Source organism: Apodemus sylvaticus, chromosome 18 (genome assembly GCF_947179515.1).
Source record: "Apodemus sylvaticus chromosome 18, mApoSyl1.1, whole genome shotgun sequence".
NCBI classification, from domain to species: domain Eukaryota; kingdom Metazoa; phylum Chordata; class Mammalia; order Rodentia; family Muridae; genus Apodemus; species Apodemus sylvaticus.
Window position 1 is genome coordinate 8915065 of NC_067489.1, and position 107084 is coordinate 9022148.

Here is a 107084-nt window from a genome sequence, read left to right on the forward strand (position 1 = left end):
CTGCCGACACAGGAGTAAGTGCTCTGTGTCCTCCAAGTCACAGTGCTAGGCTGACATCCCAAGGTCCTGGGAGAACAATGGGCTGCAGTCGGCAGCCTTGGCTAGCTAACACTTCCTCACCTAGAGAGGTCTCACAGCTGCCTCGAACTCTTGCAAGCACCACCTGCATGGATCCCCAAGATGAGTTCATGTGAAGAGAGAAGAAATGAGAGACACTAATGTCTACATTCTCTCGGGGAGGGGGAGGGGGCCACTCGAAGCCATGTTCAGTGAGAGACAGACTCAAGGTGAGCCCTCACTTGGGAGGCTCAAAGGTATCGCTGGCCCTGAGGACCGTGGGCCTGAAGGACAGATCAAAGGCCTTCTGGTCCCGAAAGCTTTGGGCGCGATACTTTGCAAAGTGCACCGACCTTGGATGCTTAAGGTCTGATAGGCCCTTTTCTGCCCTAGGGGCACTTGGGGGCCCATCCTGGTCAAGGAATTGGCAGAGCGGGTGACCCCCGGCATTAGATGTGAGCCAGGAAGCATCGTGCGTATTCTCCAGGGAGCCGACTGTGGTCCTGCTACTAGCCAGAGTCTGGCTTCCTTGGGGCAGGTGCTGACTGCCAAATATGGGGCCCGGTCTGGGGGGCTCACCACTTGTGCCAGCAGTCAGGACTCCTTCGGCTGTGCTGTCAGGTTGTCCCCAGGCCGGAGACACTGGGTGGTTGGCCTGTCCCTGGCTCTGGGTCTGTTCCCACATAGCCGGTCCACAGGGCTTTGCGGGGCTCCCTGGGGTAGCTAGATTCTCGCCAGCCTGGAGGCTCTCTCCCCGAGCTGGGCTCTTTCCCAGCCTCTTCGGTGGTCTGGAGGGATGCTCCTGAGCCCTGTCCCCGTGCTGACAGGGATTCTCCTCCACTGGTGTCTTTTCTTTCACTACTAGGTCCTGAGAAGCCCATGCCTGAGGGGGTGCCACACTTTGCAGCACATCTGACTGTTCAGTCTGGTGTAACCGTACACATCCTGCACCCGTCTCCTCTGATCCGAGCGGTCTCTGTGGCCTGCCCATGTCCCCCTGTGTTGGGAGAATCTCTTTGGCTTCACCTGGCAGGGTTTTTGCCTGGGGGGCAGACCTATGCTCTGCCTTCTGGGTGGGGACAGGAGGCTCTGGGCTGTGGACCAGCTCCACCTGCCTTGTTTCTCCCTTTGTGGCCAGCCTTATAGGGGGGCGTGCTGCCCTAGAGAGGTGCTGTTCTTTCTCAGAATCCATTCTGTCCAGTGCCTGTGGACCCACCGAGGGCGGCGGTGAGTGGTCCAGATTCTCTGCTGGCTTCATTTGTGGCTCTGCAGATGCTGTGCTTTTGCACAGAGGGTCTCTTCCCACCGCTTTGACTTGGTTTTGTGGCTCACTTGAAACACATGGCGGAGACTTAGTAGACACCAGGCAAGAATCCACAGCTTCCTGCGGCTGAACGGCTGGGGCCGCGGACATCAGGGGACGGCTCCGCACCAGCTCTTCCGCGATGATGCTTCCTTCAGTGGCTCGACTCTCTGGCTTTGAAGACCTGCTTGATGTCAAAGGATGGCTGTAGGGTCCTTGTGTCATCTTGTCTTTATAGTCCCGGACGCTGCCTGACCACGGTGTTGTCTCCTCTTCAGGACTTTCTTCTCCATCCTGGGCCTCGCCAGCCTGTGCAGTCACCTTGTGCACAGTGTCTGGGGTACCACCTGCTTGCTGCACTGTCTTGTATTTAGTGTCCTGGGCACCACCTGGCTGCGATGACGCCTTCTGTCTAGTGTTTTGGGCACCACCTGCCCACATGGTTGTGCTTTGTCCAGCACCTTGGGTGTCACTTGCCTGAGACAGCATCTTGTGTTCAGGGTCCTGGGCAGCACCTGGGCGCAGTATCGTCAGTTTAGTGTCTTGGGTCCTATCTTGCTGTGTTGTCTTGAAGTCAATATTCTGGGCACCGCTTGGCCACAGTGTTACCTTGTGTCTAGGCTCCTGGGAACCAGCAGGATGTGGCGTTATGTCGGGTTCCTCATCCTGGGAAACCTGTGGCTGTAGTACCATCTGGTGTGCATTGTCCTGGGTACCACTTGCCCATGACATTCGCTTGTGTCTAACATCTTGGGCACCTGTCTGTGGCATCGTCTTGTATTCAACCTCCTTGGAATCACTGGTATGTGGTATCCCCTTGAGTTCCTGAGTACCAGTCGGCCATGCTGTTATCTTGAGTTCAGTGTCCTGAGTACTACTTGGCTGTGAAACTGTGAGATCAGTGACAGTCCCTGTCGCCTTCCCAGAGGCTTTGGTAGTTGCGATAGGCTGATTATTTAAGGTGGACTGGCTGTTGCTGCCCAGATCATGGCTGCTGTTTTCCTGAGCGGTGCTTGCTGGTTGAGCTGACTCATTCCGGGGCCCTTGGCACTCCTTCTTTCCAAACTGGATGTTGTTGCCCGGTGTCATAGCACCGTCAGGCCTTATGCAGTTCTGGCTTGGCACCAGCACGGTGGTTGATGCCCCCTGCTGGACGCCAGTGGTGCCCACTCCTACATGGCTTCTCCCAGCAGTCGGGTACATTGAAGGGCTGTCACCACTGCAATTCCTAAGGTCATGTGACTTCTCAGGGATCTGTTTTTCCTCTGTTCCACCAGGAAACTTCTTAGAAGGACTTGGTATTAGGAACGTCTGTGAGGCATCACCGCCCACGCTGCTGTTGGAGCCATCTCTTAGGTCTTCCTCGAGTTCGTGCTGAGCTGCAGGATGGAGACTCACGAGCATCCCACAGGGCTGACTCTGCATTGTTGGGGTTGGAGGACCCCTCCTGTCCTCGGTCACAGCGGAAGATGTCGCCGGCTCATTTTCAGCCACGATCTCTCTTCTCACAACCGGGGAACATCTGTCTTCAGGACCAGGAGAGGCTGGCATCTCGTGAACAACAGGAAGCTGCACTGTGATTTGTGGAGGCTTGATGGCGGGCTGTGCTCGACGCTCAGCCCGGACTGCTAGGGGGGCCAGGAGGGGGACCTGAGTCACGGCCTCCTGCTCTGGCAGGTGACTCTGGATGGCAAAGAAGGGCTCTCTTTCCAAGCCTGAGGGGGTCCTTTCAGCTTCATCCTCAGAGCTGCTCACGGTCATGGTCATGGCGATTTCAGGGGTCACTCCCTGGGCGTCAGCTGCCCCCTCTTGCGTATTGGGCTCCACAGTGCTGTCCCTTCTGACTGGCTCAGTACTTCTGGGGATGTTCAGTCCAAGTGAAGACAACACTGGTACCTGGCCAGGTGGAGCATGGGCTTTGGTAGACGTGCCAGAGGAGTCCATGTTCAGAGCCACGTGACTGTCCATGTTAGCCACTGCCTGGGGCACTGAGGACATGGGATGTTCCTCGCGCTCCTCATTCACCAGGCCTTGGGTTTTGTTTCCAATAGGCTCCAGGTTTTCTGAGCTGGAGAACACGTCGGCTCTCCCGGTGGGCCACCGTCTGCACTCTGAGTGGCTAAGTTTTGCACAATGCGACAACCAGCTCTGGGGCCCACAGACAATGGTAGCGATGTTCAGGGCTGGCAAGGGCTCAGCCGTGCAGGCCAGAAACCGGGCGGGGGGGATTCTGGTGCAGCTGGTAGCCATGGTGGCCACGTGGAGCACCCGCACCTGTGGCCTGTGCACTTTCCTCTTCTGCAGGCTCTTCAGTCCTTCCCTGTGCAGGGGCAGCACTCCAGCCTCAGAGTGCAGGCAGCTGTTCTGTTCGAATCTTTCCCTCAGCTTGGAGAGGATGGAGCTCCGGCCCACGATTCTTGGCAGGAGGCCCCTGGCAGCTCTAGGCCGCTGGGCAGGGGACTTCTCACCTGCTTCTTTCTCCTTAGCCTCCTTCTCTTCCGCAGCCAGGAACTTCTTCAGGATGTTTTTCACGGTGCTCTTCCCACTCGAGGGGCTCCACCGGGGCTTCTCACTGCCTGGGGTCCTCTGACTGGGACTTCTGCCCCCTTCCTTGGTCTTTTCCAGGAGTTTGTTGATGGTGGCACTTACGAAACTCCTACCAGGCCCTTGCCTGTCTTTAGAGATCAGCCGGCCCACGTCCCGGGTTTTCTTGAGGTGGGGCTCCCGGCCAGTGCCCATGAACTTGGCCTGTAGAAGCTGGAACCGAGTGGGTCTCTGGCCTACCTCCTGGAGCTGGGAAGGGCGGCTGGCTCTGTGCGTCCTGTCTTCCACCTTCTGGGGCCCATCTGCACGGTCCAAGATGTAAAGCAGTAGGCTGTTGAGGATGGTACGGGCTGCCTCGTCGCATGTCCTGCCGATTCTCTTCCTCAGTGTCTGCGCATCCATGGCTACCGTCTCACAACTGATCCTGGGGCTCTCGGAACTGTAGGGAAACAAGAATCAAAGGCCACAGCAGTCACATATTCTATTCATTTTCATAAACTCTCTATCATCCTGATTTTATGTCACTCTGACACAGGCTAAAGTCATCTGATAGGTGGGAACTTCAATAGAAAATCCTCCATAAGTTGCCAAGCAAACCTGTGGGGTTTTCTTAACTAGCAATTGATGGGGGGAGGGTCCATTCCATTGTGGGTGGTGCCGTCTCTCCTGTGGTCCTGGGTTCTATTGGAAAGCAAACAGAGTAAGCCATGGAAGCCAGTAATCCAGTAATCCAGTAATCTAGTAATCCAGTAATCCAGTAAGCAGCACCCTTCCATGGCCTCTGCATTAGCTCCTGCCTCCAGGTTCCTGTCCTGTTTGCGTACCTGTCCTCACTTCCTTCAGTGATGGACTATGATGTGGAAGTGTAAGCCAATTAAACCCCATTCCCCGCCCCCTCAGGTTGCTTTGGTCACAGTGTTTCATCACAACTATGGCAACCCTCACTAGGACACCATGGAAGCTCCTGGAAGACCCCTGCGGCTCATCCTCAGGAGTCAGGACCTAGCTGACCTCTGGTCCTGACTGACCAGGGCTGGTGCTAGTCCCGAGCACTGCCGGGGAGGCCTCTGCAAGCCTGAGACACACACACACACACACACACACATTCAAAGAGCTGACATATTAAGTAGGAGCGTCCGAGGACAGCCATGCCCTGAGCACTCTGAAAGCCTTGGCAGGCTGTGAGTGAGCGAGCACAGGGCGCTGGGTAAAAATAACTAAACCCCAGTGGCAGCTGTGGGCCTGCCACCAAGAGCTCCATTGTTCTGCATCGTCAGTCAGGATATAAAGGCCAATCCCAGCGGTGGCCACTCTGTCTTTGCAGGAATAAACCAATCCCGGGGCAGGCCACAATACTCCCTTGGGGCCCAGAGTGGCAAGCCACCCCATTGGTCTGTTGCAGAGTTTCGGAGCCAGTAGCCTTGGGGCTCAGGCTTTCCCCCCAGGCACCTGGTTGCCACAGTCTTACTGCCTGACCTGTCTCCCGTTCAGATGGCCTGTGGACACATCTCTTCAGTGATCTGGAAGCTGCCCTGGGTGGAGAGAGACCTCCTTTCCCTTAAGGGGGCTCACCATCCTGGGACAGCATCAGCAGAGTAATTCTGAAGAGTTTGTGCTTCCTGTAAAGGCACCTGAGTGTCTTAACTGGGTGTCGCAGGCAGAGGACACGGGGTGGGGGTGGGGCAGGCTGTGCGCCCGCTGCTGGGCTGCAGGGAATCTGTGCATAGTTGTGAGGTTCAAGATTTCCAGCCTCTGAGGTAAGTAAGATGGTGCCGGCCTGGGAGTGGGTTGGCTTTGACTGCGGGTGGCAAGTTTTTCCACTCCCAGGGCATCTTGTAACTGGTGGCCTGTAAGTTCTGTATCTTGGGGTTGACCTAGATACAAGCTTCTGTATGGATATCTGGGGTTTCACAGGCACACTGCACGCCTATGTACTAAGCCTTACACCCCAATTTCCTCCTCCTATTAACTGCGTGTGCCCCGTGGGCCCACAGGAGCTTTCCTGGCCTCCATCCACCACGGCCCAGGGGCCTACAGCTTTAAGATGTGTCAGACAGTTGCTGGCCCTAGGAAACGTCCCCTGCTCCTCCAGGCTCGCCTGCCCCACGTGCCCACAGTCTACAGCGTCCGGGTGCTCTTGCCGGTCACAGGTCACATGACCACACTCCTCTGCCAATCACATCTAGCTTCTACTCTCCTTGGGTGTTCTTTGTACAGAGGACAATGGCATCTCTGACCCACCCTAGACTGGGCACAGCCACGCCCCTTCCTGTGTTGTCCTGGTTGCCAGCATCTTCTGTGGGTCTGGTTTCACGTGCCCACTGTTCCATTGTGAATATCAGCACACAGAATGCCAAGCAGGGCTTGGGATCCAGAGGGGCTGAATTCACGCATCTGTAATTACCAGGCCCATACCCTCCAGGAGGGCCTGGACTGGGCTACGCATACTTCTCAAGAGTCTCTACGAAGAGAAGTCTGACAGTTAGCACTACCACCTCTCAATTAGGTACCCCATGCTGGGCCACCAGAGCCCCCTCGTGTGAGCTCCCAGGAGCCACAGAGCCTGTGGAGACATGCGGGTGTGGCTCCCCAGGCCTGGGGTACTCATAGACTCACCTGGCTCAGGTCCTATGAGGAGTCTCAGAGAGCCTGAGCACCTCTTGGAGCTTCGTGGCCACACAGGGTGTGAGCCGGCCAGGCGATTTCAACCGTCTTAATAACTTTCTCAGGTGAGTCAATAGTGTGACTGAAATAACCACACTGATGACATCTGGTCGATATTCTGACCAACTGACTAAAGGCCACGGGGCCCAGCTATGCAGGACACCGAGTGCCATTCCCAAGTTCCTCTCCAAGGGCTCTTGAGCCCACGGTCTGGAGAGAGAAATAAGAAACTCATCTAGTATTAACTGTTCAGCGTCTCCCGCCACAGAGGGGACAGCCTAGCGTCTCCACACACCCCAGGCCATGGCTTCACGCTGCCTTCCACTCTGGGTAGTGCCAGCATCTCGGTGAGGAGGTGTGAGCAGCACATTTTTAGGGAGACCTGCTGAGTGTCCTTAGATTGAGAGCGTTAGTGGATCTAAACACGGCTTGGCTGGTTGGGCCGAAGCCACACTCGCTATGCGCTATGCCGCCTGGTTTCAGCTCACAACCAGTTAGAAGCTAGCGTATCGCCAAGGTACCGCCCAGCAGCTCACTACCTGCCTCACGTCGCCAGGGACCAACACCGGAGGCCACTTGGGGCCTTCAGTCTAATTTCTTCGGCAGACATGACAAGGGGATTTATGGAACAGCCCCAGATGGGGTTTTGGAACGCTCCCCGAAGCTCTCGTGGTCATCTCCAATGTTGTCAGTTAGGGCAGGGCCGATGCCTTCCCAAGATTTATGGGCTAGCATTAACACATTAGAGCAGAGACTTAAGCTCTTTTCTGGTGAGCCACACCTGGCCCTGTCACACCAAGGCCCCACACCGAGGGACATCTGCGCCATGAGGGAGTCAACCGGGATTTGCCAGCTCACACCAGTGAGTCAGAACTGTGTTTAACAATCATTATAATAATTCCTCCTCCTTGTGGGCCCTTGTTTATCATCCCCCAGGCCATCCACTGTCCGTGAAAGCTTCTGTCCTTTTCCAGAATGCCCCCTCTGATCTCTAGGCCCAGCCTTTCCTGTCCTCCCAATTCCTGGTAGGCTCAAGATGGAGTAAACTGGGGGAAATGGAATTCTAGCACATCACCTTGATATCTTTGCTTCAGCTCATCTGCCTGAGGCACTCTGTCCTCAGAACAGCTGGGACACAGACTCGAGGTTCTCTCTCCAGATCAGCCTCAAACTCCTAGCCCAGGGCTGCTCCCCAGCAAGTCAAGGTGGAGGCTCCCAGCCCGGGGCTGCTCCCTAGCACACCGCTGGGGTAGCCGGGTTACCATGTGACCACTTAAGCCTTGTTCCCAGTGCAATTTCAAGAGTCACACTGCTTCTGCCCACGGCCCTCTACAGCAACAAAGACTTCATGTGAGTCAAAGGCTTGTCTGTTTTCTTTTCCACTTCACGCTATTTGCCCACAGAGTTCTCGGCATGAGAGTGAGGCCTTTGCGGATGCCTGCGGATGGAGGAGTGAGACCCCCCATTCCGCCCCCCACACCTGTAAGGCAACTGTAAGCTGCACACAGACCCGCCCCTCCCACCTCTCTGCCCTCCCGGCTGCAGCCCCAGCCTTCCAAATCTGTTTCTCTTTCCTCTGGCGGGTGCTGCACACTCCTTCCACGGAGCCTTTCCTAGCTGTGCGGCTTTGCCGCCACCCTATGGAAGCCTCTCTGCGTTCTGTGTCTATTCTGACGCCCAAGCCATCTCCTGTGGTCTCCTCCCACCCTACCTCCGTTCTTCAGAGCCGCTGGCACCTCCGGCCTCACCTATGCTAGAATGCTCCAGAGTCTGCTCACGACACCTACGCCGCCTCGCACTGGAGCGCCAGGATGGCTCGAGGGGCCCTCTGCCGCCTGTGTGGGGCACTCTTTGCCCGGCTGCGGTGTGTATACATGACTAAGCCCATTTTCCATGTACCCCAGGTACTCGGATGAGCTTCAGAGCCTGGCCCAGCATGGAACAGAATCTTCCCTTCCGTGGCCAACACAAACAGGGGCCCATAAACCTTCCTAATTTAGGCGTCAGCAGCGGTGGTGGCGGGCAAGGTCATTTGGGACGGGAGACCGGACAATCATCTGGGGACACACCCAGGCTGCTCAGCACTTAGGAATGCCTACCGCATCATAACTTCTACAGAGAACAGCAGACTGGAGGCCTGTCTACTTCCATTTGAGCACATGCAGCCTCAGGTCAGTCCAGCTCTGGCCAGCAGGGCCTTGCTGACTGCACTATGGTCAGGGGGTAGGGCAGCATGGCTGGGTACCTGTTCTGCTCCAAGCATCCTCTGGCAGAGAGTGTTCCTCTGCCTCAGTTTCCTTGTAGGAGAAGTGGAAGTCTCAAGCAAACTCCAGTGAGCAAATCAGTAAGCAGCCTCCCCGCATGGCTCCTGCCTTGAGCTCCTGCCCTGCCTTCCCCCTGAAGAGTAAGTGTAACTGAAACAAACCCTCTCCCCATATTTGCCTTTGGCGATGGTGTTTATGACAGCAACAGAAAAGAAAACTAAGACATATTATTATTATTATTATACCCATACTCCTTACCCCAAACTGAGGTCTGAGGGCCACTGCTTCTTCCTGCCATTCTGCCCAGCTCATGGTGGACAATCACTAAGCATGCTGACTGACCACCATCTTTTATTTTTATGGCGTCTAAGAGCCTTTCCTCAAAAGCCACAAATATCAGGTAAGGAATCAGGTCTCCCTGGCTGGCGGGGGTGGGGGATTGCAGGGCGGTGGCCTTTGCCTGCCATCCCTCAGTGCCCCTCCTTAGCTCAGAGAAAGATCCCCAGCTGCTTCATCACCTTCTGCTCACAGGTCCTCATGGCAGCCCTGGAAGGACAAGGCAGCCCTGAAGACAGGGACCCTCGGAGGCTGCCCTCGTAGCTGGGTCAGGAACCCATTTGGATCTCACCCAGTCGCCCAGTCTCGACAGGCTGCGTCCAAGTGCGGACTTTGGACAACGTGTACAGCCTGGTCACTTCCACAGAGCAGTGACCATCTATCTGTCTCAAGGGCGGGCTCCTTAGCCAGTGACCTGCCCAAGGGCTCCTCCAGGCACGCACTTGCCGAGTTAGTGTGGTGAGGAGAGATGCAATCTAGGTTCGTTTTTTTAACTTTCGTAAGACTGTACCTTGCTTTCTGGGTTTCCCCAGGATGGAAACTACCCAGGCCCTCGTGTGCACTAGACCCACGCCCCACCACTGTGCACTCATTGTCCACAGAGTCTGGTCTTAAATAATGGAGACTTTTAAGTGAGGCTCTGAATATGTTCCTAGCAGGTCTAATATTAAGCTATGGGTGATGAAAATCACTAAGAGAAAAACTGTCCAAAAGACCCAACTCTAGGGATGCGTCGAGAGTGTCCGTGAGGCCTAAGGCGTCACTGGTTCAGGAGGAGCCGTGGAGCGGCGCTAGTGTGGCCTGTGGTTTGTAAGCTCATTCTCACGGTGACTCCTGTCTGGGAGAGCCCTGGAGCAGATGCTTGCTAATGCCGCCCTGTTATTTGTGAAGCTAGAGGCTATGGATGGGATCCTGATTCTGACTGAATGTCAGCACTGTCCTGGAAACACTTGTCTCAAGATTGATGGCTGGTTGTCTTGGGTGTGGCACCCTGGGATTGCAGCTGGAGCCAACATGTGTGGCTATACGCGTGACTGAGAGATATTTGTCCATTTGGGCTGTGAGTGACATGGACCTTGGGCTGACCCAGGCCTACTAAGAGTTGGGCACTCTTCAATGTCTCAACATCCAAGAGGGAATAAAGGGTCTTGGGCTGTCACTCTGGTAACGGTGACTGCCTCACACTGCTGGTCAGTACCTGTGCAGGTGAAGGGCTGAGAGCAGGCATGGGGCGGGTGTCTGATCTGGGCAGGGATATGGCACAGAAAAGCAGATTACAGGGGGGAGGTGATCGGAGAATGGGTGGAGAGAAGAAGGCTTATGGGACATATGGGGAGGGGGGATCTGGGAAAGGGGAAATCATTTGGAATGTAAACATAGAATATAGAAAATAAAAAATATTAAAAAAAAAAAGCAGATTACAAGGGACCATGGCGAGGCAGCTGGCAGGCTGTATAATATAAAACAGTATTTCAGAGTAGGGTGCTTATACATAGACTGTACAACTCTGCCCAGTCAACCCTCTGACCTACAGCAGTGATTGAAGAGTGTGCTCTTTCAAAAAACCCATGGCAGAAATTATGGCAAAAACACCCAAAAAAGTAAGGACTCGAGTTTTGTGGTTTGTTGGTGAGTGATTCAGAGAAAAATTATGTGTGTGTGTGTGTGTGTGTGTGTGTGTGTCTATCTCTGTGTTTCCGTAACTATGTCTCCCGGCTACGTGTCCATGTGTGCATATGCGTGTAGTAAGAGGGACAGAGAACATGCCACGCCACTGTGGCCCAGCATCAGCAGCTGTAAAACTGCACGGAAAGAATTCTGGAGCTGTCCACTGTTCTGACTGTTTATTTGTTTCCTTTCTCTTTATTTATTTATTTTTTTCTTTTAGACAGGCATCACTTTGTAGCCAAAAGCTAGCTAGCCTGGAACTCACGGTGCAGCCCAGGCTGATCTCACATTTGTGGTGATCCTCCTGGCTTAGCCTCCCAAGTCTGGAAATTACAGGTGTGAACCACCACCCTTGGCCTTTTTTTTATTTTTTTGGTTTTTTGGATTTGGTTTTTTGGAGACATGGTTTCTCTGTGTAGCCCTGGCTGTCCTGGGACTCACTCTGTAGACCAGGCTGGCCTCGAACTCAGAAATCCACCTGCCTCTGCCTCCCAGAGTGCTGGGATTACAGGTATGCGCCACTAGCGCCCAGCTTAATTTTTTGTTTTTTGGCACCCTAGGCCTTTTAAGTAAGATACATCCGAATTTATCCGAGGCCAAGCATGGCAGTGCACATGTGAGATCCACATGAGGAGGAGGGGTGGGGGCATTGCAAAACTAGAGGTCAGTTTGGTTTTTGAGAACTTATCTCAAAAGAAAGGAGAAAAGACAGAGAGGAGAAAGGAGGGAGGGAAGGAAGGAGGGCTGGAGGGAGGGAGAAGGGGAGAGAGGAAGGAAAGATGGAGAGAAGGAAGGGAGGGAGGAAGGATTGATTTGAAAACAATCAAAACAGGAAAGGAGAATCGGCACCGTGAAGCCGTGGTGCGAGGCGTGGAATTGAAGGACGCTGTCACAGATGGGGCCGTGCAGAGCGCCTCAGAGCTTCTCGGGATTTGAGGGTGAGCACTGGAGGTGACTGTGAGGGGAGATGTTCTCCATGCTGGCATCACCTGGGAATAAGCCCGAGGAAGAGTGATGGCTCCACAGGAGCCGTGGGAGGGTAAGCAGCTCACAGAGATGCTGTCCAAATGGTGGTGTAAGGAAGGGTTATGGTCTGGGGGCCACCTGCTCTGGCCCTAAGACAATAGTCTGTGGTGAGCTTAGCAAGGGACTGAGAAGGTCAGTGCTGGGCTCTGCACAGACTGGTATCTTACTCACATGTGGCACCTTGGGGTTTGAACCCTCACCCTCACATTCTTTAGTCACCACACCGGAGTGTGCTCTCAGTGAGTGTGTTCTCTCTAATAGCGAGAAGTGGCAGTTTTCACACCAGAGCAATGCCAGCTCACTGTCCTGAAAGACACTTCCAACCTGACAGAAATTTTAGCGTCTTTTTTATTTTTTGCTTTTGGTTTCTCTGGGTGGCCCTGGCTGTCCTGGAACTCCCTTTGTGGACCAGGCTGGCCCTGAACTCAGGAGTCCACCTGCCTCTGCCTCCCAAGTGCTGGGACTGTCTGTGCACCCCCATCCTCCATCACCCCAGCAATGACAGAGATTTCAATCAGGCGTTTTCGTGGAACATTAGTTTGGGCATTTTCAGTATCAGCACTCCCCTTAGGCTGGTTTTCCATCTCCCTTCAGGACGGGCGCGCACTGACCCACTGAGCCTGTCTCTTCAGGGAGGAGAGGCTAATGGACGGCTCCGAGGCTGCCTGGGCCAGGGGGCAGAGTGGATGGTCAGACACAGAGTCAAACTCCTCCTACTGCTCTGTCCCAAGTGAGATACTCTGGCCTCCAGATACTTTCCCATCTACAACACAAGCTCTTCAACACTGTCTACCTCACGGAAAACCCAGATTAATGAAGGCAGATGCTAGACAGTGGTAGTTATTATTGCTATGCTCAGAGCAGAGCCCGGAGAAGCCAGGCACTGAAACAGCTCTGGGACCTAACTGGCTGAGACTGGAACTTGGCTGGACTCTGGCTGAGAGTGGCGGAGGAATGCTTGTGCTGGTGCTACGTAAGCTCTGCTGTTCCTTCATTCGTTGTCTTGTGTTTGCTGGTGGTGGGTTTCATTCTCCTTCTAAAGTGCGGTCTTGCCACTCAGATCTGGCCTTGTCCCATCAGCGTAGCTATGGCTGGCCTCAAACTCGTGATCCTCCTGCCTCTGCCTCTGCCTCCAAAGTACTGATATTATAACTGTGTCTCGCTGCAACCTGCTTAAGAATCCAATTTGTCAAACTTTCTGAGGAGCCCATCACTTTGTCTAGCTGATTTACACCTTCCAATTGTCAGAAAGGGGTGTCATCCACAACACCCACCTCTTGTCTGGATTTCAAATATGAATGCCTTGGAAAAATAATTTCAAGTGTAAATGAAAGACCTTGGTCTGGGTTTGTGGCCCATCTACCTGACACACGTAAGGCCTTGGCTCTGGATTCCATCTCCACTGCTCTCTCGCTCTCTCTCTCCCTCCCTCTCTCTCTCCCTCTCTCTCTGTGCATGTGTGAGTGTATGTGTCTTTCTCTCTATGCATCTTTCTGTCTTTGTGCCTCTATGTCTCTCTCTTCCTCTCTCTCTGTCTTGAATTAAGATAAATTCATCTGAATTAGCCAGAATTCCAAAACCTGTGTCTCTTGACTAGCCTTGTCCACATAATGTGTATTCCTCTTCCGAGAACGAGACTCTTCGCTGGGAACCGAGGCATAGGCTCATATACATTCTTGGAAACACACTGCAATGCAGACCTTTCCTGAGATCACCTTCTCCAGAAACCAAGACTTCCCAGTCTATGCCCAGAATCACCCTACATGCCTGTGCCTCTAGACCAACATCGGACGCTCACCTGTTGCTTCACACAGAAAACAGAGGGAACAGAGGTTGCATCTACAACCCCCACACATAAGTCACCCCAGTTTGTCACCTGGGAATAAGAAACACCGATCCCTCCAAAATCTAACGCACTGCTGTACTGACCTTGTGTTGAAGCTGGGCGCACGACGTCACCTTAGCCTTGAGTATCAGTCTCCTAAGGTGTTATGCTCATGAGATGCATCTACTTTCTCATTCACTGATGAAACTGGGGACAATACAATGTTGTCTGCACCACAGTATCAGAATCAGGGACGCAAAGCAATTGTCCCAGAATGAAGCGCTTTTGGTAGGGACTGCTGTGCTTGCACAGGAGATGGGGAGTCATCTGGGCCTGGTGGAGCGAGCCCGCAGCCAGTGCAGGGGAGGAGGCGCACATAGAAGGACCATGCGTCTGCGGCCATCTGAGGTTACACGGTAAAATCCTATCCCAACAAAACAAAAGAAAACCAACCATTTAACTGGGCACGGTGGCACATGCTTTTAATCCCAGTACCAGGGCGGCAGAGGCAGAGGCAGACAAACCTCTGAGTATGAGGCAAGTCTGGTTTAGGTAGTGAGTTCTAGACCAGGACTATATAAAGACCTTTTCTCAAATAAAAAAATTAGTAAACTCTCTCTCTCTCTCTCTCTCTCTCTCTCTCTCTCTCTCTCTCAGAAAACAACTGCTATGTCCCAAGACATGCTTGCTTCACCATAAATACCGGATAGGCCCTTAGGATACCCAGGACAGGGCAACTTCAGGAAGTACTGACACATCCCTAAGCCTATGTTGGCGCCCCTTGCTAATAAAGTCCCCAGCCATTTGCCCAGCCGTCTACTTAGATATATACCACAAGGGGAAGGAAAGGCACCCCCAAATCCCCTTTAACCACCCCTCAGAAGCAGCTGAGGCCCCGGGGAGAGTTTGCATCCTACAGGCTTGTCGGACCGTGAAAGGCAGTCAGTCTGTGTTCTGGTTGAGCCCTTTAGAGATTAATCTTCGAGGGACGGAAGGCTGCCCATGCTCCCAGACACTAGGCTCCTGACACCACGGTCCCTCAACTCCATAATCCTGTGGCCATCAGTCACGTAGGGCCATGCCCCACGCCCCAAGTATTCTGGCTGGACTCCACCCCCACAATCGTAAGGCTGGCCCCCTATAAAAGGGGCTGTTTGCCTCCTCCCCTCTCTCTTACTCTCTCGCTCTCTTGTCCCCTTGCCCACCCCTCTCTCCCCGTCCCTTCCCCCTCTCTCTATGAGGCCATTGCCTCCGCGTGGTCATGGCCAGACTCTATTTCTCTACAATAAAGCTTTAAAACCATGGATTGTCTCCCAGTGTTTCCAGCTGCCAGACCAGACCAAGGAGTCCCCCGCGCAGGAACCCACCCAGCACACCTCTCCCCGCTTTGGCCTAGGGCCCCCCACCCCGAGACTGCACACTTTCCTCATCCCCTTGGGGTGGGGTCCGGCGACCTCACACGGCCCAATGCCTGTCCTGCAGCAGCCAGTGGAGTCTGGGTCTGCCCACCCAGTGCCAGCGAGCTCTGGTGAGATGCGGTTTCCCCCCTTCCCCCTTTCCCCATGCCACGCGCCCTACAAGCCGTGGTGGTGCCCTACATAGGCTGTACAGAGTCCCATGGTGGATGCTTTCACCCACCAGAGCTTCAAAGGGACCCTACCAGCCTCTCACTGCAGACAGTGCTGGCTCTCCTCAGAGACAAGCCTTCAAGTGAAAAGGGCACAGGACCAACAGGACAGCCCCGGCTGTGCTGCCCAGGCGTAGCACCAGCCATCTGTCATCGTGATGGTGGCTGGCTTCATACTCCTCACTGACCAAGGAAAACCCGTGTTGAAAGCCACAGTTGGAGGAGTGTGTGTCCACCCTCTCCACACTCCCAGCCAACCCGGCCCGGGGAAACACCATGGAACGGGACGCCGTGGCTACAGACTTCCTCCGACGTGGATCTAAGCTACCAAAGCGAGGTGCTGCACGTGACCCAGGAGACCATCGGTTGCCTGGCTCCCTCGGTGTTCATAAAGCTTCCAGCAAAGGGCTAGTGACCGAAACACGGTAAGGAGGTTAAGTGACTGCCTTGGGTGCATTCTGAAGCCACCAACCATCGCTACTCTGAGACATAAGTGAACCCGACCACGGAAGAGCGACGCCCCAGCCCACAGTGTGCCAGCAGAGTGACGGGCAGGTACAGCGAGGCGGTGGAAAGATGGAGAAGGTTCTCCAGCGAGAGCCACGGCTGTTAGTGTTGTTTAAGGAAATGAATGAACACCACTGGACTTGGGGCAGAACAACTACACCTGTTGTCCAGGAGATAGCTCGTCACCAACCATCTGGAGGTTTGTGTGTGGCAAACACAGAGATGGGGGCGGGGAGCAGTGCGCCAGGCTTCCGAGAGGGTGAGGAAAAATATTCTCTTAGGACCATGTATTTTATATAGCAAAGACGGTTTGATATTGGAGAAGGAAGTCACAATTGGATCACGGCCCACGAGGCGTGTGTTCCACGGGCGGCAACTGCGCATGTACACCCTCTGCTGGGAGAGGCTCTAAGCCTGAGCACGGGTGGGTGGGCGCTATGGGCTGCCCTCTGGGAGGGGAAATGTCAAACACTTTACTTTTCTTCTGTGGACAGGCGGTGCAGGGCGGCGCCCAAATCCTCTAGTCTGCCTTTGTGTTCCAGTTCCTGGTACAAGCCCCGCGGGACGGTGGCCAGGCCGTGCAGCAACCCGAACAGGCAGCCTGCGATAGTCCCTGTCGCTCCGCTCTCTCCTGAAATGGCAAACACAAGTACATCCTAGAGGGGCTCCCCACTGACCGAGCCTGCTCCCCACATCCCTGAGACCACCCCGGAGATGTGCAGAGTGGTGGACAAGCTGCGATCCTAGTACTCAGGAGGCTGAGGTGGGTGTACTGTTGTGAGTTCAAGTCCTGCCTGGGCTACAAAGTGATTGTCAGGCCAGCCAGGGGTACATCGCACAGGACCCTGTGGGCTGCCAGCGACTGAGGCAGTCACAGTTGTAAGCACCAGGCCCTTCCCTGCTCTACCAGGGTCCCCCTTCTCTCCCCCTACTCAGGTGACATCTTGCTACACCCAGTGGCGTTGGGTAGCAGGTAGCCGCGAGTAGTGGAGCAGGGGGAATGGAGTCTTAGAAGACAGCCTGAGTCCTGTTCCTGTTTGTACAGCCTGAAAATCTGAACAGGCCTGCTTTCAACTCTCATAATAAAGCCTCACGTTTCTCAGCTGAGAGGCAGCCACGACACACACACTGCACACGGTGCCAGGGATCAAGCCCAGTGTCCTCTTCACACTAAGACACCCATTTGCCTGATGAGCTCCTCCCCAGCTCCGCAGCCTGCTTTTCAGAATCACTTTCTGGGGCCACCTCCTTCCTGCAGACTCGGGCAGTTTTAAAAATCACACTGAACCACCAACCGAAGAGCGGGCCTGGACTGGACCTAACCCTCCCGCGTCTCCAGTTGTACATACGTAGGAGATGTGCGACTTGGGCTCTGTAGATTTCCCACAAATGGAGCAGGGTTTCCCCTGAACCTGCCGCCAGCCTGTGGATCCTGTCCCCCTGACTGGGCCTCCTAGTTTGGCCTCAGTGGGAGAGGATGCACCTAGTTCTGTAGTGACTTGATATGCCAGGGCAGGGTGAGACCCAGTGGGGGAGGGGAGGATGGAGGAAGGGAGGGTGGACCGGGAGGAGAGGGGCGTGCTGATAGTGGGATCTAAAGTGAATGCGTAAATTAATTAATAAGAAAAAATATTTTGCCAGGTGGTGGTGGCGCATGCCTGTAATCCCAGCACTTGGGAAGCAGAGGCAGGTGGATTTCTGAGTTCGATGCCAGCCTGGTCTACAGAGTGAGTTCCAGGACAGCCAGGGCTACACAGAGAAACCCTGTCTCAAAAAACAAAAGCAAACAAAAAACAAAAAAAAATATTTTGAGGAACCATCCAAAGAGTTATACACTAAGACATGTTCATGGAAATCTATACAAGAAACGATCCAAAATAATTCTAATAAAAATATACCTGTGTATATTAATATTAAAAAGTCAGTGTAAGGAAGATAATTGAGTGCGCTTATGCAGCACTTTAAGCTTCAAGAATTTGCCAGTTCTTGGGCTGGAGAGATGGCTCAGCAGTTAAGAGCACTGCCTGTTCTTCTGAAGGTCCTGAGTTCAAATCCCAGCAATCACATGGTGGCTCACAACCATCTGTAATGAGACCTGACGCCCTCTTCTGGTGTGTCTGAAGACAGCTACAGTGTACTTACATATCATAATAAATAAATCTTTAAAAAAAAAAAAAAACCGGGCGGTGGTGGCACACACCTTTAATCCCGGCACTTGGGAGGCAGAGGCAGGTGGATTTCTGAGTTCGAGGCCAGCTTGGTCTTCAGAGTAAGTTCCAGGACAGCCAGGATTACACAGAGAAACCCTGTCTCAAACACACACACACACACACACACACACACACAAATCTGCTCTAAAAGAAAAAAAAAATCTGGGGCTGTGGTATCTAAATCACGTGGCCCTTGTCTCTTTGGCTGGGAACCTTGGCACTGCCTGTGATTCCTCCCGACGTGACCTCTGACCCCAAGCTGCTTGTGTATCCTGGTAATGTCCAGTCACACTCTCACACCCTAGCACAAGCATACATGGGCACACACAGCGGGAAGAACAACTGGATTGCATGAGGCTGGGGCTACAAGGTCAGGGCCGTGGTTCACAGAGTAGATACATCTAGCGACCTGGGTGCTGGTCTTGCGAGAAGCCTGGACTCAGACACCTAGGAACAGCAGAAATGACAAAGAGGCGCTAGCCAGGCCTGACTTCCCATAGCCTTTCTGTCCATCCTACTTAAGCCTGCTACCAAGATGGCCTTGACACCATTAATTCTCTGAGGAGAGCTGAAAGAAAGCCGAAGGACCCGCCCTAGTTTGTGGGACAAAGTTCTGGTCCCACACAGAGCTCCCCTGGCAGCTGAGGCCTCAGGCCGCATGCTCAACTGCACCAAGATGCACTTGTCCTAGTGCAAGGCAACTGCGAGGGCAGTGGCTTCCTTGTCAGAGTCTCTCAGCCACCCGGGTCCATCCTGTCTCTCCTGGCATTGCCAGGCACTGTCTCCTGGCCTGCCTCACACTGTACCTCACGGTCACGCCTCTGCGCTCACCCCATCCCTGTCTGAAAGGACGAGGGGACGCAAGTGTGTGCATTTTTGCCTTCCTGTCGGTACAAGATGCTCCGGCCTATATGGGCTCTATGAGGCGACTTCCCCGCTTTGCCTCAGCTCCTTCTGCCCTCTTCACAGCCTGGCTTCTCCGGAAGGTCACAGCTGGCTTTAGTGGCGTGGACACGGTGGTCCCCAGCTGAAGTACTAGGCACCAGCAAACACTGAGCCTAGTGTTTGTGGATTTCTGCACAGTTCTTATGGGTTGTTTTCCACACTTGGTAAGCCCATGGAGTCAGGGCCACCGGGGGACAACAGGCCTCAGGCCTGGGAACCTGGCTTTGTACAGGGCCACAGAGCTGCAGGAGGGAGGAACCTGTGAGAGACCTGCCAGCCCTGAAGGGTCACCTGTGAGACTTTGATGTGGGCCGCATCAAAGTAGGTTATTGTAACTCTATCTGTGGCCCACATGCCACAGTAGAGTGTGTACTGCAATCAAACTGCAGGGTGTGTCCAGCAGTGGAGCTGAGCCTGGTTTCTGGGTCTGTGCTTTCTAGAAGTGCTTCAGAGCACAGATTAGCGCCTTCTGGAAGTATCCAGACCGAAGGAGGACATCTTACCTCCGTGGAACATGGCTCGACGGCACAGCTCGGTCCAGTCACTTCCCGCAGCAAGAAGGGCATCGTAGGCTATCATTGGGGCGTCATGGCCGCGGCGTCCCCCTCTGCCTTCTGAGCTCCACTTCTTGTATGTCTGAAGAGAACCACGGGTCATTGTATGTCCAGAAAAGATCCCAGTCCCTCCCTGTGGCCACTGCCCACCCGCCATTCTTTTTTGCTCTCTCCTGGCGGAGTTCCAGGGAGCAATGGCTGTTCCCAGGGCTGGGGCCGGACTCACCTTGTCTCTCTCCTCTGCATCATAGTTGTCGGGAAAGGTGGCTTTGTCTTCTGAGTCTTCCCTGATTTTTCTCTCCTCCAAATAAAACTGCCATTTTGCTTCGAAGTAAAACCAGTGTTCTTGGTACTCTAAATGTGAGCACAGGGGAGGTGGGTGGATGGCGCCTGGGGGGGGGGCGGGCAGGCACCGGGATGGGGGGACAGGCACGGGGATGGGGAGGTGGGCACGGGGATGGGGGAGGCGGGCACAGGGATGGGGGGGTGGGCACGGGGATGGGGGGGCGGGCACGGGGATGGGGGGCGGGCACGGGGATGGGGGAGGTGGGTGGTAACCCCCACCCTCGGCTGCAGCTGTGGGGTTGGCATATCTGTGCCCAAAATAAGCAGCTCTGATAGGCATGGCTGCTTCCAGGAGTAGCACAGGCTGTGGGGAGAGTGCGAAACAACACCGGGGTTACCTAACTGCTCCCCGAAGCAGAAAGTGATCACAGGGTGATTGTGGGCCTACAATTTTAGTTAATTGGGGGCTGGGGCTCAGGGTTAAGAGGGCTTGCCTAGCATGCATAAGTTACTGGAAAGAGAAAAATCCCCCCAAAACAGAGAAACCCAGAGATCCAAAACAAAATCAATAGGGAAGTCTGTATTCTGATTAACTTAAACCTGGGCGTGCTCAGTGAGAGGAGGAGCAGTTTCATTATCACTGAGAGCCTGAAACCCAAGCCCTAGGAGAGCTGAAGGGCTTCTGCATGGCACATCTGAGGAAGAGGGTACCAGCTGGGCAGCGGCCTGCAGTGGCTCATCTTATAGAGGATGGGGACCGCCAGAGACACGGCAGCAGGCAGCAAACGGAGTCCTGCTCTGGGAGGTTCTCCTAGTGTGTCCTCCTCCGGAGGCACCAAAGGGTGGGGAACACCTTGGCCTTTAGGGCTGGCTAGGACTGGGGGCCATAGCCAATGGTAAAGGTCTAGAACCTGCTTTCTGTCTGTCCCTGGGCAGCAGAGGACAGAGCAGAAAGGCTAACGGGCTCCAGGGTGGTGGGCAGAGCCTCAGAGAAGCCATGGCCTGCTGGGACAGCCTCTTGGACTAGCACATCGGGATTCTGGACCTGAAGGGCCTCACAAAGCTAAAACATTGCCAGCCTGAACACCAGTAAAAGCAGAAGCCCCGGTTCTGCCCCCTTCTCAGGGAGGTGCTAGCCTGGGGCTCAGGAGGGAGGTTTCCGGACCCAGAGCCCAGGACCTGTCTGATTCTTTCAGCGGCTGCTCAGACCTAGAGGGGCTTCCCCAGATGCTCTCCAAGGGCGGTACAGATAAGCTGCTACGTGAGCTTAGCCTCTATTCAAAGTGCTGTGTCGAAGGAGCTCCTAAAGCTCTGGGTCATGCAAACCTAAAATCACACAGGCATAGCACGACTGTTTCTCTGGGGTCACCTCCCAGAAACAGCTACGACTGTCTCCAAATGGCTCGGCAGTGGACTCTGCTCTCAGCCTCACCCCCCCCCCCCACATGCCCACGAATGGCACACTTCGAAAACAGCCACCCAGGGTTCTGGAGTCCTGGGTGTCCCTTAGCAATGTGAACACTGTATTGTAAGGTTCCACTCTATCACAGAGACTATCTTCCAGTCTTGGGGCCTCTGGTGACCCTGCTTGGGTGAGACAAACAGCCCACCTACTATGGGAGGCAGAGGAACCAGGGAATGATGGATTAAACTGAGCAGAAAATTAAGGGCATAAATGTTCCTCAGAGGTGACGTGGGTGAAGGAAGGACAGTTCAGAGATGAGCTAGCTCGAATGCCTGGCGCCATCCTTTGGGCCCCATCCCCCGCCCCCGGGGTTGAGGCCAAGTGGGTGTCCTCTGTGTGTTCTGTATCCTTGTAACGTTGTGCTGGAACTTCTAGAACACGCCCCTCCTCGTGGTGACCCTTGGGACTGCTCAGGAGCCAACCAGCTCCATGCTGTCCTGGAGAAGCTGTGAGCCCGGCCTGTGCTCTCAGCCTCCTCTTCCAGGACACCTGGCCGCTTATTGTAGAACGTTTGCTCCTACTTAGGTGGGTGGCAGGATGCGTGGAGCCACCTCTACTCCCCACTCACACACCCCTCGTAGTGTGTAGAGCAGCCCTGGGGTGACAGCATGTTCCATATACTCAGAGGCCTGGGGAGTGAGCCCTGAGTTTTCTGGTCCTGCCTCCTGTGCCCATGTCTACTGTACCACACTCCTGAGCCAAGTGGGTGTGGGTGTGGGTGTGGGTGAGGGTGAGGGTGAGGGTGTGGGTGTGGGTGAGGGTGAGGGTGGGGTATATTTGCTCCTTGTGTGTCAGAGCCTGGAAGCCACAGTGCTCCCAGGATGTTTGATGAACAGGATGACCATATCCAAAAGGCTGACAGGCTCTGGGTTACCGAGGACAGATAGAAACCTCCAAAGTACGTGCCTTCCGTGGTCTCTGGGGACTCGTGGCATGGGAACCCATCTTGATACAGATGGAAGTGTGTGTGTGCCGTGGGATACATCATCTCTTCGGTCAAGTCCAGGTTAGGGTGGGGTCGTGTGAAATGTAGGCATGATTTATTCCTCTTCAGCACCAGACACTTAGTGTCAGCTTGGAGGGGCAGAGAGTGTGCGTCTCTGAGACCTCGGGGAACTGGGGAAGAGGCCGTTCTCCCATAAGGCTGTGGTTCTCCTTGAGGTCCTGATGCTACTTGGAGCAGTGGTCTGCCCTCAGCCAGGGGAGGGCCTGTGTGAGCCCTTCCCGTGCTGACCAAGGCTTCTCTAGGCATTGCCTTTGGGGGAACACAGTGGGCGGCTGGAGCGGGGGCTTGAGTTTGAGTGCGAGTGCATGCGCTTTGGGCGAGCGGAAGGCGCTGGGGCAGGATGGCGGCAGGCTCACCTGCCATGTGCCGGATGGTCTTCCTACAGTACTCCTCAGCCAGAGGAAGCACCTTCAGCATCTCTCTTCCCCACTGCACAAGTGGCTTTCCCTGTAGTGCGTAAGAGGCAAACAGTGCCGTGCACAGGGACCCTAGGAAACCTAGAGAGGAACAGGAAGAGAGATACAGCTCTGTTAACCCGGGGCCAGTGGCTCTCTGAGTCCAAACACCTCTATAGAGTTCAAACCCACCTCTAGAGCTGTGGGCTCTGCCTCTCCCTCTGCATAACAGGCAAGGCACCTTTCAGGGCTGCTGCAGGGCCCAGAGACTAAGCAGAGAGGAACACAGACGAGGCCAGGCCGTGGAGAAAGGCATCAGCCCTCAGAACTGACTGGAACCCCTCATTAGCCTGGAGCCCACTTTCCCCTCAAGATCTATCCCCCTATTTCCTTAGCTCTGGCATGAGTGATACAGGAACCATGGGGGTTTTTCCCCTTGCATGGCTTCTCCAACATAACCACACTTGATGTCACTTCTGTCCTCAAGCGGATCATCGCCCGCATCGGTCGTGGCCCTGCTCAGCACCCGTTCAGGGCGGCCCTTTACCTGTAGGGTGGTTGTGGGTCATCCTGCCGCACTCGACACTGACTTCAATGAGGGTCTCCAGCCGTTCTGGCTTCCAGTACCGCATTCCGATGCACATTGCTTTGGTGGCAGCCCCGAACCCTGAACCTACATGGGTGACAGACACCTGAGTTCAGGCTTGGCTCCATGACCTGTGGGAGCCCTGAATTCACAGTTTCTGAAGTATGAGGTCTACGGAACACTGGAGAATCATTAAATGAGTGATTAAAAGCCATGGGAATCCTGAGTGAGAGAAAACAGATCTGGGGTCCAGTCACAAGAAAGCGGAGTTATTTAACCCCTGAAAACGGACTTTTTTCTTGGCCCAGGGCAGTCTCATGATATGCTTCGACTTAGGGCATAACTGAAGCAGGGTCAAATCAGACATACCTCCTTCCCTCCCTCCCTCCCTCCCTCCCTCCCTCCCTCCCTCCCTCCCTCCCTCCCTCCCTCCCCCTCCCTCTCTCCCTCCTCCCTCCCTCTCTTTTTCCTTCCCTTCCTCCTTCTCCCCCTTCCTTCTCTCCTTCCTTCCCTGCTTTTTGAAACAGAGTTGTTATATAGCCACCATTTCTGGGAGATTTTCTCTTTAAAAACTGTCATGAAGTTATCATTGACACAGAGTCTTCTTCTGGCTTCCTCCTTGGGCACTTCACATACGTACTGCGCTTCCGTACATCAAAACGTGAATATTCTTTATTTCTGCTGTGAAGGCACTCTACTGTCCCTTGAGAAGTCTCCTGTGTGTGCACGCTATGAACTCTCTTCACATGCATGACCTTCCCATAAATACAGCTTTAGGGGAGGGGTTGGAATCTTGCTTTTTTTTTTTTTTTTTTTAAAGATTTATTTATTTTATGTATGTGAGTACACTGTCACCATTTCAGACACACCAGAAGAGGGCATCAGATCTCACTACAGATGGTTGTGAGCCACCACATGGTTTCTGGGAATTGAACTCAGGACCTCTGGAAGAGCAACCAGTGCCCTTAACTGCTGAGCCATCTCTCCAGCCCTGGAATCCTGCTTTTCCCCACAAATCTATAGCTGGAAACTTGCACATCTCAACATACAGATCTGCTTTGTGGTTTTAAACATCTACATGGCATTCTATTGCATCGACATACAATTAACTTTCCCGTTCTCTTACGGGGGACACTGGGGTGCTTCCAGGTTTTTGCTTGTACAGCTGATGGCACAAGGATGACCCTCACACACACTTCTGCTCACCTACTTTACTATGCCACCATTATGGGTGTTTAAGACTTTTAGAAGTAGAATGCCAGATCAAAATGTGCTTGCCTTAAATAGCTCTGACAGATAACACTGGGTTTCCCTCTCAAGTGTTTGTACCACGTTTGCTCTGCCTGGAAGGACGCTCATTTGCCTCCTCATGTTCCACAGTGATGACCCTGGGGTCTTCCTGGTTGGTCAGTGATGGTCAGTTCTATCAACGTGACACAATCTAGAATAACCTGGAGAGAGTCTCAGTGGGGGACTGTCAACATTGGATTGGTCTATGGGCATCTCAGCCAGGATTGTCTTAATTAAACTAATTGATGTAGGGAAACCCAGTCCACTGTGGGTGGCACCATTCCTAGCCAGGAATCCTGCACATTTAAAAGTGGATAAATCAAACTGAGCACAAGCAAGCAAGCAATGCATTCATTTCTCTTTGCTCTAGACTGTGGGTGTGGTGACTAGCTAACTAAAGCTCGCGCCGTGAGTTCTCTATGATGATGGAGGTCTGTAACCTGGAACCGTAGCTGAAATGAAGCCCCCTCCCCCTCTGAATCTCTTTCATCTAGGGTATTTCCTCTCAGTAGCAGAAATGAAACAGTAGTCCTGCTATACTTGCTTAAACTGCTTTCCTTAGCCATGCCTCCTCCATATCTGTTCAAATGATCTCTCCTGTTGGTAACATCTACACCGCTCACATCGAGCCTTCTGTTGAACCTGAGTTGTTCTCTCTTGGCTACCCAGGGCATCAGTGTCTGACCCGGTTCTGCCATGAGTGTTCTGCTGCTCTCTTGCTCTTCAGTTCAGAGACACACTTGGTCTTAGCACTTCCTCTTGTGTTTGGGAAGAGGGAGCCCAGGTCTCCAGACTAATGGAGCTGCGGAGGCGGGGCTGATGGTGTGGTACCCACAGTGGAGCATGTGTGCTCTGCTCCCTTCAGGGTGAATGCAGATCTGTGGGCTCACTATTATAAAGGGGTACCAGCGCGAGACAGGCCCAAGAGGAGAGGTACTGAGAGGAGAGGTGGGGCCTGGGGCTGCCTATATGCTGCATCCCATGAACACAGCATAGAACACAGGAGACGTGAACACAGACAGCACTTCTCCTTACCAAGACACATGCTTCAAGGAAAGGCAGCAGGAAGCAGTCCTTAAAGGAAAGTGGATAGCAAAAACCCCTCTGGGGAAGCACAATGTCATGTGGACAGCATCTTTAAGAGATGCGCAGGCAAGCTGGGATAGCTCACAGGGGATGCCCTGCCCGCCAAAGGATCTGATCCAGAAGGATGGGAATAGCACACTAAGTGTCAGGGCGGGATGCCAGCCAGCATCCACACACACAGGCTCCTAAGTGCAGCTCTGTGAACAGAGAGGTTTCTGACCCTTTTCACTGAAGGGCGTGTGCCACGCTAGGAGGTAGTTATCTGGCTTCAGCTGGGAGCAGCCCTCCACAGTAGAAGGGTCTGGCCGATGCTCTGAGAGTTTCTCCACTGTCTCCACGTATCGCTTTACCATCTCCCGGTACAGGTCGTCCAGGCACCAGTAGTCTGTGGAGGAAGGGGTGGGGACAGATCTCAGTGAAGATAGCGAGTATGTGAGAGGGTGGGGTGGGAACAAGTTCCATCCATGGCAACTCCCCTGTCGCCTGGATGAATTTTAGACCTCCCGTGGTCTTTTACCCCTTTTCTGGTGTCCCGAGAGCCTAGGGAACACCTACCACCTTCATTTCTGCTAACAGTCTCGCCTACTTGGAATAATGTATATGGTTGGCCCTGGGAGTGGCACTGTTGGGAGGTGTGTCACTGTGGGTGTGGGTTTTAAGACCCTCGTCCTAGCTGCCTGGAAGCCAGTCTTTCACTAGCGGCCTTCAGATGAAGATGTAGAACTCTCAACTCCTCCTGCACCATGCCTGCCTGGATGCTGCCATGCTCCTGCCTTGATGATGGCAGACTGAACCTCTGAACCTGTAAGCCAGCCCTAATTATATGTTGTCCTTTTTATCAGACTTCTCCAGGAAGACTGCCACGCCTAGACGGATGGTTTTTGTTTGTTTGTTTGTTTTTTGGATTTTTTTTTCCAGATAGCGTTTCTCTGTATAGCCCTGTCTGTCCTGGAACTCACTCTGTAGACCAGGCTGGCCTCGAAACTCAGAAATCTGCCTGCCTCTGCCTCCCAGAGTGCTGGGATTATAGGTGTGCCCCACCCCCACCCCAACTGCCCGGCTAACGGATGGGTTTTGACTGCAGAGACAGAGATTTTTGGTCATTAAGTTAATCCCCGGCTTGGTGGACAAAAGGTCACACATGTGTGGTCAGTGGAGTCCAGTGTGTGTGACCATCTGGGGGCGGGGCAGGCGGTGGTCCTGGTACCCAGGGAGGCTGTGGGTTCGGCTCTCACACAGGCTCTTGCATGACCACCACTGGGTTTCTGTCCTATGGCACAGCTGCACTTAGGATGAAGGAAACAACCAGTGGCTCTTTCCCTGGCCATGGTGGCCCGTGTTTCTGAGAGCTGGGTAGGTAGAGAAGGACAGAGCACGGTGAGGGGCTCTGTGCCAGAACAGAGGCCGGCTGGAAACCTCAGAGACTCCCTTGTTGCCAGGCAGAGTGAAGTGCCCCCTGATGGGAAGAGAGCTTTTACCCAGCGGCCTGGCCTGGCCAGGCTCCTGGAGGAAGAGCCCCTCTCCTGCCCTGCTCTGCTCTCAGTGTGCCTGGAACAGATGCAAGCCCTACATTTCTTCTCCCTTGGGGCTCATGCCTAGCTTGGAAGTGGGGCAGGAGGAAGGATGGGTGGAACTTTGTTTTGGAGGAGGGAGTCCCAGCCAGGTTCCATGTGGCAACCCTACAGGAATAAAATTAGCTGCGTCTGTGCAAACCCCTGCTGGGAGGCAGGTCTGAGCGAGCGGCTGGCACGGGTTTCCGGTGCTATCTGCTTACAAATGGCAGCTTCTCCTGCAGTCCGGGCAGCCGGCTCTCCCAGGCTCTTAAACAGTTATCAGACAGTGTGGCCTCTCTGCCTGCAGCTGAAACAGAGCTTTCCTGGAGTTAAAGGAGGGCTGTAAGGAATCCGGCAGCCACAGACGCCTGTCCTTTCGGGTTGGAGTACAAACGAGAAACAGGCTGGTCAGTCGGTGACCTTGCTGGGCACTCCGCCTTGACTTCACTGCCTCCCCACACACCCCCCGGAAGGATAAGTTATGTTAGAAGACTGACCCGCAACTCTTAAAGAATGTGAGAATAATAACAACGACGACGACGAGCAAAATACCGTGGCGGAGTTTGAAGTAAAATACCAAAGAGTTCCACAAGGTTGCATCCTTTCTCATTCATTCTGGCTCCAGCCTGTGTGTCTGTCAGAAAGCCATTGAGAGGAAGCACACCCTTACTCTGCAGGTCTCAAGGTCCCTCCCTGTAGGCTGTGCATTGAGGAGGCACTTCCTGTGCCTCCGCCCTGCACTGATTGGCCCTGGCAGTCAACAGGCAGCCAGAACTGTTTAACTTCAGAAACGCAAGATCCTCTAGAGGCTGGGACCCCAGCCTGGTGGTCTTACACCACTGCCCAGTTCCTCATAACCTTCCTGTGGCTTTGCTTGACTCCCACAGCCTCAAGGGTTTTAAGGCACAGGGATGTGAGCGCCTCACCAGGTCCTCGGGCTCAGCAGCAGCCATCCAGCCATCGGGAATGTGGAGCCCCATACCTGGGTCCCAGAGCAAATAATCCGGCACGAGCTACACTCAAAGCTCAGGCTCACCAGGTGCTTGCCTGGGACCTGGTGAAACTGCTGTGGTCTTTGGAGCGAGGTCTCTGGAGCAGCCCCGCCGACCTGACGTGTAGAATGCCAGGCCCTGTCCTTGTTTCTGCTCTCGTGTGAGCTGTGGCCACCGTGGCAGCCGGGCCATGACTTGTAGATCACATAGTCTTCCCAGAGTTATGGAATCCTGAGGGGCACTTGTTTCATCGTGCCAACAGTGGTCCCACTCTGGGGAACGAGCTATAGGACACCCAAACACCACAGTCAACAGCCCTGTGGCCACCTTGACCTTAGGCAGCAGGTGGGGTAGGTAAGAACACAGCTTGTGGTCAGGTGGCCCGATGTGCTGTCAGCTGGCTGCACAGCCCTGGACGGGTTACCCAGCTACTCTGGGCATGTGGCTCTCACCTGTGGAAAGGAAACCCTGAAGCCACCTTTCAGAGTGTGACAATGACATGGCCTTGGGATAGTGTGTGGAAGGTGGGTAGGACAGCTCCTCATGCACGTTTGCTGTGCCTACCATTACTGACACGTCAGTGGTTAAAGACTGGGTTGTTTAGAGAAAAAAATCCTGATTTTCGGTGAGCAAAAAAACAAAACAAACAAACAAACAAAAAGTGCTTACTCTGTAGAGAAGCGGCTCCCCATCTTCCTAATGTTGTAAACTTCCTCATGTTTTGACACCACCTTGAGACTGGAATCTTGCTATTGTTATGAATTATAATGTAAATATCTGTGTTTTCCAATGGTTTTAAGTGACTCCTGTGAGAAGGTCATTTGAGCTCAAAGTGGTCATGGCCCATGGGTTGAGAACCTCTGGTCTAGAGGTTTAACTAAAGGGGTGTCCATGAAGTGCAATAAGAGGCTCTGACAGGGCACAACACAGCAACATGTACTTGGGAAATGTGGTGACTGGAAGGGAATCCACTTTTCCCCCAAACAAACAGACAGACAAAAAAAAAAAAAAATAAATAAAACTAATACTGCAAAGAGGCCCCAAACGTCCTACATGAACATACTACATCTTGAGTGGACTATTGTCCACTATTATAATCCCAAGTGCCCTGTGTTGTTATACAGGACCTACCTGAGCCAGGGGCTCTCCAGGGAGGCCCCAGGGACAGACACACGCCAGGCACTCTGCCCTCTCAGAGCCCGCATCAGCAATAAGCACCCACAAGCACCTCTACGTGGCTTGGCTGTACACTGGCGTATCCAGGGCAATATGACAGCAAACGGCCAGGGTAAGTACCAACTGTAGAGTACCATCCTGCTCTCCAGAGGCTGTGAGCTGTGGTGGACTCTGAGCTGTACTATTGACCATAAAAGCAGATAAGTATGCCCAAAAGTATGAGAGGAAATAAAGATTTGGAATTCACAATGCTTTTGATGTGTCTCACTTCCCATAGTGTGATGACACTGTGCCTTAGCAACGGACTTTACTTCTCCCTAGTTATTTCGGGGCGAGTTGGCGATATTCCTATACAGTGATGACAGAATCCATAAATACCTGAATCCCATCATGATGTCCACTCAGCAGGACGCTTCACCATTCTCAATGAGCTGTGACACGGTATCTTATCAATGCGTTTCAGCTCTATTTAGAAACACGGCATTGGTGGCATTCCTATACAATGACCGCAGAGCTAAGCTGAGTGTGTTCGCGACAGATGGACAGAACAGAGAATGCCTAAGTGGGGTCTGTTGGCTCAACTGCTGGCCCCGGGTCTCAATTTTGCAACAATGGCATGCTAGACCTGCAGGGTATTACCACACCCTGCTGAGAAAAGACACTCGGTGCTTGTATGTGTGCAAGTCTCTGAAATCCAGGGAACGTTTTGTTGATCTTAGCGCTGATCCGCTCCTTAGGTAACAAGCTTTGTCTCCCATGTCCAAAACTCTTCCTTAGAACACCTACTCATAAACAATGTCCAAACTGAACCAACCACTCAGATAGTCCAACCGTAATTATTTGGATTTGAAATGCCATCCCCAAACAATGTTATCTCAGTGGGCCCACATTTCAAGCTCTTCTGTATCAGACTTAGAACAGGATACCTCATCCTGGGCAGTGAGAAGCCACGGCTGTGCTTTATCCCAGCAGAGCAGCTCCCAGAGGCTTGCTCGCGCAACACAAGAAACAAGCAAACGCTGTTCTAGAATCTGGAGCTTAATTCTCTGTGAAGCACTGCTGTCCCCCAAAGACACTCAGGAGAAACATGACCCGCTGCCTCTCAGGCTCCAGGTCTTGGGTGAATATTAAATCCTCACCTTCAGCCACAGTGTCGGGTAACACGGCACTAATGTACCACCTTCATGGTTCTCAGTACTGGTTTGCTACCAACAACAGGCGGCCGGTCTCTCTACCCCGACGCACTCCTACCTGTGGTAAGGGCCTCAGCGGTTGCAATGTGCATGACGGTATTGTCACTCACTGGCCACCTTCCAGGTGAGAGCACCAGGCTGTCCAGTCCCCCTGTCTTTTGCAGCTCCTCCTGGATCGAGCCTAGGACGCTGTTCTCCCTGCAGACATTTCCATAGCCGAGTGCATCTCCAACACTCCCCAGCAACATTGCTGCCTTGAACTTCTCCATCTTGGAAGGTGACCCCTCTTACCCCCGCAGCCGCCTTTGTCCTCTCCTGGCCACCCTTAGCCAGCCCGGCTGACATTTATACTGGTCATTGTATCACCATCCAGCACTCTCCAAATGGTCAGGCGTTCCTTCCCTGCCTTGGCAGGTGACACCAATGAGATAAAGGCCCGGAGCTCACCACGTGGGAGCTGTTTGGACAGCACAGCTCTCCAGCAAAGGAGCCTGCCGGGCGGGCGGGCGGCGGCACCAGTGCGCTGAGCCCTTGAGCGGAGCGACTGTGTCAGCTCCGTGGTGGACTGCGCCCCCTGCAGGCAGAGCCATACACGCCACAGAGGGAACATGCTGTTCCATCCTGTGTTCTTCGCCATGGCTCTGCCCTACCTTCAAATAAACACACTCCTCTTGCCACTTCTTATCCGCACTCATCTTTCACTCAGCATAACGCTGACATCCAGCCATTGTAGTTTTACGCTTTTAGAAAGCTTTTCTGGCTGGGCAGTGGTGGTACACGCCTCTAATTTCAGCACTCAGAGGGCAGGGGTAGGGCCAGGGGCAGGAGTAGGTGGATCCCTGAGTTTGAGGCCAACCTGGTCTACAGAGTGAGTTGCAGGACTGCCATAGCTACTCTGCCTCAAAAAACAAACAAGGACAAAACCCTGAAAAACCCACCTTTCCTTATTTTAAAACTGAGGGCTGAGGGTTGTGGAGTAGATTCAGCTGAGCAGTAAGTTGCCTAATGCATATGAGGCCCTTGGTCTGATCCTCTGCTCCATTAAAAAAACTGTCATGAGATAAAACTTTAGAAGATATAGCACTCCTAGCTCCTGTGAAAAATTACTTCACAACTTAGGGGCTCCGATTCTAACTTTGAGTTGTGCGTGCCTACGCAGACGCGGTAGAATGTGGTTACGCCATCTCAAGCTTCACGTGTTGTAAACATCACTGCCTGCTCATGGAATTAGTAAATTAATAGGAGGCTGGATAGGTACACTTTATAAAGCCAGGGTTCTTGGTTTGAAATGACCTAGGAGGATGACCATCTCCCGATTCCCTGTCTCTAGCACAAACCCTGCAGGCTCAGACAGTGCTGGACCTTCCGTGACTTGAGTCTGTTATACCCAGGCTTGGCAAGGCACCACTTGGACTTAGAATACAATTGGTGAGAGCTTTAGTGTGTAGCAAGATGCCCTTCCTGCTGGCACGGTTCCCAGTCTGAAGGAGTCCTGCAAAAGCAAAAGGCACACGGTTCCCAGCCAGCCAGACTAACAAACGGCAGAAGCCAGCAGGAGCCAGCTCCTACCTACGGTGGGCCAGCTTAGGGACAGAAGCGTGACTTGGCTGATGGACTGGGGTCCATGGACTCTTGGGAGAGGCTTGGTTGAGGACGTTTTGAAACCACTTCCACAGTATTTAGCCAAAATCACACACAAGGTAAGGCTGTCTCACTAGTCTACCTGACATGGACAGCGCCCCTTCTGTTACAGGATGCTAGGCACAGCAAGAGAAGCTGGGGGAAGTTTACTTCTGCGCCCACAGAGCAGCGAGTCTGAAATGCACTGAACACAAACTACCACGACTCGGCACCTGCTCCACTTAAGACAAGGATTACGCTTCTCCTCTGGAGTGGGATGCATCTCCTAGACCTGTTGTGTGTGGTAAATATGTTCTGGATATAATCTTAGCTGTATTAGTATATTCTGATATATGGCCCCCGCATTCTAGCATATTGTGCAGAGAAAGGGACCTGAAGGAATGGAGCTGTTTGTCTGTCTGCCTGCCTGTCTGTCTCCCGCACGCAGCTTCCTTGGTGGGGATGTACTGTGGCAAGGGCTTGCTTGCTGTCACTGGAGGGTCTCTCTGGTGCTCCAAGGCCTGATGGGCACAGGCAGGCGTTTGTGCAACCAAGAATCCAGCACAGCACAACACCAGGGAAAGCATTTTATTTACTCTATCTGAAGTGCTCAGCATTTCTGCAACATGCACAATTCAAGTGTAAATAATGGAACAGAAAGCACAATTCTCTGAAAAGCCTTGGTCAGTTACTAGTATGTCACAGCCTGTTGGCAATCCCATAGAATTTAACATTTTAAAGTTATTTATTTATTTATGTTTGTTTGTCTTACTGTGTTAGTACATGTGTGTGGGGAGTACATGCATTTCATGGCACATGTGTGGAGGTCAGAGGACAACTAGAGGAAGTCACTTCTCCGCTCCACCACGTGGTTCGCAGGGACTGAACTCAGGCTGTCAGGCTGGGCAGCGCGTGCCTTAACCTGATGAATCGTATCGCCGGTCCTTTCCCTGAAGAATGTTGAATCTTAAAAATAAGAACGTATTGCAGACCTTCAAGATGTAGTTACTTGTATCTATAAAGTTCTCTGAACGGAAGTTAACTACGAGTCAGGAGCCCACAAAGCCTGGACGGAGGCTGTTTTCCAGGCTTCCACTAAGTCAGTTTGGTTTTATGTTCACTCTCAAAGATGTCCCGGCTGTCCTTTGACAGGCCACTAGTGATGTCATCTCACGCACCGAGAGCTGACTCTGTGGAGACTGGCTTCCAGTTCCAACCCTCTATCTTCTCCGTGAGGTTCCTGTTCACTAGCAATGTCCGTCTCACACCAGGAGCATGCCCCACAGCACATTTGGGACATGCTTTCTGTATAGAGGCATTGACCAGTCCCCTGTCCTGAAGTGGGCCCAGCACATCTGCTCCAGGGCCATGATGTAGGCTGGGCAGCAAGGCACGCTTGTGACACCAAGTCTTGGCAAGTATGAGGTAGGGTCAGCACAGTGATGTTCGAAGCTTGACACCAGATGAGCAGGTAGGTAGTCTCCAGGCCTTCCGTGCCTGTGTGCATGAGTGCATGTTGACCAGATAAACACCGGAAAAGCAGATGGTGACATGGCACAGTGACATGGTACAGTCCCAGGTGCAGGCAAGCGAGACAGGCATTGAGTGTGGATTCTTTCGGGATGACATATGTTTGCTTCCAAATGTATATGGCTTTCGAAGGGCTGGACACTGGGCACTGATGACGTCATAGACAGGTGGCGGGAACTGGTGCATATGATTTGTAAATCTAATTCATCACTCAAAAAGAAGTGTTTCTCATGGAAAAACGTCCTTTTAAATATAAAATATATTAAAAAAATAAGAAACTTTTCAGGAGGCAGCATCCAGGCCTAATAGTAATAACCTCATTAGAAGTGAGTCAGGCCCACCAGCTTGTCAACAGTTTGCTATGAACCTGCTGCATGTATCCTGTGCTACCCTGTGCAAACTGCAACAGTATCTTCTAAAGAAAAGGAAAGCAAAACATCTAGTAAATCTAGAGATCTGATAATTCAAAACTATCCATCTTGAATACCAAGATTAAAAGCAGTGGGCTCTCTGACAAGGCCATCTTCATGAGGTGTGTGTTTAACAGCCTGGACTTGTATAAAAGATACATCATTCTGAGGACATGGACGCTACTTTGAAGCATAATTATAACATGATTCCGGTTTGGAAACGGCTGGTGCTCACCTTAAGGTCAGGAACTGAATGGCATGCTTTCAGCCCTGCACACGGGGTCTATGTTGCTTTCTGTAAAGACAAGTCATGCAGGCGTCCCCTAAGCGATAGCTCTGCTGAAGTCCCTAACACCCTGAGGAGCTTCTTCGTGCCTGCACGTCAGCCACTGCAGCCTTTAAGCAGAGTAAGGGTTTGCTTCATGAATGGACGAGGAAGACTCTGAGGTCAGCAACAATGCACACAGCAACCCACGCAGCTGTCTCCTCCAGGACACGCCCATCCTACTCTCCGGCTGGCTTTTCCATCTAGAAAGGGCCACGTCTCCCACCTGTGACTACTGGCCGTGCATACTCTACAAAGTCATCTATAAGGACAGGCCATGCTCCTAAAGGAAAACAAACAGATTTTTAAAATAAGTCTAATGCCAGTATTCTTATATTAAAAATATTCTTTCCCCCATTCTAACATCTAAAGAAACAAAGGAATCTGAAGCTTGTGCAACTCGTGTCTGATCACATGACTTGCTGAAGTCGAGTGGTGGGTTAATGTCCTTGAGCCCACATCCACTGGCCAAGCCTACATGGTGGCTTCTTGGGCCTCAGCCAATTTATAGGCCGTCCGTTAGAATCTGTGGACTGGGAATGAAATAATGCCACAGAGCATGAATTCCTAGTCGTGGTATTCATTCCTTCTCTGACTCCTCACCAGAGACTCCCACGCCTATCCAGTACAGAACACCACAGCTCACAGGGCCCTCCGCTGCACTGGCATGCGCTGCCTGTCGTGCTAGCTGTCTCTTAGATGAGTTAGTTTTACCAAGAACAGTTATGGCTCCTGAAAACCAAGCTGTCTGTACTCCACTATCTCTTCTTTTCCACACGCTTTCATTAGGCATTTGTTATGGGCTGGACACTGTCGAGCGGGAAGGTCAGAGAGACGAGAGACAGGCTATGAGCTGGCTGCTGGCGGTGACAGGTACTGCCCACAGGCATGAGGAATGGGATGTCCTAGACAAAGTCCAGGCATCTAGTACATCTAGAGGGGAGAGCAGCCACCTGGAGCAGCCCCTCTCTCGGGGAGCAGTGCTACTGCACAGGAAGATCTTAAGTGTCTCTGATGTGAGCTTCTCTGGCATTGGGAAATACGTCCAGACTGATGAGAACACATGCAAGCCATGCTCCTTAGGCTTATGTGGCTGTGCGGCTGACGAGGCAGTAAGCCAGGACACTGCTCTTACTCCTGGGCCCAGTCAGGGGGCATCCTGAGAGCTGGCGAACATCTCTGGTAACCCTGTGAAACCCCACAACTTGTAGTACCTTCTTCATCGTAGTTAGACAAATCATCTGCAATCATGTTTCCAAAATCTAGGAGAAGGTTCCAAGTATCCCTTGGAATTGATCTTTTGTGGTGCTCCTAATACACAAGAGAAAAACATCCACCAGGTTAGGGTTCAGATCTTAACTCTCAGATATCATAGTGGCTGGTGAGCGCGGCATCAGGAAGTGCTTCTCCTGAGCATGATGAGGACAGACGTGAAACCACACAAGCAAAGGGAACAGCCCGTACATCCAAACGAGGAATGCGGAAATATTTAAAAACACTTTAAACTGACAATTGCCCATTCATGTTTTGGTCACGCAGAGGGCCAGTCTCTAAATGTCTTAACCCTCCCCACTTCCTGAACATGAAACTCTTAGGAAATGACGTGGGACAGTATGGAGTCCTGTCTCTCCTTGACTTATTCCCTCAGTTATACTTCCATATGTCAAGTGTGTCTTGAGTGGGACAATTGTCTAAAAATAATCTTGGTTACTTAATATTCCAGTTATATCAAAAACATGGAGACTAACACGATGCCTGTACCACAGAGAGGCTAGTTCTGAGGCGAAGCTGGGACCCCAGGGCTCCCTCTCAGATGGCTCACCGCTTCTTGCCTGCAGAGCACTCATCAACTCAAACTTAGTACTGCCATGCCAGCCCTTACATGCCAATGCATACATGTAATGTGAACGCTATTAAGCCTGCTACATGTGTGCATGCTACCTCAACGTTCTTTTCACATTTCTCTTTTCCTGTGCAAGTGTATAGATCAAGGACAACCTGCTGTAGGGTTCAGTTCTCTCCTTCTACTGTGTGGGGTATGGGGATCAAACTATGGTCACCGGGCATGGTGGCAGATACTCTTATCTGCTGAGACATCTTGCCAGCTCTTGTTTTTTTCTATTTTATTTTATTTTATTTTATTTTATTTTATTTTATTTATTTATTTATTTATTTGGTTTTTTGCTTTTTTCGAGACAGGATTTCTCTGTATAGCCCTGGCTGTCCTGGAACTCACTCTGTAGACCAGGCTGGCCTCGAACTCAGAAATCCACCTGCCTCTGCCTCCCAAGTGCTGGGATCACAGGCGTGCGCCATCACCGCCCGATTCCAGCTCTTGTCTTAAATCTTTCTTTCCATCTTTCTTTCCATCTTTCTTTCTTTCCATCTTTTTCTTTTTCTTTCTTTCCATCTTTCCTTCTTTCCATCTTTCCTTCTTTCCATCTTTCCATCTTTCCTTCTTTCCATCTTTCCTTCCTTCTTTCCATCTTTCCTTCCTTCTTTCCATCTTTCCTTCCTTCTTTCCATCTTTCCTTCCTTCTTTCCATCTTTCCTTCCTTCTTTCCATCTTTCCTTCCTTCTTTCCATCTTTCCTTCCTTCTTTCCATCTTTCCTTCCTTCTTTCCATCTTTCCTTCCTTCTTTCCATCTTTCCTTCCTTCTTTCCATCTTTCCTTCCTTCTTTCCTTCTTTCTTTCTTTTTCTTTCTTTCTTTTTCTTTCTTTCTCTTTCTTTCTTTCTTTTTCTTTCTTTCTCTTTCTTCCTTCCTTCCTTCCTTCCTTCCTTCCTTCCTTCCTTCCTTCCTTCCTTCCTTCCTTCCTTCCTTCCTGGGGAAGCCTACTTATTTACTTTATTCTTACAGAACTTCATACAGTATATTAAAACATCAGTCGCAGGATGGTCAGTAGTCTCTAGAGTCTGTCCTTCCCCGCCAACATTCGGTCTGAGAAGTACCCAGCTGACAGCGATCCGGCTGCCCTGCTCTATCCCCTGTCCTCTTGGATAAACAGTCTCATTACTATCAGTCCTCCAATCAGTGGACACCTGCTTTGCTCTAGCATTCTGTTGTCTCCATGATGTGGCAGGCGGGTGGCACCTTACGATTTCTAGACACGTGGCTGTGGAGCTCTCTGGAGAAGTCTCTAGTTTGGTGTTACCCATGATGAGAACCTGGTGAAACAGGTCAGTAATCCTGGCTACTTCTTACTAGGCTAGGCAGGGAGATCCAAAGTTCAAGACCTGCCTAAACTCAGCAAGTCAAACAAAAAGTGAGCTGGGATGTGGTTCAGGTGTAGAGCACTTGCCTCGCATGTAGGACGCCATAGGTTCGGTCCTGGTCACAGAAGTAAAGGAGGAACTGGGAACTGAGACATTCCCACGGAACATCCCAGAAGTAACATGGCCACGAAGCCCACTAAGACATGCCTGCTCTCCACAGACCATGCTCTGTGAATGTTATCACTAGATCAAACAGTGAAGGGAATAAAATGCCCAAAGCCACCAATCTTGCCCACGGCAGGGCAGAGTGCATGCTGGCTGGGGTCACAGAAGGAGGTGAGAAGCGGGTGCCCGGCCGGACCATGTGCTGTGCTGTGCTGTGCTGTGCTGTGCTGTGGGAAGCATGGCTTTCTTTCACTGTCAGCCGGTGTGGGGATCTGGGCAGCCCTGCTGTCACCACAGCTCCTGTTTGTGGACCCAAGACAAGTTCTTGCACATCCCACTCACTTCAGAGAGCTCGCAGCTAAGATGGCTGTCCCTACGAGACAGGGTCCAGCACAGCCACAGCTCCTGCCTCAAGGCACCACACAAAAGCCTTCAGTCCTTCTGTAAGTGGCAGAACACATTTTAAAATGTGTCAGATTACACACACATGGTGGCAGGGTTCCTCTGGGCCAGATCCAGTCCACGCTCAAGGGTCCGGAGCCACATGCTTCAAGTGTGGTTCTGGAACTTTATGGATTTGAAGTTCCTCGGTAGAAACGAGGAACTTCTGGGTTGGGAAGTCCTCAGAGGAGACGGCAGGATAGGAGCTGCTAAGATCTACAGCTGCCCGACTGTAGACCAGCTCTGGGACAGCTTCCACCTGTGCTGCTGTGCTGTGGCTGTCTGTAAGTGGCGCACCTGTGCAGCCCCCTCCATGCCTGATGGCTTCTGTGCTCACACTTTAACCCGAAGGCTGTGTTCAGTCTTAGCTATTCACTCACTCACTTACTTGTTTATTTTGGTTTTTGAGACAGAGTCTCACTATGCCACCTTGGCTGGCCTTGAACTCACAGAGATTTGCTTGCCTTGCCCTCCTGAGTGCTGGGATTAAATGTGTGCACCCTGGCGCAGAGCCCTACATTTTAGCATTTTAAATAAGAAAAACTTTCTCTTGGTTGGGCACAAAAGGTAAGAAACAGTCACTTACCAGCAGAAATGTGTTCCAAAGATCTAAAAATTTAAACCTTCCAGACAATACTAACTTCCAATATGCAACAGCCATTTCTAAATCTGGCAGAGAGAAATGGGAGGTGAGGGGAGAAGGGGGAGGGGAGGGTAGAGAGAGAAAAAGGGAGGGTGATTAATAAACCCCAGTCTTTCTTTGGGATAGAAGTAATTACGTGGCAATCCTCCCTGGCAGTCCCAGGAGAGCTCATCTCTATACGAGGGTTTCTGGAGAATGCCATGGAACCCAATTTTATGAATCTGAAGACATTTCTTAGGGAGCAATGTGTATTATTTGGACATGCAAGTAGTTGTCCCTAAATAAGCAGTTCTGGATACCTGCATTCCTCGTGTGGTAGACTTAGCTACATGCCTGATCCAGCTGGGGCCGGTTGCCCTAGAACCCTCTGATCCCAAGCAAACAGTCTGAGGACTCTGAATTTCTCACTGCACAGTGAAGACAAATTTCTACACAGAGAAAACCATTTTCACTACCACAAAGATATTTAAGAAGTTTAGGTTGTTTCTCATCAAAGCTAAAATATCCTCTTCCCTTGAAAGCAGTGGTTTCTTCATTTTTAAACAAATCTATGCTGTAAGGTGTGTGTTTAATGGAAAATGAACTCTGGGTTTTGAGGAGGCCCTGGAGCAGGACCTCCAGTCAGACCTTTCTGGAATAGCAGTGCACATTTTTAAGTACTTCTTTTTATATGCTAAGGTACAGCGTATAAAGACATAGCAAGTCTGTCTCTAACCTTGACTACTTTGAATCATGATGAGTACAGATCATCATAGGCAATAAAAAGGCAGCGATGTTGAAATATTCTCCCTAATTATATTTAGGCAAGTCTGTCAGATAAAACCATGTGAAAAGTAGGCTGACAACTGTATTAAGGGGACAGTTTGGTTTAAATATAAAATGCACAACGAAGCACTTTTCTAAACTTTCTTCTAAATCTGGCTTGCTCTCCCTGGACAGATATTATTAATGCGTGTTCTAGTCTGAGACTTCCAGGTTGACCATCACCAGCACTGATGAACTAGAGATGCGTGGGTAGCAGCCAACACTGCATGGGACTCTCTAGGGGTGTGCAGCAGGCCCGAGCCCACCTAAGCACACCGGAGCTCACTCAGAAAGGACAGAATCAGAGAGGTCCTAGTGTAGGCCTTGCCTGGCCTTACCTATGGGACCCGCAGTGTAAGGCTAAGATGACGACTTTTGTTCTGCCTCTAAGTCTACATCCTTCTCCCTTGGGACAGACACTAGGTGAGATCTGCAGTCCCCTCATCTTCATGGGGTGACACGCTTACAGTGGGGATGGAGGAGGAAAGAACAATGAAGTCTCATGGTGCACTTCAAAACCCAGTTGCGTCTGGATTAGTTTTGGTCCTAGAACCCTTTGTATAAAGTCCCTTAGCTGAATGTGCAAGGCTTATGTGACTGAAGGTAAATGTTCCAACACTTGACATTCCTATAAAGATGTCGCACTATTCAAGTGAGCTCAGCCATTTGGAAAATAGTGACTACAAAATCCCCAAACAGGAGGACTCAGGACTGAAGTCAGGGCCATGGTTACTTTGGTATGAGAAGGTTTTAACATTAATTTCTTTCTAGGAACTTCTAAAAAAAAAGTCCGTTAAGAAAATGCTAGAAGCTGCCGGGTGGTGGTGGCGCATGCCTGTAATCCCAGCATTCTGGGAGGAAGAGGCAGGTGGATTTCTGAGTTTGAGACCAGCCTGGTCTACAGAGTGAGTTCCAGGACAGCCAGGGCTACACAGAGAAACCCTGTCTCGAAAAAAACAAATCCAAAAAAACCAAAAAAAGAAAATGCTAGAAGGTGAGGCTAGTTAGAATGTGTGATGCTCTACAAGACAAGAAGCAGCCTCTGTTCAAAAAGAAAAAAAATTAGTATAAAACTTCATTCCCTCAAAAACCGAGAGCCTCAAGTCAGCTGACTCAAATGGCCCGTGTAAGAACACGCAAGTCTTTGCTGATGTTCTCAAAGGCACTGAAACTGTCATCACTCGGGACACACAACACAGTGGCCTATAAGATTTCCCAAGACTCTTCCATATTTTTAAGTTATAAGACGTTATAAGACACATTAAACTCATGAAAGTTAAATGAAATGCTAACTTTCAAAACTATTTCACTTCATTAAATAGAAGGAGTCTGTTAAGATTGTAGAGTATCAGTAAGTCTAAGTGGGTTCTTTCATTTTTGCCATTGGTTTTTTTGAGCCTTCCCTTAACCGCTGAGCTGAGCGTCTCTCCAGCCCTAAGCCTCAGTGTCTCAGAGGCACCCTAAAGCCTGAGTGAGCCCAACCCCAGTCTTCTGTTAACTTTCTAGAATGTGTTCCTGAGAATTCTGATAATGTTTAATGGAGTGATAAGAGTATGAATTAACATAGACTTCACGGGCTGGAGAGATGGCTCAGTGGTTAAGAGCACTGACTGTCCTTCCAAAGGTCCTGAGTTCAAATTCCAGCAACCACATAGTGGCTCACAACCATCTGTACCAAGATCTGACACCCTCTTCTGGTGTGTCTGAAGTCAGCTTCAGTATACTTACATATCATATTAATAAATAAATCTTTTAAAAAATAGACTTCAAATGTAACAGCTATTTTCTTTCAGTCTCCTCAAGAAGGGGAGAGGGGAGAGGGGAGAGAAAGATATAAAAGTCAAGAGTTTTAGTTCCCCAAGTTAAAAACTTGAGTCATAGAGCAGGGATGCCACAGGGCTGGCTGGTGCACACCCTCAATCCCAGCGGCCAGGAGGCAGAGGCAGGCACATCTGAGTCTGAGGACAGCCAGAGCTACACAGTAAGACTCTATCTGTATAGTACAACCAATTTTGGCTCATCCTCAACTAGCTTACAAATGAATGACTCGGACTACGGTTATTTTATGTCTTTGACACTCACTGGGGGGTCACCTCTACTCTACTCTTCTAGTTGTGGGCCTGGCTACCTGCCCAGCGGTGTACCCAGATGTTTGCTGTCTCTCCCAGCCACACGCTCATGTTTCTCTCCCCCATGGCAGTGGCTTCCTTCTCTCTCACTCCTACTCTTCCCCCTCGTCTCTCCTCATCCAGGTCACTTCAAACCCACCTACTTCAAATTTCTCCAGTAACTGGCTGTCACCAACTTTATTTAACTAATAGCTTTAAACCAAGGAACAAGGTTTGCACAACAAAAGCTTGTAAAAAGACTGCCTACTCATGTTTATTACTGCACGGTTCACAAAAGCATTGACAGTCTCAGCCTAGATGTGTCAACAGGTGAAGGAACACGTGCACACAGCATTAGGAAGCCATTCCTGTAAGTCACACAGTGTCAGTAAGCCATTTTGTGTAAGTCACACAGTGTCAGTAAGCCGTAAGCCAACAGCATCATTCAGGGAGCAGACAGAAGAGAGATCGCACTGAGCAAAGGCAGCGTAGCACAGACAGACAGACAGAGTATCCCAGCTTCACTCATATGCAAACATCTACTATGTTTTTTAAGAATTGGTCTGGGCATGGTGGCACTTGCCTTTAATCCCAGCACTTGGGCACAGGCAGAAGCAGGGAGATCTCTGTGAGTTTGATGTCAGCCTGGTCTACATAGAAAGTTCCAGGCCAGGCTGGAGAGATGGCTTCAGTGGTTAAGAGCACTGACTGTTCTTCCAGAGGTCCGGAGTTCAATTCCCAGCAACCACATGGTGGCTTACAACCATCTGTAATGGGATCTGACACCCTCTTCTGGAGTGTCTGAAGAGAGTGACAGGACAGTGTACGCACATACATAAAATAAACAAATCTTTCTTTTTTAATTTGGTTTTTTTGAGACAGGGTTTCTCTGTGTAGCCCTGGCTGTCCTGGTACTCACTTTGTAAATCAGGCTAGTCTCGAACTCAGAAATCCGCCTGCCTCTGCCTCCCAAGTGCTGGAATTGAAGGTTTGTGCCACCACCACCCGGCCATAAACAAATCTTTTTTTTAAATAAAAAAAGAAAGTAAGTTCCAGGCCAGTCAGAGTTACATAGAGAAATGCTAATTCAAAATAAAATCATATAAATTAAAACGAGGAGATTGTGAGGACCTGGTTTGGATTTGCAGGACCAACATGCAAAGCTGGTGGGGCTGGAGAGGTGACTCAGGTTCAGAGCACTGGCACTCTTCCAGGGGACTCTGGATCAATTCTTAGCACCCATGTGGCAGCTCACGACCATCTATAACTCAGTTCCTGGAGATGTGATTCCCTCGTTGGCCTGTGTGTGCACCAGGCATGCACATGTGTTGAGGCCCGTGTTAGAGGGACAGTTCAACAGCTCTAGAACTCATGAAATGCTGCCCACCAGTTAGCGTAGCCACCACAGGTGTGCCTCGGAGGACTACGTGGCCTGAGGACTTGGTGCTGTTGTAGGGTGTCACTCTGCTTGCTGCCCTCACACCACATCCCTCATTGCCTATGAGCTGTGTGAAAACTCTAAGGGGCTTCCAGGCCCTCTCTAGGCAGTACCGCTGGCACTCACAACAGTGCCTATCTCTTTCATGCACCACTGCTGGTCAGACTAATAATTCACTCAGCACCCGTGGAAATAACTAGAGATGTCGATTGTCAGCAATGACCACCACCCTTGGAATTTGGAGAAACAGATTGTTAACGAAGCTAGGGTGAGAGGCTTTCGTTAGTGGCTCTGATGTAGAAAGTCTTAAGGTACAATCTGAAGTTTAGAAAGGCACACTCTCAATAGCTGAGCTAGGGATGTTTTGTGGTCAGAGAACAAGGACATCAGCAGGCAGCCAGCACTAGTTGGCGTGCCTCTCTTGCTAAAGCCGGGCTGGTGAGCACGGGGACGACTGATTTCTTATGCCCACTGCTGCCCTCGGCCTCCTGATATGATTTAATAAATACTGTTAATAACGAGATGTGCATTCTGAGGACTTAAAAGTAGGAAGGACTAAATGTTTCTATATAAAAGTTTAGATTTGTGATTCTCTTAAGATTTTTATAAGATTACTTTTTAAGATAAATGATAAGGTAATTTGATCTTTTCTGTGTAACCACAAATTGTAGCTTGCCAGTAAGAGAAACTGACTGAGAAAATTACTTTGCTTTGCTTGCTTACACTTTGTTAATCTATAATAAGCTTCTTAGCTATGAACGAATGTGGGTTCTTGGGAATAATTTTTTTACCTGTACTATATAATGTATTTTTTTATGTAAAGGTATTGGTGAACATATTGTTGCTTTTTGTGATCGGTTACTAAAAAAAAAAAAAAAAAATAGAATGTAATCACGTAATTTTTGTACTGCCTGAAAGATTTTGCTGGGATATATAAGCTGTGGGAGAAAAAAATAAGATTGTTGGAGCCTTGCTTCACCCACCCACAAAATGCATATGCGTGTAGGTATGCAAAATGGGTGGAGCTTTGTTCCAGTCACCCAGTGTGTAAATGTATGAATGTATGTACATGTATGTGTGAAGTTGTTAGAGCTTGTCTTGCTTCATCCACCCAGTTGTGTGTGTGTGTGTGTGTGTGTGACTGTGTGTGTGTGTGTGTGTGTGAGTGTGTGTGTATATTTTACATCAGCACCAACCCACACCCCCTCCTTGGATCACTGAACACACTGTCGGAGCTGGTCTTCCACACACTTGGTACATAGGCACACATAGACAAACATTCATACACATAAAAGATAACTTCTAACAAGTAAGAAAGCTGGGAGGAAATGGCAGGCTATCTATACTCCTGTGGCATATGGAGATGGAGACAGGGAACCTGGGAGCAAGCTGGCTGGCCAGACTAGCTGGCACTGCGAACTCCACGATCAGTGACTCCTGCCTCAGTACGTAAAGTGACCTTGGACAGTGACCAAGGAAGACACCCAGTGTCAACCTCGGGCTTCTACTTCCAAACATGTGCACGCAGGCACCCGTGTGCACCACATAAAGAAGACATTAGGAGGGTAGAAGAAGTACTTGGAAGGGGACCAATGTGGAGGCTTGAGTGGGAATGGCCGCCCCAGGCTCACAGAGTTGAGGGCTTAGCTATTCAGAGAGTGGAACTGTTTGAAAAGATTAGAAGGATTAGGAGGTGTGGCCATGCTGGAAGCAGTGAGGGTGAGCTGTGAGGTTTCAGAAGCCCAAGCCAGGCTCAGTCTCTCTCTCTTTCTCTGCCTGGGGCCTGAGAAATACAATATAAAACTCCCAAGCTACTTAACCAGCACCACGTCTGCCTGTGTGCCACCATGGTCCCCACCACGATGATAATGGACTAAGCATCTGAAACCATAAGCAAGCACCCAGTTAAATGTTTGTTTGTTTTTATAAGCGTTACCATGGTCATGGTGTCTCTTGACAGTAATAGACCAGTGACTGAAGATCCAGTAAGGGGGAAGGGGGCGGGGACAGAGAAGTTCTATTGGGTAAATATGGCTGGTGTATATTATATGCTGCATGAAAATGTCACAATGAAACCCATTATTTAGTCCAATCAATATATTCCAGTAAAAGAAAAGAAAGAGCAGCATGAGGCTCTGCTGTCAAAGAGACATGGAGAAGAGATCGACCAATCACTGACAAGAACTAGTGAGTACTAGGAACAGTACTGAGACTCCATTTTTGCTGGAAAGAAAACATCAGGGCTTCCTGGAGAAGCAGGTGAGTCTAGGTGAAGGAGAAAACTTTGGCTGCGTCATGAGATGTCCCGCCGACACTGAGGGGCAGCCTTCACTTACTGCTGAGCACAGAATAACATGGTCTACTGCCTAAAGCCGGCAACGCGAGCTCAGAAAGGATCACTGCCTGTCACGGGTTAGCCTTCAGCATGGCAACAAATGAGTCCACGGTAATATGAAAAGCACACATGACCACCCCAAATCAGATCCTGCTCTGAGGTCTGAGTGGCAGAGATGACAGGGGAGACCATGTGCGCAGGCTGATGGGGACTACTGTTAGATGCTTGTCACGGCCTTATCCTTAACACCATTGGAATGGCTACTGGCCCATATTTTGACTTTTTACCAACAAAATCTTAGCCAGATTTCTAAAGCCACCAGGATCCTGTGGCAATGCCTGGCTCTGCAGACATACTGCCTGGAGAACCCATGGCCTCCTTCCTCTCCTTCCTCTCTTACTCAAGGCGTTGCGAGAGACTGGCCACGGAAGGGCACGTGTCATCTGGCCGGCTCCAACTTTTCAGTTAAGCTAAGGTCGGTCTCTAAAAAGGGCAGACGGGCTGCAGAGACGCGTCAATGGTCATGAGCATCGATGATTACAATTCCCAGCACCCACACGGCAGCTAAGAACGGTCTGTAACTCAAGTTCTAAGGGGACATGACACCCTCAACTGGCTTCCTGGGCGCTGCACCAATGTGGAGCACAGACATCCACGCAGAAACAATCCTAAGTCTCAAAACAATTAGAAAACAAAACGGGCAGAATATAGGAAAGCTGCCCCCTCCTTCCTTCCTTCCACGGTACACAGGCTTTTCTGTTTTCTTCCTTGTTTACTTAGGCACCCAGGCCCTGCAGTGAGTAGGTCATAAACTTTTGCCTCATACCAAGTGCTTCACCTGACCACGAGGCTGAGTGAGTGTGGGATGGCGGCACCTGCCTCACTAGTCTCATTTGTTACCTGAATCTCTCTTGGTTTCAGTGCTGGAAATCAAAGCCAAAGCTCCGTGCTGACTGAGACTGCAATCCACCACCACGCCATACTACACCCTACCCCAACCCTGGCATCTTTTGAATAGGGATCAATACCTGAGGGTTTCCCAGCAGTGCTCTGACAAGAAATGAGAACATTTCCACCTTCTGAAATGAAGTCCCAGTGAATCTATTCAGACAAGTTCCTAAATGCAGCCGTGAAGGCTGCCCTGTCCGTGGCTACTGAAGCACTCATTCTGACTTAAGAGGTGCTATGATCTCAGAGGGGGAAAAGCCATTTCATAGGCAGGCCAGCCTGGAGGAAAGGAAGCTCAGTCGTGGCCCAGAACACCAACCCCAGAGAAAACAAACAAGATGCAGAAAGCCACCTGCAACCCGCAACCCCAGGGACTGCTTTAGTAGGTGTGGGAAGGGAAGGCTGCTTGGCTGTGCAGACTCTCTGGCCCTGTACCAGGCTGGAGGAGAGGGAAGGAGAAGAGGACAAAGACCACAGGGCGGGGAGAGTTGACATTACACTTAGGAAGAAATGCACCAGAAATAAGCCACTACTCAGATGTAAAACTAAATAGACCCCAAAGGACTCAAACCCTCAAGCTGAGATTTCCTCAGATGTGTACACACGTTGTAAAGTGCACATGGAATCGTACAGCCCGACAAGGAGCTGTAATGCAGTTTGGTGTACGGTAGAGCTGCCAAGGCCTGGCTAGAGAAATCCCCGGGCAGAGAGCAGTTCCCAATCATCCACGCTGTGAAACGCAGACTAGCTCGTAGTTTAAGTATTAAATTTTGAAGCCAAAAAGATATTACCAATTGGAATAATAATTGGAATATTTATTCCAATAATTCCAATAATAATTGGAATTTCCAATTGTATGGAGAATAAGTAGAAGAAACCAAAACAGAGACCGTGTCACCACAGCAGGGTGTGCTGGAACCACACTGACTTTGTCCTGGTAGGACAACTCAGATCGGCACCCCGAAACCGAAAGCGGGAGGTAGTACTCACCTAAGCCCTTCTGCCCAGGGTTCTTAGCGAAGGTGAAGGTGAACTGGTAAAAGTCCTTGAACCTGGCTGAGTCCTTAAGCTCTTGTTCTAGTTTGGGGAGGAGAGCTTTCAGCCTCTCCGTGCTGTCACACCTGCGACAAGAGAAGGACTTGTTACCTGTGGATCTCCCAGGTTCCCTTGCAAACGCTGGGAGCTTTAGCTCTGTAAAAGCACGCAAGCCATTGGCTGTGCACGGGAATGTAGGAAACATGTGCTATGAAGGCATGTGCTACAAAATCAGTAAAAACACCCAAAGCTGTGCCCTCCTTAAGGGTGTGGCTCACTCTCTGCTCTGTCCATAGTGAGGCCAAGCAAGGCGGCTCAGTGACGAGATGGGGGCATCTGTGTTTACCCACTGACCACAGACCTGGGCCACTGCCACTGCTGGGCTTGATGTCTGGGGCTGAAGAAGCCTCGCTGCTCAAGCACTTCGGGGCCTCTCCACTGGTGCAAGCTCAATTTGCCGTAGCCAGGGGCTATAAATCCTCTTCTGTTTTAATTCTGGTTTTTTGAACTGGAGTCTCTCTATGTACTTCTGGCTGCTCTGGAACTGTGTAGACCAGGCTAGCTTTGAACTCTGAGAGACCCACCTGCCTGAGCATTCCAAGCACGTGCTGGGATTAAAGGTGTGTCCAGGCTGAACTCTTTTAAAAATAGATTTTCCACCAAAAAGGCAATCACCTTTAAAAACAGTAATCAGCCTGGGCTGGGTGTGGCTCAGTAGTGTTTACCTACCATGTGTAGGACGGACCTGGACTCCATCCCTGGCTCTGTAAACCAAGACCAAAAAAAACCAAACCAAAACAAAAAAACAAAACCAAAACACCTTGGTAAAAATATTAGTTGTTCTTTAAGACAAACATGTGAAATGGTGAAAACAAAATTGGTCTCTTCTGCTTCAACTGTTCAACAGGGAACAGAGGACAGTTGGAAAGCACTGTCCAAGGGAAGTCAAACTAAGGGGACCACAGTAACTGGAGACAACTGGAGACTTCCAGACTGTCGGCCGCTCCTATCCCTATGGACTGCAGATAGAACGTGGCACAGATGCAGCCAACCTGGATAGTGAACCAGGTACCACCCACATCGGGGTAACACCTGGGCAGTAGGCACCAGGCCCACGGAAGCCAGAGGGGCAGGGCCAGCTCCATTGATTTTCTGTCTGTCTGTCTCTCCCATGCTGATGGCATTCATGCATCTGAACTCGATGTAAATGTGAACTCACGTTATTTTGTGCCTGGTCTTTGGACCTACGTTGTGTGTGTGGTTCATCCTGTGGTAACTGCAGATGACTGTGGTTCAACTGTGGTACCTGTGGTGACTGAGTACAACTCAGTACTTTTGTCACAGGAACCTTTCACATTAATTTATAAATAACTTATAGGGGATACTGATGGCAAGTGTGTTGGCAGTCTGTAGTTTTCTAATCACAGACCACACTGTTAGCATCTCCACACACATGGCCTGAGCACACATGCACATAAGTCAAGGCAGGGAGCAGGAGCTCTTGGGTGGGTGTCAGTGCGCCTACGATGTGATAACTGCGACCACACACCATGGTTCCCCGGCCTACCCCACTCCTTGCTGCTCTGCCGTATTACAGCCTCGGGGCTCTGAGTCACTGCACGCCCCACCTGAGCTTCGGTGCTGGTATTTGCCAGGCCCTGGGAGTTTACTTTCCAGAGAGGTTTCTATCATTTGTCAAGTTCTTTAAGAGGCAGGTATAAGTCCCCACCAGTAGTATATTTACAGTATTCTCACCTAGAATGTACCCTGTTTTCTTTATGTTTTGTGTATCAGCTTGACACAGGCTGGGGTTATCACAGAAAAAGGAGCCTCCCTTGAGGAAATGCCTCCATGAGATCCAGCTGTAAGGCATTTTCTCAATTAGTGATCAAGGGGGGAGGGCCTCTTGTGGGTGGTGCCATCCTGGGCTGGTAGTCCTTGGGCTCTATAAGAGAGCAAGCTGAGCAAGCCAGGGGAAGCAAGCCAGTAAGAAACATCCCTCCATGGCCTCTGCATCAGCTCCTGCTTCCTGACCTGCTTGAGTTCCAGTCCTGACTTCCTTTGGTGATGAACAGCACTGTGGAAGTGTAAGCTCAATAAACCCTTTCCCCCACAACTTGCTTCTTGGTCATGATGTTTGTGCAGGAATACAAACCCTGACTATAACAATTAGAAACAACTTTACTGGTTTTCAATTTTCCAGCAACTCAAAACGATTGACCCCAGAGAGTGCTAGAATATCAGCAAGTGGAGCACGCTGGCCCGGGCACACCTCACAGAGCAGGCCAGTGGGTTTAGCAATTAAAAGGTATTTTTGTTGGGGGCTTTTCATTTACTTCTCTGTCACATCTGTTAAATGAGCAGTACCTTAAGTGTAGGTAAAAGAGAGAAACAAAAACCAAAATATTTCATTGGCATTTAGTGCAGCAACATGACACATTTATACACTTGGTATAAAATAGTGAGTGGTTAAAAAGTTACCCTGCTATCACTGCTAATTCTAACTTGAAAAAAATCTGTTTACAAATGTTAAGCATTGTTTTTGCTAACCTAAGTTATATGTTTGCATGCGTGTATGCATACATACACATGTTTATAGGCACATGTATACAGATACCCAAGGAGGCCGAAGGGGTCAGATCCCCTGGAGCTGGAGTTAAGACAGCAGCTGGGGGCAGCCAGCCATGGGCTGAGAGCCGAACCATGGCCTCCCTGGCAAGAGCGCTCACTGCCCGCTCCTAACCATCTCCTCTGCCCCGCTGGGAGGAACCTTTTAAATTTATAGAATGAGAAGAATTACCGTAAATAACGGTGTAGAGAAAACCCAAGTATGAAAGGAAGACAAAGCATTTAATGGCTCAGCGGTTAAGAGCACTGACTACTCTTCTGAAGGTCCTGAGTTCAAATCCCAGCAACCACATGGTGGCTCACAACCATCTATAACAAGATCTGACGCCCTCTTCTGGTGTGTCTAAAGACAGCTACAGTGTACTTACATATAATAAATAAATCTTTAAAAAAAAAAAAAGAAATTACTATTTACAAGTCGTTGAAAAAAAATGCTCCAACTATTTCTCCTTCTGAAGAATTTAGGTTGAGAATAATTCACTTACCCCAGCTCTGTCATGCCATCCACAAATTCCTTTTTGCTAAATTCACATTGAGTGGCAGCCCTGAATTTCCATGCTATGACCAAGACACTGATACTGGCAGGGTCCAGGCTCAGGTCATCACAGAACTGCTGAATCCCATCGATTCCGATCTTGTTTTCGTCCTGTGGGTCTGTTGTTAAAATTGGGGGAGGAGGTGTCATCCTACATTGAAAAGCAATCCTAAAACACCTTGTTAGAATCACACTACTCTTATATAGATCTATCAAGTATTCCAGCCCCACCAATCAGTGAACAGCCATGTTCTATTAAGTATGAAACAAATACAGAACATTAAGAATCTAATCAGGGGCTGGAGAGATGGCTCAGAGGTTAAGAGCACTGACTGATGTAGAGGTCCTGAGTTCAATTCCCAGCAACCACATGGCTGCTCACAACCATCTGTAATAGGTCCAATGCCCTCTTCTGGTGTGCCTGAAGACAGTGACAGTGTGCTGATATACATAAAATAAATGAATGAATGAATACAAAAATAAACAAATCTTTAAAAAAAGAATCTACTCAGATAACAATTCTGTCCTTAAAAATCTAGGTTTCCGGATTTTAGGGACAGAACATGGAAACTCTTGTGAGGGGTTCTTGTCACCAAGAATGAATTTAATGTCCGGGCACACCAGCTCAGGAGAGGAGGGCGTCGTCGTGTGCTCGAGGCTCTGGGTTCTAGCATCAACACCAGAAGTAAAACCAAAGCCAAGACTGTGGCTAATTTCTCCCTGAGGATGAGGTTCAGTAATGGGAGGCTCGCTTCGCGCGCACGCGCGCGCACGCACACACACACACACACACACACACACACACACGGGTTTGTCTCCAGCTCTGACACAGGACAGCACAGGAAAGAAAGAGTTCTTACAGTTCTGCCAAATCAAAAGCTTTTACTGCTTTCTTTCCTGCTTTCTTTCTTAATTTCACTTGCCAGCTCTAATACTGTGGGACAATATTTTTCAGATTCAGTTAGCTTATGCACACACATTTTACAGCTTAGAGATATATACTCCCTACCTCATATGTCTAGCTTAGAAATAACTCAGAACCTATCAAAAAAATGAAACAATAAAGTATATTAAAGACACTTTTGCAAAAATCTCAAAAACTAGACCTTGTCATATATTACATCACCATGGTACATGTGTGAATTCCACTGGCTCAAGGATACAAACGAAAAAACCTGCAACCCTTTTGCTCAAATACTCATTGCTCTACACAGAAAACTTACCTTTGGTTATTTAAGTATTATGCACAATGTTATTTTCATATATAATGGTAGAAATGTGTGCTGTGTATGTGGTGCATGTGTTGATGCACATGCCTGTATGTGGTGCATGTATGTTGATGTGCATGCCTGTATGTGCACACATAGAGGCTAAAGGTCAACCTGAAGTATTTTCCCTATTTCTCTCCATGGTATTATGGTTTTTTAGGTGTCTGAATGTTTTCCCTATATGTATTACCACACGCATGCCTGTTGCCAGTACGAGCCAATTCCTCGGGAACTGCGGCTACAAAGGGCTGTGAGCCACCATGTAGCTGCTGGGAACCAAGCCCTGGTCTTCTGTAAGAGCAGCAGGTACTCTCATGTGCTGAGCCCTTTTTCCAGCCTCTCCGTCTTATTTTTCGAGGCAGGATCTCTCACTGAGCCTGGAGACGGATGTTTTGGGTAGGCCAGCTGGCCAGCGCCCCCTGGAATCCATCCGTGTCTACCCTCCTCGGGGTGGAGTTGCTGGCGTGTGTCCACAGTGGGCTTTTATGTGGGTGCTGGGATCTGAACTCGGGTCCTCGTGCTTGTACCGGGAGTGCTTCACTCACTGGGCCATCTCTTCAGCCCTACTACTTGACTGTAAGCAACACACGTGTTGTCTTAGGAGATAGGGTTTTGCTGGGCATCTCAGGTTGGCCTTGAGTTTGCAGCAATTCTCCTGCCTCAGCTCCCGAAGGGCTGGGATTATAGGTATGTGCCACGGTGCCCAGCAAAGAAAAACCAATGACACAAATGAAAGAGAACGCATATATCTCTCTAACTGTATCATACGTGAGAGACCCCGCATGCCTGTGGGACAAAGGCTGTTAATGGCGTATTAACTGGTGCAGGTACCACATGCACAGCTCTAACAGTACCCTGCAAAGCAGTTCCCTCTGCAGGGCACTCACTGTATGGGGAGACAGGGATCCAGGGGTCAGGTGACAGCTTGCTTGTTACCAATCTTTAGATTCCTCCCCCATCTCCAGCCTTTCTGCTAGAGGGTGGTTCTTGAACTGAACGCATCAGCAGGAGGGCGGTCTGTAACTCTTGGCCCCGCCGCCCGCGACGTCAGCGCTGCTCTCCCACCATTCCACCCCTTACCTTTGTACCTGCTGTACAGCTGTTCCAGCTTCTTCTGGTCCACACTGCTCTTCATAGACTCTCGGAGGAACACCTCCGGGTTTTGGAAGAAACTGTCTGTGGCCTCGTCTAGTTTCCATCCATTCTGTGTCAGGCAGTAGATGGCAGTCCTCTCGCTAGCCTGCGTACATGCCATGAACTGGGCCACCTTGTCCTTCTGAGCTGATTTAAGTTTATGCTTTGGGATGAAAAATAAAAGAGGGGCAGCCAATGAAGCCAGGTTTGCTCAGCCTGCTCTTTTTTGTTTGTTTGCGTTTTTAAAGATTTATTATATGTAAGTACACTGTAGCGGTCTTCAGACACCAGAAGGGGGAGTTAGATCTCTTTACAAATCGTTGTGAGCCACTATGTGGTTGCTGGGATTTGAACTCATGACCTTTGGAAGAGCAGTCGTTTCTCATACCTGCTGAGACATCTCTCCAGCCCCCTAAAATGCCTTCCTTTTGTTGTTGTTTTTTGTTTTGTTTTTTTCGAAACAGGACATCTTTTGTGTAGCCCTGGCTGTCCTGAAACTCACTCTGTAGACCAGGCTGGCCTCAGAAATCTGCCTGCCTCTGCCTCCCAAGCGCTGGGATTAAAGGCGTGCGCCACCACTGCCCGGCCTGGGCCTGTTCTTAACATATATGTTTTCACTCAATTTATTTTTCGGGTTGGGTGACTCAACTTCCAGAATGACAGCAAGCAAAGCCCCGTTCTTCATCAGTTAAGACTACATAGTCTTCTGAAAATGGCAATGACATTTGATAGAAAATATCCGGAGGCCGGGAGTGGCCTGCCAGGGCCGGCCTCTCACAATGAATTCTATGTTAGTCAGGGATATACTGGGAGACTGTGTTCATAAATAAGTAAATCAGCAAGCCAGCCACAGTTAATCTAGCGCATGGAGGCAAAGACATGGATCTTCAGAGGCCAGCCTGATCTACAAAAGAAAATTCTAGACCAGCCAGGTTTATATAGTGGGCCCATCTTTATAAAAAGCAAAAAAAGAAAAACATTTTTCTATATACTCAGTTCCCTTTGTATAAAATAATAGTTTTCTCCTTTTAACAGCACAATGTCTCAGTAATACACATCTGGACTTCTGTCAACACAGGGGCCTGATGGCGTCACGGGAGCCACCTCCAGAGCCAGGAAGCTTCTGTTAAGTTCAGGTGCCAATAAATAAGGAGAAAGCGGACAGTTTGGAAGCACTGTTGTTTGAGAAGTTTTCCTAGTTTAAAAGCAGAACTGTGCAGATGGAAATACAAAGTAACTGAGAATCACATTGGCAGCAGTAACTGAAGTGCCAGGCAAGCTTGACACAAGGTGCTCATGATTAAATGAAATAATAAGGCTGTTTGAGATGGGGGGAGGGGGCAGGATGGAGACTGTGGGTCGGCGGTACGTAACAAGCCGCCAGCAGTCTACTGTGGTGCAGGATAGCTCTGCAGATTTCCACATCAGCATGGCTACTTCTCCCACAGCACAAGTGACTGGCTTGGTTCTAGAAATCAAGATGGAGTCCGCCATACTCAGGTCACTTTATTTATTTGGCAGTTCTGGGTATCACCACCAGGCACACTGTAGAAGTGCTGTGCTGCTGTGCTGTATCGCCAGCCCCGACATAAGCTTTATACAATAACAAGGAAACAAGTTTTACATAAGAGGATTACACTTAATCTTGTTCCAATGAAGATGAAAATTTATAGCAATGCTGAATTATAGAAACGCATAATGAGATGCAAGCTGCAGATGAAGAAATAAAGGGGAGAGGAGGTAAGGATAGGGTTAGAATAAAAGACATGCTGTCTTAGTCAGGGTTTCTATTCCTGCACAAACATCATGACCAAGAAGCAAGTTGGGGAGGAAAGGGTTTATTCAGCTTACAGTTCTACATTGATGTTCATCACAAAAGGAAGTCAGGACTGGAACTCAAGCAGGTCAGGAAGCAGGAGCTGATGCAGAGGCCATGGAGGGGTGTTCCTTACTGGCTTGCTTCCCCTGGCTTGCTCAGCTTGCTTTCTTATAGAACCCAAGAACACCAGCCCAGGGATGGTACCACCCACAAGGGGCCCTCCCACCTTGATCACTAATTGAGAAAATGCCTCACAGTTGGATCTCATGGAGGCACTTCCCCAACTGAAACTCTTTTCTCTGTGATAACTCCAGCCTGTGTCAAGTTGACACACAAAACCAACCAGTACAATTGACCCCTTGTCACATCACTATTAAGCCTCAACCCTTACTTTCTTATTCATCCCCAAGATCTAAATTACTTTAAAAGCCCCACAGACTTTACATATTAAAAGCTCAATCACTTTAAAATGTCCAATATCTTTAAAATTCAAAGTCTTTTAAAAATTCAAAGTCTCTTAACTGTGGGCTCCACTAAAATACTTTCTTCCTTCAAGAAGGAAACATATCAGGGCATAGTCACAACCAAAAGCAAAACTCAAACTCCAATGGTTCAATGTCTGGGATCCAACTCACGATCTTCTGGGCTCCTCCAAGGGCTTGGGTCACTTCTCCAGCTCTGCCCTTTGTAGCACACAGCTTGTCTTCTAGGCTCCAGCTGCCTGTACTCCACGGCTGCTGCTGTTCTTGGTGGTTATCGCATGGTACTGGCATCTCCAAAACACTGCTATCTTCCGCTGTAATTACGCTTCACCAATAGCCTCTCATAGGCTCTCTTCAGGGTGACAAGCCTCTGTTCCTATGCATGACCCCTTCAAGTCCTGGGCCATCAATTGCAACTGAGGCTGCACCTTCACCAATGGCCTTCTGTGTCCTCTCACTGTACCAAGAGCCTTAGCTGCTCTTCATGACCCCTTCATGCCTTCAAAACCAGTACCATCTGGGTGACTCTTACACAGTACCAAGTCCAGCCACAGCACAAAATACAACTTTGGCTATCTCTGGAACACAGCCTCTGTGCTCTCAGAAAACACTTCCCAGAAGATTTCACCTCAGTGATGCTGGTCTCTTCTTAATCACCGCTAATTTCTTAGCTCCAGCTAACCAGCATCAATAGTCCCAGTAACACAAAGGTTCGATTTAGTGGTTCTGGTATCTTGTTAATCACAGCTGATTCTTCAGCCCCAGCTAACCAAAAGCACAGAATCTTCACAATCGAAACATGGCCCTGATAAGAGTCTTTAATCTTCCCTCTGAAATTTCACAAGTCAGACCTCCATCTTCTGCACTGTTCTTAACATTATCTTCTAAGCTCCTATAGAACTTTCCACAGAGCTCTTAACATCCTAATGGCTCTTCTAGCTCAAAGTTCCTAAGTCCTTCCACAGTCCTCCCCGAAACATGGTCAGGATGTCACAGGAAAATCCCACTACGCTGGTACCAATTTGTCTTAGTCAGGGTTTCTATTTCTGCACGAACATCATGACCAAGAAGCAAGTTGGGGAGGAAAGGGTTTATTCAGCTTACAGTTCTGCATTGCTGTTCATCACCAAAAGAAGTCAGGACTGGAACTCAAGCAGGTCAGGAAGCAGGAGCTGATGCAGAGGCCATGGAGGGATGTTCCTTACTGGTTTGCTTCCCCTGGCTTACTCAGCTTGCTTTCTTATAGAACCCAAGAATATCAGCCTAGGGATGGCACCACCCACAAGGGGCCCTCCCCCTTGATCTTAATTGAGAAAATGCCTCACAGTTGGATCTCATGGAGGCACTTCCCCAACTGAAGCTCCTTTCTCTGTGATAACTCCAGCCTGTGTCACGTTGACACACAGAACCAGCCAGCACACATGAATGCCATGAACTGACAATGGGAGCGAAAGCAGGCTCCAAGCCTCCTAGCGGCTGCAGCGAAGGAGGACATGTGATCAGGTCAGAAAAATCTCCGTGATAACATGTAAGAGTCTACCAATGGATAGACATAGTGCTGCACTCCTGGTCTCAATCCTGAGGAAGAGATCCTCACTTTATAAGATGTGTGCAGTGTCCCCCGTGAATACACAAATACCAACAACAAACAGAGCACATTCCAGAGTCCTAAGGCAAAACTTATGCTCACGTCAAAACCCAACTGTTGACCCAGCAGGAGTAAGATGGTGCAGTCCAGAATACATCATGCTTGAGTAGGCAGTGCAGATCCCGGGTGCTGAAACCCAAGGGAAGACTGGCCACAACCAGAAACATGTAGAGAGCCTTAAGAGGAAGACAAATCTGCAATCCCCAAATGTCCCTCTATTAAGAATAGACAAGGCATCTTTACAGTGAAATAGCCGTTAGTGCTAGATTCAAACGTTCGGTTATGGTTATAAAACTAATTTTGGCATATGTATACAGAGTATCATTCAGTCATAAAAAAGGGACAAAGCAATGACAGACACCACCATGTGAACCTCAAAAACACTGGGCTCAGTGAAATAAGCCAGACAGAAAGGGCCATACTGTATAGAAAATGCTATATGCTATGTGAGGAATATGCAAATTTGTAGGCTAGTAGATACCAGGGGCTGAGGGGGCGGAAGCAACTTGGAAGTGCTTATGGGTACATGGCTTTCTTTGAGGTGTTGAAAATGTTCTGGAACTAGATGGGAACGGGGTGCACAGTATTGGGACCATGCTAATCACCATAAACTTATACGCTAAACAAAAACTTCAAGATAGCAAGAACCTCCAAGATCACCCACCGGTTACATCTCTGGAACAGCCACACTATTTGACAAGTGTAATACCACAGACAGTTGCACATCGAGAAACTGTAGGCATCCTCCTGGAGACAGGGTGGAGCCTGGGTCTGAGCTATGTAACTCCTGAAGCCACCTCTGCGGGCCTCTCCCCACGTACGACAGCTTAGCCTAGTGCAAAGAGCCTGCGTGGCTGACAGGTACAACCGTGTCAGGCACTCAAGACGTTTTGAATGACCTCTATGCTAGCTAAGGAGTAGGCAGAAGTGGAGACAGGGAAATCATCAGATCCCCTCCAATATATTAAAACTGGCTTATCTGTATAAATACCCCCACCAACTGCAGACCGCAAGAAGAGTTCTGAGGTCAGAGTTCAACACGAGCAGGAGCAACAGCCACGGAGGAGGAGCAAGGAGCCGGCAATGCAGTCAGTCACACAGGTTGCTGTTAGCCTTTACAGATTAAACATTATACTCAGATGCTGGGCGTGGTGGTGCACGCCTTTAGTCCCAGCATCTGGGAGGCTGAGGAGACTAGATCTGAGTTGGGGACAGCCTGTCTACATAGTGAATTCCAGGCCAGCCAAGGACACACACTGAGACCCTCCACACCCCTTATGGCCTTCCTCGGTACCCCCACAAAAAAGGAAGTGCCTGGTACAGTGCCTCAGAGTGCTCACTGCACAAGCTTGGCAACTGAGCTCTATCTTCAGAACCTATGTAAGAGGGGAAGGAAAGACCTGACCCCACATGTCCACTTCATAATAAAAAAAATTATAAGACTTATTTTTACTTTATGTGTATTTTACGTCTGCATGTCTAGTGCCCAAGAAAGCCAGAAGAGGGTGACAGATCCCCTGACATTAAGGACAGCCACGAGCTGCTATGTGGGTGCTGGAGCCCAACCCTGAGTCCTCTAGGAACGTTCTCTTAACTGCTTAGCTACTTCTGTAGCTCCAGTAATAAATGTTTTTAAAAACCAATAGTCAAGAGATAAATCTAAGGAGTTTGCTTTGCATTATATACATAAACAGTTAAGAGAACTGGGGTTCAACGGGAAGAAATGGGAATTGGTGATAAGTTCCTTATGAAAAAATAGCTCATAAACCAAAAATGTACAGAAACATTAAGAGAGCACCAAGTCCATCCATGTGAATACTTGGGTATGAAATCCATGCCAAGGTCTGCTCCGGCAAGAGATTTTCATTACCTTGTCATGGTAGCCAAAGCACCAGGGAGCATTTTCTGTTCCATTAGAGTTTAAAATGCACAGGATTTTAAAAGACTTATGTAATTTGTGTGCATGTGCCCCAGCGTGAGTGTATGTGTGGAGGTCAGAGAACAACTTATATCGTTGGCCCTCTTTATCCACCACATGATTTGCAGGGATTGAACTTGATGGTAGGTACCCTTACCTCTAAAGCCACCTCACTGGCCCGAAAATGTGAAAAATTCCTCAAATAAACACTGGATAGTCCAGCTGACCTCAAGAATTGGTATATATAGGCTTGCCTGGCCTGGAACTTGTTATATAGACCAGGTTGACCTTGAACCTAGAGAACAGCCTGGCCCAGACTTCCAAGTGCCGGGATTAAAAGTACACGTCAGCTGGGCGGTGGTGGTGCACATCTGTAATCCCAGCACTTGGGGGGCATAGGCAGGTGGATTTCTGAGTTGGAAGCCAGCCTGGGCTCCAAAGTGAGTTCCAGGACAGCCAGGGCTACACAGAGAAACCCTGTCTTGAAACGCCCCCCCCTCCAAAAAAAAGGGGGGGAAAGTGTGTGTCATCATGACCCATTAAAGCTGGGGGGGGGGGCACCACAGAAGCCAGGAGAGATCACTCGTTCTCCTGAAGCTGGAGTCACAGGCAATTAGGCTGCTGATGCGGATGCTTGGAATGAAAAACAAGTGATTGCTCTTCAGTGCTGAACCAACACTTCAGGCTGGAGTGGTAGATTTTACTTTTAACCTTCTGGTCAAAATTAAATTGCAATAAAATATTACATTAAAAAAAAGATCATCAAGGAGAGAATAACAGAGTTTCAGGGACAACCTTTCGGGGGGTGGGGGGGAGGGCAGGGGCGGGGAGTGTGTGTGTGTGTGTGTGTGTGTGTATGTGAGACATTCTCAGCATAACATTTCCAAGGCTTGTCTGCATCAATTTCAGATGTTTCAAAACCTAAATTTACAGTAGACTACTGCTAGAAGTGCCGGCAGCCACTGATTATGTTTTCATAGTCTCCCACAGAGCTCAACACAGTTCCTCACATACAACAGTAGCTATTTAGAATTGTTTCAGCAGGTGCTAATCAGTAAGATATACTGTAAATGGGACAAGTGGGCTTTCTGAACAACAGAGGCTGGTATGAAAAAGTTTCATACACTTTATGTTATCTTGTGAAGAATAACACACAATCTAGGCACAAGGGTGCTGATCCTATATTAAGATTCTAGAAAGCATCTGTAAAATGTCCTTCCAGAGACACTTAGCAAAATACCTCCTCTAATGGTCAATTTACAAAAGGCTCATACGACAAACATTTGATCAAATAGATTTGTGACCCATTATAGATTGACTGTGCATGTGCAAGCTTGGAAGTGAAGGTACAAAATCCAAATGCTCCCAAATCTTCAGCCTCCCAACACTTCCTTCCCCAGAGAAGTTCCTTTTCAAGAGCATAGGTGAGTGGCTGTGCCACTGAGTCTGCTAGCAGCTGGTCAAAGGCGTCTTTCGGCTGCTCTTCTCCATTATTTCTTGATTTCTAGGTTCAAACCTTTTAGTTTTCCAGCCTTGTCCTTCTCGGTATTCGTTCCATCATCCCCTCTTCCCTCCCCGCGGTTCGGTCCTCAGCCCACTGTTTCCTCTATACAAACTCCAAACCAAGCAGACATCTCTCCCAGGACAGAGACAAAACTTGTCTTCCTCGGCTCCCATTCGCTCGCATCCTCTGGGAGCAAGGCTACCCCGAGATCACTGTCAGCGATCTCCTGCGGTCCTAGCCTTTGCAAGGCTCTACTAGGCAAACCCTCCTCTACCTCGGCGTCCAGTCGGTCCCTCCCCGTCGCCAGGATTCCCAGTCTGATCTCAGGAGGAGAGCGGACAAGTGGGGCTATCCTCGCCTGGTGAGAGCTGGGCGGATCACAAACCATCCTAACCCCGCATAGCTTTGCGCACCACCTTCCGGGGATCCCTTCTTTCCACCTCTTCCAGAAACCTCCCCGACTGACGGCTTCAAAGCTCCGCCAGCTCCGCCCCCGTCGGCGTCACTGTCCACTCAGACGCGGGTCGGCTCCGCCCAGCAGGCAGGTGTCACCCGTCGCATGGCCCCGTTCCGCCCTCCGGTCCGGTCAACACCCGGCTGACCCGGCGCCGCTGCCCTCCCGGAGATCCAACTGGGCTCCTCACACCCCTCTTCATAACCATGCTTCTTCAAGTCAACCGTACCCTCCCTCAACACACCCGGCCCCTCCGTTCAGTTATTCTGAAGCAGCCGCGGAGCGGTGACCTCCGCGCCCTGCTCTGGCCCGCACCTGCAAAGCGCAAAGCCAGCCACCTACCATGCTCCCCAATGCTGCCGAAGCGACTTCAATTTTCTGCGCAAGCGCACGCCGCTCTTCCTCTGCGCAGGGGGATCGCAGCCGCTGCTAGCAGCAGGCGCTTTGCGCAGGCGCAGTATCAGAACGCTCCTTCCCACGACTAGAGGGCTCGCTCAGTCTTCAGCTCTCCGCGTGCAGTGTGGACAGGCGCCCTTCAGCTCCGAGGCACGGCGTTTTGGGCACATCGTAACCTCTCTTGGAGGCTGTTGCCGTTCTGTGACTCTTAGGCTCCGCACCCTCTGGAAGGAGGCTGGCCTGTCGGGTCCCAAAACTCCAGTTCCCGGCGTGCACCGCGCCGCGCGAAGGATGACGGAGCTGTCCATCTGCTGCCTGCTTAAAGGAGCCGCACCTACTTTTTAGCTGCACGTCAGAAGCGCCAGAAGTAAGAAGAGGGCGGTGCCGTCCTCAGAGTCCTGGTCCAGCGGTCGGGAAAGAGATGAGGGCGAGTCCTTGGCGGCCCTTTGGTTCGCTGCGTCGGGGAGCTCCGGATCGGGGACAGTGATGCTGAGGTCGCATGTCCAGAGAGCGGCCTCCTCCATCGGGGTGAGCTCTGCGGCTGCGGGGACTCCTGTCCTGAGATGTACTCCACTGGGGTCCTCATCCGGGTTGCTCAATCCCGAGACTCTTACCCGGGGCTCCTTCTTGGTTTGTCCCTTCCAAAAGGGGGTCCTTCCTAGGAGACTGCCTTTGTGTACTTTCCAAGGGTTGGGGGGCCTTTTCCTAGAAGTTCTTTCGGGGTATGGCGGAGACTCCCGTTTCCAAGACTTCAGCTAAATTCGGAGGATCAGCTCCCCGAGCCTCCCGTTTTTTGTTCTTTCCTGGAATTTTAGGTTGTCTCTGTGTCCCGCCCCGTGAGGTACTGAGACAGCTACCCTCTTTTTAAAGATAGGCCTGGAAAGATGCCCCAAGATTGTCTTTCAATAAGGGATGTGGGTGCCCTGCAACACTTCTACAGCCATGGATGTGCCAGAGTCAACCACCAAGATGGTTTACACATTAATTCTTAATTTAGATGGTGTGTGTGTGTGTGTGTGTGTGTGTGTGTGTGTGTAAAGCCAATCAAGTAGGGGTTGAAAGTGACGTGGAAGGTCATTCCAGCACAGTGGGTTTAACCTCTGTTTATTTTCAGCATCCAGATCGTCTTCCTCTGTGCAGTGTAGATTTGCTTACTTACCAGAGAAATATTTGCTGCTGATGAAAGGGCCTCTTTCTTCACAGTTCTTTTTCTCCTCATTGGCTTCCCTAACTAAAGAAAGAGCAAACAAGCAGCTGCTAGTGAGAAGGCTCTGGGTCTCCTCTCTTTGTGGATTTAAGACGGCACCTCCTGAACAAATAAAGTAGCTATTTGAACAACCCTTTGGACACTATCAAGACGCTATGGTTCATTGGTTCTAAGTCAAATCACTGTTTGCTCGGCCTCTGTTTTTCTTATCTTTCTTTAGCTTGTGGCATCTTATTCCTCTTCCGTATTATGTTTTCCTTTTAACTGTTTGCAAAGTAGTTTCAAGGATTGGTCAGCGAATGAAGTGCCTCATCTTTGACAGCTACCTGTTGTGTTTATGAGGGCACAAGAGCTCTTTTTAAATGTGCTTTGGATTTAAAATAGGCTTTGCTGATAGAAGAACACACGTTTAGTTCCAGCATATGGGAGGTAGAAACTCAGATCTCTGGGAGTGTGAAGCCAGCATAGTCTACATAGCTAACTACAGGACAGCTAGGGCTACCTAGTAAGAGTGTCTCAAAGATAGATAGATAGATAGACAGACAGACAGACAGACAGACAGACAGACAGATAGATAGATAGATGAATGGAAAAATACATAGATAGATAGACAAATGGATACATAGATAGATAGATAGATAGATAGATAGATAGATGAATGGATACATAGATGAAAGAATGGATGGATGGATGAATGAATAGATGGATGGATGGGTAGATAGAGAAATGAATGGATATGTAGATAGAATGAATAGATAGATAGACAGACAGATGGGTAGATAGATAGATGAATGGATATGTAGATAGATGAATGGATAGATAGGCTTTAAACCGAGGCCTTTAATTCAGTAATTTTTCCCATTGAGACTTTTCTTTGCTGTCTCATCCATTTCTCCTTCTTTATATCATCTTGCAAAGAATTAGAGCTCTACTTTAAAAGCTGAGGCAGGAGAATCAGATGTTTAAAAGTAGCCTAGTTACATAGTAGTAAACATAGTGTTTCAAAAATGGATATTGAGGTCTTTTTCCTTCTTAATAAGCTCATGGCTGAGATTATAAGACTGAATTGCCATGCCTGGAAATGTATGTGATTCTTATGCTGGAAGTATTGCTGTTGCTGTTCCAAATGGAATGTAGACCGGAGTTTGACTCTCAGAAAGTTTCTTCCTCAAAAAAAAAGAAAGAAAGAAAATGAAAGAAAGGAAGGAAGGAAGGAAGGAAAGAAAGAAAAAGAAAGAAAGAAAGAAAGAAAGAAAGAAAGAAAGAAAGAAAGAAAGAAAGAAAATAAAGTTGGGCATAGCATCGTACACCTTTATCGTACACTCGGGAGCAGAGGCAGGGGAATCTCTAAATTTGAGGCCAGCCTGGTCTACAGAGTGAGAACTAAGCCAGAGTTACACAGAGAGACCCTGGATCCTGTCATACACACACACACACACACACACACACACACACACACACACAGAATGAATGGAAAGGAAAAGAGAAAGCAGAGGACTTCCTGTGTTGCCCTGATTGTCCAAGTTCTCCTGTTTGCTTTTGTCAGCCAGTCTCCACTGGCTTTCTCTTCTTGGTCTTATCAGAATGCTTGCCTCCCTCTGCTGGGTAGAGTTAGAGTCTTTAGAAATGCCATCTTTCATTTTTGCTACACCTAGCCCACATTGCCTAGAAAACCATTGGGGTTAGTAGAGAAGTGTGTGTGTGTGTGTGTGTGTGTGTGTGTGTGTGTGTGTATTTAGGAGGCAGATTCCCAGGATCGTGAAATACTGGCATGTTTGTAGATGGAGGATGTCGTACAGGCAGGATAGTCAGTTGGAGGCTCCATTAAGAGATCAGATGGGCATATCTGAGCTGTAAATTGTATAAAGGCGGTATATTTTGTTTCTTTGTGGGTATAATTCCTTGTGACCAGGGGTTCCATGCTCAGCTGATTCCTAGAGTTTGACTCCCTTTCCCTGTGTTTCTTCTTTTTCCCGTTTTTCGGCCTCCTAGCTCACTGTCTCTCAGGGTCGGTTACTGAGTACTGCTGCTACCGGCTTCTAAAACAGTTCTCTCACCTGCCCGGCCTGTGTCTTCTAGTCATCTCCGCTGTAGCTGGAACCGAGACCTTCCTCACACCCGCAGACGAGACTTCAGGAACCAGGTTCTCTCAGCTCCTTTGCCAAACACCCGTGTTTGTGTTAGGTCTCCCTCGGAGGGAAGGAGAGCGGGCCTGAAGTTTAGCGGTGGAAATGGTTTGGATTTTTGATCATAGAGTTCCAGGCGTGACCAGACTTGTGAACGTTTGCGATCCTTGTGTCTTGCTTCATTAACTATGGCTCTTTTGGGAAATTAGCAATGCTCCAGAGGGCGTGGAAAGCCAGCAGAGTAGCCGAATGAGGAGGGGCTTCCAGTGTGCAGGGGAGACTGATTCCTTTCTTCTACTGCTGATGTCTGACTCCTCATAAGTCTAATGGGCTTTTTCTTTCACACATGGTCAGTTTATGAAGCTATGTGTAATTTATTTACTGATTTACCTGTTGGGTTCTTTTCAGACAAGATGTTAGCATAGGCTGGCCTTGAATTCCCAATCTAGTCTTTCTCTTTCCCTCTATTTATTTGTTTGTTTGTTTTATTTCATGTATGTGAGTACACTGGAGCTGTCTTCAGACACACCAGAAGAGGGCATCGGATCCCATTACAGATGGTTGTGAGCCACATGTGGTTGCTGGGAATTGAACCCAGGACCTCTGGAAGGGCAGTCAGTGCTCTTAACTGCTGAGTCATCTCTCCAGCCCCCCTTTCCCACTCTTAAGTGCTGGGATTACAGGCTTGTGATACTGTGCCGGGGGTTGGGGGACTGTGTTTTAAACCTTTAAAATTGTCTTTAAAGTCAGATGAAGCCCCTTACTCTCCACTTACGGAACTTAACATTCAGTATTGAAAGGACTTTCAGCACCAGGATGAAAGGGCTTAAAGGGGGGGAATATAGGGGGTTAGGTGAGTGTGGCTAGGCAGAGTGGGGGAAGGTGTCCAGGCGGGCCCTTGCCTGGGCACCTCTGCCCCTGAGGGACCACACACACACAGACATGGTATAGAATAGAGTTTATTCAGAGTAGGGGATGGGAGTTAGTGGTAGAGAGAGGTAGAGAGAGAGAGAAAGAGAGAGAGAGAGAGAGAGAGAGAGAGAGAGAGAGAGAGAGAGAGAGAGAGAAGGCCTGCCATGATCACTTGGAGGTGGAAAGAGCCCCAAGGGCAGAAAGGTGAGAGAGTGTGGGAGAGCAGAGAGCAAAAGAGGGAGAGGAGGAGCAAGCAGCCCCTCTTATAATGGGCCAGATCTCTGGGGCTGGGCATACCTGGCTATTGCCAGGTAGGTGTGGGGTGGAGCTTAGACAAAACCCCAACAAGTATTTGATTGTAGCCTGGATATGGTAAGTTCAGAAGTTGATGCAATGTCCAATTCATTTTCAGCTGAAAATGTGCGTGTAAAATGCAAGCCGCCTGCAGCGGAGGTCTCTGCTCCCGCCCCACATCCTTGGACCATGAAGGTGCTGGACCAGAGTCTCCTCTGGATGCTGCTTCCCTTCTTTCACCTGATAGCCAGTGCTGCCGAGCACGAGGAGGTGGCCAAGCACGCCATCAAATTGCACCGTGGGAAGGGCGCCACCGCCACTCAGAGGAAGCAGTGGGCGCTGGACAGCTGCAGGAGGCTCACTGGGCTCCTGCGGCAGAAGAACGTGGTTCTCAACAAACTGAAGAACGCCATCAGAGCTGTGGAGAAGGACCCCAGCCTTTCAGACGAGGAGAAGCTCTTCCAGGTGCACACGTTTGAGATTTTTCAGAAAGAGCTGAATGAAAGTGAGAACTCGGTCTTCCAGGCCATCTACGGACTGCAGAGAGCCCTGCAGGGCGACTACAGAGACGTTGTCAACATGAAAGAGAGCAGCAAACAGCGGCTGGAGGCTTTGAGGGAGGCCGCCATTAAGGTCAGCCACCAGTCAGGTGGAGGAACTGCCCTTAGGGATGGGATGGTGACATACAGAATTAGGAAAGGTGGCCGGAGGGAGTACCTTTCTCGAAGCCTATTGGTGCCATCATTGTGTCCTGGAGGTGCCTATGTGTGTCACGTGACTCCTACTGCTCAAGTCACACTGACTAGGATTGGATTGGGCTCTACCTGTAAACTCAGAGAGCAGCTAAGTGCCCACGAGTGTCCGCGCCTCATGCGTGGCAGCACCCTGCCTGGGGCTTTGCTGTGCCTGGCATGTGGTTTCATGTTAGCAGAGGACCTTCCTGGGTGGTGAGCAGGCCCGATTACAGTAGGATGCTTTCTCCTTTGGTGTGTTTCCCTCTTGCTTGCCCTGTACACTTTGCCAAGCTCAGCATATTTGAGCGGTTTAGGATGCACGACGCCCCCTGCTGGGTAGAGCCAGAGTTGCACCTGTACAACTCTGTACATTTGCACCTGTCCCATTGACTGGGAAGACTCAGAGGTCTAATCCAGGGGCCAGCCTTTAGTGGACTGAATGGAGTATGTCACACCTTGGTGTAAGCTTACTAAACCTCCACTTCTTACAAATCAATAGGAGGAGACGGAGTATGTGGAACTTCTTGCCGCAGAAAAACACCAAGTAGAAGCCCTTAAAAATATGCAGCATCAAAACAAGAGTCTCTCCATGCTGGACGAGATCCTTGAGGACGTGAGGAAAGCTGCCGACCGCCTGGAGGAGGAGATAGAGGAGCACGCCTTCGACGACAACAAATCAGTAAGCTGACCGGAGTCCACTGGCTAAGCCACTGTGGTAATGTGGGCCCTGGCGTGGGCGAGACACTTAGAGTATGTCTCAGTGAAGCCGAGAGTGCTACTAAGCTAAAACACTTCCGTGCCACATTGAAATTAATATGGCGTATCTTCAGAAGCGAGAAGCCACTCTGCTTTCTCTCTCTCTTTAGTTTTTCGAGACAGGGTTTCTCTGTGTAACTCTGGTTGTCCTGTAACTCGCTCTGCAGACCAGGCTGGCCTCGAACTCAGAAATCTGCCTGGCCTGCCTCCCTAGTGCTGGGATTAAAGGTGGGCGTCACCGCTCAGCTCTGCTCTCTCTCTGACAACCACGGTCACTGCCATGTCTCACAATGTGCGTTTAAGACTCTGGATTCAGGAAGTTTCGGCCATTGGGTTTCAGAGCTTATCTTAAATTTTCCAAAAGACAGGCTTCAAGCAGAAATAGGATTTGTGTTTTACTTTGCTATGTTGAGATCATAAGGGGGAATCCCTGATAATGCCGAGAATTATGGGTCTTGGGTAGACTAGACAGTGTTATGGAGTAAAGCCAAATCAGACTGAGAGTAGGCATGCACGGGAAAATGGGAACAGGAAGAGGGAGCTCGGTCTGTCAGTTCTGGCTTGGAGAAGAGCTCCTAGAAATATTTGAAAGAATATACCGTAAACCAGGTAGGTGTTTGGAAGCAGCATAGGTTCTATTATTTATTTATTTATTTATTTATTTATTTATTTATGTATTTATGTATTTATTTATGTATGTATGTATGTATATGAGTACACTGTCACTCTCTTCAGACACACCAGAAGAGGGCATTGGATCCCATTACAGATGGTTGTGAGCCTCCATGTGGTTTCTGGGAATTGGACTCAGGACCTTTGGAAGAGCAGCCAGTGCTCTGAACTGCTGAGCCAGTCCCCGGTTCTAATAATTTTACCCTTAAATTCTCTAGTTGAGAATTTCCCTAATTCTGACTAGTGGATACTATTGGGCTGGATTGTTTTGATTGTTGGAACTGGATATTGAACCCGGGGCTGTGCACATTGTCAGAACAGTGTCATGGCACCAACGTACACACCTGCCTTCTCGGAGCCTTCTGAGATGGGAGCTTGCCCAGTTGCCTGCGCTGACCTTGGTCCACTCTGGGGCTGAGTAGGTCTTGAACTTGGATCCTGTGCCTCATCCTCATGAGCTGGGATTACAGACCCTGACAACCGACTTTCACTTCACGGATCTTTTGGTCACAGAATACTAAAACACTTCCGATATTCCTTCAGCCTTTACTCTTTAAGTGAAAACATTTCATTCTAACTGTCTGATGTTGGTTATTGTTACAGGTCAAAGGCGTCAACTTCGAGGCAGTGCTGAGAGTGGAGGAGGCAGAGGCCAGTTCCAAGCAGAACATCACGAGGAGGGAGGCGGAGGACGGCCTGGGCCTCAGCATGCTCATCGACTCCCAGAACAACCAGTATATTCTGACCAAGCCCAGAGATTCCACTATCCCACGCGCAGACCACCACTTCATAAAGGCAAGCCGTAGCCATCAGGCTGGGGCTGGAGACCCGCCTTCCCGCTGTCAGAGGCCCCACTGGAACACTCGTTTTGTCTTGCTGAGACAGGCCTTACTGTGGAGCCCCGTCCGGCCTTGAACTCACTCCTCGTGCTTATCAGCCTTGACTTCAGCTCCTGAGTGTCAGGGTCACAGGCATGCAGCACCACACTTGAGTTTCAGATAGCCCCTCCAATGGGCAGAGAAGACACGGTGCCCAAGGGCTCCTCCCAAGGGCTAATTCTTACTGGAGAACCAAGCTCCTGTCAGGTGCTGCTGTTGTAGAGAAATTTAATCCCAGTCCAGGATTTCAACCATTTAGTCGACCATTTAACCATTTAGTTCCTGGATAAAAGCATACACAACATTTATTTATTTATTTATTTATCTTTAAAAGATTTATTTATTTTATGTATTCATAATTGCTCTCTTCAGACACACCAGAATTGGGCATCAGACCCCATTGCAGATGGTTGTGAGCCACCACGTGGTTGCTGGGAATTGAGCTCAGGAGCTCCGGAAGAGCAGTCAGTGCGCTTAACCACAGAAGCCTTAGTGAGCACACGAGCGGCAGATGTCTATCCTCTGGCTGCTCTGTCTGTTCCCAGCCAGTAGTCCCTCTGTATCATTTGCCATGTTTCCTCTGGGCTGCTCTTAACTCCAATTATCCGACCCACACGGCCATCATTTCGTGACTCTCCTAACCCACGACACTTCCTCCTCTACTCACCGTCTCCACCCTCGTGGTTCTCTTACACCCCAGGCCCGGGACCCCACCCCACCCCACCCCACCCCTCCCGTGTCTCTTCTGCCCAGCTATTGGATGTCAGCATCTGTATTCACCAGTCAGAAATAACTTGGGGGCAAGGTCACACAGCATCACTTGGGTCTGCCTGCGGACTCTCCAGGCCTACGTGGCCTGCACTTAGCATGACAACACATAGCAACAGACCAAACCCCAATGAACCGCTGTCTGAGATTATGACTAGAGCGGACCCAGAGAGCTGATACTGCAGAATGACGTCATCAGTGGTCTCCTTGGAGGGCGGGGCTCCTCTCCTCTCCCCCTCCTTTTATGATGAGTAAAGAATTTCTATCCCATCTCAAGTCTCACTTGCCTGGGGGTTCCAGCACAGTGCCAGATCGTACTGTTAGTCAGCGACATGATCAGTTAAGGGGTGACGGTATGGCGAGTTAGCATGTGAGCTCCCCGGGCCATGGGACCAGAGCACTCAATGGACTTCAGGTACGCAGGAGTCAAAGAAAGCTTTTAGGGAGCTTGAACAGACAGACCGGTTCTGTCAGGACTGGACTTCATCTCTTAGAGCACAGCTTAAGGCTCTCAGTCAGCCTCCGTGTGAGGCACAGCAGTCGAGAGAGTCTTCCTCTTACTTTTATCTCTTGCCCTTTATTCTCATGAGATGAGACGAAAGCAGAGACTTCCTCCTGTTCCACCCTCCCAGCCAACCACTCTGTGTTTGACTTTTTCTTCCTGTGTTAGGACATCGTGACCATAGGAATGCTGTCCTTACCTTGTGGCTGGCTGTGTACGACAATAGGGCTGCCTACGATGTTTGGGTATATAATTTGTGGCGTGCTTCTGGGGCCTTCAGGACTGAACAGTATTAAGGTAAGAATAATTCATTCTGCGCTAGTGTCGAACAGGATGAAAAGAGACAGGAGTGAAGACTAAGTAGATGTGAGCTGGAGTTGGTGCAGATGCCAGCCTAGGGTGCCCTTGACGCAGTCTGTAATCTATGGGAAGATTGCGTGTCTTCATGCACAGTGGCTTGATGTCAGGTAGTTCATCTCTTTGAATTATATTAATATTTATAAATGACTGGTGAGGTAATGGCCTGCGTTATCCAGACAACCATCTAGACAGTGGGTCAACTGGAAATGTTGGTCTCCGTGTAATTTTAATGTAGTGCCCGTGGTTTGGGGAAACTGACTGAAGTCCCAGTCTCAAGACAGTAGAGATCAAGGTTCCTTTTGCTGAAGCTGTCTGTGGAATAGGTTATCAGGAAATAGACACACTCTGACAGGAAAGAAGGGTCCTGGAGCATTTTGAGCATGCCACTTAAGTGGGGAACGGTGGGAAGAGGATTCTCAGCGTGGGTGCTGTGAGGTCATCATGGAGGAAATGATATAAGGGTGGTCACAGGAGCAGCCCGGGGATCCTCCCTGTCTCCCTGAGACACCCTAGGGACTCGGAAGCAAGCAGTACCCAGGGAACCCACAGGATGCTCCAGTCCACGTGCTTCAGTCAAGCTGGAAGAGTTCAGTGACAGCCAGTGATCCTTGGCTAGGAAGAGCGCCGTGTGCTCACACATCCATGTGCCTAGCCTTCTCAAGATCAAAGCTTCAGGCCTTCTGGGAAGAAATTCACCTGCTGTGAAGACAGCCCTCCATCCTGTGAGGTGCTCAAAGGCTCCACAGCACTGTGAGCTGTGCAGATTGGTGTTCAGAATAAGTACTCCCAGTGACCCAGAACAATAAGTTCTGGAAAATAGAACTAACATAGAAATAAAATAGAAATAGCAGGAAACATAGAAGTAACAGGAAGGAAGCTTCAAATCAACACGTCAGGGAAATGCCATCGGCTTTTACAGTAAGTGGAATGAATCTCCACACTGAAGGACTTACGGATGGTCCGAACGAGGCACTGTAAACAAGAGACGGGGAGGAAATAGAACAGCCAGGTGAGCGGCAGGTGCAAGCAGTAAGGACAAGCTTGCTGGTAGCTCAGGACTCGGACCACCCACAGCAGCACCCACAGCAGCACCCACAGCAGCTCTGAGAAGCAGTAGAGCGCAAACCTGCTGTCTCGCCTCTGTTCCTTCAATATGACAAGGTTAAAGACAAAAGACACATGAGTCAAAAGATATATTTCATTTGAACCCTACACACCAAAACCTCTGTGATGTGGCCACAAGTGAAAATTTACCTCAGGAGAAAAACTTCCCTACCTAGACATGCTGTTTCCAAACAAGAGGTCAGTGTGAAGTGGCCTTAACCTCAGCCTCGGAGGGTCCTTCTCCCTGAAAGGAAGCTGAAGACAGAATGGCTGCTGTGTATGTGAAAGTCGGCGAGCCCCACAGCTGCTCTTCATAGAAACTATAATGGAAGGAAATACCCCTCTGGCAAATCAAGAAAAATTGCATGCGCATATGTGTGTGTGACACACACCTTAAGGAAGTCAAAAAGTCCTCAGATATAAGAGAAATTCACAAAATCCATTTCCTTTTTGGAAAACATACTCTATATTTTTGAGGGGAGGAAGGGCTAGAGACCATTTCTCTCTCTATTAGCACATGTTCTTTTGGTAAAGTACACTAAGTCAACTAAACATGAAATAATACACTTTCTTGTTTCTCAGTCTATTGTGCAGGTGGAGACATTAGGAGAATTTGGGGTCTTCTTTACTCTGTTTCTGGTTGGCTTAGAATTTTCTCCAGAGAAGCTGAGAAAGGTAAGTACCCAGCCCCTCTGCCGTCGCCTGGGGGAGACACTGGTGTATGTATGTATGTATTTATTTATTTTGGAGACAGGATCTCGCTAGACCAGACTGGCCTTGAGCTCATTTAGAGTCCTCTTGGCTATCGAGAGGGCTTGTTTTTTTTAAACTAGAATATGACATTTTAGTTTGACACTGTTTTTTAGAAAATTAATTTGAAAAAGTCAAAACTTAATAAATGGGAGGAATTTTCATACAATTTTATATGTGTCCTTCCAAAAACTTTGTAACTAAGGGTAAAATGTAATAGAGATTTAATGTTCAGTGAATTTCTCTAGAAGAAAATTCCCAAGATGGAGAGTGAATTAGAGATTTCTCTTTTACCTCAAAAGTAGGGAAATAATTTCTTCAAGGTTGAAAGTGTTAGGGGGTAAAATGCTATTGGAAGCCAAGCATGGCGATATATACTTCCATCCTAGTATTTGGAAGAAAGTGGAGGTCCTTGGGCTTGCTGCCAGTTTGTCTACCCTTATTGGCAGCCTCCTAGCATGTGAAAGACTGTCTCCAAAAGGTGGACAGTACAAAGAATGATACCTAAGTTTGCCCTCATACAGTGTGAACCTGCACACACACACACACACACACACTGCCTCCCCGTCCCCATTACACACCCACACTCTGACAGATTTTTACCAACAAAGGAGTTTTAATTCCTCATGGTAACATGTTTAAGAAACATTGGAGTTAGGGACAGTGGCACATGCCTTTAATCCCAGCACTTGGGGGCAGAAGCATGTGGATCTCTATGCAACCAAGGCTAGCCTGCTCTACATAGGACATTCCAGGCTAGTCAGGACTACATAGTGAAACCCACTCTCAAAACAACAAAACAAAATGGGACTGTTGGTGAGACAGTTTGTTGGTGAGATGGACTGTTGATAAGATGGACTGTTGGTGAGATGGACTGTTGATAAGATGGACTGTTGGTGAGATGGACTGTTGGTGAGATGGACTGTTGGTGAGATGGACTGTTGGTGAGACAACCTGTTGGTGAGATGGTGCAGCAGAATGTGAAAGGCGCCACCACCAGGCCTGGGCCCCAGAGTTTGAGCTCCAGGCCCACTCTGTGGAAGGAGAACACCGGCTCCTGCAAGTTGCCCTCTGACCTCCATAGGCAGCTGTGGCATCTCCCCACAGGCTGGTCAGTCAGTAAGGTAAATGATTGTCGTCAATAACTAATGGTTAAGTAGTAACTTAACTGCCTGATGGAACGTTGTAGTGACTAAAATTCTAAAGGATAAAAACAAAGGAAAATGTTTGTTACAGCACTAGCCGAAGCAAAATGGTGGGGCTGGAGAGATGGCTCGGCAACTAAAGCACTTTCTGCTTTTGCGGAAGAAGACCATTCAGTTCCCAGCAACCACATCAGGTGGCTCACAGGCTTACCTGGAACTCTACCTCCAGGGGGATTCAACACTTCTGGTCTCCAAGTACACCAGATTTATGAGCACATATCCCCACACGAATACATATAATTAAAAATAAACCTAAAGGAAAGGAAAAGAAGGAAAGAAGGAAGAAAAGAAAAGAAGAGAAAAGAAAGAAGTCAAACTGTCCAGTACCATGAACCTGTAACCCTAGTATCTGAGAGTCTGAAATCAGCCCGAGCTGCAGATAGTCTGACTGAATATGGGAAAAGAACACATTCGTTGGTAGCAGCAAGGTAAAGAAGCGAGCACACAAGGAGACAATAGGGAATAGCTATAGTTGTGCCCTTCTATGGGCCCAAAATTTTCTACAGTACTTTTTAAAAATATGTATTTATTTATTTTATGTATGTGAGCACACTATCTCTATCTTCAGACACACCAGAAGAGGGCATCAGTTCCCATTACATATGGTTGTCAGCCACCATGTGTTTGCTGGGAACCGAACTCAGGATCTCTGGAAAAGCAGTCAGTGCTCTTAACCACTGAGCATCGCTCCAGTCCCCAGTACTTCTTCTTTAATAGCATTCACTGTTACTGTTTGAGGATTTTATATACTTTACCCTGATCATGCTCACTCCTTCCCCAGCTCTCCCAGCTATACTCCCCCGACTCTCTCTCTCTCTCTCTCTCTCTCTCTCTCTCTCTCTCTCTCTCATTCTTCGAAAGCCTCAAGTTTCAGGCTTTTTTGATCATATTCAGGCCCCCAACCCTTCTCAGATCCACCCACCCAAGTCTGGCTCCATTTTCTTTTTTAACCTGCTTGTGCTACTCCAGTATGCTTGGATGCATGGTCTTCAATTGGGGGGTGGCCGCGTCATCAGGGAATACAGTTTTACACAAACCTGTTTCCCTCCCCTCCCCTCCCAGCAGCTAAGAGTAGCCGTCCATGCCGTGGCAAGGGGTTGGAGACTGTACCCAACTCCCCTCCATACTGGGGCTTGGTCTGGCTTGGGCTTGCACGGGTTTTGTGCTGGGTGTCAGAACTGCTGTGGATTCATGGGTGCGACTCCCCTGCTGTGTCTAAAGGATGTTTCCCTGTAGTCATCCACTGCCTTTGTCTCTTACACCCTTCTCACACCCTCTTCTGCAGTGGTCCCTAAACCTTGGGAAATGGGGTGTGGCATATATATTCCCTTTAGGGCTGAGCATCCTCTAGTCTGTAGTTCTCAGGAGATCTATAGGTACAATGATAAGTCAGTAGGAGTCAGTTCAATGCTATGCCTTTTTAACAGATAATAGCAGTGGGTTCTCCTCCAGATCCTATGTCCTGTCTAGTCATAGATTCTTGGCTCAGTAACAGTGACAGGTATGGGTTTCATCTCATGGAGTGGGACTTGAGTTCAGTCAGAGGTGGGTGGTTACTCCCGTGATGTTCACACCACTATTGCACCAATGGGCATGTCTTGCCAGGCCGGTTGCCGTGGTGCGTGATTTGCAGATGGTTATGATCCCTGTTGCTTTTCCCTTCCAGTAGCTGGCTTAGCGCCTTCTAGCACTATGAAAGCTGGCCAGTGTTTTGGGTTTTTGTTTGACTCCCCATAGAACCTGATATTCACGAAGCCTTGAACTCACGGCAGTCCTCCTGTCTCTGCTTCCCACGTCTGGATGGTAAATGTGCATCGCCACCACTCCTAGCTCTCTGATGCCTTTTAACTTTCTCTTTAAAGCCCCATTTGCTTCCAAGAGCAGCCACTGGTTTCTGACGTTGTGTTCACACTGTAGCATCCGTTGTTGCCTTCCCTGGAGAGAGGCTGCTTGTCCGACTGCCTTTAAGTTCCTTTCACCTCTTTTCTGCTGCCATTAATCTGTGCACTCTCACTGCCTGGGACTGATGGGCTGCGGTGTGCTGCTTCTGCATTGTGTCAGTGCCCCCTTCCAGGGACTTTGGTTTCCTTGTGCACTCCTTACATCATAAGCCATATATGTCCATTTCTAAATTGAAAATACAAAGAAAATTAACCTTTCTTCTAGATCCTAAATTAAAAACAGCTCCATTTTTCCTGTGTATTCTCTTGAAGAGTATGGTGGATGGGAGAATGAGCTCGGGCAGCAGGGACCTGTGGGGCGGCCTGCTCTGTCTGAATGAGCTGGGCCGGCAGTCACAAGCGCCGTCACGAGCGCCTTCCCGAGTGCAGTCATGAGTGCTTTCCCGAGCGCCGTCATGAGTGCCTTCACGAGTGCCTTCATGAGTGCCTTCCTGAGCGCCGTCATGAGCGCCATACTGGTTGGGCTTCATGGAAACATGTGACCTCTGGTTCTGAATACAGTGGCTCATCTGGGATTTTATAATTAGAGCCCTTTGGTGTAAATAGTGATTCATGGCACGCAAGGCAGGTGGAGTCCTGCTTCCTTATAATGAGCAATAAGCTCTTCAGTAGGACTCTGAGCCTTCCTGGTCATCGGTTTCGGACATCATCTGTTGTTAGGGTTTTATTGCTGTGAAGAAACACATGACCAAGGCAACTCTTACAAGGACAACATTTAATTGGGGCTGGCTTACAGGTTCAGAGATTCAGTCCATTATCATCAAGGTGGGAGCATGGCAGTGTCCAGGCAGGCCTGGTCCTGGAGGAACTTAGAGTTCTACCTCCTGTTCTGAAGGGAAACAGAAGACTGTCTCACAGGTAGCTAGAAAGGAGGGTCTAAAAGCTCACCCCACAGTGATACATTTCCTCCAGCAAGACCACACCTAATTCAACAAGGTCACACCTCCTAATAAGGCCACTCCCTGGGTCAAGCATACTCAAACCACCACATCTGTCTAGTGGAATTTTGTTAATGTTTCTCCTGGTTTTCATCATTAGTTTTGTTTTTTTTTTTTTTTTTCTGTAGTATTCAAAGGTTGATGGTGAAATGACATCCTATGGCATATTGTTACATTGTAATTGTGCTAGTTCTGACTGGTGCTGTTTGGGGGCTTTCGCCCTTGTGATCTAGACATGGAGAGAGCCCATAGGAAGGGTTCTTGCTCTGTCGTGTGAGTGTATTTTGTGTGCTTGACGGGTGGGGTGATGCCCCTGATGAAGGAGAAGAATGCTGGACTGGAAACCTGTCTTTCCTCAAGGCCTTGCTGAGCCTTCACTTAGTGGCCCTGCAGGGCATCTCCTCGAGTCTGCTCTGTGGCAGCCCTAAACCTAGGCCTGTGCCTTGGCTCTGTTACCATTGTAGTCCCTCGTTTGGAATGCAGCTTGGTATTGATTTAGCAAACCCCCATGTCAGTATGTCTTTCCTATACTGTCATGCAAACATAAATGACTGGGGGCTTAAGGACAGCCTAAAGTAAGGAGAGAAAAGTCCACATCAGTAGGGCTCCTCCATGTAGGCAGTTTATGTAGAAAAGATCCGATAGTGTTTTCCAAACTAGTAATAATTTCTGGAGACCCTCTCAGGACTCAGAAGGGATCTAGAAGCAGCTAGAGTTGCTGGAATCCGGGTGAGCTTCCCAGGGTGGCAGAGAGTCGTCTTCTTCCCACAATGCCCGTCCCTGCTGACTGCTTAGTCTGAGTTCTCGAGCCTGCCAGGGCCTTCCTCACCGTCCTGCTTTACCTGACTTAAGTTACCTCTTGGCTTGAGACAAGGTCTACTGGTGTACTTAAGGCTGGCTGTGGACTCCCAGATCCCCCTGCTTCACTCTCCCTAGCACTGGGATTACAGATGTGTGCTGCTGTACCTGCCTCTGAACTGTTGTTGTTTCTTATCTTAATAGCTCATCAGTTTCCACCTTTGTCTGGATAAATTATGAATCCTTGTGCTCTTCTCTTGTCTTTCTGGCCTTCGGGCAGGTTCTTGCTGTGGTGTTATGTGCACAGCACGTCAAATCCTGCCCTGTTGCTTGTCTTTCGGATTTCAGAACAGCGTGCCTTGAGAAAGAAGAAACAAACTTAAGGCAGCCTGTGAGGCGGGTAACTGTCTAGGGGTTAGCACTCTTGCTGAAAGTTTGAGTTTGAAGGTCAGGGTGATGCCCCTGATGAAGGAGAAGAATGCTTCTAATTGAGCTTCCTAATTCTTCTATGCTAAAATCAATTGGGGATAAAGCCTAAGTGGTGCGACCCAGGGTAACCTGTAGGCTGCATTTCAAACCATCCAGGGTCTCATCTGACTCAGAACTGCTGACTGAACCCACTTGTTCTGAGTCTGTCTGTGTACTGTTTCTCCCCTGACCCCTCCTTGTCCTGGAGAGCTACTAAGGGTGGTCTGCTCTCACAAGGACCCCAGAGTCCTGTCTCAGAGGTCAGTCAGTCTCACTGTTCCTCCCTCCAGATGTGGAAACTAAAGCTATAGAGTCAGTGACCTCTCTGCGCGTGGCTGCTGACTGACATATGCAGTCTTAAACTCCAGGCCCTTTGAGTTCGCTTTGCATGAGTGACTGCCCCAAATCCATGAGCCTGAACATCTGAGTCTGCCTCCTCAGTGGTTTAGTGAGATGCAGTCTGGGGCACTCTAACGGTTTGTGACAGGAATGTTAAGTGAGTTAGCTCCTGAGTGTCATTGTGACTGCCAAGCGCAGGAAGGAGAGAAAGGCTCTGAGTGCCTGGAACCAGTCTCTCGGGTGTGAACATCCCTATCCATGAGTGGATCTGAGCTACACTAAGCTGCTCTCGACCCAGTCATCTGTCACTGTGCTCACGGTGCTCTGTTGGGAAACCCCCAGGGACACATAAGTACCACATGTTTTTACTAAAGAGGAAGGTCTGAGGAAGGCTGGAGAGAGGGCTAGTTACGAGCACTGGCTGCTCTTCCAGACGGCCCAGGCTCAGTTCTCAGCACCCACGGGGCATCTAACAATATTTTATAACTCCATTGTCAAGGGTTATGGAATGCTCTTCTGGGCTGCATGGGCACCAGGCATGAGTGTACTGACAAACGTACAGACCAAACATGCACACACACAAAAATAAGTAAAATTTAAAACTACAAGATTGGGCATCGGAAGATTTCAGTATCTGGTATTTGGTGCGGGTGTATGAACAGCCTGGGGCGGGGTACTATGAAGTGATTGTACATGGCATATATATCTGTGTGTGAGAGTCTCTCAGCCTGGGGCGTGTGTTTATTAGAGGTGCGTGCACTGACTCCGAGTTCCTTCCTGCAAAGTCCGTTCTCTGTTCTATAGTGACATTTCAGAGACGAGCTGTTCCTTCGGAACACGTGTGAATGAATGTGTGTTCTTTCTTTACTCCGCGACTGTAGTTCAGCAATGGCCCGTTGCCCTGGCCTGTGTATGGATACATGTGTTCTTTTGCAGGTGTGGAGGATATCCTTACAAGGATCTTGCTATATGACCCTGCTGATGATTGCCTTTGGCTTATGGTGGGGACACCTCCTGCGGATCAGACCCACTCAGAGTGTCTTCATTTCCACCTGTTTGTCCTTATCCAGCACGCCCCTGGTGTCCAGGTTCCTAGTGGGCAGTGCCCGAAGTGAAAAAGAAGGTAGGTAAGCAGCGGGTCCTCAGTCTGTGTGTGGTAAATACTCGTGTGCACCTCACCCGCACCTTCATGACTACAGGAGGAACTGCAGGTCCCTCGGTAGGACTGCCCGGCTGTCAGCAGCTATGCAGGTACATGTCAGCACCTCAAGGAGCTCGCCTTCTTGTGCTCAGTGCCTCCCTGCATCCACCCTTCTGCTGGGTTAAAAGAAACACCCAGGGGCTGGAGAGATGGCTCAGTGGTTAAGAGCACTGGCTGCTCTTACAGAGGTCCTGAATTCATTTCCAGCAACCACATGGTGGTCATCTGTAATGGGATCCAGTGCTCTCCTCTGGTGTGTCTGAAGATAGTGACAGTGTACTCACATACATAATAAATAAAGAAATCTTTAAAAAAGGAAGGAAGGAAGGGAAGGAAGGAAGGAAGAGGAAGGAAAGAAGGAAGGAAAAAGACGGAGAAAGAGATGGGGAGAGAGAGAGAGAAGACCCACTGTGTGCTCCTGCTGTTAGCATTGGTAGAGAGCTGGAATGAAGTTAGAGCAGGCCCAGAGCCTGTGCTGCAGAGGACGGAGGCTGCCGAGGCGGCAGCTTTGCCGAGGGGCTGTGCTCTTGCTGGTTGGTTTCACTATGGCAGAACTGGGACCTACCACAATTGGGGAAGTTTCCTGTAAACGCAGAGTGCTTTCGCAATGAAGAAACCCCCAGCTCTCCTACGTAGCTCAGCTTGTCCTGCGTGTGTGAGCTGCTGTCACTCTGAGGCACTGCTTCGTGTGCTGAGGGCAGAGCTGCATACAACAGTCCCGAGCTGCTCTTTCTCCCATCGTGTCTTTGGCTGCATTATAAATGTCACATATGCACGTTCACCGGGCAGCGCACTTTGCTTCTTGGTGAAAGTAAAGCAAACCGCAAATGTCAGAGCGGCTTCACGCTGACTCTTGAACTCATCAGGAATAGAGGGAAAATGTAAAACGAAACCCAAGGAGACATGGCCGACTCCTTAGTGACACTTAAAAGGATGTGCCGGGCTCAGGAGCTGTGTGGGACAGTGTGTGGAGCTGGCCTCAGGCCTCCTGAACGCTAAGCTGGGGCTGGAGCTGCGTCCCACTGGGACTGTCCCAATACATTCATAGTATAACCTGGGAGTAAGGGGCTTCTCACTGGCAAAAGAGGCTAAGAGAACTCTGTTTCTACCAGACCTTGGGACTCATGGGATACGGATGTACCAGTTCCTTGGGTGACTCCCCTGCTGTCACTGCCTTAGTGGCCACATCTGTGGCAGTCCAGCCAACAGGCCCAATATTCCTACGGATGGAACCTGGGACACAGGATGGGGGCACAGAGGCTGTTACGTCAGGCCAGGGGAGAAGTGTGGGGTAGCTTCACACAGCTTCGTGTGGCCTGCACAGGAGAAATCTGCTTCTAGAAAAGACCGCTGTCAACCTCAGTGTCTATGCGTCCGTCCTTCACAGGAGCATTCACTAGACCAAAAGGGCATGGTCAGATGACTGAAAGCACAAAGGCAGGTGTCACATGTATGTAATTGGGCCAGACACAAATGCTGAGAGGAGACAGACGCAGGAGAGGGCATTTATGCACATGCAGATGAGGGGGAAGCCGGACGGCGTCTGTGTGTGGGAGACACTATGGAGAATGGCTGGTGATTTTCCAGAACCAGAGGAAGACACGAAGCTAAGATTAAAGTACATCTCTAACCCTGATGGGAAAAAATGGAGTTTGTTTCCAGTCCAAGAAAATCTCAAGGCTCAACGGAAGAGATCAGTGGCTTAAAGAAATAGAGCGTACCTTCTCTGTACCATCGTCAGGCCATTCCCGAGGGTGGGGAAGCTGTAGCTGTGGGAGAGAAGATCACACACACAGAAACGCTCGGAGGAGAGGGGCGTTGTCTGGCATCCTCTCCCCCAGCTGTGGGACTGCAACAGCAAATGGTTGCTCGCCAGGTGAGCATGCAGGGAAGCAGCGAGGAAGGAGATTCACAAGGGGGACTGCTGAGGACTGCTTGGTTTGGTTTGGTTTTTAAGGTCAGCCAAAACTGTGGAAAAGGTCAAAGGCCATGCTGTAGGGAGCATGTGGCGGGGAGGCTGGTACACTGAGGGATGGAGACTAACAGAATGCGTCAGGTAGGTTGGTTCACTTGCTCTGTCAGCAGATCCAGCTGGGGAGGAGTGGCCAGTGTCTGGGGACATCACTCAGGTAGAAGAGTGCTTGTCGAGGTGGCTGAGGCCTTGGGTTCAAGCCCCAGTACTGCATAAACCACAGGAGGGCACTGGGCCAGGAATCCCAGCACTTGGGAGGGAGAGGCAGGGAAATCACAAATTTTCTCAAGGTCACTTTCAGCCTCATAGGCCAGCCTGGGCTAAAGATCTTATTTTTTTTTTTTAAAGTTTTAACGTATAGTAGTAATAAGTATAAGAAATTTGGGGATACATCTCTCAAGAGGTATATGTTACTCTTGAGAGGGGAAAATCATATTAATGGAGTATTACTGAAGACTTAATCAGGGAATTCCTCTGTGTTCGTGGACAAAAAGACCTCCCCCCCCAAGATGTGTTTTCTCTTTGAATTTATAAGTTCTCACTTATTCTAATAAAGATTGTCAGCATTTTCATGGGAGTTGGCAAAGGGCCCTTCAGATTTATTGGAGGCCAAGAGCCCTGGAAGGGCCCGCGTGGGTTGGAGGAAGGTGCGGCGGAAGTGAGTTAGAACATTTGTTGCCCTTGCAGAGTACTGGGATGTGGGTCTCAGTACCCAGCAGCAGCTCACACACAACCTCTATCTGGCTTCCTAGGGCACTGCATGCACATCACACACACACACACACACACACACACACACACACACACACACACACACACACAGAGGCAAACCACTCAGACAACAAAATATTGAGCGCAGAGCAGTAGTAATGCATGCATTTAATTCCCAGCATCCAGGAGGCAGAACTCGATTTCAGAGTTTGAGGCCAGCCGGGTCTACAGAGCATGCTCAGGATAGCCAGGGCTACACAGAGTGAGAACCCTTCAGATAACAGGACTCTCTGTGGCTGTGACCAGGTAGCCTCACCACTCGCACTTGTGGCAGGTATGAAGGAGGAAATGAGGAGTCACTGTAAGAACTGCCACCCCGATTCCATTGAAGGAATGAAGTCAGAGCCCCTCCCCGACCTTGAGGGAGGAGGGAGAGCTGCTGCCGGAAAGGTGGGCTTTCCCCCTGAGGGCGTGGGCGAGGGGGGGGGCCAGGGATGCACAGTTCGTTCCCTTACCTTTTTTGTTCCTATGGTGAAATAACTCTGACAAAAGCCACTTAAGGGTGGAGGGCTAACTTTGGCTCACAGTCCTGCGAGTCAAGAAGAGAGTTCATGGGATGCCAGGCGTGGTGTGTGGTTGTTGTTGGCTCTGCAGAGCAGGGAGGGCTCGTGGCAGTAGTGGCCGCCTGGAAGCTGGCAGCAGGTGCACAGCACACGCCGGTCTCTTTCTCCATCTGCGAGGATTTGCAAGTGCTTGGAAGCACAAACAGGAACCGCCAGGGTGGAAATGCAATCTGTAGTTCCCGCTCTCCTGCGGTGGTTAAGAGCAGCCCCTTCCTGTGCCTGGGATGGGGAGGGGCGTCAGGGATTGCGGTGGTATACAGAATGTGGAACCCACCACCAAGAGCAAGCCTGGCTGGTTAGGGAGCTGGGGCTGAGGACAGAGATCACATTTCCGTTATCCACGTACCTCATCTTGTTCGCCAGACCATCTTTTGATATAATTATAATATAATATAATATAATATAATATAATATAATATAATATAATATAATATAATATAATATATATTTATTATATAACGCAATTATAATTACGATTATATTAATAGCAAACCATGGGAATAAGGTATTTTAGTGATTTTCTTTATAAGAAAGTTTTTCGCCGGGAGGTGGTGGCGCACGCCTTTAATCCCAGCGCTTAGGAGGCAGAGGCAGATGGATTTCTGAGTTCGAGGCCAGCCTGGTCTACAGAGTGAGTTCCAGGACAGCCAGGGCTACACAGAGAAACTCTGTCTCGAAAAAAAACAAAAAACAAAAAGCAAAAAAAAAGAAAAAAAGAAAGTTTTTCAGGCAATGGTGTGCATTTGTAGTTCCAGCCTCTCTAACTGAGAGACTTCAGCCTCAGAGCCAGGCTGGACAATGGAATAAAACCACCCCCATCTCAAACAAAAGTAATTAAATACATTTTTCTTTGAGAGCAAACATTGATTTTAAAGATTGTAAACCCTCTAAATTGTGTTTTGAGATGGCCCTTGTTACACTGCTCAGGATGGCCTCAAACTCTTGCCTGAAGGGATCCTTCTGCCTCGGCCTTGCAGTTGTTGGGATGCAGGTGTGCCCCACCTGTCTCCAAAGAGATCCTTAAAAGTCTGTGGATGTTTAAATTACAAAGATTATTGTAATTTATTTTGAATTTATTCAACATTTTATTTATTTGATTGTTAACATCAATATTAACATTTATTTGAATGTTATTTTGAAAGCATGTCACTCCCTGTGATTTATTTTTATTTTACTATTTAGCGTGTGTAGATGTGGCATGCGTGCGGAGCGCAGACAGCTTTGTGGAGTCGGGTCCCCTCCACCTTGTCACGGTCGGCAAGTTAGACTCAGGCAGATGCTGCACGCACCTTTGTTTATTGAGTAGTTGCAGCCGCCAGGCCTGGGCTTCGCCTGGGGGACTTTGTTCTGAGAAGCTGTCTCCCCAGCAGGTGACATTGACTACAGCACAGTCCTGCTTGGCATGCTGGTGATGCAAGACGTGCAGCTGGGGCTCTTCATTGCCGTCATGCCGACTCTCATACAGGCGGGAGCAAGCACCTCCTCCAGGTGAGTCTGCAAGCTGCCACTGCTTGTCCACGCACCTTCCCCCGTGTGGTGCCTGAGCTCGTGTCCACGCACCTCCCCCGTGTGGCGCCTGAGCTCGTGTCCACGCGCCTCCCCCGTGTGGCGCCTGAGCTCGTGTCCACGCGCCTCCCCCGTGTGGCGCCTGAGCTCGTGTCCACGCCTCCGAGCATGGGCTGTGGCCAATGCAACAAGCCGAGGCTGGCTTTGCTGTGTACCAGCTCCCGGGCTGGAATATCACACAACATCATGACAGTGGCATACGTGTGTGCCGAGGATGCTCTGGGAGTGTGATGCACATGGGTCTTTGCACACGTGTGTTGTGACATGTGGCGATGTGTAGAGGTCGTGGTGGATGTCATTGCCATTGGCCTGCTACATCCTCTCAGTCCTTTCATTCTTCTCCACAAACCTAGTCTGCTCTTGCTTGGTCCATGTGGAAGAAGAAGTCAACCGGGAAAAATTAACTTGTCCGAAAGCCTTTGGTCATCTTATCAGTCCAGCAGGCCTCCAGGACCGCCAGCCAGGACATAGCCACGGTGGAAGATATAGAGAGCCTTCAGAACAGAGAGTAGACTGTGTGAGAGACTGAAAGCCTGGTCTGAACAGACAAGCTCTAGCTTACTCACAGAAACACTGTGCTTCTCTCCAGTACATGTACCCGCTAACGATAGTTCTAGCGTATAGTATCCATAAGGTCAAAAGTTCTCAGTTGAGACCTCTGTATGTATGTGTGCATGTGCACCTGTGAGTGTATGTGGTGTGTGTATCTGTGTATGGTGTGTGTGTGTGTGTGTGTGTGTGCATATTTATATTGTGTATTGTGTATGTGTATGTATAGTGTTTGTGCTGTATATGTGTGTATGTGTGCTGTATATGCATGTGCATGAATGTGTACTGGTATGTGGTATGTATATGGTGTACATGAACGAGTGTATGGTGTGTGTGCCTGTGTATGCAGCGTACCTGCATATGGGGAGGTGTGCATGCAGAGGAAGCCACCAGGCACCCTGTTTTATCACACTGTCTTATTCCCTGGAGACAATGCCTCTTCCTTAATCTGGAGCCCCAGGTGTCCTCCCACCTCTGACCCCTGCAGCACCGGGCTTCCGAGCAGGCATGTGGCTGTTGGCGTTTGAGACAAGGTCTTACTATGTAGCTTTGGCTAGCATGGGATTCACTATATAGCTCAGGCTGGCCTTGAATTTACAGAGATCTGCCTGCCTCAGCTTCCTGATTGCTGGGATTAGCACACCCTCACCTTTCTGGTGTTGTTTTTCCTGGCACTAGTTGTCTGAGTTCAGGTCTTCATGCCTGTGAGCAAACACTCTCTCCCACTGAGCGCCGCCCCAACCCCAGTGGAAACTCTTTACAGTCTCAGAGACTGATTTACTTCAAAGCATAGATCCCCAAGAAACTCACATTTGAGTCAAATGACTTAATTTTCTAAATTAATGTAAAGTATAGGTTTTCTTTTAGCTTTTAAAAATAAAATAAAAACAAGTATGATTTGGGTCATTCATTCTGTAACACGTTAAAGAAAACTGTTTTAAGATCACTTAGGGACTCTACAGGAATGCCCTGGAGTGAGATGATGTTCCTCTCTTTTCCTCCCCAGCGCCGTCATGGAAGTGTTGCGCATACTGTTTCTGATCGGACAAATCCTCTTTTCGCTAGCTGCTGTCTTTCTTTTGTGTCTTGTTATGAAGACGTATCTTGTAGGACCGTATTATCGGAAGCTGCACGTGGAGAGCAAGGGGAACAAAGAGATCCTTGTCCTGGGAGTGTCGGCGTTCACCTTCCTGATGCTGACGGTAACTCGAGTGTCTGTCTGCGCTGTCTGTGTGGCCCGCGCACAGCCTCCAGGAGGCCGATGGCCGCCTCCCTAGTGCTTAAGGCACTAAATCAGAGTGTTTGTCTATTCAGTTGTCCTGCGTGGTTGAGCCCGTGTGGTTATCCAAGTCCTTGTGAGAGTATGATCTGTGAGTGTTGCAGTTTTAAACACGGACAAGTGTTCACAAAAAGTCACCTGAGCACACTACTGTCTTAAGCTTTGCCTTCAAGACACTGGATCAAGTCTGAAGCCACTGTTTGTTCCTTTCGGTGAGGACGAGCATGGCACGGCTTTTCGTGCTGTAAAGGAAGGACTTTAAAACAGACCCAAGGATGTATTTGAAGGAGAGCAAGGGCAGGGTATATGAGCAGGGTTACAGGGGGAAGGAGGGGGAATGATATGTTATCTTAAAAAATAAAATAACAATAAAAACAAAGCAAACAAGATTTGTGTTAGAAAGTAGGTTTCCCATGAGAGAGTAGGGAAAGGCCTGGAGACGCCGTAAACAGTTCAGCAGCACTGGCGTCGCCTCACACTTCAACTGTGCTGTCCAGCAGCTGTGCGTGTTCCCTCAGAAACTCATGCATGTTCATAGCACTAGATTATAATAGCCACGTCCAGTCCAGTTGTCCTCTGAGGGGAGAGAAAAGGAGCTATGGCACACTGGGGCTGGGGAGACAGTCCAGTTGTTGAAGTGCTGAAGTTGTTGAAGTGTTTGCCTGAGTTCAGATCCCTGGCTAAGGTGGTGAGAAGTGTGGCCCTGAGCTAAGGGGCTGTGGCGCAAACACAGAAGCATCCCTGGGGCTGCTTGCCGTGCAGTCCACCTGAGTCATAAGCTTCAACTTCAGTCACATGCTATACCTGCAAAGATAGATAGATAAATAGATAGATAGATAGATTATAGATAGATAGATGATAGGTAGATGATAGGTAGATAGATAGATAGATGATAGATAGATAGATGATAGATAGATGATAGATAGATAGATGATAGATAGATATAGATGATAGATAGATAGATAGATAGATGATAGATAGAAAGATAGATGATAGATAGATAGATAGATGATAGATAAAATGGAGAGGGAATGTGGTTGTGTACTGCACCTGATGTTGCCCTCTGGTCTCCATCTGCATACACAAGCATACATACACTAAATGAATAAGGAATAGGAACGGTGGCATAGCACACAAGGCAATCCGCCCGGCAGGGAGACTGCTCATCCGCACAAAGCCAGGCGCTTCTCCAGGGAGTCACTCAGCGAGCAAAAGCTCAGAGGCTGTGTATGGCTGAGAGAGCGTCTGTTTAGTACTTATAAAAGAGCACTGTCAGAACCAAGGAAGGAAGGCAGTGCTAAGGGTTAGGAGAGGCTGGCAGGGAGCCTGGCCGAGCCAGAGTTAGGCAGCGTGGTGCCTGGGGACCTGAGTGTTCCTCCTCAAACTGTGCCTGTCTGACAGGAAAGGCTTCAGAGTTTTGGTTTGGTTGTTGTTATTGTTGATGGTTTGTTGGTTGTTGTTGTTTGGTGGTGGTGGTAGTAGTGATGGTAGTTGGTTGGTTGGTTTTGGTTTGTTTTTTCCAGACAGGGTTTCTCTGTATAGCCCTGGCTGTCCTGGAACTCACTCTGTAGACCAGGCTGGCCTCCAACTCAGAAATCCACCTGCCTCTGCCTCCTAAGCGCTGGGATACAAAGGCATGCACCACTGTGCCCAGCATCCAAGTTTCAGGTTTTTTTTTTTAAGGTAAATTATTTATGTTTGGTTTTATTTTTATTACCTTGGGGAAGCACAAAACTTGTTTTTGTTCATGATGACTAACTCTTTCAAAATGTGTTAGTCATTTAAATATGTCACCGCCTTACCCATTCCAGAGTCTTTTCTTTTTGAAAGGAAGGTCCAGCAAAGCTGCTGTAGTGTGTAGGCTGATGGCGCCTTCCCCAGGACGTGCCGACCATGAGAGTAACTCCTCCCGGGCTCTGGGCTCTTCCCCTTGATCACTCATCTGGATTGGCTGGACAGCTGCAGCTGCTGTCAGGAGCAGCTGTGGCCTTCGATGTTCACAGTCCATGCGGCTGCTCCTGTTGGGGTGGTGTTAGGGAACTGTTGTGTGTCGTCTCCATGGTGTTGCCCCCAGATCTCATTTCTAAAGAGGTGGGATCTGGGGGCTGGAGTACACATCTGGTTACCTTCACTGCCGGTCAGGTTTGCCCAAAGCCGGATCTGTGACATTAACGTTGACGGGAGCCCAGTTCTCGCACCATTCTCAGTGTTGTCTTTAACCTCAGCTTTTCTGTTTTTACTGCATATCCGTGCAGTAATTGAGATTGGTGCTGCTTTGGGGCTGCTGGGATCTGCTGTGGGATGTGTCCTTACAAAGTCTTTTTCTTTATGGGATTGGTAATACTTACTCATTTGTAGGGCTTATTTTGGCAAGTTGTCTGTGTCATTTAAAAAGCAGCTGCGAAATTCATTTGTCATAACCTTCAGGATTTTAATCATCTTACTTACTGTGTGACGCTCTCTCTGCGCTCTCCCCACTGATTACGGCAGCCTGCCCTTACTCTGCTGTCTTCTTCATCCCCAAGCGCTGCTCTGCCTCCATGCTTGGCTTTCTTTTTTTTAATGTGTGGGGTCAGACACGTGTGGCTGTTTGTGTCTGGCTTCTCCCAGCCTGACGCCTCCAGGTTCACATGTAGAGTGCACCAGCACTTCTGTCTGTATGGCTGCGTAGTGTCCTATGTCACGTCCATTCTCGCTAAAGTCTTCTGGGCCGTGGCTCGCTCTTAACGGCAATTTTTATTAAACTGTGGTTTTTAATTTCAATGGACTCCAATAAGGAAGTGTTTTCTTTGAGGTTGGCATATGGCGTACCCAGCGTGACCAGCGTGCCATCCACAGATGGCACATGGTGTATCCAGCGCGCCATCCACAGATGTTGGCTCCTTTGGACCCATGACGTTGCTCCCTGTTACTGTCTGCAAATAGCATTGCTCCCCTTTCTCATTTAGATCTGCAGTCACCCGGGCTGTGAGTTCAGTGTCAGTGTGAGGGAAGGATCCACTTCTCACATGTACTTCTGAATGCCACATGTATAATAGAATCTTTGGTCATTGCTTCATAGTATAACCCTGTCAGAATCCAGGTAGCCAGCCATGTTGTATACATGTGGGTACATGCACTTGAATTCATTCATGTACCTATTGTGTGAGGAATTACATGTACATGTGCACTTTTGTAAAGATATGTGGGTAATGTATATATGTATATATATGTATTATATGTGTGTGTGTTTGTATGTTCATCTAGTGGGTTGGTGTGTGCATGTGTCTGTGCTAATGTATGCGTGTAGGTTGCTCCTACATGGTTAAGTTAGGCTGTTACTTTGATTTGCTGGTGCTTTGCCTCTTTCTCTTTGCCTGCTCTCACACCCTGTTGAAGCTAGACACCCCGCAGTCTTCTGGCCCAGTCTTGAGCTCTGTGCCTAACAGAGCAAGAGTTAAAGAACTACTCTGTGATGACCCACCACCGTGCTGTCTGACATGCCTCACGTGTTTGCTTTTTCTCCCCCTGGACCCGCGGAAGCTCTCTCTACTTCCTTGTCAGTGTGGTTGCCTGTGGTGGCTGTCTGTCTTCTCTGTGAGGTCAGTGAGAAGATTAGCTTTAGTTCTGGAGCATGTATGGCTCTTTCCTGACACAGATAAAGAGAACAACACATTACAGATATTCACAGTAAAGATTGGAAAATATCCTCATTTAAAAATATCACACTTGTCTACGTGAGTGACTTTGAAATATTGGATTTTCTCTCTTACGGATGTGGATGACTGACTCAGCCAATGTCAGTCTCTTGTGTGCGTTCTTTCTGGGGCCTCCTGGGGCTTCATAGGAACCTGTGTCTCTAGGGTGGGACTTGGGCGGTAGCTTTTCTGACCGAGGTTCTTCTGCTGGGTCGAGGAGCGTCTGTCGAGCGTCTGTCTGTGAGCACCCTCCACCAGTGAGTGTCTGACAGGGCAGTACCAGGTATGAAGCTGCCTCCTTCCTCCTCAGGTCACAGAGCTGCTGGACGTCTCGATGGAGCTTGGCTGCTTCCTGGCTGGAGCACTGGTCTCTTCCCAAGGGCACATGGTCACCGAGGAGATGATGGCGTACATCGAGCCCATCCGGGACTTCCTGGCCATCATCTTCTTCGCATCCATAGGTACTCCCCACAGTGCTGTGATCTCTCGAGAAGCACGCAAGATTGTCTGTTTTGTCTGCATAGAAATATGCTTTCCTAGAGTTTGAGGCAAAGACTTGTCCTAAAAGAGGGAAAATGGGAGGAGGACAAAAGGACAAGAACTATCTGGTTGCTTGTCAGGTTTCATCAGTGTGGAGCTGAGAATGTATGTCATCATTTAAGGTGTTCTTCAGGGCCCCATGTGCCATCCACACGTCCCATGATGCCGTGCAACTGTGGGAATAGGGTGGGTTGCTACCCTGGACACCAGAGCAACAGCTAGGAGAGGGAAGCCGTAAAGCACCCTGGCTTCTCTGCTCTCTGCTGTTGGATGCTCATGTGCCTTGCTGCGGTCTGCAGATTGAGTGCAGTCCCTGGAAGACGTGGAACCCGAATGCCAGGCCTTACAATTTACGTAGAAATACAGAAGGCTGTCCACAGCTCTTGAAGGAGAGGTGCACAGTGGGAGGCCCAGCAGCTAGGAGGGATGAAGTGAGACCACTTACCAGCACTTTAGTGTTCTCAGTGGATTTGGGGCAGAAGACATCGGCCGAGTGCGTGATGACCCACATAGCACATGGCCGTATCTTCCCTCTCTTCAGCACTCCAGCCTCACCCTGTGACACCCACTGAGCATGCTGACAGCTTGCTAGGTCTGACTCCCTGGCCTGCTGCCTGCTGTCCCCACCTGATGGTCCATTGTGTTAAGGCAGCTCCCATCTAACCCACTTCCATATTTCACCAGGCTACTGTGTGCTCCCCTCCATATCCTGTCATCTGGGGTCATTGAGGATCCATATGTTTGTTTGTTTGTTTGTTTGTTTGAGACAGGCTTTCTTTATATAGCCCTGGCTGTCCTGCAACTCAATATGTAAGCAGACTGGCCTCACAGAGATCCTGCCTGCCTCTGCCTCTTGAGTTTGAGGATTAAAGCTATCTGCTACCACACCCAGCAACTATCTAGCTTTTGGAGTGGCTTTTGCATTTTGTATTTTTACTAGTTGCTTTGTTTTTTATTATGTGCATGTGTCTGCACACCATGCTGGTGCCCTTAAGACAGAGATGTCACAGACTCCTGGAGCTGGAGGTGGTTGCAAGCCACCCAGTGTAGGTGCTGGTGACCAAGCCAGGTCCTTTCCAAGAGCAGTCCATGCTCTTAATTGCTGACCCATCTCTCCAGCCCTAAAGTAGACTGTTAAACCCAGAACTCTGCCAGTGTGTTATCTGAACAGAAACATCCTCAGATCAGGTGAATAAGTCCGCATGTGTTTGCTTCCATCCTTTATGCTAAGTTCATCAAGGGAATTCGAGTTCATTTCCAAAGGAACTCACCTAGCTGGCCATTCCACCTCTGGTCACTGGGTTTTTCGGTTCAGGACTCTGTCCACATAAATGGCCTCCGCTCCATCAGACAACACTTCAGCCGTGAGATGAGCGAGGCAGATACCTCGCTCTGGAAAGAGCATTAGTAAGTCCAAGGACAGCTGCTAGTCAGAAACAGTAGCGATCCCAGGACGTTGGCCAGCAAGTGTTCATCTATCTAAACAGGGATCACACTTGTAGGACATGAGGAACGAGGAACAGTTTATGGCCCATGGTGAGGAAAGGCTTGCTGGGTTGCAGGAGACACTGAGGCTGATGAGGAGCGCGACGTTGAGGCTGGAGGTTTCATGACCAGGTTATGTGGGCATTGAGCATGGTGTAGATGTAGCACCAGATTTTGCGGCCCATCTTCTGACCAGCGACAAGGGCTAGTCCGTGTCCCCACCTAGTCTGCCACATGTTCTATAAATGCAGTTTTACTAGAACACAACCAAACCCACACATTTCTGTCATGTGTGAGTTAATGACTACTTTGATGCTGATACTTTATCTTGGGATGTTATTACTAAAGATGCTAGTCCAGGTCCCTCAAACAATAGCTATTGCTCTCACGTACCTCGAAGTTTCTATAATGACAGCAATGTTCATGCATTCCCTCTCTCTTGACACAGTCCTGTCTGGACCCTGTTCTGAGGTGTCTTGTCTTTTTCTCCCACAGGGCTTCACGTGTTCCCCACCTTTGTGATCTACGAGCTGACTGTGCTGGTGTTTCTCACCCTGTCCGTGGTCATCATGAAGGTATGAGGCTTTCTCCTAGAACTGGAAGCTGAAATCTCACACATGTTACACAGGAGAGCACTTCCCATGAGACCTCATTTCCAGCCAGCAGCTGTATAAATCCTGCAAAGCCCCAATGACACCTGTGTCTCCAAGTGCCGCTGTGTGGAGACCCTGCTGATCCGTCCCCTGACAGAACCAAGGGGGCAAGGCTGGCCAGTAGTCAGGCTCTTAGGATGATGTGTTGTTTCAGGACTGAGATGTTAGGAATTGCCAGAAGCCAGGTCAGGGAGCATCTTTCTAGATCTGCAGGCTTGTTCTGGACAAGTCTAAGGACGGCCCATGCTTCCTTCCTGATGGTGGTCTGTGTTAGCACGCAGGAAATCCAGTGGGCATTTCCCAATGTCCGTCCTTGTGGCCACAAACTACTGTTGTCTTAGTCAGGGTTTCTATTCCTGCACAAACGTCATGATCAAGAAGCAAGTTGGGGAGGAAAAGGTTTATTGAGCTTACACTTCCATGTTGCAGTTCATCACTAAAGGAGGTCAGGACTAGAACTCAAGCAGGTCAGGAAGCAGGAGCTGATGCAGAGGCCATGGAGGGATGTTCCTTACTGGCTTGTTTCCCCTGGCTTGCTCAGCCTGCTCTCTTATAGAACCCAGGACTACCAGCCCAGGGATGGCACCACCAGCAAGGGGCCCTCTCCCCTTGATTACTGAGAAAATGACCCACAGCTGGATCTCATGGAGGCATTTCCCCAACTTAAGCTCCTTTCTCTGTGATAACTCCAGCCTGTGTAAAGTTGACACACAAAACCCGCCAATACAACTGTGTTACCTGTACTGGTGCCTAAGTCAGAGTGACTGCCTGTTTAGCAGTATCTGGTGAGTTGCTAGTGCTGAGTGCCTGCCAGTTCCTGAGAAGATCTCACGTGTGGACTCAGTCTTCGTCTTAAGCACCTAATATTTAATGCTATCGATTCAACTTGCTGGGGGAAGGCTTATTTTCTGTCAGTGAATCCAAGTCTTTTATTTTGCCTTCTTGTTCTAGATGAGTATAATAGTTTATCTATTTATCTTGTGTCTTCTGGGTAGGTGATCTGATGTGCCAATGTATGCACCTTTTTGTGTGATTTGTGACTAGAAGCTGTGGTAGCCATTGAAATTTTGTGTTATGAGAATGATTTTGTCCGGCCTCCAGTCACGAATAGCGATGCGATAAACTGTTGTTACAGTTTGTGTTGGCAGTGCTGGTCTTGTCTCTCATCCTGCCAAGGAGCAGCCAGTACATCAAGTGGATTGTGTCCGCAGGACTGGCACAGGTCAGCGAGTTCTCCTTTGTTCTGGGGAGCCGAGCACGGAGAGCAGGCATCATCTCCAGAGAGGTGAGAGTCTATAATCTGAAGTGAGAGCCCTGTGGAGCACGGGGTACTTCAGTCCAAGCAGTTACAAAGAGGGAACCCCCCCACCCCCACCCCCAGCCCCACCCCCAGCCCTACCCCCTATGCCCTCTGCTCCTGACTTAGTAGTTGAGGCACAGCAGGCCTCAGGGGCGGCAGCTCACTCTCAGAGGGCACTAAACTGGCCTGGAAGGAAGCCTTTGGTGGGAGTCACGGAAGCTGGGCTTGGGTGCTTTCTTCTCATATAAGATGATGAATTTCTTAGGTGGAAATAACTAGTTAATCCTGCTGTCGTTTTTTTATATTTGATCTTAGTCCAAAGGCCAAGAAGTGATGTCATTCTTCTTGACAGTAATTATAATTATCAGGCTGATATTCGCTGTGACGGGCTGTTATAGCCCTACAATAGAAGCTCCCACTGACACTCAGGGAAGTCTGTGGAGCATCGGTGGTCCAAGGCTGTCTCTTTGTGTAAGGGGTGTGTGGAAGCAGCAGTGTCCAGGACACAGTAGGAGCACTGTGGAGGTTCCCAGTGAGTGAATGAGGCCTCCCTGAGCCGGATGCATAGCTGTATCATGGGAAAAGGATGGATCCCTCTGAGACCTTCTGACTTGTGTGGGGTCCTGGAGGGTTCACCTTCAGGCCATCAATGAAACCAGGCCACCACCCTGGTAGTTACCAGAACTTACCAGAGCGTTCCATCAGAGGTCGAATACCACTTCTTCCCACTGCAAATGTCCTCTCACCCGTGGTGGCATTTCCCCTCTTTAAAGATGGATATACTTCTGGTTTACAGCGTACCTCCCAACACCCAATGGGACCACACTCTCTATGTGTGCCACCCAAGGTGTCTTCTGAAAATGCAGGACTTCCTGCTGCTCAGTGAGACACGTAGGCTGTTCGCTTTACCTCCTGGGACTCTTGTGACTGTGCCCGTTTGCCTGCTGCAGGTGTACCTCCTTATCCTAAGTGTGACCACCCTGAGCCTCTTACTGGCCCCTGTGCTGTGGAAAGCAGCCATTACCAAGTGTGTGCCAAGACCAGAGAGGCGGTCAAGTCTCTGACAGCACCTGATGCCAACAGACTGCGGGGTGGGGATTCTCCTGAGGTATCCAGTCCTGAGATGGTCTGCTGCCGCACTCTCCGCTGGCTTCCTACCAGAGACAGCGTAACACCGGCCCAGACGCAGCATCCTCATGCTTGCTTGCATTTTCAAAGACTCTCCTGTCGTGTTTAAGAATTTTCCAGAGTAATTTATTTGAAGTCAGTTGATTATGTACAGAGTTTTAACACTTTTACAATCACCTGAACTATTTTGCCTGGATGTGCCTTTTTTAATGAAAATTATTAACTTCTACTCATTAATTTATCAGCTTATGATTTTTTGGTAAAGAAGAAAAATTAGCCATTTTATTTATTGTACAATTATAATCTGTTGGTCAAATATTTGTTATTAAACATAATAGCAATATGAGATTTTAATTTTATTTTTGAGCTCTTAAACTTACTTTTTTGATCTTTAAAACCTCAAAGTCACAGCTGCGTGTGGTGGCGCACACCTGTAATCCCAGCACTAGGGAGGCAGAGGCAGGTGGATTTCTGAGTTCGAGGCCAGCCTGGTCTACAGAGTGAGTTCCAGGACAGCCAGGGCTATACAGAGAAACCCTGTCTCGAAAAGCAAAACAAAACAAAACAAAACAAATCCTCAATGTCCTCTTGTCTCTTGTAACTATTTTAAATAAAACATTTTCATGTTGATTTTTATTAGTTTTACTTTTAAGATATTTGATTTTGAATCACAGGAATATGCATTCTTAAATAAAGACCATTTATGATCAGGGTATAATTATTTGAAACTTACTGAGAATCTCATTTTTTTAAAAAAGATTTACTTATTTTATGTGGTTCTTTGCCTGCCTGTGTGTGTGTGTGTGTGTGTGTGTGTGTGTGTGTGCCAGATCCCCAGGGACTGGGGTTATCAGCAGTTATCAGCTGCCACGTGGGTGCTGGGAACTGAAGCTAGGTGCTTGGGAAGAGCAGCCAGTATCCTAACCCATGAGCCATCTCTCCAGCCTCCAAAAATCTCATTTTTAAAGTTAAGAGTTTTGCATTGAACTAATCATTGACAAAATCTAGCCAATGTTTTTTTAATTTTAGATTGACTTACGTGTGTGCATGAGCATCACGCGTGTGCCCGGTGTCTCAGGAAGTGAGAAGGGGGTGGGTGGATGCCTTGGACCTAGAGTTCTGGGTGACCATGGGACACTACGTGAGTGCTGGGAACCAAACTAGGGTCCTTTCTCAGAGCCATGAGTGCCCTTAACCGCCCGTAATGGTCCCTCCAGCCCCAGCCAAGGGTTTTTTTTTTTTTTTAACAAGGATTCATATGTCATCATATAGTTCTTAAAGACCAAATGAATGCATTCTGAAGATGTTGAACTTCTAACTTTGGAGTTTAGCTGGTATGTTTTAGTTACCAGGTACCGTAGAAATGACGGACTCTCCTGAGGGGCGTGGTCAGTCACTCCTTGGTGCTGTGGCAGGATAGTCTGTTGGGAACCGGAATTCACTCTTAGTTTCGGATGCTGAGAAGCTCAAGGTCAAAGGGGGGAAGGCTCTCTCCTTCCACCTCTGGAATGGCGCCCCTGGGCTGCATGCTGCATAGAGGATTTCAAGTAGTGAGGAGAGCAGAGAGCACACCCCCAGGGGCTTGTTTATAATTAATGTAATTAACCCACCCATGAGGGCGAGTTCTTTTTTTTTTTTAATGATGAATTATAAAAGTTTATTAAAAGGTAACAAAAATCACACATTAGCAAATACTTTATACACAGTAGAAATGTAGCAATTTTGATGTGTTGAGAATATGCTTGATTTGTGTGAGGGCGAGTTCTAATTGAAACTCTTCTGAGAGCCGGGTGGTGGTGGCACACACCTTTATTAGTCCCAGTACTTGGGAGGCCGAGGCAAGCAGATTTCTGAGTTCGAGGCCAGCCTGCTCTACAGAGTTGAGTTTCAGGACAAACTCTTCTGAGTCCACCCTTCCAATGCTGTTGTATTGGGGATTAGACATGTAGCACCTGAACTCTGGGTCTGGAAACATTCACACATAGTAGGTGTTTTATTTTTCAGTGCATACATTTTCTATTTTAGTTGACAGTTACAGTTATATATGTGCATACTGTGTGCGACATCACTGTTATTTTACACAAGAATTTCTCTGTAAATACTGGTTTTCAGAGCAGGACATGTTGACCGTATACTCTAAGGTAGCAGGACAGAGTATGAGGTGTGATTATGTATCTTTTTGTGCATATGTGGATTGCAGTAATGTAAATTAAGCCACTGAAGTCAATTGAAATAGACTGCATCTTCCTGAAGTGGAGAGCGATAGGAGCCAGGGCTTTTAGAATGTGATGTTGCTATCCTGAGTGGTGTCAGATGGCCGATTCCATCGCCCTTCCCATGTGCTTGGGATATGCTGAGGGAGCAAGATATCCCGGCACAGCTGCTGACCAGAAGTGGCTACAAGGTTCTGTGACTCCTGAAGAAGTCAGCGATTGCTTGGAAACTGACTGGGAAGGGACATTGTCAGGGATCCTGGATAGAGACCTCAAGATGTCAGTTTTGTTGCCTTCCAAGAGCTTGGCGATCAGCTGCAGGGTATCAGTGCTTCAGAGCATAGTCACTCATGGAGGTTTTGCTGAGGTAAAATGCAGTTCCAGGTGTGGAGGGAGATGTATCCAAGATGCTGTGTTCCCGGAAGATGAGGTGACAGTAGGACAGGGAAGGATATCTGGTTTCTCTGGCTTTCACCACATCACACCCACATCACACCCACATCACACCCACATCAGCGGTGCATAGTCTGCATGCTGCACACTGGGCACGACAGGGATGGACGGGTTGGAGTTAGGGATTTCTCCCTGTCATGCACGTGGGAAGGTCTGGAGTAGCTGAGGGGATAGAATTGGCACACAGGCTCACTAACCTTCTTGAACTTGGTTCTAGAAACGCCAAGGCTCTTGGAGTACCTGGAGACCCCATTAAGAAGATGAAGAGGGCTCTGGAGAAATGGCTCAGTGGTTAAGAGTACCGTCTGCTCTTCCAGAGGTCCTGAGTTCAATTCCCAGCAACCACATGGTGGCTCACAGCCATCTGCAATGGGATCTGATGCCCTCTTTGGGTGTGTCTGAAGACAGTGACAGTGTACTCACATATATTAAATAAATCTTAAAAAAAAAAAAAGATGAAGAGAAGAGAGATGTATGCAGAAAGGCTTGGGTGAGCCGACTTCAGAATGGGATGCAGGGAAGGCAGATGGCCTTGACGCTGTCGTCCTTTGTAGGTGTCAAGCAGAACAGAGAGTTCTATTTTCAACTTTTCAGGAATGCATTTGACCCAATTATCAGGCCTGAAATACCATGTTAGCTAATTAGGATAAAATGTAACTTTGAGGTACCATCCTGCAGTCACTTCCTCTTGGTAGCAGGGTTCTTGTCATCTCTGTTTTCTTGGACCCAGCCACCCTTTAGGTAGTACACACAACAATGTAACTCTGGAGTTGCTGATTAAACCAGACACAGTTTTACCATCCAATCCAGCAAGTACCCACTGTGGCATTTGTCTACAGGAACTGAGGGCAAATTGGTGTCCATATAACAATCTGGGCATGATTTTCCTTATTGCCAAAAATCGACCCAGAATCCTTCAGAGAATCTGTGGGCGCATCCAGAGTGTGGAACACGCAGCAGTAAACAAAGAGTGATTGACTTGTGAAAATACCTAAGGGAACTTTGAATGACGCTTAGTAAAGAAACCAGTCCAAACATGTCTCACTTCGCCTGCGACATTCCAGAAAGGACAACACTGTTGGGACAGAAACAGGCAGTGGTTGCAGAGGCCTGAGGGTGGTGTGTGACAGTGGGCAGGGGGTTGACTGCAGAGGACTTTTAGGGCAGTGAATAGTTTTAATGAAACTATTCGATAGGAGGTAGAGGTGATCCCACGCCAGTGTGTGTTTTTCCCAACTCGAAGAGTGTATAATAAGATTAGAACCTGCCAGGCTTCTGGGGGCGTACCTTTAATTCCAGCACTCTGAAGGCAGAGAAGGGAAATCTCTGACTCTGAGGCCAGTGCGAGGGCAGCTATACTGTCTCACAAACACCAAACACAAGCGTAGGAACTGATAGAGACTATGAATTCTTGGTGATGGTTGTAAATCAGCGTAGGCCGTCTCCTGGGTAGGTGGGTGGCTGTGAGAATCGAGTTTAGCAGAGCGCTGAGCATGGTCGGAGGACCAGCTCCAGCCTCCAGCTGCTGCTGAAGAAGCAAACAAGCAGGGCAGTGTTACTGATCCTGAGATGGAGGCCCACCATGTGCCAACGCCGGGCCTGAACTCCCAATCCTCCCACGAGTACCGTGGATCCAAGATGTCTAGGGCCGCACCTGCTCAAACAAACAAAACAAAAATACAGATTGCCAAGTTTTAGCAAAAAAACGCAGACTTTTTGTCAAGATATCATAAAACCTACAGGATAGTTGAAGGATGACGATCAGCTTAGCAACGCAGTCTCCAAGCCCATCACTGTGCTTTGTATTTATATTTTTATTTAGATTTTTTAAAGCAATATTTTATATTTTTATCTATGGAATTTTTGCAAATATAAATTAATTTTAGTTTCTTTCATATTAATATAAAAATATATTTACTTATTTTTAAAAGATTTAATTTATTATATGTGAGTACACTGTAGTTGTACTCTCTGGAGAGTCTTCAGACACTCCAGAAGAGGGCATCAGATCTCATTATGGATGGTTGTGAGCCACCATGTAGTTGCTAGGATTTGAACTCAGGACCTTTGGAAGAGCAGTTAGTGTTCTTAACTGCTGAGCCATCTCTCTAGCCCATAAAATATATTTATATTTCCAGTAGACCGTTGTTGTAAGGAACTGTAAGTTATTTAATTATTTGCAACATCGGATCAGGAATCCAGAGGCTCTTGTCTGTCCCCCCTGACTTAAACTCAGGCTCCCTGAACTGACCTTGTACACAGAGACTGCTACAGTGTTTCCTGGGTAACCACAGCGCCTCCCTTGATTTTTCCCATGTGCAGTCGCCACCTGAGAGCAAATACGTCTTGCCGCTCAATATTTATGCCTTTCGATTTTGTTTTCTGATCTTTTATGGTAGCCTTGCCCACCATGCTGGTGTGGGTGTTTGCTGGGCACTCCAGCATGGCAGTGTGCCGTACCTGGGTGCTCCTGAAGGGGTGGGAGGACAGCTCTCAGGAAGCTGTTCTCTCCTTCCACCTTTAAGACAGGCTCTCCCTTGTTTCTGTGGCTCTCACTCTGGTGCCCGAGGCTAGCTTGCCTGTGAACTTCTGGGTGGTTTTCCTGTCCCACACCTTACTGCAGGACGAGGACTCCAGATAACAGCTGCTGCATCTGGATTTTGGGTTCTGGGGATGGAAACCCTTTACTCGTTGAGTTAGGCAAGTTTGTGCAGTTAACATTTTCCACCCACTATATTGCAAGCCCCCATTGCTTGTCTTATTTCCCTGTTTGAGAGTTCCTGATTAATGCTGTTTAGAAATGAAATGTTATCCCAGTTATTTTGGAAAATGCAAAGGTTATAGAGGTTGGATCATAAAATCCCCACATTCTAAGCAGTTGTTATATCCTATCTAAAGGATAGGATATAATATACCTTCTGAAGAAGCATGTGAAAACACATTCCCAGTACCATGACCCTGGACCTAATCTCATCACCACTCTCTTGTAGGTATGAGAACATTACCCTATGAAAATTCCACTGTTGTACCTAACAATCTGTCCTCCATAGCTTTCAAAAAGGTCGTATTGAGATATAAGTAATTAAATCATTGGTATAATAATTAAATTCACTCATTTAATGTGTAAATTGGGTTTTATTGTCTTTTTAACTTTTGAAAACTCAGATGCACACAAACACACACACATACATGTGTGTGTGTATGTATGTATGTATGTATGTATGTATGTATGTATGTAAAGCTTATCTTTTGGTTTGAGACAAGGTGTCGCTGTATAGCCCTGCCTGTCCTGGAACTCACTGTGTAAAACCAGGCTGGCCTTAAACTCAGAGAGGCCTGCCTGCCTCTGCCTCTCAGGTGCTGGGACCAAAGGCGCAATTAATCGGTCGGTGGATCGATTGATCGTGCCTAGCCAAAGCTTATCATCTAAGTGTGCCCATGATTGGTGTTAAGGAAATGTGTCGCATAAGCATGGCCGTCATCTGCTCCTAAAACAGTCACTCCTAAAACAGTCACCGTTGCAAACTGACTCTGCGATTACGAGGACTGAGTGCAGGTTCCTTGATACCAACAGTGCCAGTACTATGCTGAACTCACAGACTGAGTAGATTCACACACCATTCATTCTGTGTCCAGCGTCTTTTATGGTATAACGTTTCCCGGTCCCATACACACTGTAGCATGGGTCAGAACCCCATTCCTTTATGCGGCTGAACAATAGGCTGTTGTATGTGCTATGTCCCATTTTTTTAATCCCGTTTCTGTCAGTGACAGGATCTTTCTACCTCTTGGCTATTACAGCTAAAGCTTCAGGGAATATTTTCATAAAATATCGACATCCACTCCACATGCGTGTGTGTTCTATTACTCTAACGTTACATGGATTATCCTGTGGCGGCTACCTTTGTACATCCAGGATAAACTGCAAATGGTCATTATTTGATGAAAGGCATGGATGAATCTATCCTCTTTAAAGACCCAAAGCTCAAGGGACTCTATATAGCATAAACTCAGAGACAAACCCAGAGACCCACACCAATACACAGAAACTCCAAAGACAAAAGCAAATACACACTCTCTAAATCACCAGGAGCGAGGGGATTTGTCCCTTACTAGTAACCGTCACAGGACTGGCATCTCCTCAAAACATAACGACCAGGAGGCAGTAGGTGGAACACTTTAAATTCTGAAAGAAATAAAAATAAACCTTGCCGATCAAGAATTATAAAGTCGATGAAGCTGCTTTTCAAAAGGAAAGGGTGCAGGCACTGGAGAAATGGCTCATTGGTTAGGAGCACTTGTTGGTTTTCCGGAGAACTAGATATCCGCCAGATGGCTCACAACTGTCTGCTACTGCAGTTCTAGGGACTGCAGACCCTCTTCTGACCTCCGTAGGCACCTGCACACAGGTACACAGACAATTTAACAATAAAATAAGCTACATGATATGACTGTATTCATGGTGATGGTGGGTTTTTGTGTTTGGTTTTTTTGTTTGTTTGTTTGTTTGTTTTGTTTTTTTCTCTGTGTGGCCCTGGCTAGCCTGGAACTCATTATGTAGACCAGGTTGGCCTGAAAATCCGAGATCTGCCTGCCACTTGCCTTTCTGAGTGCTGGGATTAAAGGCGCGTGCCACCACTATCCAGTGTGGCTTGATCTTTTTAATTAAGAAAAATTGTGTGTATGAGTGTTTTGCCCATAAATATATGTATGTATGTATGCATGTGTACCACATGCATGCCTGGTACCCGTGATGGTCAGAAGAGGGCATTGAATTCCCTGGAGCTGGAGTTACAGGCAGTTGTGGGCCACCATGTGGGTGCTGGGAATGGAACCCAGGTCCTTTGAAAGAGCAGCAGTGCCCTTAACTCTTGAGCTATTTCTCTAGCCTCATGTTGATTTTTTTAAAAAAAGATTTATTTATTATATCTAAGACACTGTAGCTGTCTTCAGACATTTTTTCTTCTCTTTCTAGCCTTGCTTGCTCCAGCCCAAAGATTTATTTATTTATTATATGTAGCTGTCTTCAGACACCCCAGAAGAGGGCATCAGATCTTACTACAGATGGTTGTGAGCCACCATGTGGTTGCTGGGATTTGAACTCAGGATCTTTGGAAGAGCAGTCAGTGCTCTTACCTGCTGAGCCATCTCTCCAGCCTCTCGTGTTGATTTTTTAACTGCTCCTTTTTTCCTTTGAGATGAATAGTCTAAAGCCCAGGTTGGTCTGGAAGTCACTTTGTAGCCTTGACCTCATGGCGATCATTCTGTCTTAGACAGATGTGAGAATTCCTGATGTGGGCCATCATACCTGACCTTTACTCTTTTTGTAATAGAATTTAAAGGATAAAAGCATGAAGTAAATATGAATTTGTCGGTGGGTAACAGCATATAGATGTGTAAATGACTAAGCCCAGCTAAAATACAAACTGATAAACAGCAGATCCCAATACATACTGTCTGTGCAAGACTTAAGGTGCACGAACACCCAGGACGTGATGGAAAAGGCTCGGGTGCTGAGGGAGTGGATTCACCTACATGATATAGAAATTATAAATATACGAGCACCAAACGCCACAGTTCCCAAGTAGGCCAGGCAGAAGGGAGAGGCGCAGAGCTTTAGAATGATGTCCAAGTCTTCATTGCTTACTTCAGTATTGGAAACAACCAGACTGCAATGCGGGTGACCTTTGCTGAGACGCCTCACAGCTGGACCTGGCACCTGAAGAGGCCTCCTCCTGTAGCCAGGCAGGACCCCCAGTGGAGGGATAAGGACACCCACCCACCCACAAAACTTTCCATCCAAAATTTGCCCCGTCTAAAAGAAATACAGGGACAAAGATGGAGCAGAGACTGAAGGAATGGCCAACCAATAACAGGTCCAACTAGAGACTCATCCCTTGGGCAAGCACCAATCCCAAACACTACTAATGATAATCTGTTACAGATAATCTGAGTGCAGACAGGAGCCTAGCACAACTCTCCTCTGAGAGGCTCCACCTAGCAGCCGACTGAAAGGCATGCAGAGACCCACACCAAACACTGGCCAGAGCAGGGAGGGATTGGGGGCCCTAAAGGGGACAGGAACCCCACAGGAGGACCAACAGAGTCAACTAACCTGGACCTCTGGGAGCTCTCAGAGAATGAGCCAGCAACCAAAGAACCTACATGGGCTGGAACAAGGCCCCACCCAGCACATACATAGACAGCAGCTCAGTCTCCATGTGGGCCCCCCAACAACTGGAACAGAGGCTCTCCCCAAAACTGTAGCCTGATGGTGGTATCCATCCCCCAACAGGGCTGACTTGTCTGGCCTCAGTGAGAGAGGATATGCCTACTCTGGCAGAGGCTTGATGTGCCAGGGTGGGGGATATGCAGTGGGGGTCCCCACCCTCTCAGAGGAGAAGGGGATGGGGAGTAGGGGAAGGGTCTCTGTGAGGAGGGTACCAGGAGGGAGAGCAGCATCTGAGATGTAAATAAGTCTGGTAAATGAAGGCAGGATCCAAGAAGCTACTGCAGGTCACACTTGCCTTGGTGGTAGGAACAGCTTTGTGCTGGAATCCCAGAGGTCCTCCTCCGAGGCAGGGCAGGGTCTCTAGGAGCGTTCCCTGTACTTTGTGGTGTAAATAGTGATTGGCCAGTGAGCTCCAGGGAGCAGCCTGTCTCTTCCCCACCCCAGCACTGGTTACAAACGCTGGCTACGAGCCACCAGATTGGTTCTGGGGATCTGGACTCCGGCTGTGTGCCTTTAGGGCAAGCACTCGGTTTTCCCACAGTTTGTCTCCTCAGCACCCGTGATGTACATTTTGATTGTCAATGTGACCGGCTTAGGAAATACCTAGGATGTTACTGAAGCACACCTCCGCTGATGTCCAGAGGGCATTTCCAGAGACCAGAGGACCCTGGCTTCAGTGCATTAAATCCCTCAATTTGGAGTCATACATGATGGCATTGTTGAGAGAAGGTGAAAACTAGGCAGTAGGGCCAGGTTCCAGGAAGCAGGTCACTGCAGACATGCCCTTAGGGCTAATCTCATCTTGACTCCTTCCTATATCACCATTGTGTATAATGTTGCAGAAAAACAAACCAAACCAAAGCAAAACAAAATCTACTTATCCCACATAGAGAACCAAGCACACTGGAAACTAACGTTATCAGTACAGTCCAACTTGGGGAACCCGTGAGTGTTCCTGGAGTTACCTTATGAGTAATTTAGGAATAAGGGTTACAGCAGCAGCAGCAGCAGCAGCAGCAGTAGCAGCGATGATCCTGTATGGGGCATGGAGGCCTTTGTGCTCACAGACATGCACTAGGGGATCCAGGAATGTTAAAAACAAAGGGTTGGTCTTTCCAGGGAAGGAATGTGAAACCTGCTTCACACCCCGAAGGCTGGAATGGACTTGCTTTCCACCCCGGTGATCTTTGCACAATCTGCACGGCCAAAGACTCTCCGGCACCAGGGGCACCGGGCGTTCCTCCAGATCCTTTCTTCTAAACTGGTTCTCAGTCAATCTATAGAACCCATCTTTATGGAAGGTGTCACACGTAGTCAATCTATAGAACCCATCTTTACAGAAGGCATCACATGTACCCTACAGAGTCTCCTTGTAATCGAGTCTGATCTCTTTAGCTTGCTTTGCTCTTCAAAGAGACTTAGACGTGCTCTGCCACACATGGTGATGAGTTAATCTCCACATACAAAGTTTTCACCGAACTGTTCCGTGTTTAATAAATACTCCTAAAATGAACAACTTAGAGTCAGACTCCACAACTGAGCCGTGCTGAGCTGAACAGCTCTCTTGCCTCCTGCTGTTCAACTCTCTGTTGCCTGTGAGGATCTCAGCGACAACACCACTCCTGGAAACTGGAATCCAAAGCTCATCCAACTTGCAGGAAGCTCGACCTGTTGAAATGCGTCTTTCCCCAGAGGCTCTGTTGCTCATGTGGTCTTTTCTAGACAGCTGGGCTTACAGGACGCCATCTCTCAGCCCAGGGAGGGAGGATCCTTGTGCATTCGCTTTCAGGGACTTCCTGAAGCTCTGGAGTTATTTACTTCCTGTTATTTTAAGATTTTCTTTTAAAGTATTGTGTTCCATTCTGTTTGCTTGTGTTATGTGTTTTGCCTGCATGTATGTCTGCGGCATGTGAATGCAGTGCCTGTAGAGTCCAGAAGAAGGCATCAAATCCCCTGGAACTGGAGTTACACACAGTTGTGAGCTGCCATGTGGTTGCTGGGAATCAAACCAGGAACCTCTGGAAGAGCAGCCAGTGCTCTTAACCACTGAACCATCTCTCCAGCCCCAAGATGATGATGATCCTCTTCTCCTCCTCCTCCTCCTTTTTAAATAACATGTCTAAGTGCTTAGCCTGCGTGTTTGTTTGTACACCATATGTATGCCCAGTGCCTAGAGGCCAGCGGGGGACGCCAGAGCTCTGGGACCTAGAATTACAAATGGTATTAAGCTGCCACGTGCTAGAATGAAAGCCCAGTCCTTTTTAAGATCAACAGGTGCTTTTAACTTAGGAGCCATCTCTCCAGCCTCTTCTGAGACTCAAGGCATCTCCCTTCAGAACACTAAGGATCTTCCCCGTGGGCTGAAAATCTCGTTTCGCTCTCTGCTTCCCAGGCATGAAGATAGCTCTCTGCTACACTCTTTTTTTTCTATCGTGGCATCCCCTACACATGTGTGGGGCCAAAGTGACCGTACGGAAACCTCTGACACTATGAGCCAGGATAGATCTTTCCTCAGGTTAAGTTGATTCTGTCAGGTATTTTGTCACAGCAAAGACAACAGTAACGGATGTATACGTCGGAGTCCGTTTACCATTTAGTTGTGGTGTTTTGGGGGCCGGAGAGATGGCTCAGTGGTTAAGAGCACTGACTGCTCTTCCAAAGGCCCTGAGTTCAAATCCCAGCAACCACATGGTGGCTCGCAACCATCTGTAATGAGATCTGACGCCCTCTTCTGGTGTCTGAAGACAGCCACATTGTACTCACATAGAGTAAGTAAATTTTTAAAAAAAATTATGGTGCTTCCTGGTCACTCATAATCCAAGAAACAGGTCTGTCTATCTCGAATTATAAGCAGAAACCAGGACACCGATCCATTTTAAGACACCACTCCCAAGCCACCCAGTCACAGCGAAGACAACAGTAATGACAAGTGTTCGGTGGCTCCACTGTTCAGCAACCGCACTGACCTTCGTGCTCACCATCGGTTTCTAACTCAGGACCATTTGGCTTCCAGAATACTTTGAGGACCTGCATCCGCCAGCAGAGCGAGTTGAAGGCTGTTGGCATGTAAAATCATTCCTTGTAGTTAAGAAACCCACCCTTATCAAATAGACCGGAGAGGCAGGTGCCACTTCCCACTGCAGGGGCTGGAGGACTTCGGTTCCCCTTTGTTCTCTGTTATCAGTGTCGGGGAGGAAAGCTAGGAAAAGGAAGGAATCCTGGACATTTGAAGGCTTCCACGCGTGATTTCAAGTCTGCCCTGCAAAACCAAGGTTAATTAGATGCTTGGCGGCTTAAGAAGGCGGGGCTTAGCTGAAGTGGTGGGAGCAGGTGTAGTCAGCATAAAGGCGGTTAATTGTAAAGCCATGCA

General features: G+C 49.1%; 3 protein-coding genes across 7 annotated transcripts; 1 reads left to right on the forward strand and 2 right to left on the reverse strand.

The window, feature by feature from the left end:
• Positions 1–295: 295 nt before the first annotated feature.
• Adprhl1 (ADP-ribosylhydrolase like 1) lies at positions 296–30826 on the reverse strand. The gene is made up of 8 exons (XM_052161894.1): positions 30616–30826; positions 25864–26028; positions 23229–23354; positions 22643–22783; positions 19757–19884; positions 19480–19612; positions 16299–16452; positions 296–4343 (listed from the first exon to the last, which is right to left on the reverse strand). Exons 1-8 carry the CDS (start codon positions 30824–30826, stop codon positions 296–298), a joined length of 5106 nt encoding a protein of 1701 aa, XP_052017854.1.
• A 1923-nt stretch (positions 30827–32749) lies between these two features.
• Positions 32750–61613, reverse strand: Dcun1d2 (defective in cullin neddylation 1 domain containing 2). Of its 2 annotated transcripts, XM_052161899.1 has the most exons (7): positions 61307–61612; positions 53086–53302; positions 50688–50856; positions 47530–47660; positions 38850–38932; positions 35657–35753; positions 32750–34725 (listed from the first exon to the last, which is right to left on the reverse strand). In XM_052161899.1, the coding sequence occupies exons 1-7, from the start codon at positions 61307–61309 to the stop codon at positions 34646–34648; spliced, it is 780 nt and encodes a 259-aa protein (XP_052017859.1). In that variant the 5' UTR covers positions 61310–61612; the 3' UTR covers positions 32750–34645. The 2 variants fall into 2 exon arrangements, with proteins under 2 accessions (XP_052017859.1, XP_052017860.1); XM_052161900.1 differs by lacking the exon at positions 38850–38932 and having other exon boundaries at positions 61307–61613.
• A 45-nt stretch (positions 61614–61658) lies between these two features.
• Tmco3 (transmembrane and coiled-coil domains 3) lies at positions 61659–97898 on the forward strand. Of its 4 annotated transcripts, none has more exons than XM_052161898.1 (14): positions 61659–61888; positions 64560–64710; positions 66018–66532; positions 67133–67312; positions 68665–68856; positions 70378–70506; positions 72256–72348; positions 79069–79255; positions 84007–84127; positions 85761–85956; positions 90021–90171; positions 92231–92310; positions 93524–93673; positions 97700–97898. In XM_052161898.1, exons 3-14 carry the CDS (start codon positions 66089–66091, stop codon positions 97736–97738), a joined length of 1962 nt encoding a protein of 653 aa, XP_052017858.1. In that variant the 5' UTR covers positions 61659–61888; positions 64560–64710; positions 66018–66088; the 3' UTR covers positions 97739–97898. The 4 variants fall into 4 exon arrangements, with proteins under 4 accessions (XP_052017858.1, XP_052017855.1, XP_052017857.1 ...); XM_052161895.1 differs by lacking the exon at positions 97700–97898 and adding an exon at positions 94639–94848; XM_052161897.1 differs by lacking the exon at positions 97700–97898 and adding an exon at positions 94639–94848 and having other exon boundaries at positions 84010–84127.
• Positions 97899–107084: the final 9186 nt, after the last annotated feature.

Excerpts from the sequence above, each read along its gene's own strand:
- Adprhl1 (XM_052161894.1), bottom strand. The coding sequence starts at position 30,826 with ATGGAGAAGTTCAAGGCAGCAATGTTGCTGGGGAGTGTTGGAGATGCA. Across the intron at positions 23,355-25,863 it reads CACGCCCTTCAGTGAAAAGG|GTTCAGGGTTCGGGGCTGCC; the intron begins GTCAGAAACCTC and ends TCACCCATGTAG. Across the intron at positions 16,453-19,479 it reads TCGAGCCATGTTCCACGGAG|GAGAGAGCGGAGCGACAGGG; the intron begins GTAAGATGTCCT and ends TTGCCATTTCAG.
- Dcun1d2 (XM_052161899.1), bottom strand. Across the intron at positions 35,754-38,849 it reads TTTGGAACACATTTCTGCTG|GAGCACCACAAAAGATCAAT; the intron begins GTAAGTGACTGT and ends CTTGTGTATTAG. Across the intron at positions 34,726-35,656 it reads GTCTAACTACGATGAAGAAG|GAGCATGGCCTGTCCTTATA; the intron begins GTACTACAAGTT and ends GTTTTCCTTTAG.
- Tmco3 (XM_052161895.1), top strand. The coding sequence starts at position 66,089 with ATGAAGGTGCTGGACCAGAGTCTCCTCTGGATGCTGCTTCCCTTCTTT. Across the intron at positions 67,313-68,664 it reads CCTTCGACGACAACAAATCA|GTCAAAGGCGTCAACTTCGA; the intron begins GTAAGCTGACCG and ends TTATTGTTACAG. Across the intron at positions 90,172-92,230 it reads CATCTTCTTCGCATCCATAG|GGCTTCACGTGTTCCCCACC; the intron begins GTACTCCCCACA and ends TTTCTCCCACAG.